Source organism: Corythoichthys intestinalis, chromosome 1 (assembly GCF_030265065.1).
Source record: "Corythoichthys intestinalis isolate RoL2023-P3 chromosome 1, ASM3026506v1, whole genome shotgun sequence".
In the NCBI taxonomy this organism is placed as follows: Eukaryota; Metazoa; Chordata; class Actinopteri; order Syngnathiformes; family Syngnathidae; genus Corythoichthys; species Corythoichthys intestinalis.
This window is the reverse complement of record NC_080395.1, coordinates 54,338,707-54,455,525: the sequence shown is the minus strand read 5'-3', so window position 1 is coordinate 54,455,525 and position 116,819 is coordinate 54,338,707. Positions and strand designations below refer to the sequence as shown.

Genomic DNA, 116,819 nt, shown 5'->3' with positions numbered 1-116,819 from the left:
TCACATCTGTGGTTTGAACTCCCTCCTTTGGCCATCTTATTATCCCATCAGGCTATCTGATCACTGGTAGGGAATAACTGTGAATTGCTCAGATCTTGTTCTTGCCATTGAGCTGACTTCTCAGGACCTGCCTAACTCGTAGCAGATACTTGACCGTTGCAGCTTTCCTTGTTGCCTCTTCGTGGTTACCATTAGCCTGTGGTATTCCAAGTTACTTGGTAAAATATACACCAACACTGCACCAATGTCCCATGTGGTTTATCAAACGCACACCCATGTGAAATTGGTATTGAGGCTAGTTAAGACCTATCGACCTATAGACCTAAAAACTTTTTGACAAGCAGTACTCAATTTGGACATTTAGGGATGTACGTAGTTCCTATGCGGTGTACTCACTTTTGTTACCAGGGGTTTAGATATTGATGGCTATATTTTGATTTATTTTGAGGGGGAAATAAATTAACTGCAATATATAAGCTGCACACACACTACTTTTAATTGTGTTAAAGTGTCATTTTGTCAGTGTTGTCTCATGAAAAGATTTACTTAAATATTTGCAGAAATACGAGGGGTGTACTCTCTTTCGCGATACACTGTATATCAGGGGTGTGCAAACTTTTTGCAAAGGGGCCAGATTTGGTTTGGTAGAAATGTGGGGGGCCGACCTTGGCTGACGTCCTTTACAGTACGTAGAACAATATACTAGTATTGAAACAAATTTTAGCAAACCATTCTGTGTGTCACATTTGCTTTATTATTTCTTTTTAATCAATAATTTTAACAATCTCGCAACTAGCCTTTGTGGCGTTCTCTCTCGACTCTCGGGCTCTTGCGAAATACTGCTGCTGTGAAATTAAAATAGCTTCAAGTTGCTTCAATTTCTCGCTACGTATCTTCCCTGTAACCTTGTCGTACATGTCAGCATGTCTTGTTTGGTAATATCGCCTCACAATGAACTCTTTAAAAACAACGACTGTCTCTTTGCAAATGAGGCATACACAGTTGTTGCATATTTTAGTGAAGAAATAGTCCAATTTCCACCTATCCTTGAACCATCGGCCGTCACTGTCAACTTTCTTTTTTTTTTTTTTTTTTTGTTGATTGTCGCCATTTTAGAAAATTGGGAGTAAAGGGTCACTCGGGTAATGTTGCTTAGAGTGCTGTTGCCTTTTAGTGGGTAAATGAGGAGCAACATTTAGTGTGTAAGCTACTTCATATGCTGGTAGCAGTACTGCTGACCAATTTATTAAGTCTGTGTGCGGGCCAGACGTTATTGATTTTATGACAGAGGCTGGGGACCGGATGAAATTTGACCTTGGGCCGCATTTGGCCCCCGGACTGGACTTTGGACATGTCTGCTGTATATCCACTGGTTGTTTTACGTCTCTGACCGTTCTTGGAGGCAATTTACATTGCTATTTTTGTGTAGCGATCGCAAATGCTACTCAGTGACAGCCAACGAACACTTTTAATTTTTTCATTAATAACATATCTTAATTGTATAATTTATTTACACTCCCCCCTTACTAAAGTTTTTTTTTAACAACAGAAAATGTAACAACAGTGGCAGTCAGATACCATTTTAATATTTTTTCAGGTCATTCATTGTCAGACAGAAGCAGCACGGCAAAATGCCACACTACAAAATAAGTATAAAATATCAAAATGACTTACCTCTTCGTCCTCTGTAGGACCATGGCCCCCAACAAAATGTTTAATGCATATGAAATGTGAATGGCTTCACCTTGCTGGCGTTAAACTGGTCTTTCGGACATCCGCGCAAGTTGATCCATTCTTCACAATTTTTTCTTTCGAGTTTTTAGTTTCCGTATGAAACATATGAAAAAAATATCCTTCATATGTCGATATGTCTAGGGTCGTTTCTACAGGTTCCATAGCAGCAGTGTTTACTCGGCAAGTTATTTTTTGAAAGATTACCGGAGGAAAAAAAGCAGAAATAAAATGGAATGTATGCAAGGGCGTGTCTATGATGTCCCTCTTCCAAATAATGATGGCGACGTCACAGTCTAAAAATAGCATTCGTGCGGTACGATTTTGAGAGGAGTGCTTCGGCCACTTGTGCTTATGCTGCATTCGAAGAAGGTGGGAAGTCGGACTTATCCCGCTCGGATAGTACCAGTTACAACTTCTAAGCGTTCCAAGTGAATGTAAACTGCAAAGATGGCTGATCGCGACAAGTTTTTTTTTTTTTTTTGGGCCATCAAAAGACATTTTGACCTCCAGCAGTATTGCTTTCTCGTAAGCGATCAAATAGTGAAAGCGTTCCAATGATATTATTCCAGATCGGTGGTTGGAAAGTCTGATTTCCCACCTTCCCCGAATGCAGCGTCAGTCTGCTGAGTTAACTGACAGCAACATGTTGAAATGTGCATTTAGAGGTTGTGGAAACAGACAGAAGAAATGGGCACAGGAGAGTTTCCACAAATTACCTATGAAGAACGAGGAACAATAAAAACTGGTTACTTGCTGCTGGCTACGACATAAAAAAATCAGCGTTGAAAAAAAACGATGTGATATCACTCTGCCCTGCTACTCTGCAGAGCTGCTGGATTACAAAAGTTGCTGTTCGTACTGCAATTATTGACATGCAATGGTAAGTTTTAATAACTTTATCCTGAAAACATAGCCAACATTATTGATTGCATGGCCCATCAATGATTTTCATGTTTGCACAAGGGCGTAGGTTTGCATAGGGACGGTAGGGACATAACACTACCAACTTCTCAGGATGCTCAAATTGTCCCCACCAACTTTTACGCAACCTTATTTGCGTTATATATTGACTTCAATTATATAGGTAATTTAGCTTGTCTTCTCATGTTGTAAGGATAGAATTAACCCTACATTTATTAAGTGAATGACAGTACTTTCAATATGTTCAGACTTACATTGACCCCTTTTCCCTTGCTGAATGTGCTAGTCCATTTTTTCCCCCTCAAACGCAAGTTTGATTGGCTGATGACTTGACCCCTCCCCTCCCTACATACACACAAGCGTTCACAGCCGGCGTTCTGTCAAAATTTTCACCCTTACAATATTTTGCTCCTGAAGCTTTTGTGGTGGTGGATATGCACTCTTTTACACTCAGTCAATGTTATCCAAAGGTGCTAAATAAACAAGTTCCATCATAAACATACACGTGCAACATGAATATGGCATAACTAAATGCTTAAAGACATGGCGAAGACGTTAACAGTGAGAGAGCGGCGTGCAGTTGAGTTGTGGGCAGCCACATGGCAAGATGTGTCTGAGGAGAACTTTTCTACATGTCCGTCCATGATCAAAAGTTTGTATTGTTTACTTTGGAACCGCTGCATTCGCGGTCGTTTTTAACATTACGCGCATGCAGAGAACCGTCTATTTTTTTGCATTCCTGGCTAGTTAAGAGATGATGAACAAGTTTGTATTTATTGTGTATGCTTATATCATTTATGTTTAAATTTGCTTATAAAATCCAGACACTTATTCTGGAAGTTTTAAAAATGTTTCTTTAGTAGTTTTTGAAAACAAAGGTTTGAATCAAACAGTGTATCACCTGAACCAATACATATGCACTGCAAAAACCCACCTCCTTAAAAGTGGGGGGAAAAAATCCCTTGTTTTCAGTGTAAAATTACTAAAAATTGAAATTATCTTCTATTGCTTCAAGTAACTTTTACTCAGATTTCTGGAAATAAGAAAAATAGCTAGCTGAAAATAAACAGACTTATTTTAAGCAAAAAAAAGTGTATATTTGATATTTAAAAAAACTTTTTCAGAATTGTTCCTAATTCAAGAATAGATATAGATTCTTGACACATTAATCTGTTAACTAGCCTTTAACACTCAAATAAGATGGAAGAAAATTATTTGACGAGATTTAGAAAAAATTAGATAAAATATCAGAAAGACGTTATAAATTTGCAGTGTCAAAGTTTGTATAAGTCGATACAGATGTTTTGCATTAATCATTTAGCCTTTCAATTAATTAGGTTGAACTTCATACTGGTGAGAAATGTAGCCCTGACCTCTGTTCACCCAATCTGTTTGGTCGTATTCATTTCGCATTCATTTTTTGAATCCCACACTACGAAAATGACAGACTTCCGGCTTCGGTCTTGCATTGAGGAAGAGGGCGCTGTGACGTGTACGGGAGAAGGAGTCCTCTTCACTATACAGCCGTACTGTTGTATGAGAAGGACTAAGGATTCAGCTGATTTTGCGGATTAATTTGTTTATTTTTCGCATCACACCAGCCAAACGGCTGCAGAAAAATCTTGCTGTACAAGGAAGAGGTGTGTGCGCCTTTTTTGGGTTTCAAAAGCTTCCCATGCACCGATGGATATTGGCCAAAACAAGTTTGAGGGTTTTTTTCTCGAGCTTGGGCCTACAAATAAAATATAAAATTTCGGTTTTTTTTCCGGGCTCGGGCCTACAATTAAAACATAATATTTTGGGGGTTTTTCGGACCTGCAAATCAAGTTAATTGATCAGGCTCGGGCGGGTTGGGCTGGATTTTTTTAGGCCCGATCTTACCTCTTGATGACCTTAAATTGGTTGCAGTTACACATCGGGGAACGCTCCCTCCAGAACAAAACACGGCAGGATTTGACCAACATTGTGACAATGCTGACCAAAAATGACATAATGTCCAGGTTATAAAATCGCCCAGCAGCCTTCCACGCACAGGACACAGGACAAGTCTGTGAAAGCGTCCAACCGGCTTCATTCTCGGAATCTTTTCACGCATGAAAGCAATGACGAGAGTAAATCCTGCATCACCTTATATGGGAAATTCCCTGGTAATATGTGTGAAAAGGGCTACAGGCAATGCGACTTGTCAGATAGAGAGAGACGCTGGGGAGAACTACGTACAATAAATGAATAATAAAAATCAGTGGAAACGGATGACGCTAAGCAAGCTCTTTATTAGGCTTGTATTGTTAACACATGTGTATGTAAATCTGACATTAGTAGATTGTTCTTATTGGAGATGCGTGTGTGGCAGCGTGGCATGTTTTTTTTCCTTCTTTTTTTTTAAACATTGGGTTTTGACAGTTGCCGGCATATTTTCGGGATCAAAGCACCGTATGCCGGAACGGCATTCCGCCATCGTATTTCATGGCGGAACGCCGATCCGGTGCGTTCCGGCCCACTTCACCCCTGGTCGTACGCACTTTAAGTCTGATGTCAAAAACTCTGAACTTCCTCTTTAAGACTTTTGAAAAAGTACATTGCATTTTCTTCAATATGTATACTGTATTATTATTCTTTTTATTAAATATTCTATTATTTATTTATTTCATTTTATGAGTTTTTTTTTTTTTTTTTTCCATTTCCGTTCGTTCTTTATTCATGACGTCTAAGCCACTTTGAAGCCAGCCGTTGTGGGGTCAACTACGGGGCCACCCTTCGTGCGCAGGTCGGTGGAGTGTCAGCATGGAAAGTGACTAGCTGGGCCCCGGCGACGACGTTTATCAAGCAGCATGCTGTATAAACACGTGACGTGCACAGGTACGGCACAGGTGACGCTCATTTGGCTAAATAGTTCACGCACGTCACGCGCGTCCTGACGCCGACGCCCACTATCTTTCTGCTTCCGGGGTGGCATAATTTGCGTGTCGCGTGCTAGCTAGCAGGCTTCGGTGAGATCAAGCTAAGAGCAGATGCCATGTTTAAACAATGAGTATGGCGGACAATCATCTGGAATACGCCTATCTGCAGGGACAGTCCATCGGGGAGCATCTCGCTGAGGATCCGGTGAGTGTGTCTTCTTTTCGGCCGTCGAAAAGGCACGCCGCTCCGGCGGTAGAACGGCTGTTAGCAGCACCAGCTGGTAGCTGCAGCAGCGGTGAAATTGCGCACACACGATTTTAACGCTATGTCGATCATGGTACAGTAATTAATCTAACGGATCCACGGCATTTGTATGGAATCTTTTTGCGGTGCTGCTGGGTGGATGCGTAACACGTTTTATTCATAGCAACTCGATAGGGTTCTTTTTAATCAAATGGGCCGTGACTCGGAACCCGTAAGGGTGTCCGTTTTCAACATTTAACGATGCAGATTTCTTTTTATTTAAAACCTACTTAAACTGCGTTTAGACGATTAAAGGGAGATGGTTACATCTACCATTTTATATAATACACCGGAACTGGACCCATCATAAGGTTGTGCAGATATACCGAGTAGAAGACCACCACAAAGAAAAGAAAATCACAACAAACAGCATCGAATCCAAACCCGTGTCCCCCAACCGTTGTATAGCCAAGGCGCATATTACATTATAAAAATCTCACTGGACAATGGACATAATTAAATAGTTTGCATTATTATACTTGCAGCTTCTAATTAGCCCGTTGGTTCATGCTTCCCACCACATCCAACCTGTCCATATGTCCGTTACCTATCTAATAGACTGTTAATGAAGTTCATAATTACAGTAATCGATTTTTAAGTATAAATTGTCCTAATATTTTATAACTTTTTTCCTTATGGGAGTCAAATGTGTTTACAATCATTAATTCTGATCCTTAGAAGAAAATTATTCTGTGATGCGTTTTGGAAAAATAAGAAAAATCTAACCCTTAAGGAAGAAGGCATATTTTGTCAGATTTTGCATGCCTTTGATGTTTCCTTTTATATTTCAAAGAAAGAATTGTTCACAATGGCCTGTTTTCAGGACACCATGGCCATCTTGTCCAAAATGCTGTTTTCTTCACAGACCTATTATTATTATAATCAACATTTTGGACCCAAAAAGACACCAAAAATCCCAACATTTTGTCAAAATTTATATTATTGACCTATTAACAACCAAACGTACTCAACGAACCGTTTTAAAGCCTGATATTTATTCAACTTGTTAGAATAGAATAGAATAGAATAGAATAGAATAGAATAGAATGCCTTTATTGTCATTACACAAAGTGTTATGAAATTCAAAGCTAGAATGTTAGAATAAACATTTAGCAGAAACAAATCAGACTAAATAGTTTTATATTTGATAATAATAATGGACACACGTGTTGTTGGCCTTTATGCATACAATGGTCAAAACGGGTTGTATACAGTAGACCAATAGTGCAAAATGATAAATTTATACCATCTAACAAAAAGGCTTATGATATCTCTTTGTGAGGTAAGGTATTGCACCCATCACCTTATCAAAACTATATAGGCCCTACATACGATCAAGCTTCTGGAACACACACGTATATATAAATTGAAAAGATTTTTTTTGTAGAGTGTCTTTTCAAAAATATTCTCAATAAACCAGTTCAGTTTTTTTAATTTATTTTTTTATTTTTAAAGGCATGCTGCTCAGTTTCGTCCTCAGGGTTTATGTGGGTCATTAAAAAGCATTAAAAGTCATTAAATGGATTTAGTCAAAACTCAGGCCTTAAAAAGCATTAAACTAAATGTTCAAGGCATTAATTACGTTGACGGTTTAAAAAAAAAAAAGTCTAAGAATAACATAATAACATAAGATCATTATGGGATAAGTGCTGATACTAACGGTTACTCGATAGTATCTGCTGATAACGCATTTTTAATTATCGAATAATAATGACATTGGTATTTCATTTGGTTTTGGGCCATTATGCATTTTGCCTTCAAAGTCAATGTAGAAGCCTTCTTCTGCCTTTGTATTATACACAAACAGCTTAGCACTGTAGTTGTGCTAATTGACCATTAGATGTCTCCAAACTAAGACGCTTGGGATTTGTTATGTGAACAGCAAAAATTAAATGAACAATGAATAGTAGAGCTGGGACGATCCGCTTTAGTCACGATCCAATCTGTATCCAGATACCTGTGTGGCGATCCGATAGGTATCATATTTCAACTATGGCAGCATAAAACTTTTTAGATTTATAAAAACAAAGGCATGTATCTCCGTTTAGATTTGATGCCATTTGCCTTTTTTTTCTAATTCTTGCATAGAAAAGTGCCTTAACTGTTGCTGGAACTGTTCCTGTGCAAAATAAAACGAATACTATTTGAAACGCTTCACATTTTATAAGGAGTCCCGATCTGATACAGAAAGTTTCAATCATGTTACTGTCCCACTGAATTATTTTTAAACAAGAATAATGTTTGTCTTTATTAAATGTTTCATTAAGTCACTCCACTCAAATCCGCTCACGCTGCATTTGGTTTCCCCGGTAATACACCAGGAACATCTACGGTGCGTCAAAGTTCCCGCCGCGTCAACGCAGTCAGTGAAACGTGGCCGTTAAATTCAAGCAGCGTGTGCACACCAGTCACAGTGTGGCCGCGTTTTAGACGCATCCTAGAAGCAGTTCTATGCATCACACTCGTAACGGACGGCAGAGCTTATTATTTGACGCGAGACGTGACCCTCCTGCATTAATACTCATACTGTAGGTAGGATTGGGCAGACCGGAAGTCACTCGTGTATGAATAGGGTGGATTTTTGAAAACCGTTCCTAAGAAAAAATATGCATTGAGGCATTTCATTTGTAAAATAAATATTAACATTTTTGTCATTGGAATTGATTTTTTCTTTAGCACAGGACTTTTTTTCTTTCAGAAAGAAAGCTGACCAATATGCGGGGTTTGATAGGCAAATGGGTGTTGTATTATTATCTTTAAATACCTACTACTCTCGCGATCTTGCAATAGTCGCGTGAACCGATCGAGCCGCTCCACAGACGCTGTGCTCGTAAAACGCGTCCTGTGGAAATTGGGGGCGAGCGTCAGTGGCGTGCTGGCGCGCCGGCAACGTTGATGTGCCACAGACGTGCCTAGTGTATTACAGGGGTTACACACACACACACACACACACACAATGAATTGCCACTCACACTACCGCAATTGTTTAAACAAGCTCAACAATGCGGCATCTTTCAAGTATAGCGCTCCGAGGCTTCTCTGGCAACATCCAAGCCTCAACAGCTGTCATCGTCAACTTTAACAAGCAATCTTGAACGCACTGCAGACCAAGAAAAGCAGCAGGATGGAGAGTGATCGGATTGGGAAATCTCTAGTTTGTTGGCTTGTGGCCGGTGCTGCATTGGCGCAGCACATTAGAAGTATCTAAAGTATCAATAATCGTGATATAAAGGACCGCCATATATCGCTAGAAAACATTTTTTCCTAGCTCTAATAAATGATTGAAAAATAATGAATTCTTAACTCATTACATACCTCATTCACCGTACTGAAGCTGTGTGCCTTTTGCTATTTTGAGCCAGGAGCATTACGTGAGCCATATGTGATATGGCAGTGCCTTTTGGCACTTGCGCTTGATCCAAAAAACTGTTGTTTGCATGATTTTGAAATATATTGGTGCAATATAGGCACATTTTTCCCACAACTGTAGTCGAAGTTCTTATTTTTCACAGAATAATTGAAACCTTGTTGTTACATTTACCATTATTAAAGTATCCAGTGGGTCGTCACAATACAATTAGCCATATATCCGTTAGGGATGTCCCGATCCAGCTTTTTGCACTTCCGATCCGATACCGATATTGTTTTGCACTTCCGATCCGATACTGGCCGATACCCATACCGGCCTATCTGAGCATGTATTAAAGTTTAAAGTTATTTAGCCTCCTTACTTACTTGTCAGACTAATGTTGAAAAGAGTTTTAGTACTCTTGATAACAACTAGCTAGCTGAATTAGGTGAGTTTGAATAACACACAACGGTTGGTAACAAGAAACTGACCTGTTTATTTAGTGACAAACACAAAACATTATAAATAACAAACAGAAATGGCATAGTCAGTCAGTAAAACGTGCAAATAATATTGTAAACTGTCTTAAAAAAGCAAAACACACAAACGACCTCAGTGGAAAATCCCACAACCCCCCCGCCCCTAAGCTATTAGATGTATAATAATAATTGTACAATAATTGTACAAAAAGTCTCTCAGGTTCAAAATACTATTTCAGTATCAAGTTAACATTTTAAAACAGTAAATAAAACACTCAAGTCCCCATTCTGTATCAGCAGCTTTAAACTACATTCAATTCATTTAATTTTGCGAATCAACCGTTAAAGTTGTTAAAATTGCTCCTGTTATTCCATAATTTTCCTTCTGTCTACTTTCGACATGTGAAAGTTTTAAAACTGTTTTGAAGATAGATTCAAGTCAAGATTTTGCCGATCTAGGAGTATTTTAGATAAAAAAAAATAATTAGGTTCGCTTGTAAGATGGCGGCCGTTTACTAAAGCATCTAACTTTTCCATACTTCAATGTTGCTAATGCCGTCGAGTCTGTCATTCTGCATCTAGTTCTATATACATATGATATCTATTATCTACAGTTAAACGATGTTCACGTGGTTTGTAGCGGCTGTCAGCAGCAGTCAGGTATTATTGTGTTTTTTATCCAGAGCTAGAGCCGTGAGTTGAGCATTGGCATTACCCGGGTCTATGACAAGCGTGATGTTTACTCTTGGGACGCAATTCTCGGGACGCAATGTGGTCAGTTTCTCATTGCGTCCCGAAGACTGCGCTGTGTATTAGTTCCGCTTTACTCGACATATTTCAATAATCGGAATTAGGATGTTTGTGAATCAATCTCGAATCTTCCACGGCCGAATCGCTCAAGGATGTAATGACGGCTGGGGATGTTGTACCGTGGTTCTAAGTGTAGGATGGTGCGTCTTTACTCACGAGAGATAATGGCTCGTCATCCAGAATGAATTCTTTGACACTTGTTATTCCCTGGGCTTTGGGACTGTCGAGTGCCAGTTTGTCACGCATAGCAAAAGTTTCTGCCAGTGTTAGTTGCGTAGGACCTTTCTTTTTGTCTTTGGTTTTCTGAACAACTCCTTATATTGTTTGTGGTGGTATTTCGCTAAATGCTTGATTAGGTTGGTTGAATTAAAAATTCTTACAGCTTTACCACCACACTTGACTTTATTGTGGCATATGTTGCGCTCTGCCTCTTAGTCTTTGTCGTCCTCTAAGGTGAAATGATCCCACACAGCTGACATTTTTACCGATAAAGTCTCTGTAAATTGGGAGATGTTAATGTAGAGCAGGGGTGTCCAAACTTTTTGCAAAGGGGGCCAGATTTGGTGTGGTAAAAATGTGGGGGGCCGACCTTGGCTGACGTCCTTTACGTAGAACAATATATTTAAGCATATTTTAGCAAGCCATTCTGTGTGTCACATTTGCTTTATTATTTTTTTAAATTAATCATTTCAGCAATCTCGCAACTAGCCTTTGTGAAGTTCTCTTTCGACTCTCGGGCTCTGGCAAAATACTGCTGCTGTGAAATTAAACTAGCTTCAAGTTGCTTCAATTTCTCGCTGCGTATCTTGTCATACATGCCAGCGTGTCTTGTTTGGTAATATCCCCTCACATTGAACTCTTTAAAAACCGCGACTGTCTCTTTGCAAATGAGGCACACAGTTGCGTATTTTAGTGAAAAAAAAGTCCAATTTCTACCTATCCTTGAAGCGTCGGCCGTCGCAGTCAACTTTTTTTTTTTGTTGATTGTCGCCATTTTAGAAAATTGGAAGTAAAGGGTCACACCGGGTGATGTTGCTTAGAGCTGCTGCCTTTTAGTGGGTAAATGAGGAGCAGCATTTAGTGTGTAAGCTACTTCATATGCTGGTAGCAGTACTGCTGACAATTTTTTTAAGTCTGTCCAGACGTTATTGATTTTATGACAGAGGCTTGGGGTCTGGATGAAATTTGACCACGGGCCGCATTTGGCCCCCGGGCCGGACTTTGGACATGTCTGATGTAGAGTGTTGAAGGTGTGCCGTAAAGTGCAGACCGGATTTTAGGGAAACCGAAGCAAAAACTGGAATGGATTATGTACATCGGTGCGCTGGAAAACCCGGACCAGATTTAAAAAAAAAAAAAACTGGATCGGAAGTCTGGATCGGAATTTTTCCGTGTCGGCCGATCCGATACCGATGCGCATTTTTTTGCCCATATCGGCGTCCGATCCAAATATCGGATCGGGACATCTGTAATATCTGTATGTTTGATATCTGTATCAGATTTGTGGAGTTGGGCAATCTGGGGATACATGTTATGGGTTAAAGCCATTATTGGACAACTCTACTTAAAGTTTGTGTGTGTGAAACTATCTGCGGTTGGGCATGGGCACTCAATGAGTTTAAAATGGCATTAAAAAGCATTAAAGGAGATTTGCTCATACCTGTAGAAACCCTGGTCCTGGGGAAAAAAAAAAAAAACAGCCCAGACTTCCAGGAGGTGACGTTTTTCCTTCCACCCTTTGCGCACCACTGTCACTCTTCTTACACTTCGACTCATCCGGAGAAAGCAACAACAAATCTGGCCCATCCTCTTCCTCGAGTTGATGGAATAACGCAATTGTTAGCGCTAAATAGTTTTCGATTTATGAAGCGCATTTCACAGAGTCGCTCAAACAATCCAACCGGCCGTCGCCCGCTACATTGCCGCCTCTCATTACGTCGCACCTCGCTCAGCAATATATTTAAAAAAAATATGTACACATATTTATATTATGTCCTTTTGTGACCCCACAATGGCTCCTGGGATATGTATTTTTTTGTGAGAATTTGTTTTGAAATGGGACAAATGATGGAAATATGGACATAAACACATGGTTCAAGCAGCGTTTTAAAATTAAACTTTAAAACTCAAATGACATTATCTCCCGTTTTACATGGTCGATTGACCTAAAGGAAATTTGAGCATGGACCTCAACTTCTGCAATTTCAAACAAGACCAACCAGGGGCACATGGGCGATGTAATTACAACATGATGAGGCTTCAAAGATGATATGCACGCTGGATACGTCAACACGTCCCGTGACTTTTAAGGGTTAAGTATTTTTTGCAATTGATAAATATTGTGATTTGTCAATTGTTTTGGAGAAACGGGAAAATATGCAGTTTGTGTATGAATCATCCAATTCCACTTGTCAATACACACTGACAGAATTTTCGTATTCTACACCTATTATTAAATGATTAAGAGTGGAGAAAAAAAAATCTTAATTCTCGGCATAACAAAAGCATACAGTGGGGCAAATAAGTATTTAGTCAACCACTAATTGTGCAAGTTCTCCCACTTGAAAAATATTGGAGAGGCCTGTAATTGTCAACATGGGTAAACCTCAACCATGAGAGACAGAATGTAGGGAAAAAAACAGAAAATCAAATTGTTTCATTTTTAAAGAATTTATTTGCAAATCATGGTGGAAAATAAGCATTTGGTCAATACCAAAAGTTCATCTCAATACTTTGTTATGTACCGTTTGTTGGCAATAACGGAGGCCAAACATTTTCTGTAACTCTTCACAAGCTTTTCACTCACTGTTGCTGGTATTTTGGCCCATTCCTCCATGCAGATCTCCTCTAGAGCAGTGATGTTTTGGGGCTGTCGTTGGGCAACACGGACTTTCAACTCCCTCCACAGATTTTCTATGGGGCTGAGATCTGGAGACTGGCTAGGCCACTCCAGGACCTTGAAATGCTTCTTACGAAGCCACTCCTTTGTTGCCCTGGCTGTGTGTTTGGGATCACTGTCATGCTGAAAGACCCAGCCACGTCTCATCTTCAATGCCCTTGCTGATGGAAGGAGATTTTCACTCAAAATCTCTCTCGATACATGGCCCCATTCATTCTTTCCTTTACGTAGATCAGTCGTCCTGGTCCCTTTGCAGAAAAACAGCCCCAAAGCATGATGTTTCCACCCCCATGCTTCACAGTGGGTATGGTGCAATTCAGTATTCTTTTTCCTCCTAACAAGAGAACCTGTGTTTCTACCAAAAAGTTCTATTTTGGTTTCATCTAACCATAACACATTCTCCCAGTTCTCTTCTGGATCATCCAAAGGCTCTCTAGCGAACCGCAGATTGGCCAGGACGTGTACTGGCTTCAGCAGGGGGACACGTCTGGCAGTGCAGGATTTGAGTCCCTGGCAGCGCATGGTGTTACTGATAGTAGCCTTTGTTACTGTGGTTCCAGCTCTCTGTCATTCCCTAGGTCCCTCCGTGTGGTTCTGGGATTTTTGCTCCCTGTTCGTGTTATCATTTTGACGCCACGGGATGAGAGAGTTGAAAGTCCTTGTTGCCCAACGACAGCCCCAAAACATCACTGCTCTAGAGGAGATCTGCATGGAGGAATGGGCCAAAATACCAGCTACAGTGTGTGAAAAGCTTGTGAAGAGTTACAGAAAACGTTTGGCCTCAGTTATTGCCAATAAAAAGGGTACATAACAAGAGATGAACTTTTGGTATACACCAAATACTCATTTCCACCATGATTTGCAAATAAATTCTTTAAAAATGAAACAATGTGATTTTCTGTTTTTTTTTTCCACATTCTGTCTCTCATGGTTGAGGTTTACCCATGTTGACAATTACAGGCCTCTCGAATATTTTCAAGTGGGAGAACTTGCACAATTAGTGGTTGACTAAATACTTATTTGCCCACTGTACATGCTATCGCAGAAAAGGAGGAATAACACAATGGGTCCGTGACAGTAGGTCGACGGGGATCAATAATACTAACCTAAGCGGTAGGCGGAGAGCCAATAAGACAATAAAATAAATACAGTGCAATACCAGCCCAAAGTAGAGGATTTCAAAACTAGGGCAGCAGACGAACAAGCTAGCAAACACACGAAATTCAAGAGTACAAGGTGTCGAATGGCGCCCAGCAAGTTAATATCTCGGCACCCTTCTCTTTGATCGCCTGGGCTAAAATACAGTCTTGATGACTTTGAATGTGCTGCAGGTACGACGTCGGGAACGCTCCCACTCTGTAACAAAACACTATCTGACCAACAGAGTGTGACAGCCGATGCCGACCAAAAATGAAGTAATGGTCCGGGTTTTAAAATCGCACCAGCTGCCCTCCCCGCACAGAGGGTGCCTAGACACCAACCCGGGATAAATCAAGCCACTTTCACACATACAAAACTGTTCATTCCCAGGACATTTCCCCATGTGAGAAAGCCATGACACAGCTAAATGCTGCGTCACCTTACACAGGAATTTACCGGGATATATGTCTGAAAGGGGGCTTATGTTATCCTTACGATTGTGAATGTCAATACTAGAGCTGGGAATCTTTGGGCACCTAACGATTCGATTACGATTACGATTCAGAGGCTCCGATTCGATTATAAAACGATTATTGATGCACCCCCCCTCCCTTTTTTTTGTTGTTGTTGTTTTTTTTTTTTAATTAAATGTTTTGTACATTAGTTCCAAAATTGTTCAAAAATCCTCTCAGGCTAAACCAAACTACTATTTCAGTATCAAGTTAACATATAGCAGTAAACAAATATACAAAAATAACAGTAAATAAAAAACTCCAGTCCCCATTCTGTAACAGCAGCTTTAAACTACATTTAATTAATTTAATGTTGTGAATCAACTGTTAAAGTTGTTAAAATTGCTCCCGTTATTCCATAATTTCCCTTTTGTCTACTTTCGACATGTGAAAGTTTTAAAGCTATTTTAAAGATAGATTCAAGTCAATATTTTACAGATTTAGGAGTATTTTAGATAAAAAGTTAATTAGGTTTGCTTGGAAGGTTCGCTACAACAGCCTTGCAGGGAAGTGTACTGCTTTAAGATGGCGGCCATTTACTAACGACCGCATCTAGCTTTTTGTAGATGTGCTGCTCACGCTACTGAGTCATTGGTGCATCTAGTCCTACATAAATGATATCTACCATTACATTGTGTGGATGACGTACTTTGTAGCAGCTTTTCGGCAGCAGTCAGGTATGTATCTCGTGGCATGAGTTGAGCTAGAGCCGTGAGTTGAGCATTGGCATTACCCGAGGGGCCGGGTAATGAGAAGCATGATGTTTAGCTACTCTCGCTGCGTTCTTCCTCGTTGCACCCCGAAGACCGCGCGGCGCGCAGAGTGTGTTGTACTTCCGCTTTACTAGGCATATTTCAATAATCGGAATTTGGATGTTTGTGAATCGTTCTCGAATCTTCCACGGCCGAATCGCGAATAATCTTAAGAATCGGAAATTTTGCACACCTCTACTCAATACCATGTACTGCAACAAGGTGATACTTACTGTTGTCGCTTATGTTGACTACCAAACACTTGACTGGACTGTGTGCTGATTCAGTGTGAATTTCTATCCAGGATGTTTAATGCACTTTCGGTTCATGTCATTAGCATTTTATTGTACAGTTTGCATGTAGTTTTAAGTATGTTTGTGCATAACAGGAGCTGGCAGCTATTAAGGCCAGAGTTCAGGAACTGGAAATGGAAGAAGAGACCGAAAGGATGAAGGAGGAGGGTGTAGAAGAGCCTGACAGGTGCAATGGTGAGGAGATGCAGCTGCTGACCAACAGCCCTCGGCCTGGTGAGACGACCCCGTGATTTGATGTCTGCCAGCAGTAAATACAGATTGTTGCAAGTTATAAATTGTATTTTAGCCAGGTGTGTGGCACTGCTGAGTTATAAATTGTATTTTAGCCAGGTGTGTGGCACTGTTGCGTACATCCAGGTGAGCTTGTACGGTCACCATGTGGCTAACACCTGGGACACTTAATGTACCTCATCCCTGCACCATGAGACAAACCCTACACTTGTTATTTTATTTTTTTAATCTCTTCTACCTCCTAACTGCACAACCCGAAAATGACGAGTGTGACATAGATGTTTGTGTTGCTATTGATTATTTGACCTGACCTTCACCCTGTTGATTAAGCTTGATTTGTCAACCATTTTTGTTTTACCACAGGCCCATATTACAACATGACATCTGAGGAGCGGATAGATGCAGACAACAGGTCCATCTATGTAGGAAATGTAAGACATTCTTTTATGGTGTTAGGGTTTACACGTTTACACGACAACGGCAACAGGGGTGACAATGCAAAACCTTTTTCCAGAGAGCCCTATCATTTACACAGGGACAGCGTTTCGGGGGGGAACTGAAAATGCAAAAATTTGAAAACGCATGCCAGAGTGGCAATCTTAAAAGCTCCCGCCAAGTCGGTGCGGTCTAAACAGTTGACGAGACAAAAGTGAGTTTTGGGTGACAATGGACTTCCGTTCTCCGGAACAGGAGTTGATAACTCTCCAATATACATTATTTGTCAGTGAAGATACTAGATAAGAGGTTTCATGCACTTTTGTGCTTCCGTGTGCACGCCATTTTCTCCACACACAATGGTCGTGTAAACGCTGAATTAAAACGGCAAAACGTAGCTTTTGCGTTATTGCATAAGATCGTTGTCATGTAAGAGTGGCCTAAATAAATTGTTCTCTTTAGACAGACTAAATAGTCTTACAATAATTAATTCAGCTACATATAGAATGCCACTTGCAGTGTTTCTGGTTTTGCAGTTTTCATTTTTATTTGACGTTCTGCAACTGGTTAGGTTGCAATTCCAAATGTCAAATCATACTTTAATTGCATCGCAAAATCGCAAATGTCAACGCCAATCAAAATGTCAGTTTATTTTTTTGAATGAAATGATCTTTCGCCACAAAATTGGAAGCTGTACCCCCCCAAACCCCCCTTTTATCCAGCTGTACCACTGGCTGTATATTGTTGTTGCAGTAAATTGCAAAATTGCAGTAGTATTGATACTGTTATGAATAGCTTTTTTTATGTTACTCCTGAAAATTGATAGTACCTTGGCAGGTTTTCAAACCTTTTTAACTGGGTGCACTCTGGTTTAAATCCCAGGTGGACTATGGCGCTACTGCAGATGAGCTGGAGATCCATTTTAATGGTTGCGGTCCTGTCAACCGTGTAACCATTCTCTGCGACAAGTTCTCTGGTCACCCAAAAGGGTCAGTTCAATAGAAACTGTTTCGCAACCGCTTTCTGCAGGAAACATCCCAATTTGTTTTTTTAATCTTTTTTCCAGCTTTGCCTACATTGAGTTCTCTGATCGGAATTCGGTGCAAAGTGCCATTGCCCTGCATGAGACTTTATTCAGAGGACGAGTTCTCAAGGTAAGAATGATTATCCCTACAACGTTTCTTCCGTCACACAATTATAGCAGTACAGTACTCTAGTTGGATTGTCACCCAATTTATAGCAACATTAGAGAAACAACGTTTTGGAAACAGTTTGGAAGATTTCCTTGTGTGTTTTTACACTTTTAGACCAGGGGCCCTCAAGGACTGGTTTGATGACCCCTGTTGTAGAGACACAATTGGCGTCAAGACAATCATTTTTTCACCACCAAGCTCACTTGATATACTTTTTTATAACAGAATGAAAGTGTTCAACATGTGTGTTGCAATTTGTAAGTAAATAACTCTTTTAAAATGGCAAAATTGGCACAGCCCTCCACGTCTTGGCGTGCTCGGTACAGGAGAATACAAAAAATTCACTGAACAATCCGTCTGCATAAAGAAATATACTGTTGTGTATTTGATATATCACTGTATTCCCACACATCCCAAATATAAAGTAATAATGTTGTGAGATGTTTGGTTAAAATGCAGAATTCAATTCATAGTAAATAATTGCTTATTTTGAAATCAGCTAAAAGAAATTGTTAAAATATAAATCATTTCTCTTTACATTTACATTGAAAGTAATAAATACACACCTAAAATGATTCTGAAGATTTCCTGATAACAGTTAATATACTGCTAGAGCAGTGTTTTTCAACCTTTCCTGACTCATGGCACGTTTTTACATTGGAAAACACCTCACGGCACACCACAAACCAAACACGTTCCTAAATTTCTGTACAGTATATTTAATTATAAAACAATTTCTCTATTTTATACTTGGTGTGAAATTTGAGCCTGTTTAGATGAACACAAAGCCGATATCCTGGCAGGAATCTTCTTCAACAGCTCTGTATTTTTTTTATTTTTTATTTTTTTTAATATCAGTTAGGCTTGGAAAACTGAGAATTATCATACAGAGGGAATTTAGCAATGTCTCTAACCGCATCAGGGCCGAGCATTTCGCTGACAATGCCTTTGCAGGCAGGTAGTATTAATATCTCTGCCACAGCAACACGTTCAGCAACAGGGTAACTGGATTTGAGGGCTGCCGTATTTACCTTTGTAGTTTTTCTCAAAAAAGTTGCCAGTTTCTTTGTGTTTTCACGAAGGCGAACAAAATAGTCAATCGACTTGTTTTGAAGAGACTTTTGTTTTGCTTGGAGATGACGTAGCTGCGCGTGTCGCGTTCAAGAACTGCTCGGATGTCTATCCATTAGCAACCTTGCCGTCCTCGACAATGTGTTGGAATAAAACACTGGGAGGATTGACGGTCGTCACATATGGATAAAACGGAAAAGACGCTTGAGTAGTCTAATCAAATTATGTACAGTAGACTTGCTGTGGTCCACACTGGTGCGGACAGCAAGGTGGCTGATGGCTATAAATCTGAGCAGTTCTTTAACGCGACAAGAGCAATAACTCTCTTATCTGCACACGACCGAGAACTTTCTACCTATTCCTTCCTTCCTTCCTACTGCAACTCTACCCAACGAGGAAAAAAAGCGATATTGTATAATTTCTCGCGGCACACCGGTCGAAGAACACTGTGCTAGAGGTTTGACAGGAAATGCATTTATTTTGAAGTGCGACAGAGTAAACTGTAGTATTTGTTTCCTGAAAGGGGGGAGCAAGCCAAGCTGAATGAGCAGTGTTATGGCAAAAACACCCTGGTTTTATGTTGCACTACAGCATTTCAAGCAGTAAATGTTCAAGTTGAAAAGCAAGTGTCTTGGTCGTCATTAAGAAGCTTCCTCTACCTTACAAATAAAAAGCTAGAGTTTCCTAAAACTGCTTTGTTCAAGTCGGCACAATGTTGCACAACACATACTGTATTTCATATAAAAAATGTTCCTTGCTTCCTTGTCAGCGAATAAGTGTATATGCAGTGACGTTATCTCACTTCCGGTCCTGTGATGAAAAAGGTGTTTCAATTTGTATAAGCACCCACCAGAAAATATGTCCAAAATCATTACCATGCCATTTTGAATTTTCTGGATAAAATTACAACACTATTAAGTGCAACTTAATTTCATATTGTTTTCAAAATTGTCACTTTATGCTCAGTAGCCACTTTCTACTGATGACAGTTTTTGGTTGCTGGACACATATCAAAATACGAATGGCATGATAAATAGGACTGTTGAAATACAAATTTAACTAGGAAACTAGTTGAAAATCAAGTTGTGCTCAAAGTACTGACACATTAAATAGTTGGGACATGTACATTGAAAAGTTTTAAGGTCAAGTTTACATTTAAAGGTTATCGTGCATTATAGGTTCATCCTGAATTTTAAAATGAAAGGTGAATAGCCCTAATTTGTTAGTAGCAGCTGAGGGCAACTCAAAAGACCTGCATTGTCCACATTTGGTGCCAAAGTATTTTGGGGGGGCTTTCACACTAGTTTTCAGCGTTTTATCTGAAAAATACCCAAGAATCGATTTATTTGAGCATATGTGAACACAAAAACAGAATGTGATGATGAACAGCCAAATCTAGATCAGTTGGTCTCTGCTCACTTCGATTCAAGCTCTGTTGCAGTTTGTTTATACTAGTGAGAATAGAATCGATGCAGCAACAGACACATCTCAATCGTAACTGGTTCAACCTCCAAGTTATTGGGGTAAAAAGGTTGCAATAACCTACGGTCTGGAAAAAGATGACAGGAGAAACACAATGTCTAGTGTTTTTTTTTTGGTTTGTTTTTTTTAAATACATTTTTAGAGATCAAATGAAGCTTCGATCTTTTGACCATTTGTAATTTTATTAAAATAGTGAGTCCCGAGCACTTTCCGATGTAATTCCTGACTAATGAGTGCAGTTGGATCGTGCACGTACATATTACATAGGGCAAGATGTCTAACAAACCATGTTAACGTGGCTGATTCTGGCTGAATTAAGAATTTTTTTTTTTTTTCTAAATATTATTGCAGTTACGGCATCCTGATGTTAATGATAAACTAAGCCATTTGAAATTCGGTCAAAAATTTAGCAGTCTATAGTTCAAAGTACACACTCCTTTAACTATAATTTTTATCAAACTGCCCTGATGCAGAATGTCCGACAAGTGAAGACACCAGTCTACTGGCACACAGCGCACATCATCTAGGTGTAACAACTTGTTAAAATAATCGATTGTTATATTTTTCAGGAAACAAAAAAATGAACCATTAGAACTTTTTGTTTACGAAAAAAAAAAAAAAAAAAAAGTGCGATTATTTTGAGGGTGAGATATATGTATATATATATATATGTATATATATATATCAATTGTCGCGTATGGCCTGTTTATATTTTATCCCAGTACACAGTTGACAGTAGACATAACAACAATGTGAATGATAACTCACACTCAAACTCTCTTACAGTAAGAGTTTAATTTTGATATGCAATTTATCAGCCAAAATAAGGAACTTGTGATTTTGCACAATACTTTACAGTTAGTGGTCTAGAGTATTTATCGTTGATCTGGCTTTGCATGAATGACGCCATTTCCTGTATTTCAACTGTGTACCATCCAAGGACTTATCATTGATGGATTTTTGTCTTTTAAATTTAAGAGGAAATGTGATAACTGGGGCTGAAGACATTATGGTCTTTAATTCCAGGTGTTGCCCAAAAGGACCAACATGCCCGGCATCAGCACCACTGACAGGGGAGGCCACCGAGGAGGCCACTCGAGAGGCAGAGGGCGAGGTTTCCAGCCCCCCAGGGGTCAGCATGGCTCGCGTGGCAGGTTTCGCTATCAGTCCACTAGACCGCAACACCAGAACCCGCACCCTTACTATGGTGGGCCCCCGGTGGGGAAACGACAGTGGGGCCACCTGGATTATCATGAACAGCCTTCAAAACGCTACCCTTGTCTTCTTCTTATCACCCCACCTTCAGAGGAAATGGGAGCCGGGGCAAGCGGACAGCATTATCCTCAGCAGCGCTAATGACCTCCGTCCCTGCTGCCTGTATACAAAGTGGGTGTATGGACTGATTTTAACTTGTGTTATTTGGATCACTGGTTTGTCTGCACTAGCCCTTCAGATAGATCATTTTAAGCCTGTTGTGTAAACGCATGATGGGGTGTTATCCCATATTCATGCAGCTGTGTCCTACCATTTTTACAAACTAATAATTAAAGTAATTGTTTGAGCTCCCTATGTATGACTACTCGTTTTTAACTTGCACATCCTTTGTGTGAAAATTTTCTAATGCTTCTTTTAAAATGATACAAAAGTGCAGTAACATTTTTTTTATTTACACATGCTTTAGAACAATACAATATAAAGCAGGTTAATGTAAACAGGTGGCTGTGAAGGACATTAAGCACTTTGAGTCATCATCCCAGAAACTATTTCATCAAATGCCCTGAAAGAAGAAGAGGTTCGTTAGATGTTGCCATTTCATAGTGAAATACACAAAAACACAAACATGAACTCACTTTGACTTAATAGGGTTTCCTGGCGTATGAAAAGGGTTACACATTACATCAGTGAACGCGTTGTGCAGTTTTCTGAACATCTGTGGGGGGAGAAAAGTCACATTTAAGTAAACAATTATTGAGAGCATATACACTGAGGAGCATAAGTATTTGCACTCTGATATTTTGCAAGTTCACCCACTTGGAAAATAAGTCAAATTTCAATCGTAGATGCATTTCCACTTGAAGACATAATCTAAAAAAAATCGGTTCTCACATTGTATCTTTTTATTTTTTACTGGGGTTCATAAGTATACTAAACCCCTGAGAATCATTAATTATGATAGTTGTCAGTGTACCTTAAATTCCCCCTTAACCCCATGAGTAACCACCCATTTGAGCTCAATATTGTCACCTGTGAAGCCCATAGTCATAATCTAACTGCTACCATGGGCAAGACACCAGAGAAAAATTTGAGCTCCACAAAGCTGGGAAAGGCTATGGGACAATTGAAACGCAGCTTGGTGAGAATAAATCGACAGTTGCAGCAATTGTTAGAAAATGGAAAATGCTAAACATGACTGATAATCTACCTCGGACTGGGGCTCAATTATAAAATGTCATGGGGTATCACTTATAATGAGAAAAGTGAGGGCTCCGCCTAAAACTACATGGCAGGAACTGGTCAATGACCTGAAGAGAGCTGGATGCTCAAAGGCTATTGTCAGTAGAACACTATGGGGCAATGGTTTAAAATCATGCATTGCTCAGACTGTTCCCGTATTAAAGCCAGTACATGTGAAGGCCCGTCTGAAAATTTGCCAGGGACCATCTGAATGACGCAGAGGGGTTGTAGTGATCGGATGAAACCAACGTAAAACTTTTTGGTGCAAACTTTACTCGTGTGTGGAGGGGAAAAGATGAGTTCCCAACAACACCATCCCCTCTGTGAAGTCTGTGGGTGAAAAGCTCATGCTTTGGGGCTGCTTTTTGGCAAAGCGGACAGGACGACTGTACTGTATAATTGCCTGGTACACCAGACTCACCGCTGTTCCAGCTATTGAGTCTGGCCACCATTCAGCGGATACAATTTCCAGGGCAGAGCAAGCCACAGCGGACCAATCAGCGACGGGCAGACGTGATGTTAGTAAAGCGACGAGGGACTTGCGCGCGGAAGGAAACGTACGAGGAGAGCGGAATTTATTTGAACATAGCTAGCGCGAGACAGACTGTTGTCAATGACTCGTGTAGATGTGTTTTTGGTAATTTAAAACTGATTTTACTGTGGATTGTAACAATCTCGGCTCTCCTGTTCACCATCTGTGTTGTTGTGGAGACTACTTCCGACGCGCAAGAGTGACGTTGCTCGTTAAGAACACGTCACGCAAATGAACGAATCTTGATTTGTCGATTGATTTTGTACCTGCTCGAGAGGCCGTTAATGGGTTGGGTCCCAGACTTTTATCTCAGTGTTTGAAAAATACAGGGAGAACTGTCTGGCCGTGCCAGGCAACTGTATAAAGCAGACGATGAATGGTAAAATGTATTGTCTGATTTTGAGCCACAACCGCCTTCCCTCAGAGACTTGAAGATGAGTTGCGCCTGGATCTTCCAACATGACAATGATCCAAAGCACACAGCCAAGCTGACCAAGGAGTGGCTGCATAAAAAGCATATCGAGGTTCTGGTGGGGCCTAGCCAGTCTCCAGACCTTAATCTAATGGAAACTCTTTGGATGGAGCTGAAACTTTGTGTTTCTCAACGACAGTCCCGAAGCCTGACAGATAGAGAAGATTTGTGTGGAGGAATGCGCCAAAATCCCCGTTTCCATATGTGAAAACCTGGTGAACTACAGAAAGCGTCTAACCCAGTGTTTCTTAACCTTGCTAAAGGTAGCGAACCCCACCAGTTTCAAAGATGCATTCACCGAAACTTTCATAATCCAGGCATTTTGCTACAAATTCAAAACCGAGCAAGCTAACATCTAAGTGAATTCCTGTTCAAATTTCTTCCAGATTTTGAATTTACTACAAATAATTTAGCCTTTGGCTGCTGACTTTCATTTTCCAACGTGAAAATTTCATTTCACGCTGTTCCTTTTGTTGTTTTCATGTCTACATTCTAATTTTGTCACATACTTGCATTACATAATTTCATGGTGTAACATGAAGCTTTTTTTTTTTTTTAATTACGCAGTTCACGTTGTCTGTAGGTCTGTTATACTTCATCATACTAAGTGCCAGTCAACTTTCCACTGAGCAGTGATTTCATATCCCATTAGATACGAGGGCTAGCAGTTGAAAGAAATGGAATAAAGCCTGTAAATTGAGGGCATCCCAGTCCAAAACCTGGTCTAAAACGCCACTTTGCCTTGATTTAGTCAGCGTACAAAATAGTAATAGTAATAATAACCGTTACCGAACCCCAGTTAAGAATCACTGGTCTAACCTCTGTAATTGCAAACAAAGGCTTCTGCACTAAATATTAGCACTGATTTTCTCAGGGGTACAAATGCTTATGAACCCAAGTAAATTACAAATAAATTAATGAAAAATCATACAGTGTAAATTCCGGATTAATTACTTACACTTCTTATTTCGTTGTCTCGCAGTGATGTGTTGGATGAGTCGACAACAATGACAAATTTGACCTTTGAGTTTGTTACATACCCATATCTAGTAAATTTGTCAAGGGTCCATTTTAAGAGCTGTATTATTTAGAATAAAACTGCATTTGATTAGGATACACTTTGTAATCTTCGGTGGGATAGAGGAGACCAAGGTAGAGCTCCCTCTGGTCCCCCAATGACTTCCCTACAGCTGAAATCTTCTCCTCCACCACATCCAATGAAGTGTGCACGGTGTAGTGAAATTTCAGCTCATTTTGAGTAGGAACACTGCGGATGAACAGCGGATAATTCTGGGCAAAGACGAAACAGACAATTATGACAGTCACAAGTCAACGCGACCCAAAAAATATTTCAGTAAAGCGAGTCTATTTTGACTACTACAACTGCAACTCTGCTATGCAATTAAACGAGAGTTAAGAAATCACGTGAAATAATCATACTAGAGGGGTTTTTTGAAGTCAGAAGACACGAAATTACCTCTTTTGCTATGACAGCTATGCACACCGCCATTTCAGTTCCTGTGTGCATACGAAACTATGCACGTGACCATGGGGCGTTCACTTACCGTTGGAAAAGAGATGCCACATATACAAAGCTAGATGTTTGTTGTGCGTCACGATTCGGGGAACGGACGACCTCACTTATCTACCATTTTGCGTCGGTGCCATTCGAGGAACAAAACATGGTCAATGGAGCGTGTACTTTGAAAATTACCCAATTTTCTACATTCTCTTAAAATGCAGCCTGAATCATAGTCACGTGAATACGTCAAAAATTTAGCATGTCAAACGTATTTGAATTGGAAGATGTCTCACTTTACGTTCGTCGCAGTGGAGCCGAACAGGAAAAAACTGACGCAAGATGGCCACTGATTAGTTATGCTGGTAACTCCGCCATTTGACATCTAGCATAGCCTATATGATATCTATATTCGAGACGAGATGAATGTTCATCGTGTGTTACATGCGTTCAGAGAAATAATGTAATTTAAATATCATTACAGTTGTGCTGTCAGTGTATAGTATTTATTCATTCGTTACAAATATTATGGTCATGATAAAATAAAACTGACTGGCACGTGTAAGTCACATTAGGTTCTTTTTTTTTTTCTTTTTTCCAAAACATTGCATTGTTTTTAATTCATTCATCATATCTAAACAACAGTACTTTCATTAATTACCCAAATCTGCTTGAAATTCCCGCATAAAAGCTGATATTCTAACGAGTATGCGCAAATTGCGCGCACACGAGCTACATGAAGCAAGCAAGCAAAAAAAAAAAAAAAAAAATCACTTCCTTGTAGTTGGTGCTGGTTGTTATTGCGGCGTTTGTGATGTCTGGTCCAACTTTAACTTTTTGGTGCGCGTTAATGTGTGTTTACCGGGCAGAAAAGATAGGAACTGCGACACCACCGAACATTGTCATTATGCTAATGGATGACGTGAGTTTTGTTTATCCTTCTTGTGACATTTCACTCTTAAATCCAGAAATTATTATGTTCGGTTTGCTTTTATCTGAGTGTGAGTGATTGACATCACATGTCAAATACAAACAGAATTCCCCAAAAGTTTGGGACACTATACAAATTGTGAATAAAACAATGCATTGATGTGGAAGTGCCAAATTAAGGTACAGTATTGTGTTCAGAATAGAACATAGAAGACAGGTCAAAAGTTTAAATTGAGAAAACGTATCATTTCAATCATGTATTGATTTTAAATCCAATGGTGTAACAATTGCTTCCCCCCAAAAGTTGGGACAAAGCTATTTTCAACACTGAGGCATCCCCTTTTATTTTGGAAACATTCTGCTAAAGTCTCGTGACTGAGGAGACACGTTACACAAGTTTAGAAACAGGAATGCTGTCCCATAATTTATGGAGGAGCAGGAGTGCAAAAATTAAATAAATAAATAAACAATTAAATGAATTATTAAATGTGTCATTAAAATGCTCCAATTTGCATATTTATTTATTCATTTCAATATTTAATTCAATGTTTATTTATTTTAATTTATAAGTATTTATTTCAATTATTATTAATATATTTCAATTTTTATTTATAAATTTCACTATTTCAACATTTATTTCAATTTTTATTTATATATTTCACTATTTTTTTATTTCAACATTTTTTTCAAATTTTATTTATTTCAACATTTATTTATTTATTCAAATATTTATTTCAACATTTGTTTAGTTCTTTCACTCCTGTTCCCCTTGGACTGCATGAAATAATTTTATGTCATTGGCTCATCAAACTTGGTGGGCAGGCGTGAACTCGGCTGGGTTTGAGTTGAGCAGGTCAAGTTACATGGCTCTGGAGTCAAGTTAGTGCTCCATTCCTTCCTAACAGGGCAGCATGGCAGCGATTGCTGCGGTTCTGCGTGAGCTTTCTCTGGATTTAATAACGGACATGTTAGACCAAGGGTGCCCAATCCTAGTCCTCGAGAGCCCCTATCCAGCTTGTTTTCCATGTCTCCCTCCTCTAACACACCTGAATCAACCAATCAGGATCGTTATCAGGCTGCTGTAGAGCTTGCTGATGAGCTGATTGTTTGATTCAGTTGTGTTAAAGGAGGGAGACACGGAAAACAAGATGGATAGGGGTTCTCGAGGACCGGGATTGGGCACCCCTGTTTGCAGAACACGTTGACACAGGCCATTCGCACGCTGAGCAGGTGGCTTACAAAACATAGCGGTTTATCGCGAGAAGGAGCTCATGCAGAATCTCAGCAATCGCTGCCATGTTGGGGAAAGAAGGAGCAATAGCTTGACTCCAGAGCCATGTATGTAATTTGACTCACTCAACTTCAACCCCATTTTAATGCTCATATTTTTCCTACGCATTTTCTATTTAATGCTGCATGTGGTCTGGCATTATCATGTAAAAAATGCAAGGTCTGCTCTGAAAGCGAAAACGTCTGGATTGGAACATGTTGTTTTAGAACCTGAAAATACCCTTCTACATCGTGGGCATTGTGTTTATAGATGTGCCAGTTGCCCATGCTACACACACTCATGCAACCCCATCCAATCACAGATGCAGGCTTCTGAAGTGAGCGCTGATAACATATTGGGGTTGTTCTTGTCCTCTTTAGTCTGATAGACATGGCGTTCTGGTTTTCAATAATAAACTTTCATGTGTGATTCGTCTGATCACAAAAAAGTTTTCCACTTTGCCACACTCCATTATAAATTACCCCTGGCCCTTAGAAAACATTTGCGTTTCTCCGTCCTGTTTAGAAATGGCCTCTTATTTCACTGTAGCATTTCAGCAGGCAATGTTGGATGGCAAAGTGGATTGTGTTCACCGACACTGGTTTCTGGAAGTATTGCTGAGCCCATTCTGTGATTTCCTTTACAATAGCAGTCCTGTTAGTGGTGCAGTGCCGTTTAAGGGCCCGAAAATCACAGCCATCCAGAACGTGTTTTCGGCCTTGACACTTACGCAAAGAAATTCTCTTAATCTTTGAAATATGTTATGCAATCTAGATGATGACAACTTCAAACCCTTTGCAATTTATGACTTGGAAAAAGCCTTCAGATATCGCTTCACTATTCTGTGCAACATTGGGGGAATTGCTGATCCTCTGCCCACCTTAGCTTCTGAGAGATGCTGCCACTCTTGAAAATTTCTTTCTATACTCAGTCATGATGCCAATAGACCTAGCAGTGGTCTTTAGGCGTGCACAATATATCATTTGAACATCGCCATCGCAATGTGACCATGCGCAATAGTCCCATTGCAGGACGTGCGGTTGTTCTTTTTCTTTGGAACATGTAAACTTTTGTTTTGCTTCATAAAAGTAGTAAGTTGCACTGTCTTCTTGCCTTGTGCTCCAAGACAGAGATTATAAGAAATTGTTTATTCTTACTACAGTCAAATTTTATCATCATCACTGTAAATGTTAAATATTTTCTGTTTTTATTTTGAGTTTTAATTCACAATTTGTATCGCTTGCCAAATTTTGGGAATCCAGTTTGAATTTGTTTTATTCTTGAATCTCTATTTTCAATCGTTAGTCACCTTCCCTTCGTGTAAATGTGTGAGAATTGCATAATTTTGCAATCAGCATCATCCTGGTGAAACTAAAGGTTTTCCCTCTGCAAATTAGATGGGTTGGGGGGACCTAGGGGTTTTGGGCCAGCCCGCTAGAGAGACCCCTTATCTGGATGCCATGGCTGCACAGGGCATGCTTCTCCCAAACTTCTACACTGCCAACCCTTTATGTTCACCATGTGAGTGAAAGAACCCGCTATTGTCTCACAAAAACACCCCCCCCCTCCCCCCCACACACACACACACAAACGACTTGCAAAAATAATATTTTTTCCATTTCTCTCAGCCAGAGCATCACTTCTCACCGGGAGGTTACCTGTACGAAATGGTTTCTACACTACTAACGGTCATGCCAGAAATGGTGAAAGCCTAGAGAAATATCCTTACAGCTGCCAAATAAGCAGCTGCAAATCCCTTCAAAAAGTCACATAGACTAAATGTGAACCTCTTTTTCAGCATACACACCACAGGAGATTGTGGGAGGAATCTCTCGGGATGAGATCCTGTTACCTCAGATGCTAAAAAAGAAAGGATATGTCAGCAAGATAGTTGGGAAATGGTAGGTGCCTTTTGATTGACTCCTAAGCACTTTTAAATCATCATCAGAACAAAATAGTCACACTTGCATTAAAAGTCAGATAGGATACAATAGTAAGTACCGTAATTTCCCGAATATAACGCGCACTTTTTTCCCCAAAATCAACTTGTAAAATCATGGGTGCGCATTTTACACGGGTACATGGATGGAGACAGAAATATATAATATATATATATATATATATCTAAAGACAGACTTTTTTTATTGACACGGCCATGTTGTGTTGAAGAAAACGTATGCGGCGATCCGTTGCCGACCATTACGGTACATGACGTCACCATTTTGTTTCGGTAATACTTGTTTCGGTAAAACCAGGCTGATTGGTCGAATGATTTTGTCTGTGTTAAAATTCTGCTTTTTTTCACTCTTCATAAAGCACATAATTTAGTTTCTTGAACTCATTTGAGTCAACGTTTATTGCAACCCGGCAACTCGGACCATAACAAACATAACAACACAGAGTTCCTGTGTCCGTCAACTATATCTGTCCCTCGGAAAACTCAAACCCAAATAACAATAGTTCCTCTTGTTACATTCCACAGCGATGCGCTTTTTCCGTTTTCCGACTTCGGTCCCCACTTTTATTTTACCGTATTAATCCATGGAAGAAACATTTATTCATCATGATGAAACGATCAAGTTATACAGCAACCTTTAAAAGAAAAGTCACATCTGTTTTGTTTTCTCCCAGATTCTGGTAAGTTGGAAAAGTTGTCAAATATTGTTATTTATATTATATTATATTATGACAATATTTACGGTAAAAATATTATTATTAACGTAAATATTGTCAGTTTATGGTAATGTTTTGAACTACCAATGTGCTATGCTTGTGCTGTGTTTCACCAGTCAGTAAAATGACATTTCTGTATCTGTACACGAGCTCTGTTTTCTTGTATTCTTCTATTTATTGGTGCTAAAATTAGGGTGCGCGTTATAAACGGGCACAATAATTTCCCCTAGATTTTACAAGTAAATTTGGGGTGCGCATTATACACGGGTGCGCCTTATATTCGGGAAATTACGGTAGATAGATTTTATTAAGTCAAAGTCTTCCATGATTACTTTTGACCAAAAAGACCAAACATTTTTTAACACTGTATTTTCAAAGATGCTTTAACAAAGTATTTGTTTTAGGGCATGCTCACTGACACAACCACGAATTTTCTTCCCTTTTACAAGAGATGAGTTACTGGATATTAGCTTTTAAGGTCACATTCATTATTATTTTAACATTTGAACAAATTAGCTCAAGTCAAATCTTTCATATTTTCTTGAAGTATGTCAACAAATGCATTCTTTCTGAATTCATTGATCTGCAAAACCTATCAAACTGCATAATAAGCCACAATTTTCCTAGTCTAAATGTTGACTATGAGAAAAATAATGTGTCAGCAGCTCAAAGTGCACCTACGCTTTACTCAAGTGAACACTAGGGTCCGATTTAAGACTTAAAATCAATGTGATGTGGAAAATGTGCACAGCATATGTGGCTAGGTGGAAGTGCACATGCTCAGTCACATTGACAGTAACGTTGACATGGTGACACAACACTGTGTGAAAGCGCTTTAATTCACAACAGGCATCTGGGCCACAGAGCACAGTACCTCCCCCTGAAAAATGGCTTCGACGAATGGTTTGGTGCACCCAACTGCCATTTTGGGCCGTATAACAAGAGTGAGAGACCCAACATCCCTGTCTACAACAACTCTGAGATGGTCGGCAGGTAGAATCTCACATAAACATTTACACATGTTGCCACTGCGAAAGCGTCTCTGCTCTTCTTCACACGTTGTCCCGGCTGCACTAGTGTATTCAATTTTACGCCCGTTTGTTCCTCTCAAAAACAACCATATGTACAGTATGTTCAGGGTCGCCACAAATGGCAGCCAGCTGTTTTTTCGCTCAGCAAGAAGTTTAATCAGTGCAGTTTACCTGGGATGTGGACAGACCCATTTACATGAACACACTTTCAAACAGACATGCATGCTATTGAACTATGAGATAGAACATATTATTCACTGAGTAGGGAGCAAGTGCCCTCCAGAGACAGCAGGTTGTGTTTGCTGAATGTGAGAGCACACCTGGAGGAAGTGAAGCGCGAAGAAGAGAGATGGCTGTCACAGTCTCTCTGCTCGCCGCTCCACTGATCCACTGTCCCTCCCGCTTGTGTCTGTGGAGACTTCCCAAATATGGCAAACCTCGTCGCAGTTTCAAACTTCCATCATGTCAATATTATAGCCTGTGCTATGTTTCTTTTGTAGATACTATGAAGAGTTTCAAATCGACAAAAAAACAGGAGAATCAAATCTCACACAGATTTACTTGCAGGTAGGTTTTAGGTATTCACATGAGGCATTTAGTGCTTTATTTTATGGGCCAGCATGAGCGCTGTACCGCAGTGTACTTCCGCAATCAATAGACACACTGCATGCTGCAGAGTTTTCATGTCATCGCAAAGAAAGCGGGTTTCTCAAACAGAGCAATACAGCACAGTCTGCCAAGAAAGGATAACATTATTATAGGAGTATTTAGAGGAGAAGTGTACAGTTGCTGCCTTAGGTGCACATTACTCCCCCAAAATGATGGTAACGCTTAAATCATACTCCAGACGTTGCTGGATAAAGTGGTTCCATGGTGTGCATGACCTTCGCATGCACTCCCGCTAATATCTGTGAATGCTCCTGGTCAAAGATTAGCAAAGATGGCCTTTGGACATCAGAGGCTGAATTCCATCATTGTGTTCTTTCTGGTGGCTTTTGTACGCTCTTGTCACTGACACTGAAAAGTTTCTGGGTGAGCATTGTTATACTGTAGATGTAGACACTATGTCAGCTTTTTGGTGAAATTCCTGGCTGAATCTAAAACTTTACATGTATCAACAGTTGACAGTCTCTATAGCTTTAAATGCATTTTTAAAAACTGTTTCAATACTTTTTTTGCACGACTTTCTGTTGTCCAACTAGAAGCCTTGCTGCAAAAGTCACAAAAAATGATCGATGAATCTTAAAACACTTTCAAGAAAATCCACTTTTATGCTTTTTTTTGTAAGTCTTGTGGTCTCATTATCTCCATCGCAAACTGCTCTGCGTCACAACTTGCTTTCAGAAGCCAAGATCAATGGCCACTTACCTCTGTGGTTTGAAGCCCCGCCGTGGCAAGTTGCTGTTGATCAGTTGGGTGATGTCGTCTAGGTATCACAACCTGATAAAGTGTTAAAATGCCAACTCCTTTAGAACCTGTAACTTCCGGGCGGAACAACAACTTTTTTGACTTTACACTAGGCAGTCAAAAGTTTATAGAGATGGTCAAATTAAGTTCACACATTAAGATTATAGGTAATCATGATTGGTTGTGAAATGCCAAATATCTCTACCTTTTCTTAATATAAGACTTTTTAATCGCTCTCACACTTGCAAAAAAATTGTGAAGTTTTTTCAAAGGGAAAAATCTAAATATAGGAGACTATGTAAAGACAGTTGTATATTGTCTTCTTATTGTTTCACTGACTTTCAGACAAACTACTAGTGTTGTATCGGTCGCGAACGATTCGTTCTTTTTGAACGAATTGTTTGGGTGAACGAGACCGAACTAATCACCATCTGCACTGATTCGTTCTATGAAGTTGGTGGCGCTTGTTCGCTGCGTGGGAGGGCGTTGAGCAAGCGGCAGCGTCTTCTGACATCGCACACGACCAATCAGACGCCAGCCTCATCGCGGGCAGGGGAGGGAGCGGAAACAGAATCATGGCGTATGTCACTCATTTCCACGTGTGGCCAATAAGCAGCCAGCGTGCAGGCAGGGGGGAAAGACTGAGTTTTGTCACTTCCCGTTCAGTGATTCGGTCCTCCGGTTCCTGACCTAGCTTGCTGCTAACTTGACTTTCCAGTAATGACTATGCGGTGAACGAGTCATAAAATGAAAGGAAACGACTTTGTCACATATTTGTTAACGTGGAGCCTATCAAATGCTGCTCAAAAAGACAAAAACACCACACAAATCTAGTGAGCATGGTTTAGTGTTCTACTTTTCTCAACAGACTCGGGACTGTGCCTATGACGATATACTATCAAATTTACAGTAATTTAAAACGCGTAGCTACGAGGCAAGCAAAACCTGAGCTGCGGTCGCGTGACGGCAGTGAAGCGGGCAGAGAACTGTCACTATATGGAGGCTTCATGGCAGCGATATGTACCTCATATGTGCACAGAAAAAAAATAATATTTAGTATGATCACAATAATACTGATTTGCAATGAAACTGTATATACATGTCAATTTTTTCCGAGTGTTTTTTTTTTTTTTTCGTGTCAGAGGGTGTCGGTTGGTTTGACAAATTATGTCAATCCGTCCATCATGTGCTACTCAAGCGCCCCAAAAACAAAGCGCGCGGACACGGGAGATGTCGCAATATGTCTACATTTTTCTTAACAGACTAATGAGAGTAGAAAGGCGAAATCATAAAGCAAACAATTATTTCTCGTCAGCATTTGACGATCTGAGATGCGGGGACGACAGGGGAGCTGACCGGATTATTTTATTTATTAATACCAGTGCAAAAATTCAAAACGATCATCTTAATAATAAAAAACAAAAATACAACAGAGCGAGAGGTTAATATGATGTGTTGGCCGTTCCATAATTAGAAATTAAACTTTCGATTTATTTTTATTTTCGTGACAGCAAGCATGCCGCGTTGGCTGGTAGCAGCACTGCAGCAGCATTGTATATGTGAGCAAGATCATGCTAAAGAAAGTCCGTGCGCCCCCGACCCCAAACCCCGACTTCCCCCTCAAAAGGAAAATGTTTAACCGTGTCCTAATTCGAAATGCAAGCACGAGCCATGACTTTGAGCCCATAGAACTAGGACAGACGACGCGGAAGTTCTCCCTCGCTTTTGCAGCAGCGGGAGGGAGACGAGGCTGTCTCTGAGAGCAGAATGATATCGCCTGTCACTCATTTCTGAAACTACGACGAGTGGTCAATGTGCAAGAGAGGGAGGGACCAAGCAATGTCACTTCCCGTTCAGTTATACTGCGAAGCGGTCTTTGGTGATTCGTTCGGCAACGTCACTTCCCGTTCACTAACCGAACGATTCATTTGGGTGGGGAGGGAGATGAGGGGGGCGAACGATTCGTTGAACGATTCGTTTGAACGAATTGTTTTACTGAACGAACCGGAATGGATTCGTTTACTCAAGTGAACGACAGATCCCGTCACTACAAACTACAGTGGAATGAAAAAGTATCTGAACCTTATGGAATTTCTCACATTTCTGCATAAAATCAAATGTGATCTGATATTTGTCAAAATCACACAGATGAGAAAACAGTGTCTGCTTTAACTAAAACCACCCAAACATTTATAGGTTTTCATATTTTAGGAGGATAGTATGCAAACAATGACAGAAAGGGGAAAAATAAGTAAGTGAACCATCGGATTTAATATTTTGTGCCCCACCCCTCTTTGGCAGCAATAACTTCAACCAGACACTTCCTGTAGCTGCAGATCAGTCTGGCACATTGATCAAGACTAACGTAGGCCCATTCTTCTCGACAAAGCTGCTGTAGTTCAGTCAGATTCCCAGGATGTCTGGCATGAGCCGCTGTCTTTAGGTCCTGCCACAGCATGTCAATGGGGTTTAAGTCTGGACTTTGACTTGGCCACTCCAGAACATGTATTTTATTCTTCTGAAACCAATCTGAAGTTGATTTACTTCTGTGTTTTGGATCATTGTCTTGTTGCAGCATCCATCCTCTTTTTGGCTTCAACTGTCCGACAGACGCCTCGGGTTTTTCCATGCAAAACATCCTGATAAACCAGTGGTCTGCAAACTATTCCACATAGGGCCGCAGTGGGCGCAGGATTTAATTCCAACAAAACAAGACAACACCTATGCACCAATCTGGTGTCTTACAAGTGTAATCAGTTGATTGCTGTCAGGTGCTGCTCGTTTTAGCAGAAACTTCATTGGTTAAACCGTCGGTACTTGATCGGTTGGAGCAAAAACCAGGACCCACAGTGGCCCTTGAGGACTGGTTTGGAGACCCCTGTGATAAACTTTTGAATCCATTCTTCCATTAATGATTGCAATTTGTCCAGGCCCCGAGGTGGCAAAACAGCCCCAAATCATGATGCTCCCTCCACCATGCTTCACGGTGGGGATGAGGTGTTGATGTTGGTGAGCTTTTCCATTTTTCCATTTTGACGTTGTGTGTTACTCCCAAACAATTCAACTTTGGTTGGTCCACCGAATATTTTGCTAAGACTTCTGTGGAGTGTCAAAGTGCCTTTTTTGCGAAAATTAAACAAGCAACAGTGTTTTTTTAGACAGAGAGAAGCAACAGTGCCAAACTCTCCATTTGTAGACAACTTCTATGACTATTAATTAATGAACATCCAGATTTTTAGAGATGGTCTTGTATCCTTTCCCAGCTTTATACAAATAAAAAATCCTTGATCATTGATAGTTTTTTATTCTGTTAGAATTTACATGCAGTTTAGAAAGCATTTTGGTCTCCATAACATGAGTCTATCAAGCCGAATAGCATCAAATAACTTTTTTCCTCCCGCAATGCAGGATTCTACCTTCCATGTGTGGCGACAACAGGGGCTGATGAGTTTTGGAGACCTTTATATTGAGAATAAGTTTGCCTCATTCCAGCAAATGTCCCAAAAATATCATCTCCCGGTCTCTAACTTTTTTAGATATTTGCAGATAAGACATTTCATCTCAAGTTCCATTCCCAGGGTTCCCAGATAAACCTTTTAATAATGCAATTGATAGTTTGATGTCTTTTAACCCTACCAAGAAAAAGGGAATATCGATGATGCTGGCATCATTCTCCCATTTAAATTCTTATTCTACGTCCAAAATCAAAGAAGCATGGGAGAAGGATCTCGACATTGTTATGAGCACAACTGACTGGGCAAAGATTCTGAGGAGAATCCATACATCTTCATTCTGTGCAAAGCACTGCTTAATCCAGTTCAAGATTGTACACAGGTCCCACCTTTCTAAATCTATGTTGGCAAAAATCAATTCTCAAATTGATCCATCATGTGACCAATATAAATCAGAAGTGGCCACTTTAGCACATATGTTTTGGTATTGTCCCATGATACAACAATACTGGGAGGACATCTGTAATTCACTTTCTAGTATGTTGAAGGTCAAACTTCCATTAAATCCTCTAATATTACTCTTTGGGGTTGTACATGAGGGATTAGTATTACCTATCGGGGGACGAAAAATTATTGCCTTTTCAACATTATTAGCTCGCCGCCTGATCCTTCTTAAATGGAAGGATGCAGCCCCACCGACAATATCACAGTGGATCAAAGATGTGTTACTTTATCTGAGACTTGACAAAAAATCAGATACGTGATGAGTTGCTCAGAACAAAAATTTCATCTAGTATGGGGGGTCTTTCTAAGGTACGTTGACAAACCTTCAACAAAGATAGAGGAATGAAAACTCTGTAGTATAACGGCAGACTCAGTATGTATCCTGACATATGCTTATGGTCTTAAAATATTTGTTTGATGTATATGCCTGTCCTGTGACAGTGAGGAAAGGGTTTTTTTGGGGGGGGGCTTCTTTTTCTGTTGGGGGGGGGGTCTTGTATGGATCTTCCTGTAATTTTTGTTTTATGTCAAATCGGCAAATCTGAATAAATACATTCCAACTCAAAAACAATCCTTGATCACAGGTCTTCAGACAGCTCAATTGAGCCATAATGCACATCAGACAATGCTTCTCATCAAGACATTTCTTACCAGGTGTGTGTTTTATAGTGTACAGGGCAGCTTTAAACCACTCATCAGTTATTGGGCAGAGACCTGACTTAAAGTGTTTGGTTTCAATTGCTCTTTAAGTTCCTTTAAGCTCCTTAGGGAGAGGGTTCACTGACTTATTTTGCCCCCTTCTGTCATTGTTTGCATGCTATCTTCATTAAAATATGAAAACCTGTAAGTGTTTGGGTGGGTTTAGTTAAAGCAGACACTGTATTTTCATCTGTGTGATTGTGACAAATATCAGATTACATTTGATGGTGATTTTATGCTGAAATGTGAGAACTTCCAAAAGGTTCAAATACGTTTTCATACCACTGTATTTGATTGATATCAGTTTCTAGCAATGCATTGCCTTTGCAGCAGTGGCGGATACTGGTCCTTCAAGGAGGGGAAGCTCAGTTTCGGCCTCTGTCATAAAATGTGTCCCTTTATTTATACAGTACATAGTTTCTACCCTCCGTTCCTATTGAATAAAATGATCTGTGACCCCGTCATGCCAACAAGGCGTCTTCTCCAAGGACTTGACTAATGTCCTCTCAATGGCCAGCAGAGCTAACCTGCTTATACAGCCTAGACCCATGGTGTTACGAGTGTAAGACTTGAGCCACTTAAAACAGGAGAGCTCCTCTCTACACCTGCAAAATGCTCCCATGGATTTTTACACCACAACATCACTGATTTACTCGTTTTAATGTCAATTCAAAAGGGATTCATCCAATTATGCATAGAAGCTGAGCATCCGGGCCAGCCAAGCCCTGCCTACTGCACCGCAGACCCCCAGAAACACTGGGCGTCTGATGGGCGGGATAATCCCAGCATTTATCCAATGACTCATCTCATTTTGCCATAGTGGAACAATGCATCTCTCAAAATTGTTTAAAGTAATGCGGTGCTGCGCGATTGAATGAAAAGAAAGCCGCGTCATAACCAGTAATAAGAAGCTGATTGTGAACAAAGTTCGTGTGCTTTATAGGACATATTTAGTCAATAACATGTACACACAACGGTCTATATTTGATCACATCTTTTTTGACATATTAAGGGGAAGCTGAGCTTCACTTGCAGTCTCAGAGCAATCGCCTCTGCTTATACTCTGCTGTTTAATTTTGGAAAAACTTACTTTAAAGTAAAACTTAATTAAATGTACTACAGACTAAAGCAACAGCAACCGCAAAGTTGCAACTACATTAACGACTAGAATATGATAATGACCATTAAAAACAGACAAAATAAAAACCTCACCCGTCCCTACTTTGACAAGCCACTGAAAAGATTGTTCTCTGAAAATGTTGCCTTTCACATTTCCCAGGAAGGTCTTGACTTCATATATCGACAGAATCTGGCCCAACAGCCCTTCTTCCTGTACTGGGCCGCTGACGCAACTCATGCCCCTGTCTATGCTTCCAGACGCTTCCTCGGGAAGAGCCAGCGGGGCCGGTGGGTTACCTTATCATTCTTTGACGACAAGACCGGATGATTTTTTTTTTTTAATTGCTGTTTTGTTAAATAGGTATGGTGATGCCGTCATGGAGCTGGACTACAGCGTTGGCCAGATCCTGTCCAGGCTGAGGACTCTGGGTATTGAAAATAATACCTTTGTTTTCTTCACTTCAGACAATGGAGCTGCTCTTATGTCTGGCCCAAATGAGAGTAAGCTCTACAGTTGGAAAACAATCCTGCAGCCAGCTTTTGTGTACTGGTAATTATGTCATGTGGTCAATCATCTGTGGGTTTTTTTGCCTCTAATTCAGGTGGCTCTAACGGGCCTTTCCTCTGTGGGAAGGAAACCACCTATGAAGGGGGCATGAGGGAGCCTGCCATTGCTTGGTGGCCTGGACACATCACAGCAGGCACGGTGAGGAACGCCTCCCACTACATGATTGAATTAAAAGTTAGAAGTCCCTTACTACAGTAGGCCTGGGTAGTGGGAGAAATTCCTAAAAGCTTTTGCAAATAAAAGTTTTGATTGACAGCAATAGCTTTTCAATCCATTCTGCCAGGCCCTCCTGGTTCAAAATGATCAGACTATCACTGTCCCAAGCAATCAATGAGGCAAAAATGTAAAATAGGCTAAAAATTAAGCACTTTGTTTTGGTTAAACTTCACAAAAGTAGCACAAATGTATTTATTGTAATATTATCAAAATCTGTACATCCTTGACTTGATGCATCTGTTGTTTAAAGTTCCACTGTTACCGTTTTTTCATACTTATTATCCAATTAAATTATGTAAAAAGTTATTCAAAATTCAGTTTGAGGGACTCACAAAGAGCTATAACTTTTGAAGTTGTAAGTAACTTGTTATTCATAGTAATTTTAACTCAAATGAATTTTGTGAACTTCATTAACGCTTTCATGCATAAATTATGATTTTTGTTTTGTTTCATTTTTAACCCTTACAGTGAACTCATTTAACTCATTGGCCACCACTGAAAGCTCTATACACTCAATCCATTTTGACTTGGAGGGACGAATGACCGAATGCATTTTCAGCCAGTCTTCCCAGTTTAAATGAATTTGAAGTTTATCGCCATCAATAACATACAATGAGTTAAATGCTATGAACAAACTTTAGAACTTTACTTAAAACTGAACTTTAGAGCATTACTTAGGGCTGTAACATTCATTTTAATTTCATTAATTTAGTTGTTATTAAAACTGTATTAATAAATGCATTTACAATTATCAAATAATATATATAAAAAAAAAAAAAAAATTCTTCTTCTTTTCCTATCCGCTTTTCCCTTCAGGGGTCGCCACAGCGAATCAGTTGGCTCCATCTAACCCTGTCCTCTGCGTCCTCTGCTCTCACACCAACTACCTTCATGTCCTCTTTAACTACATCCATAAACCTCCTCTTTGGTCGTCCTCTAGGCCTCCTGCCTATATGGAAATCCAGCATCCGTTTGCCAATATACTCACTATCCCTCCTCTGGACATACCCAAACCATTTCAGTCTGGCCTCTCTGACTTTCTCTCCAAACGCTTTAACATGTGCTCTCCCTCTGATATGCTTATTCCTGATCCTATCCATCCTGGTCACTCCTAAAGAGAACCTCAGAATCTTCATCTCTGCCACCTCCAGCTCTGCCTCCTGTCTTTTTCTCAGTGGCGCTGTCTCCAGACCAAACATTATAGGTGGTCTCACCGCAATTTTATAGACCTTTACTTTCATTTTAGCTGAAAGTTTTCTATCACACATCACACCTGACACTTTTTTTCCAGCCTGCCTGCAGATGCTTCTTCACTTCTTTTCCACACTCTCCTTTGCTCTGGACTGTTAAATACTTAAACTCCTCCACCTTATAATAATAACTGCAATATTGAATTTTTTTAATGAATAAAAATAGTCACTTGCCCTATAAAGTGGTAAAACTTTAAATATCATATATAAATAAACTACGAAAAAGTATTCATTTGCTCTATAAAGGGTTAAGAGTTCTTAAGTGCCAACTTTTGAATAGTTGTCCACTGTAGTGACCACTGTCCCTGAAAGTGTTAACTGAGTTGAACTAACTTGCATGTGTATGTGGGCATTGTTCTTTGAGTAGACTGAACTTGAAATGGTTTTGTAGTAGTGGTAGTAATAGTTTTGCGAAACAGTTGCAACGTGCCTCTCGATGCCTTCAAAAAAGTGCGTTGGAGATCAAATGTTTAGCTCGGTTGTATGTGCACTCAACGGCCATGGTGGTGGCGCGGGTTCAATCCCTGACTGCTGCAAAAATATTACATATTTACTTAAAATAGGATAGGATAGGATAGCTTTAATAATCTTCTACACGCTATACAAGTACTGATGACAACGAAATTGCCTTCGATGAGTGAGCATCGGGCCGCTGCAGATCGTTCCGCGCCGCCAGCTTCTCTCTCCAGAAATTACAGCGCAAGTTACAATGTACACAACATATATCCTACTTCATTATAGGGATATGACACGACGCACAGGCATATGCAGGAATTTTTTGTTACGACAAGAAGGAAAACTGCCCGGTCCTGGCCGGGGGGCGGGGGGGGGGGTGATAGGAGAAGGAGACGGAAGCTGACTGGAGGGAGGGAGTGGTGTGTGTGGGGGTGTGTGTGCGCAAGTATATTAGGGCTGAACGATATTGGGAAAAAACTGACATTGCGACTTTAGGGGTTTGCGATAAATATTGCGATATTAAAATGAGAAGAATTTTCACCAGATGACTTGAATAGCTGTTTGGGAAGACTTTGCTGGATCCCTATGACCACATTGTATGCATTAGAGATGTCCCGATCTGATCACATGATCGGAAATCGGGCCGATCACGCCATTTTTCAGAAGATCGGAATCGGGTGAAAAGGATGAGGTTTTTAATTTTAAAAAATATATCTGTTTTTCTGCTTCATGCTCGTACAGCCCCACCAGTCCCCCCTGCTAAGCAGTGCGACCAAACTTTTTTCCTTGGTCACCAGTACAGATGGCGTTTGGTACTTAAAGTTAAAGAGCATATGACACCAGAAAAAAAGTCTTAAATGGCATTATTATGTGAATTAGAATCATATTTTGAGACGATTCGACTATATACAACAATTTAGCAAAGCGCAGATGACGAGAAATTAGTCTTTTAATCTGCCGGTTAGCCACGCCTACCATTATAGGGCTTTAGCGTCCCCAACAGGTGGATGACGTCAGCGGTAGACTGGGCTCATCGGTTTTACTATTCAGCCCATTGAGGGGGAATTGTTCAGAACGAGGAAAACGCGACGAAGAGAGCCGCAAAATGTCATTGTTTCAGTCTCTCTACTCCAATATTTTTACAGGATATTCTTTTTATGCAAGTATTTTTCCCCAATAGCTATATAAATGGCTTGAGAAGGACCAGTCAGCCCGTCGAGGGGGAACTATTTACAATGAGGAAAACGCGACAAAGAGAGCGGCAAAATGTCATTGTTTCTGTCTCTTTACTTCCATATTTTTACAGGATATTCTTTTTATCCAAGTATTTTCCCCAATTGCTAAATAAATGGCATGGTCAAGACAAATAACAATCTTGTGCTAAATGGAATATGAAATAATAAAAATCCATTTATTCAAGACGACATGGCAAAATTACTACATTATGGTCAAAACTGTCGACTTCACCTTTACTGTCGCACCTCCCGAACGATATTTTATGACACCTAAATCGGACATATGTCATTTCCCTTCCCCGGCTTCGGAGAATGTAAACAAACCAGAAGCCGTGACAGCTAGCAGACATGCTAACCCGAACCGAGTGATGTTCCAAAGTCTTCAAAGCGGAAAATCACACAAAGCTATCCTGGATTATTTGACATGACGACCCGGTTGTCGAATGTCTTAGCGGATCGGCAAACCGCCCGGCGGAGAGCAATTTACAGTTCGTTCCCCGGAGGAGGGTGGCTGGAGCTAACGCAGCTAACGTGCTGCTGCTAATGCATTAGGAGAGCTTTTTACATGCCTATCAATGATCAAACGTAAGTAGTCCTTCATTTAAAGGAAGTTTGTAGTGTTTACTTTGTAATCGCTGTATTCGTATTTGACATAAAACAAAACAAGATGTTTACTCACTTCCTCGTAAGTCCAATGGTCCCACAGTAAATATCCACGGTGAATGGGAACCTTTTGAAACTCCAAAAAGGCGCATACGCCTCTCCCTCATACAGAATGATTTTTCTGCAGCCGTTTGGCTGGCGTGATGCGAAAAATAAACGTATTAATCCGCAAAGTCAGCTGAATCCTTCGTCCTCATACACAACAGTACACTGTAGCGTGAAGGGGACGTCTTCTACCGTACACGTCACAGCGCCCGCCTCCTCAATGCAAGACCGAAGCCGGAAGTCACTCATTTTCCTGGCGCGGGATTTAAAAAACTAAATAAAAATAGCGATCGCTTCCACACACATCCAAGCGGCCCATATCATTCAGGAGCATAAAATACCGCGTGTATTATGAAATAAACATGCTTTTCCGTGTCACAGGCACTTTAACGATGACTGACATGTTTGTTGCTTTGATCTGGCCAGGGATGCCTCGGTATCTCTATGATCAAAGTGTTTATCATCTTTAAGCTTGGTACACAGTCTGAGGTGCTTGGTACACAGCCTGAAGTGTGCTGTGGCAACTCATTCATTGTGTAAGTGAGAGGCTGTTCTCGGCAGCATGAGCGTCAAAGCAAATAAAACAACTTTTTTTTTTAATATATGATAGGGACTCCGTATCGGCAAATTCTCAAAATCATGTGACTCAGACTCTGACTTGGGTGCAAAAATATGCAATCGGGACATCCCTAGTATTTAGGAGTGGGAACCTTAGGGCACCTCACGATACGATGCGATTCGCGATACAAGGCCACGATAATGATTATCTCACGGTATCACGATACAGCGATTATCGATATATTGGTCAGAAATGTGATGACCTTTGTTGCCAAAAGCATTGGTTTGAGCACTTCCACCTTCTGCTTCAGCATTTGAGATGTCAGACTCAGTCAGTCACATTCTTCCTCACCTTAAAAACAACAAAATTAAACAAAAAATATTAGCTACTTAATAATAGCTTTTGAGTTAAAATCCTGATTTTTTTGTGTTGGACGTATTGAGTGAATTAAAAAAAATATGAATTACATGTATAGAAATTAAAAATGCAATTATTACCTATTTTTTAATATGTAGCCGACATTAATTATCATGCACATCCCTTTATATATTTTGGAAGCTATTCAAACCATTTTTATAGCTTATTGTATCAAAATGGCAGTAATATGTAGTAAACTAGATGGAAAGTGGTTCTCAATATCAAATAAATCAGTAAATTCATCTAGACTTGTTCGATATTCATTTTCATTCAGTTTATGGTCCTGGTTTATTTTATATCATTCAACACCAAATGTCATCAAAATAATACATGCAAATTAAAAAATCAATTACATTGCAAAACTTTTTTACCTCAAGTGATGAAAGCGAAGCAGTGAAGAAATCCGGTGTCCACTTCGTTACCAGCTGCCAGTGAACCTTATGTTTGTTAGACAATTCTTGCATACAGCAAAGTCCTTGTTCACCTTACTTCCTTTCTTGTTGGTGTAAAATCTAAAGTGTGTCCACACGTGTGATTCGTGGCAATATTTTTCTCACTTTTTCCTCCACTGTTCTCACAAAGCCTTATTTTTTTTTCAACCCTCTTCTCTAGATGACTTGTGCGCACTTTACCTTCACCGCTACACTTGAGAGCTCCTAATGGACCGCCAAGGAATTGCTCAACAAACATTGAGCAGTTTACATCATCCATACTCCATTGTATGGCCAATATGTCAAATAAAAGTATCGATACTTGGCGGGAGCATATCGATAACCGATCGGGTTACAAAATACCGCGATATATCGCCTTATCGAGATATTGTCACACTCTTACTAGTATTCATACTATAATACTGTTTAATCCAGGCTCAGGGGGTTTACCTGTAAATGATGAAGATTGTTGAATATAAAAAGGATCCAGGAAGCCATGTCTCTGCACAATTGCTGCTTTTATCAGAAAAACAAAACAATCGCATGTTCTGCAATAGAACTACTGCTCATGCGCACATTGCGATGACGATGTTCAAACGGTATATTGTGCACGCCTAATGTATATCGGTACTCGTGCTTGTATTGTTGGCTGGAGCCGAGATGAAACACGTCCGCCCCTATCGAAGGCAGGAAAAAGTCCAAATGAAGACCTTTCAAAATGTTGAGTTCGAACTACTCAAACTGAAGCATAGACCATCAGAATCCCCTTTTTACATGTTGGGCATTGTTCCTTCCGAATGTTCTGCCTATCAACAGGTAGCAGAATGAAAGGAGAGCTGCAGGCAGTGTGCAGTCCTGTAAATCAGTTTGAGAGTGAATGAATAATTGATTTACTAATCCTCTGTATTGAGTTGCTTGTTATGTTTTGTTTCTTTTGTGTGTTATTTGCCACTCTACATCACAGCCACTTGTGCTGCAAGCGGTTCATCTCGACACTGTTCAACATCTTTCGAGTGATTGAACTCGTCGCCAGGAAAGATCAAGTGTATGATTGCGACCTGAATTTGGGGAAGTGGAACTACAATTATTGACCCAAGTCTCTGTCCCACAACCTAATTTAACCCCCCCACCTCGAGCATGATCCTTTAAGCCTGTGCGTTCTGTAAATGACTTTTAATTGTATTAGGGGCAGCTGTGACATGGGGCTGTGATGCGGAGGGATTTGGCGGCGGAGCGAGCGGAGGCTGCAGTCAGTAGTAAGCCTTGCCCCTGGCTCATCTCATAGGGTTGTGCTGGGGCCTGATAGCGCTGCAGAGTAGCGAGGGAGAGGGGGATTGGGAGCGTCTTAAGCAGCTAATCTGTTTGTGTGTTTGCTGAGGTTGGATTGAGCTGTAATGAGGACTTCAGTATCTGAATATGCCAGGCGCTGAGGATAAAGAAACTGGAAGGTGGGTGGGGGGTGGTAGAGGGTGCAAGGAAGATGATATAAAGGAGTTAGCTGCGGTGGAAAGGAGAAAAGGAAGAACGATCTACTGCCAGGAACATTGTTGCATTTGGAGGGCCTTGTCATCATAATTGTCCACTGTTTCTGCTAGCAAGCTCGTAAAACATGAATATGCATGAAACCTTATTCTGTATGTCAGAGATCTTCTTTGTAATGACGTTAGCATCAGTGTAGAAAATGGCGTGAAAATATCATCTATGGATCTTTCCCTTTGATGTATTGTGGGAGCTACTGTAAACTTTATTGATCCTTCTTTCTAGCTTGGCAAAAATACCAGAACCGACAACATCTTTATTGTGTGCACACTGAATAGTTTTTTAGAGCAAGGTGCAGGGAAGAAACGCAACAGACAGCCAAGACAAAGAATTGCTCATTTTCAACTACTGATTGTAATTCTCACTCACATTACAATAGAAAATTGAAATGGAGATAAACACTTTTAAATTGGCACGGGTTAGTGATGCATGATAATACATTTTTCAACCGATACCGATAATCGATAATTTCCTCCTCGTTTCAACCGATAACCGATAATGTCAAGCCGATAATTATATTAAAAGATTTGTTAAATTTTATTATACACAAGAGAAAATATTACTGTGCAAAATATAATTTATTGCTCATTTTTTCAACATCAAATGTGAACAAGTAGTAAATTCCAACATCTAAATAAAGACAGATTGTCTGACATTCTGTCATGGTAAACTTTTGGCAACAATTACTTACAGAATAAATACCTAAGTTGCACAAAAATTCCTTTGAACGTAAGCCATTCCTAAGATATAACATTACTACATTGCAAAAACACGCCTCCTTAAAACTAGTTAAATTCCCTTGTTTTCAGTGTAAATCTATTGGAAATAGGTGAAATTCTCTGCCAGCTCTTCAAGTATATTTCACTCAGATTTCTTGAAGAAAAATAGCTAGCTGAAAGTATGCTTAACAGCCTTATTTTAAGCAATAAATTCTTAATTCTTAATCCTAAAAAAACTTGTTTGTCAGAAATGTTCTTTATCCAAGAATAGGTATGGTTCAAAACATCAAAGCATTTTTTTCTCGATTTAGTGGAAAAATTACCAATCTTTTTAGATGTATGGACTTAATAAGAACAAATAGCAATATTTACTTCAAGTAAGTGGAATAATCTGGTGCATTCATCTGTTAACTAGTCTTTAACACTCAAAACAAGATGGGGAAAATTATTTGACTGGATTTAAGAAAAATGATCTGATTATGACGTCATAAATTTACAACGTACTGAATGCATTACTGACTGGCTGACTTCTTTGTGAGTGTGGTTTGGTGCATGTTGAAATGATCAACTAACCACTGTGCCGTCATGATAAGCACGCTTACGTGACATCACTTGTTCAAATGTCCGTGGTGAAACTGATGTGATCGGCATGTTTTTCATTAAGAATGGTGGTTGTATAAACTGCATTATTTTTTTATCCGGGGCTTTGGCTCTTGGGTCACTTCGGTAAAAAAAACGTCTCTCGTCCGGCATCCCCTCCCGCCTGTGCCCTTCAGTCCGTCCGGCCGCCAAATTAGCACCCGCGCCAGGCCTCTGTCTGGCCGTGGTGCTCGATGAGTTAAACTGGAGATGAGTGGCCCAGGCCGGCTTGACACAGCGCCTCGCGTCCCGCACGCCGTGGGGGCACGCTCGAGAAACCGGGGTGTTCGCCAGAGGTCCCGCCGCCGGAGAACCGGGCTCGGCCCGCCTGCCCACCCCGCCAAGGGCGAGGCGGCGGCGGCGGCCTGCCGGACCGGTCAGAGCGGCAGGCTCCGTCGGAAGACGGCTACCTGTCGACTGTCCGTCTCGTACCGGTGTTTAGCCTAAGATGGAGTTTACAACCCTCTTTTGGCTGCATTCCCAAACAACCCGACTCTGGGAAGGCCGCAGCGTCTCTCCATCGTCACAAGCCCCATAGCCTAGCTTAGTTTATGTGCGTTGACATTAGCTTTAGCATTCGCGCTAGCAGCAGCCTCGTATTTGTTCCAAAAATGTTTGTGATGCAGTTTTAAATGGCTAATCGGGTTAGTGGTGTTGAATGAGGATGCTTTCTTTCCGCTTCGTGGAACTTCTGCAGTGCATGTTTTGCAGATAGCGAGAGCATCGTTTGTTTCACACATTGAAAAATCAACCAACGCTCATGACAGAGCCGCCATGATATCGCCTCAATCCTGTTGTGTAAAGCCGCCTCCTCTATGACGCCATACTCCTCAACCCCTCCTCCCTAAGGGGCTTCAGAGAGAGGAGGGGTTGAGTAGGCGGCATTGCAGAAGTGGACAAAACTGCTTCGGTTGCACACATTTGGAGGCTAAATCAAGTATATAATTATCGGATTGCATTATCGGTTGAATTTTTTAAAATCTGGATTATCTGTGTGACGTCATAATTGGCATTATCGGCCGATAATTATCGGTAATCGATATTATCGTGTATCTTTAGCATGGGTTAATAGATCCTAACTTATAGCAATACATTCACTTTAAGTGCAGAGTATCCAGATAACACCAGAGCATTAAATACCTTGTTGCTTTTCTTTCCAAACTTTTGTTCTTCGTGCAAAAAAAAAAAAAAAACACCAGTATTTTGAGGTCAATAAATAATTGGTTTAGGGAGAAAAAAATGAAACCCCAGATTCTCTGGCGGAAGTGGTGCAACTATAATCTGCATAAAAGGAGTGCCACATAATAAACAAAAATTGCTATCTGTTAAGATTAGATGTTGGCCAAGCCTGATTAGGGTTTTTTTTGTATGATTTGAATTAAATATCTCAGTTGGAAAATTAAGTTTTTTTAAGGTTTGCATTATTCAGTTCTCCAACTAATTAAGCTATTAACTGCTTGACAAACAGACAACCTAAGCACATTGTATTTGCTTTATGGTTTAAATTCCTCACTCAGTTTACTCACAAATAAACTAAGTTGTATTTAAAAGGGTGTTAGGTGCTGTTCAATGGAATGAAGGGTTGTGCGAAGCAGGTGCATGTTTAGCATCCTTCTAAATTCCAGAGGGATCTTGGGGCCCAAGAGGATAAAAGACGAATCAAGACTGAGAGGTGGGTGGAGTTTCACGCCTGTGGTGTAGCGGAGCATCACATTCAGGTTTTTTTTTTTTCTTTTCTAATCAAGATGTAGACACAATTACAGACAGCCCCCTCTGATCAACAGCATGGTGTCACATAGTGAAAGGGAACAGGGCAAAGAAAAAGTGAAATGAACAGACTGTGATGAGTCAGAGGAGACAAAAACGGAAGAATACTAGGTAGCAGCATGAAGTTCTGTGCGGAACAGAAAAAAATACAGCCTAATAATGGAAGAAACTAAATTAATCAACTAAATCCTCTGTCATAAACCTGTTTTATGCACATAGGGGAAGTTATTACAGGCTAAACGTCAGGTTGCCTTCTTACTTTGTCCCTCTTCAAGTTTGTGTGGAACAGCAAAGAAGAAAAAATTTAAGGACTAAATCTGTGTTTGAACGGGACGTGTCAGATCACGGAATGCATTGCGCTGACTAGTTGTGTGGCTGCTGTGGAAGAAAAGTGAATTAATTTCAGTGTTGGTACGCTCGCGTGTGTGTATATGTGTGGATAGGAGCACAGCAGCACATAGCCGTGCAGCTGCAAAGGACTGATAGTGCTATCTGATTGCGAGCGTGCCGTCTCCCTCCAAGGCTCGCTCAGGAAAGAATGGAACGGAAGATCAAGGATGACAGCGGAAAAATGGCATTTTATCTGAAAATAGTTCAAAGTTTATAAATAAAATAAAGCTTTTTCTCTGAGACTGGGAGAAGGAGATAAAGAAGCGGCTCACTCCGTCTCCAGACGCCTCTTGCCTAGACTGTCCTCTCCGTACTTCCCCTCTCTTTTTCTTGACTCTGTTTCTCCTCGAAAATTTAAAGAGATGATGTTTTTTTTTTTTTTTTTTTTTTTTGCACAAAAACCTGCAAAAGGAGATTAGGAGCTGAAGAAATGCACGTCTTTTACTATCTGTGTTCACACATGCACGCTATCACAACTATATGTGTTCACTTTAATGATAAACTCCGACACAAAAGAACACATTTGTGGTATTCCTCAAGTGCGGGATCCTTGATCTGGGAACCCCAAAAAATTTTATTGGTTGCTAAAAAATGCAGTTTTGTCACTGAGATGGAGAAGCCCGGAGCAGCAGTTGCATTAGTGTATGTATTTCTGCGGTCTTATTCGTGAAATAGTTGTATGGTTGCAGTTGAGCATAATGGTAGTCATAAACTGCAGTAGAACTTATTTCTTTAAGTTTGAAACCATTTTACCATAGGAAATGGTGGCTGAAAATTTCATTGCTTGTTTAAGCAATCACAATGATAAAACCAGAAATTCAGGGGGTTGCTTGGATGCCAATGCACTTTCATGCATGATGACATCTTAAACTCTTAATGTTTTGTACTGTTATAGCATACAGTAAATGTACTGTAGCTGGGGTTTAGTTGTATTCATTTTGGTCAAAGCCTCTGTAATCAAATGGTTATTGAGAAAACCCACAGTTATGGATGAAATTATTGGCACCTCTGGAATTTTTCCAGAAAATACAGAATTTTTCCCACATTAATCCAATTACAAACGTTTTCAGAAAGAATGTGTTTATTTTTTGCATTTGCATTGGAAAAACAAAAACAAAAAAAGCTGAACAAAAAACCTAAAATGTACACAATTTTACACAGCATGCAAAAAAAGAGCTGCACAAAATTGTCGGCACCCTCAACTCAATATTTGGTTGCACGCCCTTTGGGAGAAATAACAGAAAGCAATCGCTTCTTATGACCATCAACAAATTTCATGCACCTCTTAGATGGAATTTTGTACCACTCTTCTTTTGAGAAGTGTTCCAAGTCTCTCAGATTTGAAGGGTGTCTTCTTGCAACAGCAATTTTGAGATCTCTCCATGGCTGTTCAATAGAATTTCGATCCGGGCCCGTCGATGGCCACCTCAGAATTCTCTAGCGCTTTGTCGCCAACCATTTTTTGTTTTATTTAAGGTATGTTTTGGGTCATTGTCCTCTTGGAACATCCATGACCTTTGACACAGACCTAGTTTTCTGACACTACACCTTACATTGCGGCCCAAAACATTTTGATAGTCTCTAGATTTCATGACTCCTTGCACACCATCAAGACACCCGGTGCCAGAGGCAGCAAACAACCCTAAAATATCAGTGCTCCTCCACCATGTTTGACTGTACAGGGTGACCCAAAAAAGTTTACACTCAAGTTGACTGCTTGTTTAAAAGCCATTGAAACATATCTAAATAGGTTGTCATGGTTAAGTGATACATTAAGGTCACTCAATCCAGCTGATAATCTCTCGTCTCTACAATTCCTGTGCTTCTGCTGAAAATGAAGAAAACTTTAGCTGTACCTGAATTGCTGCGTGCCGGTCTGACACCTACTGAGATTGCAGCAAATCTGAGAATATCCAGATGTGCAGTCTACAAAGTTAAAAAGAAGCAGAAAGATACTGGAACAGCCTCACGAAAACCTGGGTCTGGAAGTGCCGATCTGTGCAGACCAAAAAGTTGATTGACAAGGTGATATGTGGCCACCCCAGAGTCCAGATCTCAATCCCCTGGATTATAGCATATGGGCAACTGTGGAGGACAGTGCCTGTAAGAAGCCACAAACTTCTGTGGCAGCCCTGGAGAGGTCCATTGTTAGATCTTGGGAAAAGATGACAGCATCCTACATAAACCTACATAGACCTGTCAAGCGTTCCGCAGGCACCTGGAGGCTGTTGTGACACTTAAGGGAGGACACATTGAAAAATAGAGTGTACTGTACATGTTCTTTACAATAATGTATAATTTGTGATTACATTTTAATTCTAAGATGAATAAACATGGCATTTAAGTTGTATTATGGCAGTGTAAACTTTTTTTTGGGTCACCCTGTAGGCACTGTGTTCTTTTCTTTGTAGGTTCTATTTTCTGGCACTGGGTGCCTTGACAGTGTACAAGGAGTCATGATATCTGGAGACTATCAAAATGTTTTAGGCCGCAATGTAGGGTGTAGTGTCAGAAAACTGGGTCTGCGTCAGAGTTCATGGGTGTTTAAACAGGACAATGACCAAAAACATACCTCAAAAAAGAATTCTGAGGTGGCCATTGACAGGTCCGGATCAAAATCCAATTGAACACCTATGGAAGGATCTCAAAATTGCTGTTGCAAAAAGGCACCCTCCACTCTCAGATCTGGAGGACTGAATCCAGGACTGGATTCAGTTCGCAAAAGAAGAGTGGTCCGAAATTCCATCAGAAAGGCGCGCGAAACTTGTTGATGCTGATAGGAAGCGATTTCTTTCCGTTATTTCTTCCAAAGGATGTGCAACCAAATATTGAGTTGAGGGTACCAACAATTTTGTCCAGTCTATTTTTTGAGTCGTGTCTAATGTTGTGTAAATTTTGACTTTTTTGTGTTTTTTCAATGCACATCCAAGAAAGAAACATATTCACACTGAAAACATTGGCAATTGCATTAAGTTCTGTGAGAAATGTTGTATTGACTGGAAAAAATTCAGGGTTGCCAATAACTTTGCTCATGACTGTATTTAATAGTCCTAATTTACTATGATTTATTATATTCAAGGTGAATTTCCAGCTGTCTAGTGTAATGGACCTGTACACCACAAGTTTATCTCTGGCTGGCATCAGTCCACCTGATGATCGAGCCCTGGATGGATTCGACCTGTCACCAATCCTCCTGAATAGCTCGCACACACTGCAAAACAGGTAAATGTATGATCTCCGCTTATGTACTTGCCCATTTTACCTTTATTTGGGGATTGAAATGATTGAAATGCAAATTAAATTGACATTTATTTGTTAGCATTTCCATACAATGCCCGCCCACACTTACTGTATAGGTTTTTTTTCAACAGGCCAATCTTCTATTACCGTGGCAATGAACTCATGGCAGTCAGGCTTGGGCAATATAAGGCGCACTACTGGACCTGGACCAACTCTTGGGATGAGTTAAACAAGGTGAGTTAACTGTTTGCCAGATGGAATTTATGGGAAAAGCCTTACTCTTACACTCTTCACCATCCCAAGAAATTATGAAAGTTTCCTTGATTACAAGTTTATTGGAATGTTATGGCCAAGAACCTTTCTGCTCCATCATATCTATGAAAGGAAAATCTATAAATGCCTCCTTTTGAGATGAACTGCAACTGACATTGTGAACTAGCAGGCCCATTAATCCAACATCAGTGACTTCTGATCTTGCAAATTTAGCTCATGATGGATGGATACCGTTTGCCAAAAACCAAAATCCTTCTAGAAGTGTGTGAGCTGTTATTACTATAATGGACATCTGTCCCAATACTTGTGGCCATATGGGATAGTGCAATCAGTGTACTGTGTGTTGTGCAAATGCACTGACACATTGAACCCCAACGTGGCTTTCTCTGCTGGTGTTGTGTTGAAAATGGCTCATCAGTCGACTGCTGTGTACATCACAGCGTAATGAATATTAATGAGGAGCCCCTAAATCAGCAAACTTGCATCATTCATCAGCCAGTAGACTTGTTTGTTCCAGCTCCAGTGGAGAATTTCTTCCTTGCAATTTACATACCAACATTTCCCTGCTGTGGACGTTTTTTTATTTATTTTTTTTCTTCCCCGTCATCACACAGACATACTAAGCAAGTCGCAGCTACAACTTTGTGCTGTTTATATGTATCAGCAAGAATATGAAATGCAATGTTTGAGAAGCAGTACAGTTTGATACCTTTTTTTTTCTAAATGTCCATCTCTGCTTCTCCCTGCTTTTCTGCGATTCAGTTTGCTTTATGCCCCATCGGTCGCTTAAATTGCTCTCTCCTTCAGGGCCGCTGAATCAATAGCAGCCTTCTTTATCATCTCATGCGAACTGAAGTGGAACTTCACAAATAATGGTGTCTGATTGCCTGCAAGTTGCTTATTGATTCATGTGAGTACATGACGGGAGAGAGGACAAGAGAAACCCTTCACATGCACTTTCGGTTTTCCATTAAAATATCTTCTGAACTGCCAGAAAAACCAATTCTTTTCGTATTGTTAAAGAATTCTTAAATGTATAACACATAATGTGCTGCAGACCCACTAAATGTAAATAGACTGCTGATTTTTGAAGTCCTTTGATGGGAACTCCACCAAAGCAAATATAGATTTTCTTTTTTTTATTGAGATGATCAAGATTTGACTGCCTTTGCGTCAGCTCTTTTGCTACTGTGTTATAACTTAGCATTCATTCCACATAGCGAAAAATAAACAGGAGTTATGTGTGGATGTTTGCGTGCGTGCGCGTGTGTGTTAGAAGAAATTATAGGTTAATAGCCAGGAGAGGTATCACTCAAGGCTAAGTTCATGCAGCTCAGCCATGAGGAAAATGAGAAATTTCACAGGCTTAAACGGTTCGCGTCAAACTCTCTCCAGGCATTGTAGTGACGTTAATATTTCAAAATACATTGTCATTACCGCAAGTCTTTTGTATGGGTAACTTGTGCTCCCGTAGTGTTTGAGTAGCTTCTTTTAACTTCACAGTCTGATGCAATTGATATTTAGAAAGCCTGGTTTGTTCACAAAGTAAACGAAACCTTTTCTTATGAATAGATTAGTTTATTGAAAAATGAAAATGTTGCTTCTGTTCAGTTTACACCACAGAACAAATTTTCTGGAACAACACCAAACTTATAACCATATTTCAAACAAAGCATTTTGAAATCAGATAGCATCTGAATGGATTGACTTTAAAGACCTTTTCACAATTCACATAGCACAACCCACTCGACCAAACCCCTTATTGTGTATATGCCGCAAAGGCTGGCGCGCCGAATTAAAAAAAATCTCCATTCAAACGCAGCAGGATGTGGCGACATCTTGGCACATCTTATTGATTTCCAACTCGACATATTTTAATGAAGATCTACAGTTAGAACAGCAATTAAAAGAAAATGGAGGAATCAGTACTTAATGCAGTCTTCCATATTACTGAAGTTTCAAGAACTCTTCAAAGTGGCCTACACTGAGTTGTAGCTTATGGACTACCTTGCTGCCTAAATACACATATTGGCCAAATTGATGGCACCGCCTTTTTAAGAACAAAAATAAAATGTTTCCAGTTGTTTGAAGGTGGCATTCTCGAAGGCTAGGTTCACACCGCAGGTCTTAATGCACAATTCCGACTTTTTGTCTTATCTGTTTTTTTGGCGGGACCATTCAGTCTGCCTTTGTCCATTGAGATCGTTCAAATATTACGCATGCGCACTAACTCGCAGTCCGACACGCGTTGAGCAAACTGACCCGCATGTGCAGAAGCGTCAAAGCAAATGACTACACATGCTGGCTGTACGTCATTCCATCATATTTTGATTTTCAAAAAGAGAACACAAATAACAGACATTAATAATCCCTGTTTAGTTTTATATTCAAAGTTTATATTGATTGATAGAATGCATGCACTGTAAGTGCGTGGCGCACACACATTCTGTAAACCTTATGTGTGTGTGCGTCAGTTTGCCCCGACTCGTTCATGTAAGCAATACTGAAATATTGCTCAAAACCATGCATTATTAGGCTTATCCTTTTCTTTATTTTATTTTGTTTTTTTATGACAGTGGTCAAGCCCGCCTACTGTGTAAAAGCCGAGTTCAAGCTAGGTGCTAACGCTAATGCACAGCTACATCGCTGCCGTCCTGATATCTTGAGATTTTATTGTGCCATACATAGATGCAAGGCAATATTTGTCAGAAGCAGCAAAGTATCTCCAGAACAAAAACGAGCCTCAGTGTTTCAAAGTAGGGACGGTGTTCTGTGTTTTTTTCCTAGTGCTCTTCTTTTTTGCGTCTGGGGACATATTGTTGATGCGTATGAACAAAAAAGCTTCAAACAAGACATTTTCCCAAATTCTTTGACTTGTCAATATGCTTTGTGGCAGTTTCGCTATTTTATGATTTTATGAATGGTATAAGTCCTTTCAGATCAAGACCACTATGGCTCAAATAATAACAGATTATGAAATCTAACACTGATGTTCCTGGATCTTGTAGTCTCTATGCGATAGGATCACCGAAGAATACTAGCAATGGTACATAGGACTGAAAATAGAACTTATTGAAAAATGGTACACTTTTTTTCCTGGCTGCTTCTCAGCAATAAAATGACAATCAAGGAAATAGTTACGTCTAAAGAGCCTTAATCATCAAAAAAAAAAATTGCAAAAGGCACTAAAATATGAAATAATATTATCTTAATTATATTAAATAACAGTAAAAGAGATATAATTATAAAATTATAAAATAGATTATTCTTAATAATGACCTCCCCTGATCACACACAGAATGCTTAATGACTCATCTCTCAAGCACATTTGGTAATGCATTCTTTTCAGAGATTTGCCATTGTGTCATGTATCCGTTCCACATCATCAAAGTTGAACTAGCGTAATTTCTGCGCTATAGAGCATACCTGACTATAAACTGCACAGCCCAAATTTGACTAAACTTTAAGAAAAAAATCCATGCCATAATTTTCAGACTATAAGCCGCTTCTTTTTTCCTTCATTTTGAATCTTGCGGCTTATAGTCCAGTGCGGCTTATTTGCTGATTTATTTGAGTTAATAGGTAACACTTTAGCTGATTTTTTTTTTTCTTCTTATGAAATTCATATGTCATGATTAAGATTGTCTAATGACAGTCTTATTGCGCCACTGTCAAATAAAGTGTTACCAAATCCCATAACTAGCAATTAATGAAACAACCTGAACAGTAACTGAAGAAAAAATTAGCGCAGAACATGAATTATGAGTGTTATTTACATCTGTACTGCTGCAATGCAGGCTAGGAGGCATGTTGGACAACAGTGTTGACAGCAGGTGGCAGCAAAGGTTGACTGTCTCCCCTAAGGGAGCAGTGATGGCCAAATTAAGCTTCTTGAAGCAATGAAGCTTTGCAGCCAATTGGTTCAAAGCTTCATGGTGGTTCATTTGGTCTTAATGACAGTCGTATAATGCCACTATCAAAGAAAGTGTTACCGGTTAATATCTTTTGGTTTGAATATCCTATAATACAGTGAGGACAGCTGCAGCTTATAGTCCAGTGCGTCTTATCTATGAACACATGTCGTTTTCGTGTCAAATTTGTCTGGTGGCGGCTTATAGTCAGGTATATTTGCCAAACCTTACTATAAACCGATGTGCCCATGTCCTAATATGGAATATTTACTTAGAGAGATGTTACACAGAAACGTTTGATTGAGCAAACGTTAATTTAATAACCAATTAACATCAACATGCTGAGTGCGTCCTTATGCATTTCATGTTATCTATTGCCCCTTTCCCACTGAAACTAGATGGTCAACGCGCGTTATTTGGCACCTTTCCCATTGACAAAAAAAAGCCATGTCTTTTTTTTTCACCCGTCTAACCCCCCACCCCTCCTCAGCCGTGCGTAAGGTTACGTGACGTCACCACGCTAAAATGCGCGTCGACAAATGCGACCGAATTCATTCAGTTCAAGGAAGTAAACAATGCAGAGCAACATGGAAGCCTCTTTTCCGTTTGTGTTCTCTATTTTCATGCTTTTTACTGCCCTCAAAATGGTCGAAATGCAGCAAAGGATCAACACTCTGCTTGTGCTAAGGCAACGTAGGCGACATGAATTCTTCTTCTTCTACTAGCTTTGTTATTAGCATCGACGTAACTACGGTTGTGGGGCGTGTTAAATGGGAGGCGACTGTCATGTTGTTATGACGCATCACGTAAGAGCCTACGTCACCACGTAGATTAGGGTGTTGACTGTTGATCCGGGGTTTTGCTTTCACACTGCATGACGATCAGAGCCGGGGTGATTTTAACACGGGTCGCTTGGCGGGTTGATTGACACGGGTCGAGGCGGGTCGCTGCACCTTTCCCACTGCCACCAAAAGCCGATTGTTAGTGGGTTGACACGGGTTTTTTGGCCAGTGGGAAAGGGGTATAAGGCAGTCTAAAGAAAAACGTAGTCACTATATTTACAAAATAGAAAAATAAAAACCACTTTCACCTCTGCTTGCCATGGAAAAAGTCTTCTTAGAAATCCCAAGGCTAACCGTCTAATGATCCATGGTTCAACATAAATGGTTCTTCTGTAGTGGTACCAAAGATCTTCTCTTAACAACAAGTTGGTATTTACATGGAAAAAGCTCGCCTTATCACAAACTTTGGAATGGTAATTAATATATGACTGTAACATTGCCTGTACAGTTAATAAAGGCCTAATGTGATAGTTTACCCCTTGAACACAGTGTGATGTTCATATCTTATACCAAATATTCCCTTCATTTTTTTGGGTGGTGGATGCATGCTGTTTTTCTGATGCCCCTGCAGCAGAGAGCAGCTTGAGTTTGAAATCATCCTCTTTCGGTGTTAATATCATTCATGTCCTAGGAGACAAGAGTCCTCACTCTTATGTGTCGAGTACAAGAAGCAAAGAGATACACACACCAGGCCTTTTCTGTCTCCTGTGGGATGAGCTCTCTCTTTCTTTCTTTTCTACATTTCTGAGTTCTCGGCTTTCAAAGACATAAGCAGTCGGGATCAGACGAGCCTCTGCGGGGCAGCGGGTATCTATCGTTCTCCCTCGCTCTCTTCAATATGTATTTTGAGGTGTTCTGTTGGGCCATCTCAGAGGGGGGGCAGCAACACTGCCTTACAGATGAAAGCTTTTTCAATTTTACTTATACTCTCCAAAAAGTGAATGTGTTTTTAAAGAAAGAGGCGGATCTGAAGGAGAGCGTGCGTGTGTGTGTGTATGAGGCTCAATCATGTTGCCCACCAAAGTGCAGCCTGAGAGATGAATGAATCACAAAAGAGACATTTTGGACAAAACATTTTGTACCTCTTTTGAAACCACCCAAAGTATTGTGAACATTTTCTATATGGTCTTTATATAATTGTTATGTGTTTTAGAAACAGATTAAAAATGTATACAGTGCCTTGCAAAAGTATTGGGCCCCCTTGAACCTTGCAACCTTTCGCCACATTTCAGGCTTCAAACATAAAGATATAAAATTTTAATTTTTTGTCAAGAATCATCAACAAGTGGGACACAATCGTGAAGTGGAACAAAATTTATTGGATAATTTAAACTTTTTTAACAAATAAAAAACTGAAAAATGGGGTGTGCAATATTATTCGGCCCCCTTGCGTTAATACTTTGTAGCGCCACCTTTTGCTCCAATTACAGCTGCAAGTCGCTTGGGGTATGTTTCTATCAGTTTTGCACATCGAGAGACTGACATTCTTGCCCATTCTTCCTTGCAAAACAGCTCGAGCTCAGTGAGGTTGGATGGAGAGTGTTTGTGAACAGAAGTCTTCAGCTCTTTCCACAGATTGTTGATTGGATTCAGGTCTGGACTTTGACTTGGCCATTCTAACACCTGGATTCGTTTATTTTTGAACCATTCCATTGTAGATTTGGCTTTATGTTTTGGATCATTGTCCTGTTGGAAGACAAATCTCCGTCCCAGTCTCAGGTCTTGTGCAGATACCAACAGGTTTTCTTCCAGAATGTTCCTGTATTTGGCTGCATCCATCTTTCCGTCAATTTTAACCATCTTCCCTGTCCCTGCTGAAGAAAAGCAGGCCCAAACCATGATGCTGCCACCACCATGTTTGACAGTGGGGATGGTGTGTTCAGGGTGATGAGCTGTGTTGCTTTTACGCCAAACATATCGTTTTGCATTGTGGCCAAAAAGTTCAATTTTGGTTTCATCTGACCAGAGCACCTTCTTCCACATGTTTGGTGTGTCTCCCAGGTGGCTTGTGGCAAACTTTAAACAAGACTTTTTATGGATATCTTTGAGAAATGGCTTTCTTCTTGCCACTCTTCCATAAAGGCCAGATTTGTGCAGTGTACGACTGATTGTTGTCCTATGGACAGACTCTCCCACCTCAGCTGTAGATCTCTGCAGTTCATCCAGAGTGATCATGGGCCTCTTGGCTGCATCTCTGATCAGTTTTCTCCTTGTTTGAGAAGAAAGTTTGGAAGGACGGCCGGGTCTTGGTAGATTTGCAGTGGTCTGATGCTCCTTCCACTTCAATATGATGGCTTGCACAGTGCTCCTTGAGATGTTTAAAGCTTGGGAAATCTTTTTGTATCCAAATCCGGCTTTAAACTTCTCCACAACAGTATCTCGGACCTGCCTGGTGTGTTCCTTGGTTTTCATAATGCTCTCTGCACTTTAAACAGAACCCTGAGACTATCACAGAGCAGGTGCATTTATACGGAGACTTGATTACACACAGGTGGATTCTATTTATCATCATCGGTCATTTAGGACAACATTGGATCATTCAGAGATCCTCACTGAACTTCTGAAGTGAGTTTTCTGCACTGAAAGTAAAGGCGCCGAATAATATTGCACGCCCCACTTTTCAGTTTTTTATTTGTTAAAAAACTTTAAATTATCCAATAAATGTTGTTCCACTTCACGATTGTGTCCCACTTGTTGTTGATTCTTGACAAAAAAATTAAATTTCATATCTTTATGTTTGAAGCCTCAAATGTGGCGAAAAGTTGCAAGATTCAAGGGGGCCGAATACTTTTGCAAGGCACTGTACATGCAACATGTAGAATTAAAAATATCTTTGTCTTTGTATATTTAACTTGACTCACAACTTATAAATTAAAATTGATAAACTGCTAAATTATCATAGTTCTGAAACATACAGTTTAAAAATCTGGCCCCAAAAAATAGCAAACAGCTGAATTAGGTGCAGAGGGAGATTGGTGTGGGTTCCTTCTTGGGTTGTCAACCGTCTCTTGAAAAACAGAATCGTCCCGTATTCAGAAACAAAGTATGCGTCCTGTATTGAGCTTGTAAGGGACGCGCTTTGTACCATATTATCATAAAACTCGAAAATAGTGTATGATTTGTATTGTGAATGAAAACTAATAGGGTGCTTTTTAAGAATATGCAGGAAAATGTATTCTCCCGCCTCTCCTGCTTTGAAACCAATGAGCATACGAGTATCACAATGACAATACGAAATCCCGCTCATCTCATTGGTCGATGTATTGTCGCTTGTCATGAAGATAATGGAAGACAACTAAGCCGCATGAGTGGCCCAAAAATTAATGCAGTATAGAAGGTTGTTTTTTTGGTTTGTATTAACAAGTTTACCTCAGATTTTGTTTGCAGTTTGCACGAAATGTTGTGCTTCGTATATTAACCCTCATGAGTCCTACGATCAAGCCTGCGTGATCATTGACATGGCATCTTTAAAGCACCCTAAAAAAAACTATTTCACACTTCAAACTCACTCCGTTTTTATTTGGCAGTGATAGACCACAGAAAACCGGTGATATGATTGTTTTCATTTGATGATATAAAATAGCTTTATCTATGTATTTATCCTATTCTATTTTTTTTTGGGGGGGGGGGGGGGTGTAGGAAAAATATATTGCTGCTAATTATTGTTTTCCCTGTGCTGATATCACTCACATGTACACCTAATTTATTCAAGTTTGAGTCAAATAATTAAAAAAAACAAAAACGTTTCGCATCCAAAAAAATAAAGAAAGGATAACTGTTATCGGGCCGGGTGGGTCTATCAATGAGGTATTTCCTTTACAGTTAGTGGTGGGAATGTAAGTGTGAATCTATATGTACAATTGACTAGTGACCCTGAATAGATTGTCTCTGATTAACCCCAACCCCAAGTCAGATGTTTCAAATGTAGCTTCTTAGCAACATGAGTAAAAGGTGATTTCAAATCTTTCCTTGCTCATCGAGGATCGCAAGAAACAATAAAGACGACGTAAGAATAGAGGTTTGCATTGGTCAGTGATAATTGTTTTATTTTTGTTTTCATTTTCTCATCTATCATGTAAAGAAATTTGGCATAGCTGTGACTGCAGTGAGAGCGTGACAGAAAAAAACGTTATTTGAGTTCTTGATTCTGATCACATCATACAGCACAGGCCATGGTCCACAGAGGGCTTCCACAGCATCAAACGGATCTCATTGTTCAAAGATATAAGTCAGTGTAGTGGTACAGAAAAGAAAAGAAAATTTCCAAGGCAGTAGAAAAAAAAAATCAAAGCTGCAAGAATGTATGGCAAGCACTGTTTGTTTCTGACATGCGACATGTCAAATCAAGTCACATTTATTCATATGGCACTTAATCACAAAAAAATGACTCAAAGGTTTCAGAGTACTAGCACCTAAAAGATAAAACACGCAAACTTCTCTTTTAATGTCGGTGTCACCAAATTACCTGTATGTTGAGAACGTAGGTTCTGGGAAGGAACATATTGTTTAACTAAGTAGACAAGGTAAGAACGTGCCAAGCCATGTAATATTTTTATAAGTAAGTAACAGGATCTTAAAATCGCATTGCAAGTGAATTAGGTGCCAATGCAAATTAGCCACTATAGAAGTAGTGTGATTTAACGTTCTCATCCTGGTGAGAAAGCTTTCCTCCAGTATTCTGTACCATTTGCAACCGTTTTGTATTAGACGTGGAAGGACCAGAGAACAAGACATTACAATAGCCAAAGCGAGACATGACTACTGTGTGAATTATTGTCTACGCTTTACTAATGGATAAGATGGGTCTTATCTTTGCAATGTTGTGGGGGATGAAAAAAAATGCCGTTTTAGTAATATTCCTAATGCTCGACTGAAAAGAGCTGGGTCGAATGTTACATCTAGATTTTTTTGCTGTGTCACTTTGAGTAATAGTAATATGGAAATTTTAAGTAGTATCCTTAAATACAAGTGTGTGTCTAGGCAGGCCAATAATCAACATAGCAGTCTTTTCAGGATACAGAAGCAAAAAAATTAGTGAACATTTATTGTTTAATCTCAACAAGGCATGCCTCTAAAATGCTGCAACCGAGCAGGTTATTTAAGCACCTTTCACACACACCTGAACACTGTTTAAATATCGCATTTTAAACAGGTAGCCATTTTGTGTGATGTCAATTTCCCGGGTCGATTACGCAAACATTTACCGGGTCGTGTCCTAGTATAATTTCCGGGACCTATGCCGTACGCGGCATGTGTGAAAGCAGGGTAAATCCCGGGTCGGAGCGCAAAAGCTGAAGACGTAAATATCATGGCGGGATTGCCATTTCCTCTTTCTTTGCAGTAAGACGACAAGTGGAAAACAAACATCCCAACTATCAACGTAGCAAACTGAAAATGGCAAACTTAACCCTTGAGAGTCGAAGGACGCGCCAGCGCGTCCTCAGCGCACGTCGTCTTTGAAGCACCCTCACGTTTTAATTACGTCACCCACATGCCGTTGGTTGGTCTCGTTTTAAAGTGCGGAAGTTGCGGTTTACTCTCGTTATTATTTGAAGTCAATCGACCGACTAGAACGTGAGATATTGTCATTTAAGTTTTATAGTTTTATTGTCCTCTCAAAAAAACATTAAAACGCTGCATGGATCATTTGTTTATGTCTATATTTCCATCATTTCTAGTCCTTTTTCAAAACGGAAGCTCCATGAAAAAAACACAAATCAAACGAACCCTTTCGAAGTCACAGTGGAAGCACAAAATGCGTTTTTTTTTTTTTTTTTATTATAACTATAACTGCGGTGCGAGGTTCAACCGAACGAGAGGGAGGAGGAGTGTTCTGAAGCAGCGAGGTGGCGAGCGACGGCCAGTTGGATACTGCTGGATCGAGCAGCGACTTTGTGTGACTTTGACAATGAACGGAAAACTAAATTTAGCGCAAGCAATTGTGCTTCTGATCAACTTGAGGAAGAGGATGGTCCAAATTCGTCATCATCGTCTTCTTCGGAAGAGTCCTCGAGTGAAGATAGTGACGGATTGGAACACGTGGGTGACGCCATCGACGAGCAGAGGTAAACCAACTCACTCTTTTTTTTCATGCTGAAAACGTTTCTTTTGAAAGTTTCTTTTGATATTGCAAGACAAAGTTAATTTTGATGCAATATAAGTGTGTGTTTGTGTATATAATAATAAAATGTGCATATCAGATCAAAGTCGTACGTGCACTGTGGGTATCCCAGGCAGGAATTTATAATTTGTGGTGTTCTTCTTTCTATATGAAGATTAGGGATGTAGCACATATTCAGCTATGGTATTCTTTCTATTGTCATACATATAGATTTCCATTATTATTTATTGCTGTATATATTTTTATTTTATACTTTATTATTTTCATAAATACTGACTTATTTTCATGTACATTTATAGTGACAATGAAAGCAAAGTGAAATGAAAATGGAAGGGTGGAAAGAGGACCGACACCCCATGGAAGTGTGAGCTGTGTGATGTAGCCGTGTCTAATTCCAGGACGAAACTGCTTTTCGGAGTGGCATGACTGAAAAAAATTTAACTTGTTTATTGTAAATATTTTTGAAAATGCTTTTTTCCCCCCAATGTTATATATATATATTTTTTCCCACATCAATCTTCTCAATTTGTGTATATAAATGTGTGTTCAAGAAGCTTGATTGTGTGTACATAGTTTTCATCAGGCGATTGGCCGCAATACCTAAACTCATAAAGAGATGGCCTCTAAACACTTTTTGTGTTAGATGGTATATATTTTTTCACTGTTCTTCACTGTTAGGTCTGCTATATATAACCTGTTTTGACTGGAGCATGTATAAAGGCAAAAAACGCCTATGGCTATACCTGTTGTTTATGTTGAATTGTCAAATATAAGACTATTTATTCTAAATTTTTTTGGTTGAATGTTCATCCTAACATGTTGAATAAATATTACAAAGTTTCAAAACGGTTCGTTACGCATGTTTGGTTGTCAATTGGACATCAATATTAAAAATTTTGACAAAACGATTTTGGAATTTTTGGTCTTTTTGGGCCCAAAATGATGATTTATAATTGATCAGTGAAGGAAACAACAATTTGGACATGAAGTTCAAGGTGTCACAAAAAAAGGGACCAAACCAGGCCATCGTAAACAATTCTTTCTTTGAAATATAAAGGCAACTTCAAAGGCATGCAAAATCAGACAAAATAGGCCCAGACCTTAAAGGGTTAAACTGGAAACATAACGAAATTAAATTGCTACTGGATCGTTGAGCCAACGAAGAGACAGTCCATCGTCCATCTTTGGAAATGAGTGGTTTATTTGGTTGCCGATGCCAACCAAAAATGACGTCATGTCAGGACTAGGCATGTGCCGGTATGAGATTTTGACGGTACGATAACCGTGGGCAAAAATACCACGGTTTCACGGTATCACGGTATTGCAATTATAGCTCCAAAATGTGTTATTTTGAGATGTATGGGTTAAAAATATTTTTTTTTCCATTGAACAGGACTTAAAAAAAAAATTCAGAACATTGCAACGTTGCAAACTGGAACATGAATATATTGTTAAAATAAATTATCAATAAAAAAACAAATATTTCAAATAAAATTGAAATAAATATAACTTATAGACTATACCCACAGCCACAGCTCAAGTTGCTCAGGATTAGAGCAAGAACAAAACAATTTCCATAAAAAAAGTAAAAACACTTCTGAATATTTTTTTTTTTTAATTTTACTGCATGACTTTTTTTTGAGGGTGGAAAAGCTCAAGTGAAGGTTTGCCATTTTCAGCCACTGTGTCAGCTCTAGTTATACATGTCACGCCTATGTGTTAAAAAACAAAGAATTCATAAGTTCATAAGTTTAAAATGTATAAGTTAGTTTAAAGTGTAAATATTGTTGTGGAAAGGTTTCATCTAAACAAAGAAGTAAAAAAAACATTGGGAGTGAGACCTCTCCTTGATCCAGCGAACGTGGATTTGTGCTTAGGGCAAGAGCATCTTTCATTATTAGCGATCTTTGATGCTATCCCCTTTTCCTTTTCATTCAAGCGAATCAAGCTGGTTTTCTCACTCTGCGGCTGTAACACTCGACGAAGTTGCTCCCCCAGCTAAGCCTAGGCTACCATTCGTCTTTGTAAGCTTTGAGTTAGTTTGTATATTGAATTTGAAAGGAAATTGTGTGTTTTGTTTTTGGCGAACTTTTCATGGTGCTAAGCTGTTGATGCTACTCACACATGGAAAAATACAATTGTACGTTTTAAATGTATTAATTTTGTATATTCCACTTACCATGATCTGAGAGCTCAATAAATTGGAGAAAAGTACGCCTTATGTTTGGATGATTTGTTTTTGGGTTCACTGGCTGTCAAGCCGATAACGTCACTTTCACACGCAGCAACAAACGGGAGGGGCTGAGCGCTGCTGTGCCAAGCCACTTCTGGCTGCATTTTTGACACATGAAAATTCGCGTATACCGTACTACGGTCTGACGGAAAATTTTTGTGGTTTTGAAACCGTGATGTTTTCACACCACGGTAAACCGTGAAACCGGTAACCGGCACGTGCCTAGTCAGGACTATAATCCCGTCCTCCGCCATCCCTGCACGGAGAGCGCTGCGTCTGACAGGGTCCAACCCGGGTTATTCCCAGGATATCTCCCCACGTCTGAAAGCCATGACACGGGTAAATCCCTCGTCACCTTACATGGGAATTTACCTAGATATAAGTCAGAAAGGGGCTTCAATTTTAAGTGCATGTATTATGAGCATAACAACGTTTTGCTAATGTTATATTTGCGAATAATACTAGCTAATACTACCAAAATATTATACTACATAAGAGTGCCTACAATCGATCCTTGTATCAACCTCCCATCTTCATATGTTTGGGTTTTGGTATACCAAGGTAGCAAGCCTACATTTTGTAAAACAAACCTTAAACCACTTTTTTGGGAAAAATGGTCCAATTAAACTAAGGTTAAACTTTTTTGAGCATAATTTCAAACATTTCGATTTCCTAACCACTGCTGCAGAGCATACAATACTAGACAGGACTAGATAGGAGTGCCTAGAACTGATCCTTGTGGGACATCAACCCTCCATCTTACTATGAGTTTTGGTGTACCAAGATAGCAAGCTTATATCATAAATGAATTTAGATCCTGGCTAAATTTTGTAAAACAAACCTTAAAGCACTTTTTGGGAAACATGGTAATGAATGAAACAAAGGTTAAACTTTTTAGCATTATTTCAAACATTTACTTTTTCTAACCACTGTTGGCAGAAAACCTTTAGGCATTTGCTGGAAAGATGAATGAGTGAATTAATTCTTCATTTGTCATTACAAAAACTGTAACGAAATAACAATAAAGAGGAACTTTATCTTTCAGTACGACAGTAACCCAAAACAGACATTCAAATGATATATATATATACAGTATATATATACTAGTATATGGCGGAAAACACTGACAACACTGAAAAAGCAGTTTCTGCTCTTGCACTTCTCTTTAAAAGAAACTGCTGTATTTTAAGCCAAAACAACTGTTGTTTTTGATAGAACAATACGTCTATATGCTGCCATAGCAGATTCATGGCACATTAAGCCCCCAAACTATTTTTAATTTGTCCGTTTTACCCTGAAAACCTCCATTTACAGACGTCGCGCAACCGTTTTTGTTTCAACCCAGCCATAAAACGAAGGTAATTATATTTTTTTATTCGAAAATGCCTGTCGTCTTTAGCTTAGAATCATTGATTGATGTCTCATATTTGTTGGAAAAAAACAAAAAACAAATTTAAAAAATTATTCACTCACATATTTTAAACTTAAACAAATTATGTCACAATGAAAAAAATGGCATCTGTAAAAAAGTCACGGATATCTACCTCATAACTATCGCTTAATTATAGTTTTTTTGTTACTGTCACATTTTGTCCGATAAGTTAGATGATAAATAATCGATCCAAACAAAGAAAAATTGAAGAAGAAAAAAAAATGTTTAAAAGGGTAAATATATGAAAAAGAATCTCTAGACCACTCCTTGATGTCTGCGATTTCTGTATCGCGACCCTTGTTATATTACCATGTTTCACCCATTAAATCCCCCCAAAAAAATCCAGCTGTGGCCATTCACAGCTGTGTCTTGACACTCAGTGATACATGCTACATGAAGTTTTTGGATCGAAACAAAGAAAGTACGTGATAATATCTCGTTAAAGTCATGGCGTCTGTAATTATGGTCACACATGCTCTCACCTCTAGATAGAGTTTTGCTGTTTAAAAAAACATTTTTTTCTTAAAAAAAAAAAAAAAAAAAATGCCCTCCTGTTCAAAATTTTTCTTCCCCCAGAAAATGGAGATTTTAAGCTTTCCCATGATGTATCACACATGCATATCGGACAATTTTGAAAGTTGGCCAAATTGGGGGTCTCAGAGCGAAACTTCAAGTCACCTGAGTGTTTTTCGCCATATATATATGTATATATATTTTAAATGGCTTAGCCAGAAGAGGAATACATTTTAAAAGTGTCCCAGCCAAAGTTCAGAGCTGAAAGCTGGATATCTTTGGTGCTATTGCATGCTACTGTACTTTTTGTACCTTGTTTTAGTAAATGTGCAAGTACAGTATATGATGTCTAAAAAGTCTAAAAATTATCACTGTTCTCTTCAAGGGTGTGAATTTCTGCCCCGGTCAGGAAGTCCCAGGCGTCACCACACATGAGCAGAAGGAGCATACACTGCAGCCTCTCATTTTCCACCTGGGCCGGGATCCTGGTGAGAAGTTCCCGATCAGGTCAGTTGCTTGAAATAGTCCAGTTTGATGGCGTTGTTGGGTGTGAGGAGATGGGATAGGTGAGCTAAACAAAACCATGAAAACTGAGAAAAGGAGTACTATGAAATGATGTGAAAACCTTTGTCTGCTACTAACGCAGAATAGTTATGGGATCAATGTGGATTCAGTGGCAGAAATAAGCGGGCGGACAATTGATCTGCTCAGCTATAGTGCGCCTGATTGCACCCTTGTCTTTGTGATTGCAAACAGCCTTCTTAAGATTACTGTCTCACGCCACTGCGGGTTAAAATTGCAAGATAAATTGTTCAGCTCTAAATTCAGAGAGTGTGCTGTTTAATAGGCTTTGGAGTATTTGGGCCTCAGCTCAGAGGGTGAGCTAAGTTTATTGAATGAGGGTGTGAATAGGCATCGTACATATAGCTGCACAAATTGTTCATTTGAAAGGTGTTTACAGTGATCCCTCGCTACTTCGCGCTTCAAAGTTCACGTCCTCAGTCCATCGCAGATTTTTTTTTCAATTAAATAAATAAATGTAGTATTTGATAAAGCTGTCCCGATCCGATCACGTACTCTCTCACTCTCGCTCCTGCTGCTTTGTTTTGGTCAGGTAGGTGTCATCCAGGGCCACTGTAAATCCTTATGGGTGCGGTAGTTGTTTAATCCCCACCCATCCTACCCTACAAAACCACAAAAATAGGAACAAGTAGTGATAAACTGTTGCAGATGTACATATAGAAATCAATTTTCAATATTTTTAAAGAAACGGTAATAGGGACTAATACGCTTTATTTGGGGTCAGCAACCTTTTTGGTGTGGAGTGCCACTTTCAAATTTTCTTGTCAATCAGTGTGCCACACCGAGATTAATGACGCACATCCAATTTTGTATATCCAACAGAGCTGTAATTTTACCCCAAAGAAAACAACATGAACATATATTGAAATCGTATAACTACCATTCTTTTTCAATTAACTAAAAAATAAATGCATATTGTAGAAAATGTCAAAACTTGAAAATAAGTGCAACAGTTCACTAGCTAGTTGTTCACTATCAACTTAAACAGTAAATTATATGCAGCATTTTAGATATTCTTTTATATTACAAAGATAAAAGATGCCTACCTTAATGTGATCCCTGGCCCTGTTTTCCTTGGCTCAGCTCTGATTTCGGGGTTTTACTTTGTGACTTTTAGCTGCTTATCCCTTTTTTTTGAGTGTCTCTTTGTTAGTCAAGCCATCAACCAAAACCTCTGATCTTGACAAGATCGCCTCTTTGATATATTCGCCATCAGTTTTTCTTTTTTTCATCAGGTTTTCCTTGCTTTGCAATGCAGTGAGCAAAGTGATAGCTTGCTTCGGTGGCGGTGTTTTTAGCAGTGACAAAAGGTTTTCAGGGTGTTTTTGTTTACACTACCTGGACACAGCACGTTTTAATGTCTCTGCCTTGTCAGACTCCTCCTTGAATGAATTTTCATGTTTTGTCTCGTAATGACGTTTGACACTTGTTCTCCCCGGGGAGAGGCACAGGCCCGGGTGGAGCCGCCGCGGCCCCCGGGAGGCTGGCTCTTGCGGTGCGCACGAAAGGCTCGGGCGCGGGCCCGGGTGGAGCCGCGAGGAGCGAGCCTTTCCCCGGGGAGAGAAAGCTTCCCTATCGCGGTGCGCACGGAAGCCTCGGGCGAGAACCCGAGTGGAGCCCCCTCTCGTGGTGCGCATGGAAGCCTCGGGCGCGGGCCCGGGTGGAGCCGCGACGAGCAAGCACATGAATTCCCTTGGATGTGTGTGTGGCTTAAATAACAGGGCGCGCAACAGAAAATGTCTGAAATTCAGGTAAAAAGGCGTTTTTTTCTTTTTTTTTTTTTTTCTTTTTTTTTTTTTTTTTTGCCATGCGCTCGCGTGTCACTGGTTAACCCTTCGCGTGCCAATGCTGACACGCGTGTCGTAAGTTGCCGACCCCTGCAGTATAGCTACTGGCACAATCAAACTTAAACTGCCTATGACAGGATAAACAAAAGTCTTAAATAGCATTATTATGTGAATTAGAATCATATTTTGAGACGATTCGACTATATACAATAATTTGGCAAAGCGCAGGTGACGAGAAATTAGTCTTTAAATCTGCCGTTTACCGCTTGCCTGTCATTGTAGCGCTCTAGCGTCCTCAACAGGAGAATGACGTCGGCAGGGTCATGGTTTCATCCGATTTAGAATTTAGCCCATTGAGGGGGAATTATTCAGAACGAGGAAAATGTGACGAAGAGAATCGCAAAATGTCATTGTTTCAATCTCTCTACTCTAATATTTTTACAGGATATTCTTTTTATCTCAGTATTTTTCCCCAATTGCTAAATAAATGCTATGGTCATGACAAATAACAGTCTTGTGCTAAATGGAGAATGAAATATTAAAAATGCATTTATTCAGTACGATATGGCAAAATTATTCCATAATAGTTAAAACTGTCTACTTCTTGCACTTTCTCGAACGAAATTTTATGCCACCGGAGTTAGTCCGACTTTTGTCTTTTCCCTGCCGTGGTTTCAGAGAGTGTAAACAAACCAGGAGGTGTGACAGCTAGCCGACATGCTAACCCGAAACGGGGGATGTTTCAAAGTCTTATTCTCGCCTTTTGAAGCGAAAAATTACACAAAACTAGCACGGATCATGTCACACGGCGGCGGGGTTGTCGATTGGCAAAGACCGGCGGTGAGCAAGTTACAGCTCGTTGTTCCCCTGCTGCGGGCAGGAGAGCTTGTTTGCCGGGGAAGCAGCTGGAGAATGACTGCCGACAAACCAGCCAACGTCGGAGAAGCACGTAGCTGCCACATGGTCAACACGAATATGGCGTAAATTAATCCTTAACTGCAGGGTGAGGACATAAACAGTAAGAGAGCGGCGTGCAGTTCTTGTGCAGCTAACATGGCAGGATGTGTCAGAGCAGAACTTTTCTACATGTCCGTCCATGATCAACATAGGTAAATATTCCTTTATTTAAAGAAAGTTTGTAGTGTGTAAGAGCCTAAGTGATGGTTTAGTTTTATTGTTCATGTTCATGGTGATTTATTTTATTTTATTTCATGGGGACTGGCTTGTGACGTCACATTGGACGATAAAGGCGGAAGTAGCTGTGTGTGTGGGCAGTGCGAAGGCAGAAACCAGAGAGAGCCTGATAGTTTTTAGACCTCTCTATTTCTCTCTATCTATCGCTTTATGTTTTTGGATTTACATTTTAAGTGGATTCATTTTGGTTTCCTCATTCTCTCATTTGCTGTTTTGTTTGCGTTTGGATTACCTTTGTTGGATTAAATGAACTAGAGCTGAAACGAGTACTCGAGCAACTCGAGTAACTCGAGTTTAAAAACTGATCCGAGTAATTTTATTCACCTCGAGTAATCGTTTATTTTGACAGCTCTAAGCATCACGTTTTGCTAGGACTACTTTTAATGCGGGACAGCGCGCTGTCACGTGCGGAGAGGAAGAGGAAGAAGAAGAAAAAAAAAACTTACCGCAGCCGACAGCCGCCACAAACGACGCCGACGTTGCTAAATACTAGCCCGCATAATGCTACATTGGTAACAGGCAGCGTCTGGTCCGTCTCATAGAGATCACATGTATGTTGAACTAGATGCCAAATTACAGACTCGGCCGCGTCTGGGCAGCGTTTGTAAACAGCCGCCATCTTAAAGCAGTACAGCGCTAAGCGCTAATAAAGAGCGCTAAGGGCTAATAAATAAGATTAACGTTACTGTCGCTACTAGCTCACGGAACGTTAGCCCTGCGGAGGGCTAGGTTTCAATTAATTAAGACCACTGTCGATGCGTGGCTAACGTGTCTTACATACAGGCTTTAACATAACATAGCATTGTGGAGTGATGAGGGTGTAAAATAAAAACTTAATCATGCTAACTATCAATTTTAGCTCAGTGGTCATTGCTGGATAAAACACCAAGTAGCACTGGTCCCTAATGTGCTCCAATACGGCCTGTATCAAACATTTATTTTGAACACAGCAAAAACTCAAAATCCTATCAGGACTTACAGTTTAGACTAACTTAAAACTTAACTAGAACTTAAAAATGGCTTGACACAAAGAGAAATTCAATTGAAACACGTGGGAAAAAAATCCTAACTTTTAAGTGATGTGTGTTATCAAGCGTAATGGCATTTTTAGGTAAGATATATATATATATTAATAAGATCTAAAAGTGTTTTGAGTGAAAGCAGTGAATTAGTCTTTTTTTTTTAATTCTAGTTACATCTGAGATGCAATTGTTGGCTATTTTCAACAATATACATCGAAAATAAAGACATTGATTGACTGAAAATGGTTCAAGATTACATGAAATGTCTTGTTTTCTCATGTATATGTATAATTGCTCTTCACCTAAAAATATATTTGTTTTATCCGATTACTCGATTAATCGATAGAATTTTCAGTCGATTACTCGATTATTAAAATATTCGATAGCTGCAGCCCTAAAATGAACTAATTCAGACCAGCAGCATGAGAGTTTCTTTTGGCCGCTGTTCAGCGGGCTGGGGAAGAAGACGAGGAAGAGAGCGTCGATTCGGAGGGCTTTTTTACGTTTTGGATCCAACATTGCGTTTACTTTGTAATCACTGTATTCGCGGCCGTTTTAATACAAAGTTGCACTTTTTGATAGGGTGGAAAATTTGACAGAACACCGGGTGCACGAAGAGGGCAATAAGCAGATTATAGACCCTACTCACGTACGTCACAAAATAACGTGTCGCTGTATCCGGCCGCCATATTGTACCTATTTTTTAGACCTATTCTCATTGTTTTCAATTAGTCGTGTAAGTTATAGAACAATTCATGGAAGCCCCGGTGTTATCTGACGCTGTAAACTCATTGGATGCGTTGCATAAAAGGCGTTACGTGGAAAAGCTTCAGTTTATCCATTCGCCAGATCCGTATTTGATGCCTAAATCGATGTTTTTCGACCCGCCGTCTTCGCCTGACATCTGCTATCCTGATATTTACAACTATCTTGTCCACACAAAATCAGCCTATTCTCACGAAAGTTTGAAAAACTTTAAGAGCTTGGAGGCTTATAAATACTTGGTTGCTGGTTGGGTGAAACAAGTCCTCGTCCACGAAAATTCGGCAGGAATCTATCGTGTGCTCGGGTGAGTTACGAAATTTTCAATTCAAAATCTTTTGTTCTTGCTAACATCCACTGTCAAGTCTAATGTATTTCATGTCATTTGTCAATGGAGCTAGGGCTTTTAATGTTTATATGGTTTAGCGATAGCACTCTCACTACATACATATATAATACGTAACAAATACGAAGTGCGATAGCACTACTCCAGATTGTCCCTAGTTGAATTTATTTTTTGGCTTTTGACCTCAATAGTGAAATTGTAAATTAATTGTATGACAACTGTCTGATTATCCCCTTATAATTATATATTTTCAGGTAGTTCATTCACAACGTCTGAGTGTATTGTCGGCGATTAGCCTAGCAATGATCTTAATTGTGGTTGTCAGCCCAAAACCCTCTAAATATATATTAAATGCATTTTACCAGATATAAAATGACTACTACATAATCTGTGGTAGTCGTTTGGAGCCCAGTTTTCTCGTCGAATTGCAGCAGTCAATCTCAGTCTCCTCTCCGGGTCTCTCGGAATACGGTAAAACTTCAAGTCTCTCTGTCTATCTTCTCTGTTTTTGCAACCAACCGCCACACACGACTTCACCATTTTGATTATTAATGTTAACGAGCAGAAAAACACACCATAATAGGAGGAATTTACGAAGCGCTAATGCATTAACATGACGAGTATACGGACAACATGGCGCGGGGGCGTGGCTGTGACGTCACGTGAGTAGGGTCTATAGAGCTCTCCCGGTGGGCACGCGAAGGACTGGGGGGTGTGGGACAAGCTGCTGGTCGTCAGCCGAGTGACATTCTCGGTGGACAAGGAGCATTGCCAGCCACAAATTGCAAGCCACCTCCGTATTAAAACGTGTTCCATGATCCCAATATTTGACATAATACAAAATACGATGTTTGCTCACTTCCTCGTACGTCCAATGGGCCCACAGATGTCGGACTTGTTTTGGCCATTTTCCGCGGGTGAACGGGAACTTTTTGAAACCCAAAAAGGCTCACACGCCTCTCCCTGGTACAGCAACAAATCCCTGCAGAACATTTGGCTGGCGTGATGTGAAAAATAAACAAATTAGTCCGCAAAATCAGCTGAATCCGCAGTCCATCTGCATGCTATAAAGCAATGCTGTATTGTGAGATACTCACCTGGGTGACGTCACATTCGTATTCCTCCTCAAAACAGGAAGTTATTCATTTTCATGGTGCCTGTCAAAAAATTGAATAAATAAAATGATCGCTTCCACACACATCCAAGCGGTCCATTTCATTCAGGAGCATAAAATACAGTGTGAAATATGAAGTAAACAGGCTTTTGGTGTCATAGGCAGTTTTAACTGTATTAAGACACTAACTTACCAGTGAGTGAGGCATAGGACTCCTCACATAAAATTTTCCGTTTTCGTTGTGTGTCTCCCTCAACCTCAAGTCGGGCTGAGATACAGTGAATGAAAAGAGATACTTAGGCTGACAGCGCGACAAGGGATAGATTTATTGGGCTAGTGAGGAGAAAACATAGCTCACAACAGTAGCTGTACATACATCACAATGACTTGGTTAATGATAAACAATAGTGAAGGAAGTCTCCAATCAGCAGGACAAATTGCAACTACCTTACAACTAATGAGTAAATGGTGTGCAAATGACAATTGCTTTATACTTTGCAATACCAAGTTTGTACGGCAGGCACTCTCACAAGTCTAAAATATTTTTAAAATCTCTTTGGTCAAATTTTGTTGTTCACAATGTTCATTTGTTGCTGACAATGATAATGAAGTTCTATTCTATTCTATTCTATTCTATTCTATTCTATTCTATTCTATTCTATTCTATTCTATTATACAGTCTTTGTTTGCATTTTCTGCAGATGTACAATTACTCATAATACGCAGTGTGAAAATGGATAATTACTCCCGTAATTATTTGATCAGACTGCAATATCTTTCGTTAAGAAGCAACATCAGCAAAATGTGTAGGTCTAATGTTAGAAATTCTATAATAGTTTTGAAATAGACCATGTAGGGCACCACGTGTGTGGGCTTGTTTGTTTGTCCCTGTGTGTTTATATCAGTTATCATATTGTATGTATGTAATGTGGCTTAATGTACAAAAACACTGACCAATCAACAACAAAATTCTAAATCTAAATACCTAAATTATTTGCACTACAAGGCACACCTGACTATAAGCACCCACCAAATGTGACACGAAAACAGATTTTTTTTTCATAGATAAGCTGCACTGGACTATAAGCCGCAGCTGTCCTCACTGTATTATAAGGTATTTACACCAATAGATATTAACCAGTAACACTTTATCTGACAGCGGCATCATACGACTGTCATAAGACCAAATGAACCACCATGAAGCTTTGAATGAATTGGCTGGAAAGCTTGATTGCTTCAAAAAGCTTCATTTGGCCATCACTTCTCCCTTGGGGGAGACAGTCAACCTTGGTGCCACGTGCTGTCAACACTGTTATTGTCCAACATGCCTCCTAGCATGCATTGCAGAGCTCCAGATGTAAGTAACAATCAAAATTCATGTTATGTGCTAATTATTTATTCAGCTACTGTTCCAGTCGTTCATTAATTCTTAGTTATGGTATTTGGTAACACTAACTGACAGTGGCGCCCTAAGACTGTCATTAGACAATCATAATTATGACATGACACTGTCACGAGCATTAATGAATGCTTATAACATATGTCATTTAGTGTTATCCGGCAAATTATCTCCCTTTTGAATGGATTTAAAAGATCCGAGCTGGACATAAATGAAGTTAGTAGCATAATTTGCCGGATGACACTTAATGACATCCGTCATAAGCATTCAGTAATGCTCATGATAGTGTCATGTCATAATTATGATGGTGTTATGACAGTCTTATGACGCCACTGTCAAATAAAGTGTTACCAAATACCATAAGTAGTATTTAATTAAACAACTGGAACAGTAACTGAATAAATAATTAGCACAGAACATGAATTCTGATTGTAATTTACATCTGTAGCATTGCAGTGCATGCTAGAAGGCATGTGTTACCTATTAACCCAAATAAATCAACAAATAAGACGCACTGGACTATAAGCCGCAGGATTCAAAAAGAAGGAAAAAAAGTAGTGGTTTATAGTCCGAAAATTACGGTACTCACCTGGGAATATTTTTCATTTCATGGACAAAACCATTTTCCAATGAGATCAGCAAAAATTTTCATGATATTGTGTGCAAAAATAACGACCCAACATTTGCCCCCAATACTTTTCATTGTATGGATGTTTTTAAACTAACCTGCTATAAGATCCCTCTCTACTGCATGTAAACAGAGTAATGTGGTAATTAAAACTAAAATACAATACAAAATGCAGAAAATAGAATACTTCATTTTGTAGCATATATACTAAAAATTCTTATTTAGAAGGGTGACTTTTTTTTAGGGGGGGTTTGGTCAACATGCGAGTGTACTCTACTTATGTTAGGGTTTGCTTTTGCAGCAAGAGTTTTTATTGGAAGTCGCGCCTTGCTGTGCCATGCTTTCCATTGGCTTTTCGGTCACTGTGCGTGCATAATTGATCGGTATAGATGTCAATATATGCACTGCTCATTGGCTGTGATGTTTTAATTGCTACACCCAGTGTCATAACCATTTTAGCCAAGTTGTGTGTTTAATGATTATCTCTGCTATTTCAGATTGACCTTACCTTGCCCCCTTTGCTTCTTTGCGCCTTCTTTTTTCTGTCCTTGTTTCTAGTCCATCTGTCTTTCGGCTCTGAAGTGAGATTGGATGATAAAATATTCATTTTTGTTTCAAAAAAAAAAAAAAAAGCAATCAATGTGTTGCCATGTAGTGAGTGCATAGATTTCTCATTCTAACAAAGCGCAGGCAAGACTTTCCAAACACAAGGTCACACCTCTCCACTGTTTTATGTCCACTCTAATCTATCCATTTTCCATCCACCTAACTGTTTCCTAAGAGTTTCTGCCACTTCCCTTCTCAATGACTGTCCTTCTGCATCCACAGGGAGCATTCTGCCCCATCCTTTTTTAAGTGTGTGTACATGTGTGTGCTCCTCGCTGCCGCAGCTGGACCGACTGCTGGGCTGCCATTAATCTCTGCCCACACCTAAAGAGCCACTTAAAATGATGCAGCACCTGTCTGCACACATGCCTTCACTACTGCTGTGGGCCAGAGAGTACAAAACATACATCCTACAAACTATAACCTCACAGTTCAGAGATGGACTTTGTTCTTTAGTTCTCAAGAGGCTTGAATGCACCGTCTTGCCAACCAAAATCTGTAAGTCCAGCGCCTCACTGGACATGGTCCGAGCCTTTTCCTGCCTTCCACTTTGCCCTATAAAAGGTCGACCTGAGGTCTGAAAGTTAACACATCTGGAGTCCCAGCTCTCGTGCTGCAGGCAGGCCCATTCCGTCTGGCCTCATCTGCTGCCTACCGCCAAGCGCCTGTGTCCCCAATCAATAGTCCTCACCCAAGTGCTCCATTTCCACTAGGGAGGAGGAAGTGGGGGTGGCTGTTGGAAGGGAGGGGCTAGGCAGGACACATGCATTTGATTGTCTCCTCAATTCCCCCACCGTCTGCCACTGTGTTCTTGATTGTGCGTGCATGTGTGTGTGTTCCAGAAATAGTGTTATGAATCAGTAATCGGCATGGCGACACACCTGAGCAATGCCCCCGCCCCCCCCTTGGGTGCCATAAATTATAAATCAAAAGAGTCCATTTGCATAAAGCCTGCTTATTATTCCGGTGCACCAGTAAGCTAAGGGTTATAGTCATGGTAATGAGCTGCGCTGACGGTGGCTTTTCATTATTTGTTTGCACAAGAGACACAAACAAATGATATAATTAGATTTTCATGCGGAGCTTTGCTCAATACGGTTACCCACGCGTGGACGCAACAATGGCAAACTTTTGTGTTTTGCCTCGCTTGACGTCCCTCTCGGAGAAGCCGAACAGTTCCTCACGTAGTGTTAAGTTGCTCTATCGCTTATCGGAAAATGAATCATGAGCACAGATAGCAGCGGAATGAATATCCCCCTTCACTGATGGGAATCAGGACCAGCAGATAAGTGGAGAAAATTTCATCTGCTTTTCAACTGAGATCTGGCATAATCCCCCCCACCTCTAAAGGAAGGGTCACGGTCGTTAGTTGATGACAAACATGAAGCGAGTGCGAGAGAGACTAATTGCAGTCAGTGCACGAGCACTCTTCTAATTGCGTAGCCGAGTCAAAGCCGAGAGGATGGAGGGAGGGAGCAGGTGCCGGTTGATGGAGGAAGCCCGAGCGCCCTGTGGGAGATCGGGCCAGGGAGGGTAGGTGTGAGCTGGACAGGGCCCGGGGTTATTACTCTAATTGACACTTCACCTCACACGCTTGCACACGGTCCCTGGGGGCCAATCAGAAAGCAGGGCTTGTGGCGAGGGGCGGAAGGAGGGTTGGCACAGGTGCTGTCGGCGAGTGTATCAGGGGTGTAATTGCACTGCTGATATTTGTCTATCTGTGTGTCACGCCACCAGAAGCCCACTCCCTCAACACACACAACAAAGCCCATTAACCCTACAGGTCCTATTGAGAGCAGCGTTCCTTTGAAAGCCTTCGGGGGCTCTGTTTTACACACTGAATATAATCATGCACGGGGGTGCGGGGCCCACTGGTGTCCAACATCAGTAATTGAGAGACGGGGGAGAGTTCCACAGTCACCCCGCTGAGCGGGCTTTCCCACAGGGTGTCGGCGTGTGTGTTTTTGTGCTTGAAAGCTGCAGCGTGCCCCCTTTCTGTTATAATGAGTTAAGCTCGACCATCGCAGCAGTGTTTCATCACAGCCCACACTCGGGCCAGTGTTTCACTTGCAACAGTCTTTCACAAAGCAACAATAAACCGAGGGATTATGTTTTGCGTGCGTGCGCTTTTTAAATTCCTTGTAAGCGAGTTGCAAACAGCTCTCAGCGTCGCCAATTAGCTGTGTTAAAACATGTATCGACCCTTAAATATGAAAGGCCTAATACTGTAAAACCTCCCTTCCTGTATCAAGCTGTATGGCATCTTTGGGTTTAGTGATGCAAAGAAATAAGCACTAATAAAGAGTGATATCCAGAGGTGGGTAGAGTAGCGAAAAATTTGGCTCATGTAAGAATAGCGTTACTTTAAAATAATATTACTCAAGAAAAAGTACTCATTAAAAAAAATCTACTCAAGTACAAGTAAAAAAAATGGTGAAAAGAATACTCAAGTAATAAGTAATATTGTGAGTAACTGCTTACAATGTTTGATTTTTTTTTTGTTAGACAATTATATTTTTTTCTCAGCAGTTATCTATATGAAATGATATTATTATACTGTACTATAACCTAATACATCACCACATTAAGGCAAAAAAAAAAAAAAAAGGATTTTTTTTTTTTAATCTTTGAATTCCGGCGAGAGAGAAAAAATGTACAGAAAGGAAGCATCGTTCATCCAAAGAGGGCCCTCTAGTGGAAAAAATAGTTCCTAGTTTGAATAGTATAATAAGTTCCATCAGATTTCATCAGTTAGAGTTATTGTGAAATTAAAAGGATCAGGTTTTCCATGGTCAATTGGTGCCAAATAAAAATTGGAAGAGAGGTTAAAATCCGCACTTTTAAGTCATGTTGAAGGCAGCGCTCTATGTCAAATACTTAATTTTTAAAGATGCTTTAAAGACGCTACATGATTAAACAGGCTGGCGTGATCATCGAATTGCAAGTTTGAGTCTGATTGGTATAATGGAGTCATGTAATTATTGTTGTCTCATTGGTGAAACTGGTAGAGCTACTGTTAGCATCGCTGGATTTAAAAAAAAAAAAATCTAATATGTAGAATAAAGAGGAAAAATGTAACGACTACTGTAGTGTAGAGTAAGAGTAGCGTTTTTTCTTCACAAATCTACTCAAGTAAAAAGTATGGCATGGTAAAACTACTCTTAGAAGTACATTTTTTCTCAAAAGTAAATGTAATGGAGTAAATGTAATGCCTTACTACCCACCTCTGGTGATATCTGTATTTAATATGTATCATGGAGCTGATTGTTGATTACCGTGTCTTGTGTGTGGATAGTGTTTTGACAAAGGAGTACCAGGATGTACTTGGCCGTATCTCGCCGGTTGTGGAGCACCATAAGAAGACGCTGGTTGCTGGCATACCACAGCTCAACATGTGTGACCTTGCAGTGATGGTAAATTGTGCACTATTAGTATTAAGTATCACTATTAATACTAAGACTCCTTAATAATAAATATATATATATATATATATATATATATATATATTTTTTTTTTTTTTTTTTTTTTTAATTGAAGGACAATCTTTTCCCCAGAATTTCAATAACGATAACTTTGGGGAAAATATATTTTTCACACAAAACTAGAAAAACAAACCAATAATTAAGAAATATGTTTTAAAAAGTACAAAATGATACAAAGTACATCGAACCTGCTTATCCACAATATTGACTCAGCAAACTAATGAGTTCACTGTCTGGAATTTTGGTAGCCTTTCTTCCTCATTAGTAAATCACTACAGAATAACAGCCAATTTACTATATATTCCTGAGCACTAAAACTTTGAAGTTGATTAATTTGTGACATAATACTACCCCCTAGTGGAATTTTGAATTAATGCAAGCCAAGTAAAATTGACTATTCATAGTGTTATCATTTGTAGAAAGCTTAAATATGTGCAAGTGTCGGCAATCTGTGAATATTGAAGAGTAAACGTGTTTTACTGGCTTCCCAAATTTTCTACTATGAAATAATCATTGAATGGTTCTTTTGATTAATATAACCAAGGCAGATTGTAGTGACAGAAATGCTACACTACAAACAGTGTACAGTACATGACACACCTTAATGTTGAGATGTGGGAACTACTGTGTTTCAGAACTGGGCTCCAGCTGGCTGTGAGAAGTTAGGAAAGTGTCTCAAAGCGCCCACATCATCTCCCTGGAAGTGTGAGTGGCCGCACTGAGAGAGACGGAAGCCAAACCTCAACGTGTGCCTTACTGCAGATGTGAATTTTTTTGATTTGTTTTTGTTTATTGTTTAGATTTAGTATTTTAAAATTTGGAGTATGAAGACTTACGGTGGTCCATGAGTGATTTTCAAAGAGTTGCATCCTGGCAACTCGTGTCGATATTTCTGAGGGCAAAGTCAAAGCATCTGTTTCAACCGCTACCAGTCAGATTATTTATTTACTGGCCACCTTTAGGGGATTATTTTTCTAAAGAGATTCATATAACCACGGACAAAATGAGTCAAAAATTCTCCTCCTTAACAGGTGCTTATTGGAGATGCTTTTGCACATTTTTTCGAAGTTTTTATCACCAGTGCATTCAAAATTACGACCCTCATTACAGAGTCGTTACCAATCTTGCTTAATGCTAGTCAGAGTTTACTTTTTCAGTGGTCTACACAGTATTTCACCGCTTCAACTTATTTTAGCTTTTTTTTTTATTTTTGAGAAATGTGTCGACTTCAAAAAGATAAGCTCATCACCTTAAATAATTCAAAATTGTAAATGAAATTATTTCAATAAATATTTCTTTTGAATATGCTTTTATGTGTTGTGGATCATAATAAAATAAAATGTACATACACATAATCTATTAATTGCACACATTCACAAGAAATCATGTTTTGAGTCATTAGCTCAAAATGTGTTGAATAAAATCGCTTCTTTCATTTAAAAAAAATGTTGTTCTACGCTTCACTGCACAGATGCATCTCAACACAATAGCAAGGAAATTAACATTTGTGATTATTTGACAGCTGAAGGAAATTGGAGCTGTTTTGAAGAGAAATACAGGGTAACCCCAAAAACGAGAACTTTTTTACAATCCAATAAAACCAAGAGTGATAGAAGAAAAATATTTCATTCTTAGAAATTGAAACCTTAAAACAGGCCATTCAAGAAACAATTATGGAGTTATGTTTTAAATACGTCCTTTAAATGGCGTCCTCCCGTACAAATGCTTTCTTAAGCGACAGAAAACAACGAAAATTCCACAATTGTTTCGTAAATGGCGTGTTTTAAGGTTTCAGTTAATGTGAATAAGTATTTTTCTTCCATCAATCTTTTTTTTTAATTTTTTTATTGGAGTGCTAAAAAGTTCCCGTTTTTTGTTTTTCTGTACATGCATTGTTACCTATTTCTTGCCATCACAGTAGAGGTTGAAACTATTACAAAAGAGCTGTGAATACCAAAGTGAAGCAGTATGAAAACAAATGTGACCTGATCTGCTTTGAGATGAGATTTTTCTTATGTTTTTTAAATGTCCCCTCCATATAGAAACAGTGAGGAAAGTAAATATTTGAACACCCTGCGATTTTGCTACTTCTCCCACTTAGAAATGATCGGCGGGTTTGAAATTTTCAAGATCGGTGCTTGTGCACTGTGAGAGACAGTCTAAAGGGAAAAAAATCCAGGAATCACAGTTTTTTTTTTTTTTTTTTTTTTATTATTATTATTTATTTGTATTATATCACATTTGACAATTTGTAAAGCTGTGACACACATATGTCTGCAGTGAAGCCTGCATGTTCTCGGTGAGGTACTATTCCAATATTATATATTCCATGGATTAATTTGTACCTTGGTGTCAAAATATAAAACTACGCATAATTGACTAATGAACACAAGTGGGACTTGATAAATCCAAGTGTGTCTTACCTGATAGGGAAGTCCGGGTCATTAACAAAATGACCACTAAAATTCAGCCGCTAAAAACTTCTAGTAGTGATTATTTTAAAGTGTTTTGTGACTGCTTTCAGCACATTCTGGGATGCCCATCTTTGAAGAAAGAAAGGGTCACAGGCATGAAAATCTCACCTTTCACCAAAGTGGCCAAAACATTGACTTTTTCAATGAAACAAAGGAGGATAGACTGTTGTGCCCTGTCTCTTTAATGCCAAGCTTGGCTGCACGTCAGCCATGAATGAACACCTAAAGCGCTGTCTCCCAGTTGTAATTTTGGAAGACGACTGGAGACAATTACAAGCTGGCAGATTGTAAGACCATATAACTAACTAACTAACGATATGTTTTATTAAAGTTGATAAGCCTGTCGCAATATGCAATGAGTCCATTTATCGCATGGTAAATAATAATCAGTGTGCGCGCGTGTGTGCATGCATACAGTTGTGCGTGCGTGCTGCCTGACAGCACATGAGACTCCAGTTCCTTTAACAGATGTTTATCGGTCATCAACACGCCGTAGAATTAAAGTTCAGACATACAAAATAAGGAAACACATCTATTAAACACTGTCAACGTTAGCAGTGCTACATTAAAGCTATTGGGGGGAAAAAGACAACCTACATTAGCCTGCTATAAAACATTGGCAGTCTTCTCCAAAACGCAAACTTGCGGTTAAAAGGTGACACTTCAAACATGAAAAATTTCTGGTTAACAGCGTTTGCAGATGATTTTTTTTTTTAATTGATTACTGACACCACATGCAATGACAAAAAGAGCTTTTTTTTGCAGAGTGTAAAGCTTACCGTTAGCGGTTTAGCGAACGTAACTCTGGTGAACATTTCAAAATAAAAGCACGTCATGTTCATCATATAAATAACGATTTCTGGAGTTAATCCCACATACAGTACTTCAGAATTCAGATTCTACACTAATAATAGCTTTAAAATGACACCCTTTATGAAAAATCTGATTGGTAATGAATAATTATTATACCACTATTATAGATAGTAGTATACTATAATATTAATGCTAGATATTTTTTTAAGAATTGTTTTGAATCATGTTTGAAAGGCAAAGTCAGTGTTCTAAATCTGTTTACATTCCATTTTTTTGAACTAGTTAATGCTATCCTCATTTGACCTCATTGTTTATTTGTGAATTATTGTTATTTATGTGTTTATTTGTACTTTAATAAAGATTTTAAGTGTTCCAAAATGTTTTTGTGAATTAATAAGGGTCATCAAAAAATTTCATTGCTAAATTACTAAAAAAAAAAATTTGGGGACAATACTAGTTGTACTGTGTACCAGAACATACAGTATTTCCTCCACACCTTTCTCACCTTTTTAACCCTTGACCCATTTTAATGCCTGGGGTCAGCTTGCTTAAATCCGTAACGTATAATTGAAAACATGACAAACCTTTAACGTTGCACAACTGACAACGCACATCAGAATTATTTGAACTTTGATTCAACTTAAGCGGACCACTATATAAATAATAAACACATTTGAGGAGAGATAGTCCAAAAAGCAGAGTAAGGAAGGGCAGACTTGTCGCTCAAACACAAGAGAAAACTACAGTAAGGTAGGGATTTTGACATGCATTTTGATGCTGATGGAGTCCTCTTTTTTCCATCATTGTCATAAGAATTAAAATGGAAAACTAAACAGAACTGCTCTAATATGGAGCGTTTGGCTTTCGAAGAAAACAGTGTTGTAAGAGACATCCAGTTGACAGCATAGCATAAATTTCATTTTAAAACCTAAAATCTTGATCAATCATCACCAAAATTCATGTGCGTGTCTCTCTACTCATTCCCACTTCAATTTAGAAAAATAGCAGGGCTTGTACTTTGTGCCCACCACGAGAGGCAGTGTGTGTTACCTTTCCAGCTTATTACAAACCTGCCATAACTGCCCGCATAGCCATTATTATCTTGTAGTCAATGCATGAGGAGGCCTATTGTTGAGATGGGTGTTCCCAGGTTTTGGTTGTTATTAGCCAGTGGTCCCACAACCTTTTCTCACCAAAGGCCTTATACAGTAATGGAGTGGGTGGGTGGTTAATGGTGGGTTGAGTGCATGGCGACCAAAGACAGACCACGGCCCAAGGAAATGCAGTCCCAAGTGCAAATGCATTTACATTTTATTGTTGCACAAGAAAGCTGCGATTTGTGTAATTTGTAGTTGAAGGGCGGTGTTAAATCACAGTAAGACGCCAAACTAAACAAAGTCCTGAGCACGAATGCATTTATGTTTCATATTTGCACAAGAAAGCTGCGACTTTTATTATTTCAAGGAGGAGGATGAGATTGAAATAGCTAGTTTGAGCAAGAATGTGGTGTGAGAACCACTTTTCGAGTGCTCCACAGCTCAGGAAACCTCAAGAAAGCGCAATTATGGAACGGCCCGACCGACATACACACTGAATGGGTTTTCGTTCTGCAAGCTGCGCACTGCTTCACTTGTTTGAAAGTCTTTATACCTAGCCCACACGAGTCATCATTGGTGTTGCGCCATCCTTACAGTGTGTCGATGGCTCCCGACTGCCTGTTTATTGCACACAAAGACTTGGAAGTGGGGTGCTGAAGGCACTGCAGCATCCCAGGTGTTGGGGAGAAAAGAAGTGCTTTGGCTGATTCTTTTTTGTTGTTGTTGAAAATAAATTAATAAAACATTGAAACTAACACATTTAACTTTGGGAATTAAACATATGTTGTTTTTTTATAATACACAGGTCCTTTAATTTCCAATACAAAAACTCCAACACACACTGTAGGTGAAATAAATCATTGTCTCTGCACCTAGTAGCTTAGTAGTAGTACGGAGACTATCCAGCATTCGTGTGTACTGCCATTGCGCGAATGTCACAAATTTGGACCGAAAAAGCTGTTTTGGATGGGGAAAAACTAAAAAAGATCCTCAGCAACCCCTTCTGTGAGTGACTTCCAGCACCCCTGAGTGTATGCACAGTGAGTGCGTAGGTGCAGCAGTGTTGTTTAGGTTCCCGCCGAACTGTGAGGGTTATATTTATGGTGTGATTAGGATAGATAATGTCTTTCTAATCTGGCAACCCTGAGGTGCAGCGTTCTGTTGGTTTTTGATCCCCATACTTGAACGTCAACGGTGGCTAGTTTCAGCTGGGTTTAAAACGTAAAACATTAAACATTATTTATTCCTCTTGCAGATTTGTTCCCGTCCGTGGACTGGTGGATTTGGAGTTAAGATCACTGTTATAACTATAAGCAACATAAATTAAGCCTATTCCAATGTAAGAATGCTCTTAAATTACTTCGCTATTGTCACATCACTGAACCACAAGACCAATAGGGCCTTATGTCAATGTAGCTGACAAAAATTAGGCCTTTAAGGCAGTAATCGTTATTTACAAAATGTACCAAAAATTAATAATGTTATTGAAAATGAATGTCAATTTTGTTTTCCTGTTAAAAAAAAAAAAAAAAAAAAAACAAGATTAGTTTGTGGGTGGAAAATTGACCCTTTTTTGGCTGGAGAGTCCCTATTATGTATTTTATATTTCAGTCAAGGGCATAGGTTTGCATAGGAATGGTAGGGACATAACACTTTCAGGAGGCTCATTTTGTCCCCACAAACTTTTAACCCACCTTATTTGCATCATATATATGGGTAATTAGCTTGTCTTCCCATATGTTGTAAGAATAGAATCGACCCTACAATTATTAAGTGAATTATTTTCATTATGTTCAGACTAAAATTTATCCCTTTTTACTTCCTGAATTTGCCGTTCCGTTTTTTTACCCCGTCAAACACATTTGATTGGCTGATAACTTAACTCCCTGGCAGCTACACAGACGCACACTCACACAACCACCGACAGAAATACAACACGCTGCCTCCTCCATCTCCTTTGAAGAAGAAAAATATTAGAAGTTTTTTTGTTTAGAACAAGCCACTTTAAGTAATGTAAAAAGACATCACTGTTGTGGAGGTAGGGGAAACACCACTAATTTTGCTACTTGTTACGTCCCAAATCGAAGGCTCACTAAGGGAGCAACATAAAACGAGCCACACGTTTACAAGTGGACACAAATCTACTGGACTGTCTCAGAAAATTAGAATACACAATATTCTAATTTTTTGAGACAGTCCTGTGTATATATACAGGACTGTCTCAGGAAATTAGAATACACAATATTCTAATTTCCTGAGACAGTCAGGAAATTAGAATATTGTGTATTCTAATTTCCTGAGACAGTCCTGTATATATACACAGGACTGTCTCAAAAAATTAGAATACACAATATTCTAATTTCCTGAGACAGTCCAGTATTTACACAAGCCAAATGAATACAAAATAAGAAATAAGCTTGCTTTCAGGATAAGCCCAGGCCAAAGCAACAAACAAAAGGAATCTACACTCAAACCACACCTGCTAACTAAACCCTGATCATTAAAAAAAAGAACAAAAAGACAGCAACTACCCTGGCTTCCTACAATAAACAAAACAGGAGAAAACGGGTTGAACAAAAATGGCAGCTTACCCCTACGGCTTCAGTGCTCTTATGTACAGTGCTCAACGAAAAGGATCTAATAGCGAAGAAACACAAAAGACTTCACCGAAAAGCAGGAGTGTAACAAGCAAGCGAACGAATGCAAGGCGAATGTATGGCAAGCAAACAGCTGGCAAGGAGGTACCTGGCACGAATGCTGTCAAGCGCGACCTCCCAGATCATTGACAACGGCTGCTTTTTGAACATGGCGGCATCCTTCGGTGGCTAATCAGCAGCGGCTACGATGTCTACCCATTCGGTGTCGGTCAGCCCACGTCACGTTGGGGGGGGAGGCAACCAGCTAGCGGAGGCAAGGATCAGCTGACTGGAGACTGCTCAAAATGAAAATAACAAACGGCCAGGGCCGTCACACTACTAAAAGTCCGACCTGCATCATAGTTAGCATAGCATTCATCTGTGTGAACATGCTAACTTGCAAAACTACCGTGGTCATGCCAGCCTCCACAAGGAACAAAGTCAAGCTAGCCGTCCCTCATTTGGATCATTGTTTGCATTATGTGCATTACGGTAATGCAATGTAGTGGCTTCAGAGTACAAGTCTTTTTATTTATAAAAAAAAAAAAAAAAAAAAAAACAGGGAGCTATCCAAGACATCAGAATTCCATTAGAGTACTTTGGTTCCAGTCTTAGGGTAGTCTATTATGCCTCAGATGTAGATCGGTCCTTGGATATCTTAGATTTTTGTTTTCACAATTTTTTCCCAAATTACTTTTATATTACAATACTTTAGTTTGAGTCTAGGGGTGCTCCGGTGTCCCTCAGAAGTGGACCCATTCTTGGATAGCTCACTGTTTTTTTTTTTGTTTTTTTTTAAATAAAGGGATTTGCACTTCAAAGTGTTTGTTTAGTAGTTTTTGAAAACCAAGGTTTGAATCGAACGTTGTATCACGTGAACCAGTTAGTGTAAGTCAATAGAGATTTATTTTGCTTTGATAATTTCACCTATCAATTAATTGCAAAAAAAAAAAAAAAAAGCAACTATTGCTGATCACTTCTCAGAATTAGCAAAATAAATGTTCCCCTGACTCAAAGATTGCATCTGTGGGTTAATTTTATCAATTGACCTTTTTAATATATATTTGGACACTCTAACGAACTACCTTCAAGTCAAACTGAATTGCGAGCTGAAGTGCCATGAAGTGCAGCCATCAAGACATGATAGAAATTGCCAAAAGCTCTCCAAACAATTATAACAAAAGCAGTGTTTGGAATAACGCCATTATAAATAAAGCCGTTACATAACGGCCTTATTTTTTTCAGTAACGGGGTAATCTAACTAATTATTTTTTCCGCCGTTACCATTACTGACGGTCAAAAGCAGTGCGTTACTTACTCTGAATAAATTGAAGAAACTACTAGCCGTAGCGAGTCTACTCTGCTCAGTTTATTTGTCATCCATGACTTGGGGTGCATTCAGGTTCGAGAATAGCGCACGTGTTTTGTTTTGTGCTTTTTCTTAGCAAAGATATACCACACAGGACGTGCTGGCACTCTGTTTCTTTAATACCACATATAACTTCAACATTAACACAAACATACGGCTCTCGGCAGGCCGTGTCTAACTCACTCCCGCATCATGTGAGGAAAACAATATTGGCGCCGTGTGCACTTTAGGGAGCCTCAGATAATTCTGTATCAGAATATTACAGCATGTACTTGTCATGACTTCAAGCTGTTTGTCCCTGCTCATTCAATTAGACAATGCTTTCCAAAGCATGCTAACGTTTCTGTTTTTGGTACACCTGAATCCTAGCCTCGTTCCCATCCCCCACTGTCAGCTAGCAAAAATGCTGCTTCCATCTTGAGGACGGCAGACGCTTTGAGGGTGAAGGGAGGAGTAGGGGGACGAGGCTACCTGAATGCACCACCTGGATAGATGCGATGGGAGTGATTGTGATTGGCTGAGGGTTAGAGTCATGTGTCATGGTAAGCCAATCAGAGCCGGTGTTTTCACACACCAACCGGAACAGCGCGTGCGGCAAACACACACACGCAAAACAGATGCAGAGGGATATGATAGCAGGGCATTCAGAGGAATATTTGTCCTTTACTAGGTGGAGATATAAACACTATTTCAAGTCAAAATACTTGAAGTCCAGTAGGCTATGTCTACTTGACCTGTTGTCTCAGGTTGTGAGAGTTAGATTTAATTGATTATACTCACTTTATATTGTTTACTGCTGACTGTTATTTTATTATATTGTTTACTTTTTATTTTTGTTGCACTTCATATGTAGGATAAATCTGTTACTGGTGAGGTGCAATAAATATTACAAGGTTCTATAACACAACTACCTGTCTGTTCTTCTCTATTCAACTGACTCGAATACTGCTCAAAAAATTTCAAATTCTTTGACATACAACTTCTTTTTAAAGAGACGGAAATAATTACTTTCCCTGGTAACTAGTTACTTTTACTATAGAGTAATTCAGTTACTAACTCAGTTACTTTTTGGAAGAAGTAGTGAGTAACTATAACTAATTACTTTTTTAAAGCAACGTGCCCAACACCGAACAAAAGTCACTTTTAATTTTAGTAATCATGATGTAGCTGTAGATATTGATTGTTCTTTGATTGCTCCATGTTATATCTTACAATATTACCAATAAATTCGTATTATTTTAAAAATTGAGTTTTATTTTTGTTTCATATTGCACGCTATATACAACGTTGTAAGATTAGTCACCAATATGTAAGGGCATACGTCACTATTTGTAAGATTGCCAACGGCCTCGGATTGACAGGTAAGCAACCACAGATAAGGGGGTTGGCCGAGTAGCCGGCCATTAGGTACTGCGATTGGATAGTGATTGCTTCGTTTACAGAAACGGCGATTGAGCGGCTCCTCCGTTGCTAATTCAAATTGGAATGGACATCCGTGGTTTTTTTTGTGCTCTTTAGCTGCTGTAGTTACCTCTTCAAGCATGACTGTTGATTTCACTGCTCATCTTGACATCAGTGCTCATGTATATTAGTGCATATGTTATGAATACGCTGACGTACTTTAGTTGAATAAATGCACACAGAACTGCACCATTGTTTTTCGTTTGTCTTATAGATTTTACGATGAACTACCACTTGTGACTTCAGTGACAGAAAATATTTCAGTGCACTGATGTAGTAATGTACGGGTAATAACGGCACTGTTCAGGCTAAATTTACGTTGAAGAAATGTGCCCGCCCCCCAAAAATGTAATGCCCCCCCGTAATTTCTTTCTGCAGCCGGGTCTGCATGCAGGTTGTGCCATATCGTTCCTACCAATGTAAAGACCAAACCTACGCCCTTGTAAATACAACAATGGATTCAGTAATGTGTAAAAACACAAAACTAATGTGTATATACAATGAAAAACCCCTATGTAAAAGTTGAAATAGTGCATGTGCATGTGCTATAGGCCCTGACCCCTGTTCAATAATCTGTTTGTTCTCATTAAACTCCCGTCCCCAGCAAAAAAGTGTAAATGCAGGTTATGCTTTTATATATTCGGCTTGGACTCCAGCAGAGTCCGATGGCTGGATGGAGCCCTGGTGGCCATTATTCTTGCGTCATACTTTTATGCCATTGGCGTAGTCACCTGCCACTCAAACATGCCGGAAGTAGCGTTGAAGTTGAATCTTTGTGTCAAAATGATTCAATCGAAAAAAAAGTGCCTTTTCCACTTTTTCCACTTAAAATAAAAAGTGCGTTCAAAACTTTTTCCACTTTAAAAAAAAAAAAAAAAAAAACGTGTTTAAAAATTTTTGCTTTTCAAAAAAAATGACACTTCAATAAAAAAATATATATATTTCAAATAAAAAAAATATTTTCAAAAAAAAATTTTTTGCAAATGATTTTTTTCTTTGATTAAAAATAGTTTTTTTGATTAAAGCAACTTTTATTGCGATTGAATGATTTAGACGCAAATGTCCTACTCCAATATGGCTCAAACACAAAAAGGATTGCTTCAATCAAAGAAAACGGGTTGAATGAAAAATAAAGTGTTCAAATGCGAATTTCTGAGTCGCAAATATTTTTTTCACATTCAAACCTTTTTTTCTACGATTGAATTTTTTAAATTTTTGATTAAAGTGATTTTTCTTTTGAAAATATATATTTTTTTGTTTGAAGCAACTTATTTTTTTATTCAATAATAAAGACACAAATGTCCTAGCCAAAATGTGGTCCAAACGCAAAATTACATGACTTCAATCAAAAATGTTGTTTCAATTAAAAAAAAAAAAAAACTTGACTTAAATAAATAAATAAAAAAATAATCAAAGAAAAATAGTTTTCACATATATTTTTTGAGTTTCAAATTTATTTTTGCATTCAAACACATTTTTTTTTTTTTTTTTTTTTAATTGAAGTGACTTTTCTTCGATTGAAAATATATATTTTGATTGAAGCAACTTTTTTTTTGATTGAATAATAAAGACACAAATCTACCTCCATACATTGGGACCAAACCTTCGCCCTCAGTAGTATTAAATTGGCCTATTTAGAAAGTGTATCCATTGAACTCAGATACCCATGCGCACGCGCGCACGTTTTTTTGGGGGGTTGTCCCCCGCTTCACATCTGGCTAAGCAGATGTTGCAGTCTGCCGTCCGGCTTCCGCGCTGTCATTGTTTCCTCTTCCACTCTCCATTCTTTTTTCGTCGGGGCTTCAACTCCGTCGAAGCTCTTCTTCACTACTTTGATTTGTTGTCCCCCCACCTAGTCTGTTCTTCTATCCGTCATGGGAGACATCGACATCGAAGCTCCCGACGCCAGGCAGCCGAGCCGCAGCGTGTTGCAGTCGATCCTCCCCAGCAGAGAGTTCGCCTCCTCCAGGAAAGGAATGCTGCTCATCGCTGAAGTGGTAAGAAACTTTTCTTTTTCAAGTTATAGTGAAATGCGTCACCGCTACGCGCGTGGGCTCAATTTCAACTCAACTCTTCGAGTGTAAATTTAGGTGGACCAGTGTCCGTTTTCCATTAAGTAGCAAGAGGAGCGGCAAAGATTATGAACAAAACAAAATAGAAAAAGAAGGGACTACATTCCAAAGTTTCATATGAACGTTTTTTCGTCGTACCTCCCTACTAACCCTTCTGTTTGTTTCTTGAGTGCGCCGAAATATTTTATAAGTCAGCATGACCTGCTTCATGGTTAGCCATAAATATGTTTAACCCTTTATAATAAATAATAATAATAATGATAATAACCCCATGAAAACATGCCGTCCACGAACGTGAACATCACATTTTGGGTCATGTAGGCCACAATATTAACATTTGGTATACAGTACAATTGTAGCCTGCATTACACAAAATTGGACGCCAGGTCTCAGTTATAGCTGTATTATTAATATCATTGTATTTTTTTTAATATTAATTTCTGTATACAGTATATATAGTATATAGGGCAGAAAACACTCAGGTGAGTTCTAGTTCCGCTCTGAGACCCCCAATTTGGCCAGATTTCAAAATTGTCCTATATGCATGTGTGATACACCATTGGAAACCTTAAAATCACAATCTTTCTTGGGGAAGAAATATTTTGAACAGGAGGGCATTTAAAAAAAAATAATAATAATAATTATATGTGGCCGGGTAAATTGACTGAACCAACACAACGTTTTTTTTTTTTTTTTTATGTGGGCTTTATTCCCGACTGCACATGAAAGCAAAATAAAGTTGTACAGCATTACACAGTTCACCCGGTTACATATAATTTTAAACAGCAAAACCCTAACTGAAGGTGAGAGAACGCGACAGCATTAAAGATGCCATGATTTTAACCAGATATTATTGCATACTTACCTCTTTTCGACCCAAAAACTCCATGTAGCATGTATCACCGAGTGTCACGACAATTCCCAAGGACTTTGGGGGGATTTTATGGGTGAAACATGGTAATATAACAAGGGTCACGAAGCAGAAATCGCAGACATCAAGGAGTGGTCGAGATTTTTATGTTCATATATTTACCCTTTTAAACGTTATTTTATTTATTTATTTATTTTCAATTTTTCTTTGCTTGTATCAATTATTTTATATCTAAAATATTGGGGGAAATGCGACAGTAACGAAAACAATACAATTCTGCGATAGTTGTGAGGTAGATGTCCGTGACTTTTTTAGAGACGCCATTTTTTTTCAATATGACGTAATTTGTTTAAAAGTTTAAAATATGTGAGTGAATAATTTTTTAAAGTCGTTTTTTTTTTTAAATGAAATATTAGACATCAATTAATGATTCTAAGCTAAAAATGACAGACATTTTGAATAATAGATATAATGAATTACCTTCGTTTTATGGCTGGGTTGAAACAAAAGCGGTTGCACGACGTCTGTAAACAGGGTTTTCCAGGGTAAAACGGACAAATTAAAAATAGTTTAGGGGCTTAATGTGCCATGAATCTGATATGTCAGCATATAGACATACAGTATTGTTCTATCAAACACAATAGTCCTTTTGGCTTAAAATACAGCAGTTTCTTTTAAAGAGGAGTGCAAGAGCAGAAACTGCTTTTTCGGTGTTGACGGTGTTTTCCGCCATATACTAGTATATATATTTTTTTATGAATAAGTAATATTTTAAATGAATACGAAATTAATAACAACTGAAATGCCCCGTATAACACTCTAAGGTTGTTGTTGTTTTGTTTTTATTTAATTGTATTATTCATTAATTTTGATTTTGTAGTTTTTAATTAATTCCCTGACATTGAGAAAAGCAGACGCCCGATTAATTTCAACTGTGAGGCTGTGGATTGTCATCTTTCAAGTTTACTGTCAACCCACCCTGTCAAAATGGGGGTCAGTAAAAAAAAATTAAAAAAAATAAAAAATAAAAAAAATTAACGCTTACAGGGCACTCATTAACTCATTGGCTGCCATAGACAGCGCTACACGTCCAATCCATTTTGACCGGAAGGGGCGAATGAATATTCATGACCAGTGTGTATTTCTGTTTTTATTCATTTTAATTGTGTCGGTTTTTTGTTGTTGTTGTTGTTGTTTTTTTTATTTTATTTTTTTTATTTTTACATTGTATTAATTTATAAATTTATTTACAATTTAGGCAGAGGCTCAGTGAAACAGCACTTCTGCCACGGGGACGTGCGTTTATCCGTGTATGTTCGTTCGCCCCGAACACTCTCTATTAGATGGAAGAAAAAGGGCTTTTTGAGGCAGTCTCAGTTAAAATGTCAGGGCTCTCTGTACTCACCTAGGCATTTTCAGGGCATGCATGGAGTAAAAAAGTTTGCATTTACACTACAAATTCCATATACCTTTAAAAGGAATCACAGATTTAAAGCCTTGTAGGCTCTAATAAAGCAAAAATTTTCTCTTTTACTAATATATGTTATTAGAAACACATATATTATTGCCATTGATTTAAAAATATAATATTTAGTACATGTTTTGACCGACGTAGAGCGCCATGTTTTACGCGCAATGCACGCCGGGGGGTGATGACGCGGTTGGGATGGACTGGGAAAATAGTGTGCTAGCTAGCAAGCGAAGCTAGAATGACGACGGGCATGAATTTGTCACATTCTACTTCTGGTCAAATTGTTTTGGAATGGAATGGAATGGTGTTATACTTATATAGCGCTTTTCCACCTTGTTACAGAGCTGTGGGATGAGTTCCCAACGTCGTACCTGCATCCAATTCCGGCTCATCAGCAGTGTCTATAAACCGACCCTAGGCGGCTTGCCTTGATATTGACTTGCTCCCATTTGATGTTTTGAATTCTTGACCCCTTCGTTGCGAGTTGCATCATTGCCTTGGTTTTCCCGTTCGTCTGGCTCTCATCACGGTTTTCCCTCGTTTTATTTATTTATTTATTTTTTATTGATCCTGACCCACTGTAAGGGACCCTTTTTGTGTCTCCCTTTTTGCGATCGCGTGTTTTTTGTGTGTGTTCAATAAACCCTTTTACACAATCCCTGTTATCTTGCTTCACTGTTACTAGACACTGCGGTGAAGTGAGCCACGTTTTCTAATTCCGTGTTCAAGCCACTTTCTTTTCAGTTGCGTTTCCCTTTTAGGTTTTACTGCACAGAGACAGACACGAATGTAATGTCACGCTGAAGTATAGTCCTGTGGTGTATGCGCTCGTCTGTCGCACGTGAAACCCGGGTTGGAATCCCGCTGGAGACCTTTATTTAATTGCTTTTGCTGCTCATTTTGTGAAATATTGACAGTACTTTCCTGCTAACCACTTTTCTGCTCGGGTTCGCCCAGTGACGTCACTGCCCAGAGTGCACTGCGCCGTTAACAACAATAGCAACCTACTAGTTAAACTAATTTTACAAATTTTATTAAAACGAAAACATTAAGAGGGGTTTTATTATGAAATTACTATAACTCATACTATCTTTTAAGAATTACATGTCTTTCAATCCGTGGTACCCTATAAGTGTCAACCTTTGAATAGCTGATCACAACTGGTGTCAACAATAATCGATGCGGCGATGCATCCCGATGCGGGCCATGGACGATGCGATTCGATGCGGGCAACAAGCCGAATCGATTCAGCACATATTAAAATTTGGGCTGTCAAAATTATCGCGTTAACGCGCGGTAATTAATTTTTTAAATTAATCACGTTAAAATATTTGACGCAATTAATGCACATGTCCCGCTGAGACAGTATTCTGCCTTTTGGTAAATTTTACAGCAAGGTTTTTTGTGCTGTCTAACAGCGAACTCTTGTGGTCGCTTTGCGACATGGTTTATTGCTTTCTTGCCAGTTCAATATGGCTGCACGACGTCTCGGGCTGATGCCTACGTTGTAATGTTGTGCTTATATGATCCTTGGACAAGATTTGTCCGTAAGTATGGTTGTTGTAAAGAATGTACATATTATGTTAGTAAGCGAAATGTTATATTTTTTGTATGAGATGTTTTTTGTTTATGTTTAGTGAACCTGTATAGCGTGCTAAGCTAACGGTGTTGCTAATGCAATGCTTGTGTACTTTTTTTTGTAGTTTCACTACGGTCTGAAGAGGACAGTGGTTTGAGGCCATTTTATTAATAAATCAGATGAAAAAGGAAGAAGTCTGATTATTAAGGCGTCGTTCACTAACTGTCTAGCTTTGAAAAAAGTAGACGCTTCGGAGTGAGGACAGCATAGACAGATTTAAATAACAGTAGAGTGAAATGCCCACTACAGTCCTTATGTACCGTATGTTGAATGTATATATCCATCTTGTGTCTTATCTTTCCATTCCAACAAATTATTTTACAGAATATATATATAATTTACAGAAAAATATGGCATATTTTATAGATGGTTTGAATTGCGATTAATTGCGATTAATTACGATGAATTAATTTTTAAGCTGTAATTAACTCGATTAAAAATTTTAATCGTTTGACAGCCCTAATTAAAATATATAAGTTCGTTCAAAAATCTTCTGTTGATGCAATGGATTTGGTTTCCCCATTTGTATTATTATTCTCATGTTTACCTGTAGAGGGAGCTACTGTACAAGCAATGCAGGGGGGACGAGGAACCCAAATCTGCTTCCTCACGGGAGTAACGTCACAGACATGCGCAATTGCGCAGTGGCAATCGAGAAAGCAGAGAGTAAAGACATAACAACAATGGCTGAAGCGGAGAAAGAGGGAGCGCTAAAGATTATTGACGCACCAAAGAGTGTAAAAAAAAAAAAAGAAAGCCCTGGTCTCATTCAAAGCACTAATTAAATGCTGTGATTTTTTTTATTTTTATTTTTATATATATTACTATTTTCATTTGACTACAACCAGGAATGACACAAGAGCCTATAAAAAGTTGTTTAATGTCTGACCGCTTGTGTTGCCTCATGATTCACGAAAAAATGCTTTGCTTTAGCATTTTAATGCATCCCAGGCTTTAATGCATCGTGATGCATTCGAACCGAATCGAATCGTGGCCCTCTGAATCGAATCGAATCGAATCGTGGCCCTCCGAATCGTAATCGAATCGAATCGTGAGGGCAGTGCCGATGCACACCTCTACTGATCACTGTAGTGACCACTGTACCTGAAAGGAGAATTGAGTCAGCATTTTCTCTATTGTGTGGCTTTTAAACTGGTACTCCAACTTCGTCTGGAACCCATAAATGGTCGATCAATTGAAGAGTCAATAATGGTCTATGACCATAAATGATTGTTTGCCTTGATGTGTCCTATGATTGAAAGGTGACCAGTCCAAGGTGTACCACGCCTCTTGCTCAGAGTTACGTTATGCTATTATATGTTGATGTGCTTGAGTATCTACAATATACGTGCGACTTCCCTGTTGTCATCATTGCGTGCTGATTTTTAAAAAACATTCATTTTGATTATTATGGCCTACTATCCACTATTGCCTGAACACAGTAGGGGAGGTTGAAAGTGACTCCCACTTACTACTAAGCTCCGTGCTGGATTTCATCAGACTAAAGATGCTTTCATTATTGTGTCACTCTTTCTTGCTTGATTTAGAAAAGCAAGCATTTGGCACCATAGCAACTTTTTTTTATAGTCACAACTCGCAAACTGAATTAGAAACATCTTTTTGTTGGCATTGTATTAAAACTGTCAAGGAATTTGTTGGTTGCATTCCAGTGCTAGACAGCATTAAACACTTCAAACAAAAAAAGTGCTAAGAAACAATTACCAAGCATGAAGTTAGCGCCACCATAAACTATTCTGACAAGACTCTCAAAGAAATCATTCAATTTAGAGGGGTCAGATATCAATGCATATTGACTAGGGGATTGTCTCATCTCTGATACATCATAACTGCTCTGGTTACTAGGTTTTGACTCACAAATGCAACTATTTGCACAGCAGGGATTAGCAGTATGTGTTCATCGATTTAACTTTGAGCAATCCCAAGTCCGTGTTGTCTGTACAAAAATGCAGCTTCAGCAGTGTCATGCGCTTGTCGGAAGGAAGTTTTTTTTTTCCTCTTGCTCCAATCAAACTGGTGTCATGTGACTCTCATCTCATGTTGGCTCATCTCATGTTAGGCTGCGGTCACAGAGCGGTCATTCTCTTGCTCACAGTCACACACTTCCATTCCACAATGTGTAGCCTAGAGCAGTGCTCACTAAGTACATGATCCGACATCCACAACAGGGGCTCTTTACACCCAGGTCTCAGCCCAGTGTCATTTAGTACATTGTATGTGTATGGGTTGGGGGTGGGGTTCTAAATATTAGATTGAAAGTACACAGTGTAACTGATTAAGTCTAGTAGGTGTGGTTGAAAAATTGTATAAGCTGTTTCAACAGATGAAACTGGAGGTCATTATTTAAGTTGTTGTTAAATCAAAAGGGCAAACTGGAAGACTGGGAATGTTTTGATGTCTAGTTATCAACTTGCAGTCTGTCCATTGTGTGTTTGTCCTTGACTCCTTGCTGCACGTTTATCTTAATGGTTTCCAACTAAGTATATTACAAATGGGCACTGCAAAGAGAGCAACACATCTCACTGTGCTCATTAGTTTGACTCCGAAAGAGCTAAAACTGCCTTATTATTCTTTCAGTGTCAAACAGTTATGACTGCAGTGCATAACAATGTTTTTTAATATAAAATGATTCAGAAACATTCCTTTTATGGCGTCAACATAAATTGGGATACGTTCTATTTGATGTTTATGGCCCTTAGTTGCATTCCCAGCTCACTCATTCCATACACTTTAAATAAAATCTGCTGATCTCAGAGTGAATTTTGCCTGGCGGCTCAGAGAAGTGTGCATAGTTTATACAACAAGCACATCAACTTTTGTTAATGGGACATACCTGTTGTTTTATCCGCCACTCTTTATATGAATGCCTGTGTACATACTTTACTTTTTTCTGGCCATAATTATTCAGCACGGTTTACTTGGCGGGCAGCAATTGTGGCTTACAGTTAAGAGGTTCTGGGTTTGAATATCAATTACGCTGTAAAAATAAAACTTCAATAAGTTCCATTAACCTAAGCTTTGAAATGTGAACTTAGCCCTAGCCTTCAGCAGTGAATGTGACGGCAGTACATTAGTCAGCCAGATTGTTTAGCTCAGTTGTCTATCCGTTCTGCTGCTTTTAGAGAAATCCATGTTTGAATCCCATTTGAGTTAACTGCTTAAATTTGAGCCCTTTTTACTTAAGATTTTGAGTTCTGCTTTCATAACATAAATCCCTTTTAATTAAAATTTTTAGTTCTGCTAATTCAACATAAATCTAGTTAACTTAAAATCTTTAGTTCTGATTACTGTATTTTCATGTCCATAGGGCGCACTGTATTAAAAGGCGCAGGCTCATTTTCGGGTAATATTTTTGTATTTAACACACACACACAAGATACACCGCATTATTGGGCGCATGAAAAACATATCCTAGCATGCCTTCTCTCTTTAAAGTGCCTGTGACAGCATAAAAAAAAATCTTAAAAAGCATTTTTATGTAGATTAGAATCATATTTTGAGTCTTTAAATCTGCCGTTTAGACCTACCTGTCATAATTGGGCTCTAGCATCCCCAGGTGGAGGATGACGTCGGCAGGGTCACGAGTTCATCTGATTTAGAATTCAGCCCATTGAGAGGGGAAGGGAAAAACGAGGAAAATACGACAGAGAGCAGCAAAATGTCAAGATTGTTTCAATCTCTCTACTCCAGTATTTTTACAGGATATTCTTTTTATCTGAGTATTTTTCCCCAATTGCTAAATAAATGATAATTCTTTTTATCTGAGTATTTTTCCCCAATTGCTAAATAAATGATAAATGGCAAATAACAGTCTTGTGAAAATGGAATATGAAATATTAAAAAAGCATTATTCAGTGCGACAGGGCAAAATTACTGCATAATGCTCAAAACTGCCGACTTCTTCCTCTCCCGAACGGTACTTTATGCCACCAAAGTTAGTCCGGCTTTTGTCATTTCCATGCCCGGCTTCAGAGACAGAGGAAAGAGCGTGACCAAAACAGGAGGAGTGACAGCTAACCGACATGCTAACCCGAACCGAGCAGCTTTTCCGGGTCTTATTCTCGCCTTTAGACAATGAAAAATCACACAAAACTACCCTGACTCATGTCACAAATGGTGGCTGGGTTTATTGACTTCACCGATCGGCCAGCCCCCGTCTGCTAGCAAGTTACAGCTCGTTGTTCTGCTGCAGCCATGGCGGGTTGGCAGTGCTCATCACCGGGAATGAATGTCAAAAATAACCCATTCTCGGTGGACAAACCGGCTGATGTCGGAGCGGGGGGGTTACTCGTGGCCAAGCCGATGAAAGTGCATTCACGACGGGCGCGCGAATGGGACCGAGCGGGCTGGATCGTCGGACCGGGGGGGGGGGGGGGGGGCGCAATTTCGGCGGGCACACGAATAGGACCGAGGGTATGGAAGTGACCATGGTGTGACAAGCCGCCGGTCGTCAGCCGTGTGGCCTTCTCAGTAGACAAGGAGCATTGTCACCCACAAAATGCAGGTGACCTCCTTTTTAAAACGTATGCCATGATCCCAGTGTGTGACATAATATTAAACACGTTGCTTACTCACTTCTTTGTCGGTCCAATGGTCCCACAGTTGTCTGACTTGTTTTCGCCATTATCCGCGGTGAATGGGAACTTTCTGAAACCCAAAAAGGCTCACACGCCTCTCCCTGGTGCAGCAACAAAAGCCTGCAGCACATTGGGCTGGCATGATGCGGAAAATAAACAAATTAATCAGCGAAATCAACTGATCCGCAGTCCTTCTGCATGCTATACAGTAATGGCTGTATTGTGAGATGGTTACCCGGTTGACGTCACATTCGCATTCTCTGTCAATCCAGAAAGTCACTCATTTTCGTGGCGCGGGATTAAAAAAAATTGAATAACATATATATACATATATATATATATATATATATATATATATACAGTATATATATATATATGGATCGTTTCCACACACATCCAAGTGATCCATTTCATTCAGGTGCATAAAATACCCAGTGAAATATGAAATAAACAAGCTTTTTGCTGTCATAGGCACTTTAAGATTCTCATGCAGCTCTCACTTATGTCCGCCTTTTCATTTGGTACTCATTCCGCACAATAGGCGCACCACATTATTAGCGCACCATCCATTTTAAAGATTTTTTTTTTACTTTTAGGTGCGCCCTATGGTTGTAAAAATATGGTACTTAACATTTGCGAGCCATTAATACTTGCACATGCATGTGAAATAGGTTGACTTGTAATTTCAAGTTCCGCTCACTTTTTTTTACAGTCTAGTTATGAATGCTGGTGTATCTATTTGTGAGTACAGGGTATGGGTATGTACTTTTGAAATCTGGAAGCGATTGATTCCTGATACGTAGGAAACAATGCCAGTTATCAAGAGTAGCAATTTTCTGTACTTTTGTGTGTTTAAGGTAATAAACATTCATTTGATAATCTAATATGAACATAAAAAATGAATATAAATTCTAATTTTAAAAAGTACCCCTATATGTCTAGTCATGCTACTTTATTTTGACTACAAATATGCCTGTTTTCAGCAAAATTGCCACACCCTTGTGATCTTAGATTTTTACCCAATGCCTTTTAATGAAGATTTGGATGACTCATATGCGGTATGACATATTTAGGCACTGTTACCACCTTGTGTTTGTGCCAGCAAGACAGATTTAGTGTAACAGTGAATAAACATTGTCGGTTCGCAGCTGTATCTCCTTACAGGAAGTAGGCCTGGAGCCATGGGTGGATAAGTGCTCACTCTTGGGGAAGCTACTTTGTTCGAAAAGGGACACTTACAGACCATCAAAACGCAACTGAAATACTTGTACTCAGCCTAAATAGTAAATAGAGCTGTGAAGTACTACTGGCCACGAGCCAGATCTTGTTGCCAGATGTGTCCCCGTGTGTACTGTACATATGAACATTGGAGATCGATGATAGGAGTGTTGACAAAAGAACAGGAAGCAAAAAAAGTGGTGGGAGGCTAAAAGATAGTGATCCATGGCAGGAAGTAAACAGACTATGTGGGAAGTGACACACATTACTCATAAACAAACATCTTGAACCAAGGAGAAATGTCGAAAAAAGTCCTAATAGATTAGGCTGAGAGGTTTAATTTTGATCAAAGCATGTCCTCTCAGTGTTGCTTTTGTGTTTTTCGTGAACATCATGGTGTCTCTTTAGGTGCTGTCCTTCGTCGACTTTGTATGCTTTGCCGCATCCACAGCGGCCGCCTTTGTGACAGTCCCACTCCTGGAGTTCCTCGCCGCTCTCTTCCTGCTTTTTGCCTACTCTACCAAACTCAACGAGAGGTTTAAAGGCTTCCTATGGCCTCTCATGGTAATGGCAGTGTCACATTTATGCAAAAAAAGTATATAGTCGTGTGTGGTATGTTTTCCCTGCTAACAAGTGTTTTTTCTTTTCCCCATTCAAGGATTTCATGAGATGTGTTACAGCTGCCATCATTTTTTTCATTATTTCTATAATTGCAGTATCCAAATATGTAGATGGCTCTTCCAAAGCTGCTGGGGTAAAGTTGACCTACCATTCAGTATCACCATTATTTCTCATTTGTTACTCCCACACATCTTTTTTCCCTTTGCAATACCCAAATCCTTACTCCACCTGCAGCACTTTCTTCTTTTATCCACCTCACAGGTTTTTGGCTTCCTCGCTACAATTGCATTTGCTTTAGATTTTTATCTCATTTTTAACGAGCTCGCCAATTTCCTGAAGCAAGGCGGAGAGACCACAGAGGAGCATTCCGGACAGCAAGGTAATGTTACCGGGCTGGTATATATCGTACTGTATACGCATATCCAGATTCTTTCAGGGTAAAGAAACACATATAGGCACATACAGTTCAAGAACAAGATGAACAAAGAAAAAACAGCAAATCCGTGCAGTCTCCTGCTCCAGTGACAGAGCAGGAGAGTGTTTAATGTCAAAAAATGTTTGCAGATTTTCACGGTAAACTATTGTGTGATCCAACTTATTCCAATATTATTATGGCGATAGTTAGCATCCAGAGCTGCCATGTGTTTTACATATGATTAGTATACAGTTTACAGTGAAACACAGCAGTTTGATTATTTTTGCGGATAGCCCTTGCATCACAGCATACAAAAACGTTGACGCAGTTTTCCTCTACCGAGACGTCTCAGTTACGAGAGAATGCTGTTTTACCTTATTTTTGTCACGTAAAAGCGCTGTCCAGATTGTCGATCATTCTGCCAGTGTTCTCAGATTTATAAGACTTATCAGATGTTGCTCCCGAAGCTTGTTTCCCGGTGAATAAGTGACACGGAAAACAAATGTTGTTTTACCCCCAAAAATATTTCCTTCCCTTGCACCTTTGACTGCTGCATTCATTTTAATATGTGAATTAAGGTGCTCTTTATCATAGATTTCAGTCCACATCAAGATGATAGCAACACTACAAAGAGAATATTCAACTCCTGCATATTGCATAAATGATCAATTGGATTTAGACTTCATTATTTTGAAGGTTTTAGTACAGTAAAATGGCATCATTTTCCTCAAGAAATCAGTTCAAGAATATCAGGGCCTTTTTAGCCCTTCAAATATCCACGGTCTGAATTAGTAAAACAGGACAGGACAGAATGTTTACATATTACATATTGTACGCCAAGTTCAGATGCATTTAAAGTGTACAAGTGTATATGCATCCATTCTGTTATGTAATTTTTAGAACAGCGGGGGGAGGTCTCAAAAACTGGCTTGCTTTGTTCTTTTCTTAGTGAGGACACGAACTAAAATGACTACTACTCTGTTTTTTGTTCAAGGACCAGAATGAAATATGGCATATTTGGTATATTCTAGGAAAGTATACACATTGATTGTTTGAGCCCAATTTTAAACTTTTTTTTTTGTTTCAGCTGATTAATTACATTAATTAATTATACAGTTATTGTTGCCTATAGTTTCTGAGTTTGCCAGTAGAGGGCATTCAAACTTTTTGGTTGATTTTTTTTTTTTTTGTAATCTCAGAGTTAATTAGTTAGATTAATTACAGAATGAAATTGTAACTCCTCCGTTATTTGTAGACAGATGACAATGAACTTTGGTTGGTGTATTTTAGGGGAGTACAGTGGTACCTCTACATACGAAGTTAATTCATTCCAGGACCTACTTTGTAAGTCGAAATGGTTTGTATGTCGAGCAGGATTTTCCCATAATGATACATTAAAATTCCATTCATTCGTTCCACAGCCCAAACCTACACTAAATCCTTAATAAATACTGCTGGTACTATGACAAATGGCAGTTACACGTACCAAAATAAATAAATTATAAATGAAAATACAATATAAAAAAGTACAGTATAATAATAATAATTCCTGTAATAATGTAATGAATCGGGTTCTAATGTGGCAGATGTATTTTGTATGCTGTACCTGAACGCACCGCATGGCTGACGTAACAGTGAGATAGGTGCGGTAGACATTTTACTTTCTCTGTTAACGTTGTTGTTGGCATCAACTGTGATGGACAGTAGGCATGTTGTGTTGCACAAGTTCTGAAACATGATTAAAAACCTGACGAAGCTGGCGATTTCTTTGGCGATGTTACCAACATAGATATTTGTCACCTTAAGTTATAAAGACTGGCGAACGGAGGTCGGAGGAGGACTGTTGAGATCATTGGCATTCTACTGCCGTATTGTCGAGCCATTTCACGGACGCGCACACAACGTTCACACAACATTTTTCTGTCATTTGCATCTTTATTTTAATAGTAAGCATCACTTATTTCCTTTATTCAGCTCCTGCTATAAATTTCTTGGAACCCATGTTGATTTCTCTCACAAGAAAATTCGCAGTGCGTCTGTCTTGCGAGAAAACAAAAACTGCGGCGCTGTCATAAACTGTCGTACAGTGGCATGAAAAAGTATCTGAACCTTTTGGAATTTCTCACATTTCTGCATAAAATCACAATCAAATATGATCTGATCTCTGTCAAAATCACACAGATGAAAAAAACAGTGTCTGCTTTAACTTAACCACCCAAACATTTATAGGTTTACATATTTTAATTAGGATAGTATGTAAACAATGACAAAAGGGGGAAAAATAAATAAGTGAACCATCACATTTAATAATTTGTGGACCCCCCCCCCCCCCCCCCCCCGGCAGCAATAACTTCAACCAAACACTCCCTGTAGCTGCAGATCAGTCTGGCACATCAATTAGGACTATCCTTGGCCCATTCTCCTCTAAAAAAAACTGCTGTACTTCAGTCAGATTCGTGGAATGTCTGGCATGAATCACTGTCTTTCGGTCATGCCACAGCATCTCAATGAGGTTCAAGTCTGGACTTTGACTTGGCCACTCCAGAACGTGTATTTTGTTTTTTTTTTAAACCATTCTGAAGTGCATTAACTTCTGTGTTTTGGATCATTGTCTTGTTGTATTATCCATCCTCTTTTTAGCTTCAACTGTCTGACAGACGCCGTCAGGTTTTTAAGTTCAAGGATTGCAAGTTGTCCAGGCCCTGAGGAAGCAAAACAGCCCCAAATTATGATGCTCTCTCCACCTTGCTTCACGGTGGGTATGTGGTGTTGATGTTGGTGAGCTGTTCCTTTTTTCCTCCACACATGTTGTGATGTTGTGTGTTATCACAAACAATTCAACTTTGGTTTCATCAGTCAACAAAATATTTTGCCAAAACTTCTGTGGAGTGTCCAAGTGTCTTTTTGCGGACATTAAATGAGCAACAATGGATTTTTTAGACAGCAGCTGCTTCCTCTGTGGAATCCTCCCATGATCACCATTCTTGGCCATAGTTTTACATATAGTTGATGTGTGCACAGAGATATTGGACTGTGCCAGTGGTTTCTGTAAGTGTTAAGCAGACACTCTAGAGTTCTTTTTTACCTCTCTGAGTATTCTGCGCTGAACTCTTGGCGTCATCTTTGGTGCACGGCCACTCCTTGTGAGAGAAGCAACAGTGCCAAACTCTCCATTTTTAGACAACTTCTCTGACTGTCGACAGATGAACATCCAGACTTTTACAGATGGTTTTGTATCCTTTCCCAGCTTTATACAAATCAACAATCCTTGAACGTGGGTCTTCAGACAGCTCTTATGACTAAGCCATGATGCACATCAGACAATGCTTCTCATCAAGACAATTCTTACCAGTTGTGTGTTTTATATTGGGCAGGGCAGCTTCAAACCACTCAGTGATTGGGCGCACACCTGACTTAAAATGTTTGGGAAAAATTGGTTTCAATTGCTCTTTCACTCTCCTTTGGCATAGGGTTCACTTACTTATTTTTCCCCCCTTCTGTCATTGTTTGCATGCTATCCCCATTAAAATATGAAAACCTATAAATGTTTGAGTGGTTTTAGTTAAAGCAGACACTGTATTTTCATCTGTGTGATTTTGACAAAGATCAGATCACATATGGTGGTGATTTTATGCAGAAATGTGGGAAATTCCAAAAGGTACACAAATGCCGAGTCAAATTTTACTTCAGATGTCGAAAAGATCGTGTGTCGAGGCGATCGTATGTCAAGGTACAACTGTATAAGCATCGATTCGCCAAACCCGATTTTTTTGGGGGGGTCTCTGATTAATTACATTAATTAATTGTAGACTCAGAGTTAGCCACTAGAGGGAATTCGTGCTCTTTGGTTGTGCGTTTACTGTGAGCTTTTAATGGCGTGATGAGATGTTTATGGAGGGAGCCAGACAGTCGTAGTACATTTTAAACCTATTTTTAAAGTAATTCTGAATGAGTCACACACAATTGCTCTTTGAGGTTAACATTTTTGTTATTTTGACAGAATAAATAATGCATCACGGACAATTTTGAAATTGAGAGAAAAATATTATGTTTGATGTAATTTAGTTTGCTCAGTTTCACAAAAAAAGAACTTGTATGTCAAGGATCATTTTTCTACTTTTTCCATGATCTTAATCAGCAAATAGATTTTTCTCTCCAACTCTTTGAGACTCGTCATTGTAGTTTTAGGAAAATTCTAGCTTTGGTTTCTTCTTCCATTGGTGGTGTTTTATTCAAAGTGTAGGAGCCATGTTAAGTTCATGTTCAATACCTTCATTTCTGCTGAAATGCTGTCTAAAAATACAAAATCAGAAACTGGAACGTGAAGTATATTTTTTTGAATAATGAAATTTATATGACAGACCTACGTAGGCAACAAAACACACCTGGCACTTCTAATACTATTGCTCATATGAACAATAAGTAGGGTCAAAGAAGGGGCGATGTCTTGTAAATTATTTAGCAAATGCAGATGTTAAAGCTGAAAATGTGGTCTCAGTTTTTTTCCAGTTAGCTGCTTTATTAAAGAAATTGGCCTCATTGTTCCGATATTCTTGGAGGGGTTTCTACAATCATACAAAGCACATCAATAACAAACCAAATAAAAGGGAACTATATTTACACTGTTTTACTTTTGTTTTTAAAAGGATGAATGCAATCCTTGTATTGCTTCTATTCTTAAATGAGGTGTTTTTTGTTCATTAAGTGACACACAGGCCCACATTGGGGTGTGTCAATCATGCTGATGGAGTTGTTTTTGTCTTTCAGCTGACATTTCCGACTCTGATTCGGACTGAGATTGTTTCCCCTGCAGTTACGTTTTGGATGATCTACCGCAGGAGACAAGGCATTGCAACATATCACAAGGGCACACTCATACGATTATGTACAATGAGGAAGTTACTAAAGTTTCTTGCACAATTGGGATATATTTGGGCAGTTTACAGCCAAAATTGTAAATATGTGGTACTTACATGAGCCTGTCTAAATTCATCTGTTGTATTGTATGCCAAAGAGCAGAGATGCATTCTGTGCAGAATTCATTTTTTTTTAAATGAAAAAAACATGTTTGTTTTTTTTTCAATCTTTTGCAAAATATGCGTAATGCGTAAAAAAAGTTTTGCACATTTTTATAGATTTGTTATAGGTAAAAAACAAATTTTTAAATCATCACTTCATTTATCTTTAAATGCACACGTTCCTCTCCGATTTTTGTTTTTTTATTCACAAAACGAATTACTTAATGACTTTTTTAAAAGAAATGTTTAATCTGATTAAAAAAGAAAAAAACATAACACTACAATGTCTGTCCAGTCAATTTGGAACAAATTACACCCCCCCCCCAAAAAAAAAATAAATATATATATATATATATATATATATATATATATATATATATATATATATATATATATATATATATATATATATACAGGTAGCCCTCGGGTTACGAACGAGTTCCATTCCCGCGCTACCGAAGTAACCCGAATTTCCACAAAAGTCTGAATTAACCCTTTAAGTACCCCTAAATACCAAAATAACCGTCCAAAAACATATATTACATATTATTAGTATTATATGTCATATTAATTTAAATAAATAAATAAATAAATATGATAGATAGACATTACTTCCATCCTGTAAAACAATAGTTCTTCTTATATTAATATGTCACCGTCAAACTATGAACACACAATACAATAATTACAAAGAGCATACAATAATGCTATAAAGTAAATCAATATAGACATATTTGCTTACCAAAACATAACTCAATGGCTGCACAATAATACAGAGAGAAAAAGGTCCAAATCTTGGGTAATTCAACAAGGAGAACGGAAGCCATTTGTTGCTGCGTAGTTTATCGTTTCTCTGCCTTCTTAAAATTAACCCTAAACCCTTCACCCCCACTTCCCAACTTGAAAGCAATGCTCGAAACTAACAAAAAATAGGGCTGGAGTGATGTCAAATAAGTCCGATTGCAACAAAGGAAAGTGGCCTGCACATATACTGTAGTATAATGAAATAGCAGCTATGCAAAGCAATTACTGTGGAGATCAACCATTAAGATTAGACCTATAAATAACTAAAATAAATGACAAAATAATATACTGTAATTACCATCAATGCTGAGAGGTAGCAGACGAGACAATGCTACACGACTTAAAAAAAAAAAAAAAAAAAAACGTGGACAAGACACGCGACGTAAAGTCGAAATCACGTAATTCAGGTACACCGTTACCCGGGGACTACCTGTATACAGTATATATTTAAAAAAGTCAATAAAGAAATCCAATTACTACTTTTTAATGAAATAACCGTATGTACAGAATAGATGTGTTGCCGGTTGGCTGGTTTCAACCAATATAGAATTATGTTTTATGCTGACATCAGTGGTGTTGGTCTCACTTTTAAAAAAAATATTCTAATCCAATGTGGCGTGCCTCTGTAATGTCAGATTTTGACGTGCGTGAATGTGAAATAATCTACTGTATGTATTTTTTTTATGTTTACACATTAGACAAAAGTAAAATACAGCCACTTATAAGTATGGTTGATTTTTCACTGCCTTTTGTTGTTTTTTTTGTACTGTAGCTTTACTTAATGTCATTTTTGTTTGTCCACACATTAGTACCACTGATGAATTAGATGGAATATAAAGCCACAACTGTAACAACGGTGTTTACCTAACATAAATTAAAACTCGTATCATGTTAGTAAAGCAGAATTAATATGTGAAATACAAATTAAGAACTCATAGCAAATAATGGTCATTTAAAACTGCAATGAATGTATTTTGCAGTTGCCTTCTGTTTCCATGTTTTGATCATGCAGAATTTTTTTTACCTTCCTGTTCATGCTTATTGTATTTTGTCAGATGATGTCCTGTAGAAACAAGCAGTATTTTTCTTTATAAATAAAATAGACTCAAAGTTGCTTTGTGATCATTTTTTTACGCATGATGCACATGTACAGCGGTAAAAAAATGTTTAGGCAGCCCTAACTATATTATTTTCATTCATAAATCATTGGTTGTTTGGAACAGCAACTTCATTTTGATATATATATAAAAAAAAAAACAACAACAACTGACGGACAGAGTAATATTTCAGAATTGAAACTGGGTTTATTAAACAAATGGAATATTTGCAATATGCATCAAAACAAAATTACACAGGTGCAAAAATTTGGCCATCCTTGTAATTTTGTTGATTTGAATACCTGTGACGTATTGGCACTTGTTGATTGAAAACCAACATTGCCGTGTGAGCTTATTGAGCCTTGAACCCCATAGAATGTTGCATGCAATTTTGGAAAAATGTATTTAAAGTGGCCGATTGCATGTTGTGTTTCTCTTTGAATCCCCAGCGAAGGGTGGCAACATTGAGCCCTCAAAACAGCTCTCAAATGATCAAAATGAAAAGATCAGATGAAAGTTCAACATAATGGTATAAGGGAAGGCTAAAATATACTTCTGACATTTTAGCTGTTAGTTTCCACTGTGAGGAGCATAATAAGAAAGGGAAGACCACACGCATTTCTTATTTAGGGAAGAAGTAGCAGGCGAGAATAAATATCACAGATACCAAAGTGAAGGAAGGATGGTGTGAATGGTCAAGCAACCCACAGACCACCACCAAAAAGGTCATTGGCTGCAGATCATGTCACAATGCATCGTTCAACAATATAACGCACTTTGTACAAGGAGAAGCTGTACGGGAGTGCGATGCGGAAGAAACCTTTTCAGCACACATTCTACAAACAGACTCGCTTGAGATATGCAAGCTCATATTTCTATGAGCCAGCTTCACTTTGGAACAAGGTACAGTGGACTGATGAAACAAAGATTGAGTTATTTACTGTAGGCATAACAGCCTGGTATTATCCATGCTGATAAAAGAACACTCGCACTCTATTCCAAGAAAAGCACTTTCTACCCAAAGTAAAATTTGGTGACAGATCAATCATGCTCGGCTTTGTGGCTGGTACTGGGATTTCACTCAATATCAACATATTATTGAGAATAATTGTCAGCAGTCACAATGTTGAAGTTATGCTACGGCTAGACAACTCAACAATGCAACGACTCGCAAAATTGCTTGAACATTGCTACAAAGGAGCAAGTACAATATTGCAGGAGGGTCTGTCCCCATGCCTGAATATCATTGAAAATCGGTTGATCTGTAATGGGCTGTCCGTTCTCGGCAATCAATAAACCTAACTGAACTGAAGATGTTTGTTGGGAGGAATCGTCCAAAATACCACTATACAGAATTCAGAATCATTGGGGGAAAAAAAAAAAAAAATCTAGAAGCTGATATTTTGGTTCGCTGAATATTGATTCTTTTTTGTTGTTGTTTTGTTGGTGTGCCCAATTTTTTCGAACTGTACAATTTTGTTGTTGATGCATATTGCACATCTTCTATTAGTCCAGTGCTTTGATTATTTTATGTTACCCTAGGGCAGGGGCCGGGAACCTTACTGGCTGAGAGAGCCATAAACACCACATTTTTTAAAATGAAATCCTTTGAGAGCCATACAATATGTTTAAAACTAAAAATACGATTAATGTGTGCATTTTATGTAATTTCAACATTTTTAAAGTACAATAAGTCTCGGAATTCTTTTTAATAAAATTGTTATGCTGTTGTTAATCAATGATGAATATTTCTTACCATTAATGCGACTTCTGGCTGCATGGTGTTGCTGATGGCTGTGTAGTCTGGTTGATACTTGATGAGGTTAAGCATGATGCAGGCATTGAGAAACTTAGGATACTTCTCTTTTCATGTTCACGAAGAAGCAACATGAATCCTCTGTTTTTTCCAAGCATACACGGAGCACCATCAGTGCACACCGTAGATTTTTTCTTTAGCGAACTCAATGAAGGACTTGAATAAATCCTCCCTTCTTGTTGTTCCTTGCATAGCCAAAACTGCCAGATTTTCCTCATGTAGTGTGTTACCAACAACATACCTGTGATCACGTTGAACTGTGAAAAATTGCTTACGTCCGTTGACTCATCCAAAGCGAGTTAAAAAAATGGAGCCGAATTTATGTCCTTCACTTGCGTTGCCTCAATTTGATTTGACATCATGACGGTACGATTGTGAACAGTTCTTGCTGACAGGGGCATGTCTTTTATCCATTTAATAATCTTGTCTTTATCCGAAAAGTCGTCAAAAAGTTCATTGGCAACATCAAGCATAATTGCTTTGGCGTTCTCCCCATCTGTTGAATGGCTTCCCGTTTCTCACAACTGCTAAAGTCGCCAGCCGAATTCCAGTCACCTTGTTTGGTCCAAAATCTGAGTTGCTACTGACTAACTTGCACTCTTGTAAGAAGCTCTTGACATGCTTTCTTCCTGTTGTCACCCGCCGGATATTTTGATGCAAATGTAGTATGGCCGGTGTCGAAGGGCCACTTTATATTTGACCTTTTCATAGATGCAATTTTATCATTGCATATTAGACACACCGCAGAACCTGCTCTCTCCACAAAGGCAAATTCCTCTGTCCATTCCTGCTGAAAAGTATGATACTCCTCGCCTTTTTTTCTCTTCAACATACCATGAAATATAACTTTATTAACATTGTTTTGTTTGTAACAGAAAGGACTTAAAGCACATCACTTTGCCTGAATTAAAGAAAAAATAATAATGACGAATGCTCACAGTTAGTAAAATCAATAAATAATAATAAATTCAAACTGATTAGCAACCTCAACTCTTGAGGACAATATGCCGAACAATTTGACCGAAAAAACTAAAATTAATAGAACAAATACAACAATGTCACTGGAGCAGTATCACCTCCTGTGCTACGTTGTGGGGGTATTTTGCATTGAGCAACTTGGTATGCCACCTTATATGATTCTAACAGTGCTCATTGGTTTACTGATGGAACACTCACAAAGCGGGACGATTGTTGGTAATATTTGGCACGTTTTCACTGAAAAAAACTAAAGTTGGTGATCAATGGGATTGGGGTCTAATGTATTTAAGTGATGTCTTAATTGATTTGGCTTCCTGATGTCAGCTGCAACATTTTTAGACACAGTAAACAGATGGGTCTTTCCTCTTCTCCCACTATATTAAAAGTCAAAGCCAAATGCTACATACGCTTCATCATATTTACTCATCTTAGCTCTTCATATCTCCAATGTTCTTTGCTGTGTGCTCTTGTTTGGTTCAAAAATACTGCACACACTCTGAAAAGGAGAGTGTCACTGCCAACCACTGAGTGGATGTGTAATTACACTTTATCCTAGTACAGTACGGCAAAAAAAGTATGTTCTCCGAGGTCACATGCGCCACCCCCGACATGGCGTGCCCCACTATGTAAGAAGTACTGTGTTAGTCCAATGAACTTCATTTTAATTCTTAATTATTGCTCTGTTATAAAATAACTAGTGTTATTTTTTAAATAATTTGAAATACTACATTTCACCTATCCATTTTCTACTTAAATATACTTATTTATGTACCGCTATTAGCTTCAGATTTTATCATGCCAAAAGTGTTTTCCAATGGCGCTGCTGTCATGCAGGACACTGGCAACCCATTGGGCACAATTTAAATGACTGGTCTAAGGGCACTGTGATGGTGGGCAGTCAGTCATAAACATGAATGAACCTCTGACCATAGCCAAGTGCGACACAGGCGCGCACGAGTTGTCTCCCATGCCAACTTGTTTACATCATTACTGATTTATAAATCTAATCCACTCCCCCTTTGCCGTCAGTCAAAATGTGAAATAAGATTTGTCAAATTTGATAGTTGATGACTAATAAACAATTTCAGGAGACAAATACTAGAATATAGGTTGTAGATGTAAGTTCTTCTGACTGTATTGCAATAGGAAAAAGTATTGCGCCAAGGTGTTGACACAGAAAGACGTTTTTTTTTTCCTCCAGTCACTGCAAGAAAAGGGACACAATCAGTTATTTTCCCCTCCAACACATCAAAGGTGGCTTCTGCTATGACGTAGAATGCGCACTCATCTTTGATTGGCTGAAGCGCTCTTTGATACGTCACATGACCCATGTGGTCAAGGTCATCACAAATCACACTTCATCGTAAATGCTTAACCGTTAGCACTTTACCATGGCACCTGGCAAGATGAAGAAGCTTGTGTGTAGAGATGCTGTCCGCAAGCGACTTTTTGGTTCCCCGGACACCGGAGTGGTGCAAGATTTACGAAGGGAGCTTCGCCAATTCATCCTGGAGGCCACAGAACGCTGGAACTTCGTCTTCCTGACCGAGACGCCCCTGCCTGGCAAGTTACAGTGGGAGAAATATCCCATGGAGCGCACGGCTACATTCTACCACGAGTCCTCGGTCAGAAATATTCATCCTACCAGCGAAGGTAAGTGTAGGTTTTATTAAAAGGTTAATTAGTAAGGTGTTTATTACCCCACTTAAAAAAAAAAAGTTTCTTTCAAACTTTTGTTTGTCACGTATGCTCCGAGCTAGCTTAGAAGCTAACACATGTTATCGTCTCCTGTGTTGTTACACTTTAAGTTTGACCGTTTTCTTACATATGAGTAATTTGAAATTTCATTTACAGGTTGCAATACCATACAATTAACAAGCGAGGAGACTGCGGTGGTCGAACTGGACATGGGGTTGGCTGAAGGCACCCCTAACTTAAAGATGAGGACGCTTCCAATGCTTCAAGACTGCACACGATGAGCAAACTCCTGCAACTGGTTTGCCCCACATCTTGTGCTAAATAGTATACAGTAAAATAATTTCACAAAAGGCAAAGGCCAGAATTTTCTAAATAAATATATCACCTCTAAATTAACAAATTTCCTGCCAGTGATAACAATACATATTCAATTTATTTAAACTGGGAGGACTGATGTAAATGCTTGTTTCAGCTTCACTGACGTTACTACACAACCAATCCATTTTGACTCCGTGATTGTTTGCTGCCAGCCTCTCCCAGTCAAATGGATTTGACTTCTATGACTGTTAATTGCTACAGATGTGTTAATGTTTGCGTTCTATTTTCTTGCAGATGTGATGGCAACGAAGGAACATGTTCTAGGCACAGTAGACTGGCCGTGTAAATCACTTTGCTTTTGATAGAATATGTATATGACATTTTGTTCGGTACAGTTATCATACCGGGTTCATGAAGATGTTTATGTTTCTATTTGAGAGTTCATTAATAAAATTGTTTGCTTGTTGACCAAACCTGGTCTTGTGCCCATTTTCAAGCTCTTGTTTTTCTACAAATAGTTGTTGAACCATCAACTACTTTGTGCTAAATGTTAAGTCCAATTTCTCTAATGGTAGCCTAGCCAAAAAGATCCAAATATTTCTTGAAATACCACAAAACCTAGTTGCAACCTCAAATTTAAACAAGGGACATTCATAGCAGTTTTGCACACAAATGATTTGAACATATTAAACAGTTAGGGCAGAGGTGTCAAACTCAAATTCACAGTTGGCCAATTTTGTGCATCAGTGGAACTAGTCTTGCAATAATAGCATTGTGTTGGGCTTTGCAGACTAAATATAATTAGGGTTGTTCCGATCATGTTTTTTTGCTCCCGATCCGATCCTGATCGTTTTAGTTTTAGTTTGAGTATCTGCCGATCCAGATATTTCCCGATCCGATTTTTTTTTTTTTTGCTCCCGATTCAATTCCAATCATTCCCGATAATTTTTCCCGATCATATACATTTTGGCAATGCATTAAGAAAAAAATGAATAAAACTCGGACGAATATATACATTCAACATACAGTACATAAGTACTGTATTTGTTTATTATGACAATAAATCCTCAAGATGGCATTTACATTATTAACATTCTCTCTGTGAGAGGGATCCACGGATAGAAAGACTTGTAATTCTTAAAGGATAAATGTGACTTTGTATATTGTGACTAAATATTGCCATCTAGTGTATTTGTTGAGCTTTCAGTAAATGATACTGCAGCCATTTAACTTCTGCCCAAATGCATGATGGGAAGTGCAACCATGACTGTGCGTAAGGGCACCAATTGATATATCTTCTCTGCGTTGGGAAAGAACATAGGGTGTTAAGAAAATGATCAACTACTACCTTTCTTCCCCACATAGCCTC

General features: G+C 39.2%; 4 protein-coding genes across 8 annotated transcripts; 3 read left to right on the top strand and 1 right to left on the bottom strand.

The window, feature by feature from the left end:
• The first annotated feature begins 5,352 nt into the window (after nt 1-5,352).
• pabpn1l (PABPN1 like, cytoplasmic) lies at nt 5,353-22,095 on the top strand. 3 transcript variants are annotated; one of them, XM_057849710.1, is made up of 7 exons: nt 5,530-5,760; nt 16,189-16,327; nt 16,709-16,776; nt 17,663-17,769; nt 17,847-17,934; nt 21,553-21,733; nt 21,833-22,095. In XM_057849710.1, exons 1-7 carry the CDS (start codon nt 5,683-5,685, stop codon nt 21,880-21,882), a joined length of 711 nt encoding a protein of 236 aa, XP_057705693.1. In that variant the 5' UTR covers nt 5,530-5,682; the 3' UTR covers nt 21,883-22,095. The 3 variants fall into 3 exon arrangements, with proteins under 3 accessions (XP_057705703.1, XP_057705683.1, XP_057705693.1); XM_057849720.1 differs by lacking the exon at nt 5,530-5,760 and adding an exon at nt 5,353-5,514 and having other exon boundaries at nt 21,553-22,095; XM_057849700.1 differs by having other exon boundaries at nt 5,529-5,760; nt 21,553-22,095.
• On the bottom strand, nt 22,029-25,529 carry trappc2l (trafficking protein particle complex subunit 2L). Its single transcript, XM_057849732.1, has 5 exons — nt 25,462-25,529; nt 25,102-25,274; nt 24,943-25,030; nt 22,377-22,456; nt 22,029-22,303 (listed from the first exon to the last, which is right to left on the bottom strand). Exons 1-5 carry the CDS (start codon nt 25,510-25,512, stop codon nt 22,258-22,260), a joined length of 438 nt encoding a protein of 145 aa, XP_057705715.1. The 5' UTR covers nt 25,513-25,529; the 3' UTR covers nt 22,029-22,257.
• Nucleotides 25,530-26,276: 747 nt separating this feature from the next.
• Nucleotides 26,277-82,276, top strand: galns (galactosamine (N-acetyl)-6-sulfatase). 2 transcript variants are annotated; one of them, XM_057850417.1, is made up of 14 exons: nt 26,277-26,425; nt 29,101-29,224; nt 29,332-29,406; nt 29,502-29,604; nt 31,226-31,369; nt 31,908-31,974; nt 38,749-38,876; nt 38,950-39,089; nt 39,191-39,294; nt 52,562-52,704; nt 52,854-52,956; nt 68,433-68,554; nt 80,783-80,900; nt 81,605-82,276. In XM_057850417.1, the coding sequence occupies exons 1-14, from the start codon at nt 26,318-26,320 to the stop codon at nt 81,689-81,691; spliced, it is 1,566 nt and encodes a 521-aa protein (XP_057706400.1). In that variant the 5' UTR covers nt 26,277-26,317; the 3' UTR covers nt 81,692-82,276. The 2 variants fall into 2 exon arrangements, with proteins under 2 accessions (XP_057706400.1, XP_057706407.1); XM_057850424.1 differs by lacking the exon at nt 29,101-29,224 and having other exon boundaries at nt 26,293-26,425.
• A 10,127-nt stretch (nt 82,277-92,403) lies between these two features.
• LOC130927146 (CKLF-like MARVEL transmembrane domain-containing protein 3) lies at nt 92,404-109,084 on the top strand. 2 transcript variants are annotated; one of them, XM_057852751.1, is made up of 5 exons: nt 92,434-92,816; nt 103,094-103,249; nt 103,344-103,439; nt 103,568-103,685; nt 108,489-109,084. In XM_057852751.1, exons 1-5 carry the CDS (start codon nt 92,694-92,696, stop codon nt 108,515-108,517), a joined length of 522 nt encoding a protein of 173 aa, XP_057708734.1. In that variant the 5' UTR covers nt 92,434-92,693; the 3' UTR covers nt 108,518-109,084. The 2 variants fall into 2 exon arrangements, 1 of the variants encoding a protein (XP_057708734.1); XR_009066357.1 differs by having other exon boundaries at nt 92,404-92,816; nt 103,344-103,685; nt 108,489-108,528.
• The last annotated feature ends 7,735 nt before the right edge of the window (nt 109,085-116,819 follow it).

What these genes read in the sequence shown, in the direction of transcription:
- pabpn1l (XM_057849700.1), top strand. Translation starts at nt 5,683, where the DNA reads ATGAGTATGGCGGACAATCATCTGGAATACGCCTATCTGCAGGGACAG. An exon ending in AGCATCTCGCTGAGGATCCG is followed by an intron (nt 5,761 to 16,188) that starts GTGAGTGTGTCT and finishes TGTGCATAACAG; the next exon opens with GAGCTGGCAGCTATTAAGGC. An exon ending in GACCAACAGCCCTCGGCCTG is followed by an intron (nt 16,328 to 16,708) that starts GTGAGACGACCC and finishes GTTTTACCACAG; the next exon opens with GCCCATATTACAACATGACA.
- trappc2l (XM_057849732.1), bottom strand. Translation starts at nt 25,512, where the DNA reads ATGCACACAGGAACTGAAATGGCGGTGTGCATAGCTGTCATAGCAAAA. An exon ending in TAGCTGTCATAGCAAAAGAG is followed by an intron (nt 25,275 to 25,461) that starts GTAATTTCGTGT and finishes GTCTTTGCCCAG; the next exon opens with AATTATCCGCTGTTCATCCG. An exon ending in GGAAACCCTATTAAGTCAAA is followed by an intron (nt 22,304 to 22,376) that starts GTGAGTTCATGT and finishes TTCTTCTTTCAG; the next exon opens with GGCATTTGATGAAATAGTTT.
- galns (XM_057850417.1), top strand. Translation starts at nt 26,318, where the DNA reads ATGTCTGGTCCAACTTTAACTTTTTGGTGCGCGTTAATGTGTGTTTAC. An exon ending in TCATTATGCTAATGGATGAC is followed by an intron (nt 26,426 to 29,100) that starts GTGAGTTTTGTT and finishes TCTGCAAATTAG; the next exon opens with ATGGGTTGGGGGGACCTAGG. An exon ending in AGCAAGATAGTTGGGAAATG is followed by an intron (nt 29,605 to 31,225) that starts GTAGGTGCCTTT and finishes AATTCACAACAG; the next exon opens with GCATCTGGGCCACAGAGCAC.
- LOC130927146 (XM_057852751.1), top strand. Translation starts at nt 92,694, where the DNA reads ATGGGAGACATCGACATCGAAGCTCCCGACGCCAGGCAGCCGAGCCGC. An exon ending in GCTTCCTATGGCCTCTCATG is followed by an intron (nt 103,250 to 103,343) that starts GTAATGGCAGTG and finishes TCCCCATTCAAG; the next exon opens with GATTTCATGAGATGTGTTAC. An exon ending in GGAGCATTCCGGACAGCAAG is followed by an intron (nt 103,686 to 108,488) that starts GTAATGTTACCG and finishes TTTGTCTTTCAG; the next exon opens with CTGACATTTCCGACTCTGAT.